We start from the raw sequence: 144,179 nt of genomic DNA, 5'->3' as shown, positions 1-144,179 counted from the left end.
AGTTCATCTAATCAAATTATTTAATGAACTCCCACTCATATAGACATCCCTCTAGTCATCTAAGTGAAACATGATCCGAGTCAACTAGGCCGTGTCCGGTCATCACGTGAGACGGACTAGTCAACATCGGTGAACATCTTCATGTTGATCATATCTTCTATACGACTCATGCTCGACCTTTCGGTCTTCCGTATTCCGAGGCCATGTCTGTACATGCTAGGCTCGTCAAGTCAACCTAAGTGTATTGCGTGTGTAAATCTGGCTTACACCCGTTGTATTCGAACGTTACAATCTATCACACCCGATCATCACGTGGTGCTTCGAAACGACGAACCTTCGCAACGGTGCACAGTTAGGGGGAACACTTTCTTGAAATTTTAGTGAGGGATCATCTTATTTAAGCCACCGTCATTCTAAGCAAATAAGATGTAAAACATGATAAACATCACATGCAATCAAATAGTGACATGATATGGCCAATATCATTTTGCTCCTTTTGATCTCCATCTTTGGGGCTCCATGATCATCGTTGTCACCGGCATGACACCATGATCTCCATCATCGTGTCTTCTTGAAGTTGTCTCGTCATCTATTACTTCTACTACTATGGCTAACCCTTTAGCAATAAAGTAAAGTAATTACATGACGTTTATGTTGACATGCAGGTCATAAATAAATTAAGACAACTCCTATGGCTCCTGCCGGTTGTCATACTCATCGACATGCAAGTCGTGGTTCCTATTACAAGAACATGATCAATCTCATACATCACATATATCATTCATCACATCCTTTTGGCCATATCACATCACAAGTCATATGCTGCAAAAACAAGTTAGACGTCCTGTAATTGTTGTTGCAAGTTTTTACGTGGCTGCTATAGGTTTCTAGCATGAACATTTCTTACCTACGTGAAAACCACAACGTGATATGCCAATTTCTATTTACCCTTCATAAGGACCCTTTTCATCGAATCCGATCCGACTAAAGTGGGAGAGACAGACACCCGCTAGCCACCTTATGCAACTAGTGCATGTCAGTCGGTGGAACTAGTCTCACGTAAGAGTACGTGTAAGGTCGGTCCAGGCCGCTTCATCCCACGATGTCGCCGAATTAAGATAAGACTAGTAACGACAAGTAAATTGACAATATTGATGCCCACAACTGCTTTGTGTTCTACTCGTGCATAGAAACTACGCATAGACCTAGCTCATGATGCCACTGTTGGGGATCGTAGCAGAAATTCAAAATTTTCTACGCAACACCAAGATCAATCTATGGAGTAATCTAGCAACGAGGAAAGGGGAGTGCATCTACATACCCTTGTAGATCGCTAAGCGGAAGCGTTCAAGTGAACGGGGTTGATGGAGTCGTACTCGTCGTGATCCAAATTACCGATGATACTAGCGCCGAACGGACGGCACCTCCGCGTTCAACACACGTACGGTTGGGAGACGTATCCTCCTTCTTGGTCCAGCAAGGGGAGAGGAGAAGTTGAGGGAGAACTCCAGCAGCACGACGGCATGGTGGCTATGGAGCTCGTGGTTCTCCAGCAGGGCTTCGCCAAGCACTATGGAGGAGGAGGAGGTGTAGGAGGAGGGAGGGCTGCGCCAGGGAAGAGGTACGGCTGCCCTCTCTCTCTCCCTCACTATATATAGGGGGAAGGGAGGAGGGGGAGGCGCCCTAGGGTTCCCTAGGGGAGGGGCGGCGGCCACAGGGGAAACCCTAGATGGGTTTGGGCACCCCCACCCCTAGGAAACTTGCCCCCCAAGCCGGGAGGGGCGGCTGCCCTAGGAGTGGCGCCCCCACTTCTCCTGGTTACGTGAGATGGGGTGGGAGGGGTGCTGAGCCCCTTAGTGGGCTGATGTGCCCTCTCCCCTTGGCCCATAAGGCCCCCCAACGCTTGCCGGGGCCTCCGAAACCCCTTTCGGACACGCTGGTCATCACCTGGTACCCACGGAACAATTCCGGACTCCAATACCCTTCGTCCAATATACCGATCTTCACCTTCGGACCATTCCGGAGCTCCTCGTCATGTCTGGGATCTCATCCGGGACTCCGACCAACCTTCGGTAACCACATACTATTTCCCATAACAACTCTAGCGTCACCGAACCTTAAGTGTGTAGACCCTACGGGTTCGGGAACCATGCAAACATGACCGAGACAACTCTCCGGCCAATAACCAACAGCTAGATCTGGATACCCATGTTGGATCCCACATATTCCACGATGATCTCATCGGATGAACCACGATGTCAAGGATTCAATCAATCCCGTATACAATTCCCTTTGTCCATTGGTACGATACTTGCCCGAGATTCGATCATCGGTATCCCGATACCTTGTTCAATCTCGTTACCGGCAAGTCTCTTTACTCGTTCCGTAACACATCATCCCGTGATCAACTCCTTGATCACATTGTGCACATAATGATGATGTCCTACCGAGTGGGCCCAGAGATACCTCTCCGTTTACACGGAGTGACAAATCCCAGTCTCGATTCGTGCCAACCCAACAGACACTTTCGGAGATACCTGTAGTGTACATTTATAGCCACCCAGTTAAGTTGTGACGTTTGGCACACCCAAAGCACTCCTACGGTATCCGGGAGTTGCACAATCTCATGGTCTAAGGAAATGACACTTGACATTAGAAAAGCTTTAGCAAACGAACTACACGATCTTGTGCTAGGCTTAGGATTGGGTCTTGTCCATCACATCATTCTCCTAATGATGTGATCCCGTTATCAACGACATCCAATGTCCATGGTCAGGAAACTGTAACCATCTATTGATCAACGAACTAGTCAACTAGAGGCTTACTAGGGTCATGGTGTTGTCTATGTATCCACACATGTATCTGAGTTTCCTATCAATACAATTCTAGCATGGATAATAAACGATTATCATGAACAATGAAATATAATAATAATAATAACTAATTTATTATTGCCTCTAGGGCATATTTCCAATAGGTAGAACATCAACATCGTCACCACGCCGTCGTGCTGACAAAACTCTCCCTCAACACTCGGCTGGATCGGAATTCGAGGGACGTCATCAGGCTGAACGTGTGTTGAACTCGGAGGTGCCGTACGTTTGGTACTTGATCGATCGGATCGTGAAGACATACGACTACATCAAACGCGTTGTGCTAACGCTTCCGCTTTCGGTCTACGAGGGTACGTGGACAACACTCTCCCCTCTCGTTGCTATGCATCACCATGATCTTGCGTGTATGTAGGGAAATTTTTGAAATTAGTACGTTCCCCAACAGTGGCATTCGAGCCTGGTTTTATGCGTAGATGTGATATGCACGAATAGAACACAAGTGAGTTGTGGGCGATATAAGTCATACTGCTTACCAGCATGTCATACTTTGGTTCAGCAGTATTCTTGGATGAAGCGGCCTGGACCGACATTACGCGTACGCTTACGCGAGACTGGTTCTACCGACGTGCTTTGCACACAGGTGGCTGGCGGGTGTCAGTTTCTCCAACTTTAGTTGAACCGAGTGTGGCTACGCCCGGTCCTTGTGAAGGTTAAAACAGCACCAACTTGACAAACTATCGTTGTGGTTTTGATGCGTAGGTAAGAACGGTTCTTGCTAAACCCGTAGCAGCCACGTAAAACTTGCAACAACAAAGTAGAGGACGTCTAACTTGTTTTTGTAGGGCATGTTGTGATGTGATATGGTCAAGACATGATGCTGAATTTTATTGTATGAGATGATCTTGTTTTGTAACCGAGTTATCAGCAACTGGCAGGAGCCATATGGTTGTCGCTTTATTGTATGCAATGCAATCGCCCTGTAATGCTTTACTTTATCACTAAGCGGTAGCGATAGTCGTGGAAGCATAAGATTGGCGAGACGACAACGATGCTACGATGAAGATCAAGGTGTCGCGTCGGTGACGATGGTGATCATGATAGTGCTTCGGAGATGGAGATCACAAGCACAAGATGATGATGGCCATATCATATCACTTATATTGATTGCATGTGATGTTTATCTTTTATGCATCTTATCTTGCTTTGATTGACGGTAGCATTATAAGATGATCTCTCACTAAATTTCAAGATAAAAAGTGTTCTCCCTAAGTATGCACCGTTGCCAAAGTTCGTCGTGCCCAGACACCACGTGATGATCGGGTGTGATAAGCTCTACGTCCATCTACAACGGGTGCAAGCCAGTTTTACACACACAGAATACTCATGTTAAACTTGACGAGCCAAGCACATGCAGATATGACCTCAGAACACTGAGACTGAAAGGTCGAGCGTGAATCATATAGTAGATATGATCAACATGGTGATGTTCACCATTGAAAACTACTCCATTTCACGTGATGATCAATATAGTTGATTTGGATCACGTGATCACTTAGAAGATTAGAGGGATGTCTTTCTAAGTGGGAGTTCTTAAGTAATATGATTAATTGAACTTAAATTTATCATGAACTTAGTACCTGATAGTATCTCACTTGTCTATGTTTGATTGTAGATAGATGGCCCATGCTGTTGTTCCGTTGAATTTTAATGCGTTCCTTGAGAAAGCAAAGTTGAAAGATGATGGTAGCAATTACACGGACTAGGTCCATAACTTGAGGATTATCATCATTGCTGCCCAGAAGAATTACGTCCTGGAAGCACCACTGAGTGCCAGGCCTGCTGCTGATGCAACTAACGACGTTAAGAACGTCTGGCAGAGCAAAGCTGATGACTACTCAATAGTTCAATGTGCCATGCTTTACAGCTTAGAACCAGGACTACAACAATGTTTTGAATGTCATGGAGCATATGAGATGTTCCAGGAGTTGAAGTTAATATTTCAAGCAAATGCCCGGATTGAGAAATATGAAGTCTCCAATAAGTTCTACAGCTGCAAGATGGAGGAGAATAGTTCTGTCAGTGAACATATACTCAGAATGTATGGGTACCATAATCACTTGACTTAGCTGGGAGTTAATCTTCCGGTTGATAGTGTCATTGACAGAGTTCTTCAATCACTGCCACCAAGCTACAAGAGCTTCGTGATGAACTATAATATGCAAGGGACGGATAAGACAATTCCCGAGCTCTTCGCAATGCTAAAGGCAGCGGAGTTAGAAATCAAAAAGGAGCATCAAGTGTTGATGGTCAATAAGACTACCAGTTTCAAGAAAAAGGTCAAAGGGAAGAAGAAGGGGAACTTCAAGAAGAACAACAAGCAAGTTGCTGCTCAGGAGAAGAAACCCAAGTCTGGACCTAAGCCTGCGACTGAGTGCTTCTACTGCAAGCAGACTGGTCACTGGAAGCAGAACTGCCCCAAGTATTTGGCGGATAAGAAGGATGGCAAGGTGAACAAAGGTATATGTGATATACATGTTATTGATGTGTACCTTACTAGAGCTCGCAGTAGCACCTGGGTATTTGATACTGGTTCTGTTGCTAATATTTGCAACTCAAAATAGGGACTACGGATTAAGCGAACACTGGCAAAGGACGAGGTGACGATGCGCGTGGGAAATGGTTCCAAAGTCGATGTGATCGTGGTCGGCACGCTACCTCTACATCTACCTTAGGGATTAGTATTAGTCCTAAATAATTGTTATTTGGTGCCAGCGTTGAGCATGAACATTATATCTGGATCTTGTTTGATGCGAGACGGTTATTCATTTAAATCGGAGAATAATGGTTGTTCTATTTATATGAGTAATATCTTTTATGGTCATGCACCCTTGAAGAGTGGTCTATTTTTGATGAATCTCGATAGTAGTGATACACATATTCATAATGTTGAAGCCAAAAGATGCAGAGTTGATAATGATAGTGCAACTTATTTGTGGCACTGCCGTTTAGGTCATATCGGTGTAAAGCGCATGAAGAAACTCCATACTGATGGACATTTGGAACCACTTGATTATGAATCACTTGGTACTTGCGAACCGTGCCTCATGGGCAAGATGACTAAAACGCCGTTCTCAAGAACTATGGAGAGAGCAACAGATTTGTTGGAAATCATACATACATATGTATGTGGTCCGATGAATGTAGAGGCTCGTGGCGGATGTCGTTATTTTCTCACCTTCACAGATGATTTAAGCAGATATGGGTATATCTACTTGATGAAGCATAAGTCTGAAACATTTGAAAAGTTCAAAGAATTTCAGAGTGAAGTTGAAAATCATCGTAACAAGAAAATAAAGTTTCTATGATCTGATCGTGGAGGAGAATATTTGAGTTACGAGTTTGGTCTACATTTGAAACAATGCGGAATAGTTTCACAACTTACGCACCCGGAACACCACAGCGTAATGGTGTGTCCGAACGTCATAATCGTACTTTACTAGATATGGTGCGATCTATGATGTCTCTTACAGATTTACCGCTATCATTTTGGGGTCATGCTTTAGAGACGGCCGCATTCACGTTAAATAGGGCACCATCGAAATCCTTGAGACGACGCCTTATGAACTGGGGTTTGGCAAGAAACCAAAGTTGTCGTTTCTGAAAGTTTGGGGCTGCGATGCTTATGTGAAAAAGCTTCAACTTGATAAGCTCGAACCCAAATCGGAGAAATGTGTCTTCATAGGATACCCAAAGGAAACTGTTGGGTACACCTTCTATCACAGATCCAAAGGCAAGACATTCGTTGCTAAGAATGGATCCTTTCTAGAGAAGGAGTTTCTCTCGAAAGAAGTGAGTGGGAGGAAAGTGGAACTTGATGAGGTAACTGTACCTGCTCCTCTATTGGAAAGTAGTTCATCACAGAAACCGGTTTCTGTGACGCCTACACCAATTAGTGAGGAAGTTAATGATGATGATCATGGAACTTCAGATCAAGTTACTAATGAACCTCGTAGATCAACCAGAGTAAGATCCGCACCAGAGTGGTACGGTAATCCTGTTCTGGAAGTCATGCTACTAGAACCTACGAACTATGAAGAAGCGATGGTGAGCCCAGATTCCGCAAAATGGCTTGAGGCCATGAAATCCGAGATAGGATCCATGTATGAGAACAAAGTGTGGAATTTGGTTGACTTGCCCGATGATCGACAAGCAATTGAGAATAAATGGATCTTCAAGAAGAAGCCTGACGCTGACGGTAATGTTACTGTTTACAAAGCTCGACTTGTTGCGAAAGGTTTTCGACAAGTTCAAGGGATTGACTACGATGAGACTTTCTCACCTGTAGCGATGCTTAAGTCTGTCCGAATCATGTTAGCAATTGCCGCATTTTTATAATTATGAAATTTGGCAAATGGATGTCAAAACTGCATTCCTGAAAGAAGAGTTGTATATGATGCAACCAGAAGGTTTTGTCGATCCAAAGGGAGCTAACAAAGTGTGCAAGCTCCAGCGATCCATTTATGGACTGGTGCAAGCCTCTCGGGGTTGGAATAAACGCTTTGATAGTGTGATCAAAGCATTTGGTTTTGTATAGACTTTTGGAGAAGCCTGTATTAACAAGAAAGTGAGTGGGAGCTCTGTAGCATTTCTAACATTATATGTGGATGACATATTATTGATTGGAAATGATATAGAATTTCTGGATAGCATAAAGGGATACTTGAATAAGAGTTTTTCAATGAAAGACCTCGGTGAAGCTGCTTATATATTGGGCATCAAGATCTATAGAGATAGATCAAGATGCTTAATTGGACTTTCACAAAGCACATACCTTGACAAAGTTTTGAAGAAGTTCAAAATGGATCAAGCAAAGAAAGGGTTCTTGCCTGTGTTACAAGGTGTGAAGTTGAGTAAGACTCAATGCCCGACCACTGCAGAAGATAGAGAGAAAATGAAAGATGTTCCCTATGCTTTAGCCATAGGCTCTATCATGTATGCAATGCTGTGTACCAGACCTGATGTGTGCCTTGCTATAAGTCTAGCAGGGAGGTACCAAAGTAATCCAGGAGTGGATCACTAGACAGCGGTCAAGAACATCCTGAAATACCTGAAAAGGACTAAGGATATGTTTCTCGTATATGGAGGTGACAAAGAGCTCATCGTAAACGGTTACGTTGATGCAACCTTTGACACTGATCCGGACGATTCTAAATCGCAAACTGGATACGTGTTTACATTGAACGGTGGAGTTGTCAGTTGGTGCAGTTCCAAAACAAAGCGTTGTGGCGGGATCTACATGTGAAGCGGAGTACATAGCTGCTTCGGAAGCAGCAAATGAAGGAGTCTGGATGAAGGAGTTCATATCCGATCTAGGTGTCATACCTAGTATCGGGTCCAATGAAAATCTTTTTGTGACAATACTAGTGCAATTGCCTTGGCGAAGGAATCCAGATTTCACAAGAGAACCAAGCACATCAACAGTCGCTTTAATTCCATCCGGGATTTAGTCCAGGTGGGAGACATAGAAATTTGCAAGATACATACGGATCTGAATGTTGCAGACCCGTTGACTAAGCCTCTTCCACGAGCAAAACATGATCAGCACCAAGGCTCCATGGGTGTTAGAATAATTACTGTGTAATCTAGATTATTGACTCTAGTGCAAGTGGGAGACTGAAGGAAATATGCCCTAGAGGCAATAATAAAGTTATTATTTATTTCCTTATATCATGATAAATGTTTATTATTCATGCTAGAATTGTATTAACTGGAAAGATAATACATGTGTGAATACATAGACAAACAGATTGTCACTAGTATGCCTCTACTTGACTAGCTCGTTGATCAAAGATGGTTATGTTTCCTAACCATAGACATGAGTTTTCATTTGATTAATGGGGTCACATCATTAGGAGAATGATGTGATTGACTTGACCCATTTCGTTAGCTTAGCACACGATCGTTTTAGTAATCTGCTATTGCTTTCTTCATGACTTATACATGTTCCTATGACTATGAGATTATGCAACTCCCGTTTTCCGGAGGAACACTTTGTGTGCTACCAAACGTCACAACGTAACTGTGTGATTATAAAGGTGCTCTACAGGTGTCTCCGAAGGTACTTGTTGGGTTGGCATATTTCGAGATTAGGATTTGTCACTCCGAATATCGGAGAGGTATCTCTGGGCCCTCTCGGTAATGCACATCACGTAAGCCTTGCAAGCATTGCTACTGATGAGTTAGTTGCGGGATGATGTATTACAGAACGAGCAAAGAGATTTGCCGGTAACGAGATTGAACTAGGTATTGAGATAACAACGATCGAATCTCGGGCAAGTAACATACCGATGACAAAGGGAACAACATATGTTGTTGTGCGGTTTGACCGATAAAGATCTTCATAGAATATGTGGGAGCCAATATGAACATCCAGGTTCCGCTATTGGTTATTGACCGGAGACATGTCTCGGTCATGTCTACATAGTTCTCGAACCCGTAGGGTCCGCACTCTTAAAGTTTTGATGATGGTTATATTATGAGTTTATATGTTTTGATGTACCGAAGGTTGTTCGGAGTCCCGGATGTGATCCCGGACATGACGAGGAGTCTCGAAATGGTCGAGACATGAAGATTGATATATTGGAAGCCTATGTTTGGATATCAGAAGTGTTCTGGGTGAAATTGGGATTTTACCAGAGTACCGGGAGGTTACCGGAACCCCCCAGGGACTTAATGGGCCTTAGTGGGCCTAGGCGGAAGAGAGGAGAGGCGGCTAGGGCTGGGCCGCACGCCCCTCCCCCCAGTCCGAATAGGACAAGGAGAGGGGGGCGGCGCCCCCCTTCCTTCTTCTCCTCCACTCCTTCCCCCTCCCAAGTCCTAATCCAACTAGGAAAGGGGGGAGTCCTACTCCCGGTGGGAGTAGGACTCCTCCTGGCGCGCCTCCTCCCTGGCCGGCCGCACCCCCTTGCTCCTTTATATACGGGGGCAGGGGGCACCCCATAAACACAACAATTGATTATTTGATCTTTTAGCCGTGTGCGGTGCCCCCCTCCACCATAGTCCACCTCGATATTACTCTAGCGGTGCTTAGGCGAAGCCCTGCGTCGGTAGAACATCAACATCGTCACCAGACCGTCGTGCTGACAAAACTCCCCCTCAACACTCGGCTGGATCAGAGTTCGAGGGACGTCATCGGGCTGAACGTGTGCTGAACTCGGAGGTGCCGTACGTTCGGTACTTGATCAGTCAGATCATGAAGACGTACGACTACATCAAACGCATTGTGCGAATGCTTCCGCTTTCAGTCTACGAGGGTACGTGGACAACACTCTCCCCTCTCGTTGCTAGGCATCACCATGATCTTGCGTGTGCGTAGGGAAATTTTTGAAATTACTACGTTCCCCAACAGGTACTACCGCTTGTGGAGTGCATGGTACTTCCGCACCCAGCGTGGCAGTAATTTTTTACTGCCGCCTGGGGGAGCGGTACTACCACTTCGGTGCGGCACTTCCGCCCGAGCAGTACTACCGTGATGAGGTGCGGTACTACCGCGCTGCCGAGGGCGCGTGGGGTTAAGACCCAGGTAGCGGGAGTTCCAACTCCCCCATACCCATTCGTCTGTGTCTCTCCCCACTGCCTCTCTCTCTCCTGCTCAAGAATGGCGCCGGAGAGCCTCGCCGGATCTCCGTCCACGGCCGCTCTCCTCGGATTCCGACCGGTGGGATCGTTCCCCACCACTCCCTCTTGCCATAGATCAAGGTTTCTCCCCAAATCCCTCTCTCTTTTGTTCGTGCTTTCGCTTCTAGGTTTTGGGGAGATGCATGTTGATTCTTGATATTATAGGCCAAATCTTTGCAAGAGTAAGATGTAGGAGAGTAGTGATGCATAGAAAGTGTACTTGATATGTTGTCCCGTGGTAGATTTGATCAACCGTAGTACCGCCTCGTTGTCGCGGTTGTTCTCAGATTCATTTTTTTGGATCTGATGTCGTGCGGTACTACCGCTCTTCAGGTGCGGTACTACCGCTTGTGCGGTACTACCGCTCCTCAGCCGCAGTACTACCGCGCGGGCCGCGGTACTAAATTTCTACTGCCGCTCCGAGCCCCGGTACTACTGTGCCACAGCGCGGTACTACCGCGACTAGGAGCGGCACTAAAATTTTAGTACCACACGAACAGGCAGTACTACCGCTGCTGTTAAATCTTCTTCATGGCAATTACCATATGCACTTTCTACTGGTTTCTTGTGCTTTGTTGTGGTCTTTGTTTTGACCCGTCTCACTTCTCGTGTGTGTTTGTGTTTTTTGTGTGTCTTAGGTGGTGGCTCCGATGTCCCTGCTCGTCGTTCTAATCCAAGCCGTGACACGGGTTCCAAGCATCTGTGCAACCAAGAGGATGTTCCAGACGGCTCCAATGCCCCCAAGTGCAATGTCAAGACCACTGCTAGCAAGGTCAAGGAACCATCAAAGGATATGGATGAGATACCTCTTGCTGAGTTTGTCTCTCTCAGGAAGATCAACCCTTATGTGCATCCTCGTGCAAACTTCAGAGGGAATGAACTGTTCTGGACCAAGCAGCAGAATCTCATTTACTTGGATGTGATCAAGGCCAAGCAGAATCTGTATGTGGATGTGCACTGGATCGACATGCATCACATGAGGAAGGATAAGCAGCGTCACTACTTTGGTGAGGCCTTGGATCTCGTGGAGCAGTTTGCCATTGAGGATGTGATGTCTTTTCACCTGGACTATGACCCCGAGCTGGTGGCCCAGTTCTTTACTTCGGTCCACTTCCACTCTGGGGAGGATCGGATGATGACCTGGATGACCAATGGACGTCAGTTGACTGCTACTTGGAAGGAGTTCATGGATTTTCTTAGAGTGCCTAATGAGGGCCTCCACATGCCTGTTGGTGTTCGCCCTCATGCCAACGCCAAGTCAGCAAGCAAGGACAAGCTTATGCCATTTTATGTTGAGAAGAAGCTGGCCAGTGGCAATTCGACTTGGGTGCTCAACTCGTTTCTTGACATCATGCATCGGATCTTCCGCCACTCCCTCTTTCCTCGCATTGGGGACAAGGACAAGGTGCATGCCTTTCCTGTGGACATGTTGCTCATTTGTGAGGAGGCACGCGTGTCTCAGACTCAACCACTTGATGTCTCACATATCATGTGGTGCGAGCTTCGGTTCGCGGTATTCACCCGCAAGGTACCCATCTATGGTCCATATCTGTTCCTCCTGATCTCGAAGACTTGGGAGAAGATCTATCCCAATGAGGAGTTTCTGGCCCCTGACTGGATCCGTCATGACTCCATCAGACTCCGCATCAAGCCCCAGTGGGCTAACACTACTACTCGTGCCGAGGCTGAGGCTGCTAAGAGGGCTGCTGATGAGGAGGGGATTGAGGAGGAGAGTGCAACTGAGGACAGCTCTGCGGGTTATGCACCTCCCTCTACTGAGCCCCCATGGGCGAAGAAGCTGAAGGCCAAGATGAAGGCCTTGTTCTGCATGCAGGCCAAGGGGTAGTATCGGACTCACATGGCCTCCAAGGAGAGTTGCCGCCGCGACAAGAAGATCATGAGGGTTTTTGGAGAGGATGTTTCTGGTGGCTCCGAGGAGCTCATCACTCCAGAGGCTGAATGGATGGCAAAACAAGGCTACAGGTGGACTGATTCTGAGGAGGAGCACATTCCCGCTGCCGAGTCCGACGAGGAGCATTCGAGCGACTACTCCGCTTGAGCCACCACTTGTGTTGTAGGTGTCTTCTCTGCCTTTTTGGCGTTTCGATGCCAAAGGGGGAGAGAGTGTAGGGATTTGCCGTGTCATGTCGTGTTTGCTTCGCTTGTGTTTGGTTTGTTGAACCTTGTTTGCTTTGGTTTGGTTTGAGTTTATTTGAGCGTGTGAGACATATCTTTCATATGGTGTAAGACATATGCACTCTATCTATCGCACCTTACTGAGCTTATGATATTGTGCTACTTAGTTCATGCTCTTATCTACTATCATGCTTAGTGTTAGCATTATTATTGCAAGATATGCCATGTCTATATAGGGGGGGGGTGTTGATCCTAGTATGTGTGCCGTGCAGTCCAAAGCACTCATCTAAATAGCACACATCTAGGGGGAGCCCGTCTATATTTTAGAGATGTATGGTTCGCTCATGTTCTATTCCTTCTCCCTTGTGCAAATCCCATATTGTCATCAATCCACCAAAAAGGGGGAGATTGTAAGGGCATATTTATCCCTAAGGTGTTTTGGTGATTGATGACAATGCATTTGCGGACTAATCGTGTGTCTCGAGTATTTCAGATATTTCATGACTAGGCACAAGACGGTTAGGAGCCCCTTGAAGATTATTGAAGACGACATTTTTCTACGTTCCTTTTTCGGTGGATTTGAGTCGTAGGAAAGCCGTACTATTAAGAGGGGGTCCGCTTTGGAAAGGTTTGGGTGGAATCGTCACATACATGTTTACTCCTCTTTGCACCGCCTTTCCCTTAGCACTTTGGAGCATCCTCCGTTTCTTCATGTTTGTGCAAAAAGAAGTTTTCCTATTGTTGTTGTTCTGAGGCTTGCGGTAGTACTGCTCTTCGGAGCGGTAGTACCTCATGCCTTTACGGTAGTACCGCAGGTGGTCACGGTAGTACCGCTCCTTGGGAGCCGTAGTACCGTGAGCCCTGGTCCGGCACAACACCAGTAGCGGAAGTAGGAGCGGATGTAATTTTTTACATCCGCTCCCCGCGCGGTATTACCGCTTGCCTTCAGCGGTAGTACCGTGTCGGACCTTTGCACTATTTGAAAATCAGCGGAACTGGTCACGGATGTTTATTTGTCCACGGCCTTCCCAGACTGGTCCAACCCTACCTTGCGGTAGTACCGCAAGGGGGTGCGGTAGTACCGGGAGGCCTTGCGGTAGTACCGCTTGGCAGGCGCGGTAGTACCGCATGTCGTGGGCTCGTTAAGTGGATAACAGTTGGATTTCTCTCTCCACTATATAAGGGTTGACCACCTCTTCCAACCCTAAGCTCCATTGTTGCTCCAAGTTCCATTTTCGCCTGATCTCTCTCCCTAGCCAATCAAACTTGTTGATTTTCTAGGGATTGGTTGAGAAGGCCTCGATCTACACTTCCACCAAGAGAAATTCGATTCCCCCCACTAATCCCTTGTGGATCTTGTTACTCTTGGGTGTTTGAGCACCCTAGACGGTTGAGGTCACCACGGAGCCATATTCCATTGTGGTGAAGCTTCGTGGTGTTGTTGGGAGCCTCCGATTAAGTTGTGGAGATTGCCCCAACCTTGTTCGTAAAGGTCCGGTCGCCGCCTCCAAGGGCACCAATAGTGGAATCACGACATCTCGCATTGTGTGAGGGCGTGAGGAGAATATGGTGGCTCTAGTGGCTTCTTGGGGAGCATTGTGCCTCCTGAAGGAAATATGCCCTAGAGGCAATAATAAAGTTATTATTTATTTCCTTATATCATGATAAATGTTTATTATTCATGCTAGAATTGTATTAATCGGAAACATAATACATGTGTGAATACATAGACAAACAGAGTGTCACTAGTATGCCTCTACTTGACTAGCTCGTTAATCAAAGATGGTTATGTTTCCTAACCATGGACAAAGAGTTGTTATTTGATTAACGGGATCACATCATTAGGTGAATGATCTGATTGACATGACCCATTCCATTAGCTTAGCACCCGATCGTTTAATATGCTGCTATTGCTTTCTTCATGACTTATACATGTTCCTATGACTATGAGATTATGCAACTCCCTTTTGCCGGAGGAACACTTTGTGTGCTACCAAACGTCACAACGTAACTGGGTGATTATAAAGGAGCTCTACAGGTGTCTCCAAAGGTAAATGTTGGGTTGGCGTATTTCGAGATTAGGATTTGTCACTCCGATTGTCAGAGATGTATCTCTGGGCCCTCTCGGTAATGCACATCACTTAAGCCTTGCAAGCATTGCAACTAATGAGTTGGTTGCGGGATGATGTATTACAGAACGAGTAAAGAGACTTGCCGGTAACGAGATTGAACTAGGTATTTGGAATACCGACGATCGAATCTCGGGCAAGTAACATACCGATGACAAAGGGAACAACGTATGTTGTTATGCGGTCTGACTGATAAAGATCTTCGTAGAATATGTAGGAGCCAATATGGGCATCCAGGTCCCGCTATTGGTTATTGACCGGAGACATGTCTCGGTCATGTCTACATTGTTCTCGAACCCATAGGGTCCGCACGCTTAAGGTTACGATGACAGTTATATTATGAGTTTATGCATTTTGATGTACCGAAGGTTGTTCGGAGTCCCGGATGTGATCACGGACATGAAGAGGAGTCTCAAATGGTCGAGACATAAAGATTGATATATTGGAAGCCTATGTTTGGATATCGGAAGTGTTCCGAGTCAAATCGGGATTTTACCGGAGTACCGGGAGGTTACCGGAACCCCCCGGGAGATATATAGGCCATAGTGGGCCTTAGTGGAAAAGACAAGAGGCAGCCCAACATGGGCGCCCCTCCCCTCCCTTGGTCCGAATAGGACAATGAGAGGGGGCCGGCCCCTCTCTCTCCTTTCCCCCCTCCGCGAATCCTATTCCAACTAGGATTGGGGGGGGGGATCCTACTCCCAGAGGGAGTAGGACTCTCCTGGCGCGCCTCTCCATGGCCGGCCGCACCCCCCTCCCTTAGTCCTTTATATACGGAGGCAGGGGCACCCCAGAAACACACAAGTTGATCCACGTGATCCTTATTCTTAGCCGTGTGCGGCGCCCCAGCCACCATAGTCCTCGATAATATTGTAGCGGTGCTTAGGCGAAGCCCTGCAGCAGTAGTACATCAAGATCGTCACCACGCCGTCGTGCTGACGGAACTCTTCCCCGACACTTTGCTGGATCGGAGTCCGGGGATCGTCATCGAGCTGAACGTGTGCTAAAACTCGGAGGTGCCGTAGTTTCGGTGCTTGATCGGTCGGGCCGTGAAGACATATGACTACATCAACCAAACACTTCCGTTGTCGATCTACAAAGGGTATGTAGATCACACACCCCTCTCGTTGCTATGCATCACCATGATCCTACGTGTGCGTAGGAATTTTTTTGAAATTACTACGTTCCCCAACAGTGGCATCCGAGCCTAGGTTTGATGTGTTGATGTTATATGCACGAGTAGAACACAAGTGAGTTGTGGGCGATATAAGTCATACTGCATACCAGCATGTCATACTTTGGTTCGGCGGTATTGTTGGATGAAGCGGCCCGGACCAACATTACGCGTACGCTTACGCGAGACCGGTTCTCCCGACGTGCTTTGCACAGAGGTGGCTTGCGGGTGACAGTTTCTCCAACTTTAGTTGAACCGAGTGTGGCTACGCCCGGTCCTTGCGGAGGTTAAAACAGCTCCAACTTGACAAACTATCGTTGTGGTTTTGATGCGTAGGTAAGATTGGTTCTTGCTTAAGCCCGTAGCAGCCACGTAAAACTTGCAACAACAAAGTAGAGGACGTCTAACTTGTTTTTGCAGGGCATGTTGTGATGTGATATGGTCAAGACATGATGCTGAATTTTATTGTATGAGATGATCATGTTTTGTAACCGAGTTATCGGCAACTGGCAGGAGCCATATGGTTGTCGCTTTATTGTATGCAATGCAATCGCGCTGTAATGCTTTACTTTATCACTAAGCGGTAGCGATAGTCGTGGAAGCATAAGATTGGCGAGACGACAACGATGCTACGATGGAGATCAAGGTGTCGCGCCGGTGACGATGATGATCATGACGGTGCTTCGGAGATGGAGATCACAAGCACAAGATGATGATGGCCATATCATATCACTTATATTGATTGCATGTGATGTTTATCTTTTATGCATCTTATCTTGCTTTGATTGACGGTAGCATTATAAGATGATCTCTCACTAATTATCCAGAAGTGTTCTCCCTGAGTATGCGCCGTTGCGAAAGTTCTTCGTGCTGAGACACCACGTGATGATCGGGTGTGATAGGCTCTACGTTCAAATACAACAGGTGCAAAACAGTTGCACACGCGGAATACTCAGGTTATACTTGACGAGCCAAGAATATACAGATATGGCCTCGGAACACGGAGACCGAAAGGTCAAGCGTGAATCATATAGTAGATATGATCAACATAGTGATGTTCACCAATGAAACTACTCCATCTCACGTGATGATCGGACATGGTTTAGTTGATTTGGATCACGTGATCACTTAGAGGATGAGAGGGATGTCTATCTAAGTGGGAGTTCTTAAGTAATATGATTAATTGAACTTTAATTTATCATGAACTTAGTCCTGGTAGTATTAGCATATCTATGTTGTAGATCAATAGCTCGCGTTGTTGCTTTCATATGTTTATTTTGATACGTTCCTAGAGAAAAATTGTGTTGAAAGATGTTAGTAGAAATGATGCGGATTGGATCCGTGATCTGAGGTTTATCCTCATTGCTGCACAGAAGAATTATGTCCTTGATGCACCGCTAGGTGACAGACCTATTGCAGGAGCAGATGCAGACGTTATGAACGTTTGGCTAGCTCAATATGATGACTACTTGATAGTTTAGTGCACCATGCTTAACGGCTTAGAATCGGGACTTCAAAGACGTTTTGAACGTCATGGACCATATGAGATGTTCCAGGAGTTGAAGTTAATATTTCAAGCAAATACCCGAGTTGAGAGATATGAAGTCTCCAACAAGTTCTATAGCTAAAAGATGGAGGAGAATCGCTCAACTAGTGAGCATGTGCTCAGATTGTCTGGGTACTACAATCGCTTGAATCAAGTGGAAGTTAATCTTCCAGATAAGATAGTGATTGACAGAATTCTCTAGTCACCATCACCAAGTTAGTAAAACTTCATGATGAGCTATAATATGCAAGGGATAACGGAAACAATTCCCAAGCTCTTCGTGATGCTGAAATCGACGAAGGTAGAAATCAAGAAAAACATCAAGTGTTGATGGTTAACAAGACCACTAGTTTCAAGAAAAGGGCAAAGGAAAGAAGGGGAACTTCAAGAAGAACAACAAGCAAGTTTCTGCTCAAGTGAAGAAGCCCATGTCTGGTCCTAAGCCTGAGACTAAGTGCTTCTACTGTAAAGGGACTGGTCACTGGAAGCGGAACTACCCCAAGTGATTGGCGGATAAGAAGGATGGCAAAGTGAACATAAGTATATTTGATATACATGTTATTGATGTGTACTTTACTAGTGTTTATAGCAACCCCTAAGTATTTGATACTAGTTCAGTTGCTAAGATTAGTAACTCGAAACGGGAGTTGCAGAATGAACAGAGACTAGTTAAGGGTGAAGTGACGATGTGTGTTGGAAGTGGTTCCAAGATTGATATGATCATCATCGCACACTCCCTATACTTTCGGGATTAGTGTTGAACCTAAATAAGTGTTATTTGGTGTTTGCGTTGAGCATGAATATGATTTGATCATGTTTATTGTAATACGGTTATATTTAAGTAAAAGAATAAATTGTTGTTCTGTTTACATGAATAAAACCTTATATGGTTACACACCCAATGAAAATAGTTCATTGGATCTCGATCGTAGTGATACACATATTCATAATATTGAAACCAAAAGATGTGAAGTTAATAATGATAGTGCAACTTATTTGTGGCACTGCCGTTTAGGTCATATTGGTGTAAAGCGCATGAAGAAACTCCATGCTGATGGGATTTTGGAATCACTTGATTATGAATCACTTGATGCTTGCGAACCATGCCTTATGGGCAAGATGACTAAAGACTCCGTTCTCCGGAACAATGGAGCGAGCAACTGACTTATTGGAAATAATACATACTGATGTATGCGATCCGACGAGTGTTGAAGCTCACGGCAAGTATCATTATTTTCTGACCTTCACAGATGATTTGAGCAGATATGGGTATATCTACTTGATCAAACACAAGTCTGAAACATTTGAAAAGTTCAAAGAATTTCAGAGTGAAGTGGAGAATCATCGTAACAAGAAAATAAAAAAATTCTACGATATGATCGCAGAGGTAAAATATTTGAGTTACGAGTTTGGCCTTCAGTTAAAACAATGTGAAATAGTTTCACTACTCACGCCACCTGGAACACCACAATGTAATGGTGTGTCCGAACGTCATAACCGTACTTTATTAGATATGGTGCGACCTATGATGTTTCTTACCGATTTACCACTATCGTTTTGGGGTTATGCATTAAAGACAGCTGCATTCACGTTTAAAAGGGCACCATCTAAGTCCGTTGAGACGACACAATCTGAACTGTGGTTTGGCAAGAAACCAAAGTTGTCGTTTCTTAAAGTTTGGGATTGTGATGCTTATATGAAAAGGTTTCATCGTGATAAGCTCAAAACCAAATCGGAGAAATATGTCTTCATAGGATACCCAAAGGAAACTGTTGGGTACACCTTCTATCACAGATCCAAAGGCAAGACATTCGTTGCTAAGAATGGATCCTTTCCAGAGAAGGAGTTTCTCTCGAAAGAAGTGAGTGGGAGGAAAGTAGAAAACTTGATAAGGTAATTGTACCTTCTCCCTTATTGGAAAGTAGTTCATCACAAAATCTGTTCTTGTGACTACTACACCAGTTAGTGAGGAAGCTAATGATGATGATCATGAAACTTCAGAACAAGATACTACTGAACCTCGTAGATCAACCAGAGTGAGATCCGCGCCAGAGTGGTACGGTAATCCTGTTCTGGAAGTCATGCTACTAGATCATGATGAACCTACGAACTATGAGGAAGCGATGATGAGCCCAGATTCCGCGAAATGGTTTGAGGCCATGAAATATGAGATATGATCCATGTATGAGAACAAAGTTTGGACTTTGGTTGACTTGCCCGATGATCGGCAAGCAATAGAAAATAAATGGATCTTCAAGAGGAAGACGGACGCTGATAGTAGTGTTACTATCTACAAAGCTAGACTTGTCGAAAAATATTTTTGACAAAGTTCAAGGTGTTGACTACGATGAAATTTTCTCACTCGTAGCGATGCTTAAGTCTGTCCAAATCATGTTAGCAATTGCCGCAATTTTATGAAATCTGGCAAATGGATAAAAAAAACTACATTCCTTAATGGATTTAAAGAAGAGTTGTATATGATACAACCAGAAGGTTTTGTCAATCCTAAAGGTGCTAACAAAATATGCAAGCTCCAGCAATCCATCTATGGACTGGTGCAAGCATCTCGGAGTTGGAATATACGCTTTGATAAGTTGATCAAAGCATATAGTTTTATACAGACTTGCGGTGAAGCCTGTATTTACAAGAAAGTGAGTGGGAGCACTACATCATTTCTGATAAGTATATGTGAATGACATATTGTTGATCGGAAATAATGTAGAATTATTCTGTAAATCATAAAGGAGTGTTTGAAAGGAATTTTTCAAAGAAAGACTTCGGTGAAGCTGCTTACATATTGAGCATCAAGATTTATAGAGATAGATCAAGATGCTTGATAAGTTTTTTCAATGAGTACATACCTTGACAAGATTTTGAAGTAGTTCAAAATGGAACAGTCAAAGAAAGAATTCTTTCCTGTGTTACAAGGTGTGAAGTTGAGTAAGACTCAAAGCCCGACCACGGCAGAAAATAGAATGAGAATGAAAGTCATTACCTATGCCTTGGCCATATGTTCTATAAAGTATGCCATGCTGTGTACCAGATCTATTGTATACCCTACACTGATTTTGGCAAGGGAGTACAATAGTGATCTAGGAGTAGATCACTGGACAGCGGTCAAAATTATCCTTAGTGGAATAAGGATATGTTTCTCGATTATGGACATGACAAAAAGGATTCGTCGTAAAGGGTTACGTCGATGCAAGTTTTGACACTGATCCAGATGACTCTAAGTCTCAATCTGGATACATATTGAAAGTGGGAGCAATTAGCTAGAGTAGCTCTGTGCAGAGCATTGTTGACATGGAAATTTGCAAAATACATACGGATCTGAATGTGGCAGACCCGTTGACTAAACTTCTCTCACAAGCAAAACATGATCACACCTTAGTACTCTTTGGGTGTTAATCACATAGCGATGTGAACTAGATTACTGACTCTAGTAAACCCTTTGGGTGTTGATCACATATTGATGTGAACTATGGGTGTTAATCACATGGTGATGTGAACTATTGCTGTTAAATCACATGGTGATGTGAACTAGATTATTGACTCTAGTGCAAGTGGGAGACTGAAGGAAATATGCCCTAGAGGCAATAATAAAGTTATTATTTATTTCCTTATATCATGATAAATGTTTATTATTCATGCTAGAATTGTATTAACCGGAAACATAATACATGTGTGAATACATAGACAAACAGAGTGTCACTAGTATGCCTCTACTTGACTAGCTCGTTAATCAAAGATGGTTATGTTTCCTAACCATGGACAAAGAGTTGTTATTTGATTAACGGGATCACATCATTAGGTGAATGATCTGATTGACATGACCCATTCCATTAGCTTAGCACCCGATCGTTTAGTATGTTGCTATTGCTTTCTTCATGACTTATACATGTTCCTATGACTATGAGATTATGCAACTCCCGTTTGCCGAAGGAACACTTTGTGTGCTACCAAACGTCACAACGTAACTGGGTGATTATAAAGGAGCTCTACAGTTGTCTCCAAAGGTAAATGTTGGGTTGGCGTATTTCGAGATTAGGATTTGTCACTCCGATTGTCGGAGAGGTATCTCTGGGCCCTCTCGGTAATGCACATCACTTAAGCCTTGCAAGCATTGCAACTAATGAGTTGGTTGCGGGATGATGTATTACAGAACGAGTAAAGAGACTTGCCGGTAACGAGATTGAACTAGGTATTTGGAATACCGACGATCGAATCTCGGGCAAGTAACATACCGATGACAAAGGGAACAACGTATGTTGTTATGCGGTCTGACCGATAAAGATCTTCGTAGAATATGTAGGAGCCAATATGGGCATCCAGGTCCCGCTATTGGTTATTGACTGGAGACATGTCTCGGTCATGTCTACATTGTTCTCGAACCCGTAGGGTCCGCACGCTTAAGGTTACGACGACAGTTATATTATGAGTTTATGCATTTTGATGTACCGAAGGTTGTTCGGAGTCCCGGATGTGATCACGGACATGACGAGGAGTCTCGAAATGGTCGAGACATAAAGATTGATATATTGGAAGCCTATGTTTGGATATCGGAAGTGTTCTGAGTGAAATCGGGATTTTACCGGAGTACCGGGAGGTTACCGAAACCCCCCGGGAGATATATGGGCCATAGTGGGCCTTAGTGGAAAAGAGAAGAGGCAGCCCAAAATGGGCCGCGCGCCCCTCCCCTCCCTTGATCCGAATAGGACAAGGAGAGGGGGCCTGCCCCTCTCTCTCCTTTCCCCCCTCCGCGAATCCTATTCCAACTAGGATTGGGGGGGGGGGGGGAATCCTACTCCCAGAGGGAGTAGGACTCTCCTGGCGCGCCTCTCCATGGCCGGCCGCACCCCCCTCCCTTAGTCCTTTATATCTGGAGGTAGGGGCACCCCAGAAACACACAAGTTGATCCACGTGATCTTATTCTTAGCCGTGTGCGGCGCCCCAGCCACCATAGTCCTTGATAATATTGTAGCGGTGCTTAGGCGAAGCCCTGCAGCAGTAGTACATCAAGATCGTCACCACACCGTCGTGCTGACGGAACTCTTCCCCGACACTTTGCTGGATCGGAGTCCGGGGATCGTCATCGAGCTGAACGTGTGCTAAAACTCGGAGGTGCCGTAGTTTCGGTGCTTGATCGGTCGAGCCGTGAAGACGTATGACTACATCAACCAAACGCTTCTGTTGTCGATCTACAAAGGGTACGTAGATCACACTCCCCTCTCGTTGCTATGCATCACCATGATCCTGCGTGTGCGTAGGAATTTTTTTGAAATTACTACGTTCCCCAACACCTCCACACCGCTCCAACGGAGACATACTTCCCCTCAAAAGGAAGGAACTTCGGTAAAACATCCTCGTCTCCACCGGCTCCACTCTTGGTTATCTCGTACCTTTACTTGTGGAAGCTTATTTGTGTTATTTCCCTTGCTTGCTTGTGTGCTTGTTGTTGTTGCATCATATAGGTTGCTCACATAGTTGCATGTCTAGACAACCTACTTTGATGCAAAGTTTAATTTGGTAAAGAAAAGTTAAAAATTGTTAGTTGCCTATTCACCCCCCTCTAGTCAACTATATCGATCCTTTCAACAGTTCTATCAGTGAACATATCCTCAGAATGTCTGGGTACCACAACCACTTGACTCAACTGGGAGTTAATCTTCCTGATGATAGTGTCATTGACAGAGTTCTTCAATCACTGCCACCAAGCTACAAGAGCCTCGTGATGAACTATAATATGCAAGGGATGGATAAGACGACCCCGGAGCTCTTCGCAATGCTAAAGGCTGCGGAGGTAGAAATCAAGAAGGAGCATCAAGTGTTGATGGTCAACAAGACCACTCGTTTCAAGAAAAAAGGTAAAGAGAAGAAGGGGAACTTCAAGAAGAACGACAAACAAGTTGCTGCTCAAGTTAAGAAGCCCAAGTCTGGACCTAAGCCTGAGACTGAGTGCTTTTACTTCAAAGGGACTGGTCACTGGAAGCGGAACTGCCCCAAGTATTTGGCGGAGCAGAAGGATGGCAAAGTGAAAGGTATATTTGATATACATGTTATTGGTGTGTACCTTACTAATGCTCGCAGTAGCGCCTGGGTATTTGATACTAGTTCTGTTGCTAATATTTGCAACTCGAAACAGGGGCTACGAATTAAGCGAAGATTGGCTAAGGACGAGGTGAAGATGCGCGTGGGAAATGGTTCCAAAGTCGATGTGATCGCCATCGGCACGCTACCTCTACATCTACCTTCGGGATTAGTTTTAGACCTGAATAATTGTTATTTGGTGCTAGCGTTAAGCATGAACATTATATCTGGATCTTGTTTGATGCGAGACGGTTATTCATTTAAATCAGATAATAATGGTTGTTCTATTTATATGAATAATATCTTTTATGGTCATGCACCCTGGATGAGTGGTCTATTTTTACTAACTCTTGATAGTAGTGATACACATGTTCATAGTATTGAAGCCAAAAGATATAAGTTTAATAATGATAGTGCAACTTATTTGTGGCACTGCCGTTTAGGTCATATTGGTGTAAAGCGCATGAAGAAACTCCATGCTGATGGACTTTTGGAATCACTTGATTATGAATCACTTGATGCTTGCGAACCATGCCTCATGGGCAAGATGACTAAGACTCCGTTCTCCGGAACAATGGAACAAGCAACAGACTTATTGGAAATTATACATACTGATGTATGCGGTCCAATGAGTGTTGACGCTCGTGGCGGGTATCGTTATTTTCTAACCTTCATAGATGATTTGAGCAGATATGGGTATATCTATTTAATGAAACATAAGTCTGAAACATTTGAAAAGTTCAAAGAATTTCAGAGTGAAGTGGAAAATCATCGTAACAAGAAAATAAAGTTTCTACGATCTGATCGTGGAGGAGAATATTTGAGTTACGAGTTTGGTCTTCATTTGAAACAATGCGGAATAGTTTCGCATCTCACGCCACCCGGAACACCACAGCGTAATGGTGTGTCCGAACGTCGTAATCGTACTTTACTAGATATGGTGCGATCTATGATGTCTCTTACTGATTTACCGCTATCGTTTTGGGGTTATGCTTTAGAGACGGCTGCATTCACGTTTGCACCATCTAAATCCGTTGAGACGACACCTTATGAACTGCGGTTTGGCAAGAAACCCAAGTTGTCGTTTCTTAAAGTTTGGGGCTGCGATGCTTATGTGAAAAAGCTTCAACCTGATAAGCTCGAACTCAAATCGGGGAAACGTGTCTTCATAGGATACCCAAAGGAGACTGTTGGGTACACCTTCTATCATAGATCCGAAGGCAAGATATTCGTTGCTAAGAATGGATCCTTTCTAGAGAGGAGTTTCTCTCAAAAGAAGTGAGTGGGAGGAAAGTAGAACTTGACGAGGTAATTGTACCTACTCCCTTATTGGAAAATAGTTCATCACTGAAATCAGTTCCAGTGATTCCTACACCAGTAAGTGAGGAAGCTAATGATGATGATCATGAAACTTCTGATCAAGTTACTACCGGACCTCGTAGGTCAACCAGAGTAAGATCCGCACCAGAGTGGTACGGTAATCCTGTTTTGGAGGTCATGTTACTTGACCATGACGAACCTACGAACTATGAGGAAGCGATGATGAGCCCAGATTCGACAAAATGGCTTGAGGCCATGAAATCTGAGATGGGATCCATGTATGAGAACAAAGTATGGACTTTGGTTGACTTGCCCGATGATTGGCAAGCCATAGAGAATAAATGGATCTTCAAGAAGAAGAATCACGCTGACGGTAATGTTACTGTCTACAAAGCTCGACTTGTTGCAAAAGGTTTTCGACAAGTTCAAGGAGTTGATTACGATGAGACCTTCTCACCCGTAGCGATGCTTAAGTCCGTTCGAATCATGTTAGCAGTTTCCGCATTTTATGATTATGAAATTTGGCAAATGGATGTCAAAAATCCATTCCTTAATGGATATCTTAAAGAAGAGTTGTATATGATGCAACCAGAAGGTTTTGTCGATCCAAAAGGTGCTAACAAAGTGTGCAAGCTCCAGCGATCCATTTATGGGCTGGTTCATGCCTCCCGGAGTTGGAATATACGCTTTGATAGTTGACTATTATATGTGGATGACATATTGCTGATCGGAAATGATAGTGAATTTCTGAATAGCATAAAAGGATACTTGAATAAGAATTTTTCAATGAAAGACCTCGGTGAAGCTGCTTATATATTGGCCATTAAGATATATAGAGATAGATCAAGATGCTTAATTGGACTTTCACAAAGCACATACGTTGATAAAGTTTTGAAGAATTTCAAAATGGATCAAGCAAAGAAAGGGTTCTTGCCTGTGTTACAAGGTGTGAAATTGAGTCAGACTCAATGCCCGACCACTGCAGAAGATAGAGAGAAAATGAAAGTCATTCCCTATGCTTCAGCCATAGGTTCTATCATGTATGTAATGCTGTGTACCAGACCTGATGTGTGCCTTGCTATAAGTCTAGCAGGGAGGTACCAAAGTAATCCAGGAGTGGATCACTAGACAGCGGTCAAGAACATCCTGAAATACCTGAAAAGGACTAAGGATATGTTTCTCGTTTATGGAGGTGACAAAGAGCTCATTGTAAACGGTTACGTCGATGCAAAGCTTTGGCACTGATCCGAATGACACTAAGTCACAAACCGGATATGTATTTTTATTGAATGGTGGAGCTGTCAGTTGGTGCAGTTCCAAGCAGAGCGTCGTGGCGGGATCTACATGTGAAACGGAGTATATAGCTGCTTCGGAAGCAGCAAATGAAGGAGTCTGGATGAAGAAGTTCATATCCGATCTAGATGTCATACCTAGTGCATCGGGTCCAATGAAAATATTTTGTGACAATACTGGTGCAATTGCCTTGGCAAAGGAATCCATATTTCACAAGAGAACCAAGCATATCAAGAGACACTTCAATTCCATCCGCGACCAAGTCAAGGAGGGAGACATAGAGATTTGCAAGATACATACGGATCTGAATGTTGCAGACCCGTTGACTAAGCCTCTCTCACGAGCAAAACATGATCAGCACCAAGACTCCATGGGTGTTAGAATCATTACAATGTAATCTAGATTATTGAATATAGTGCAAGTGGGAGACTGAAGGAAATATGCCCTAGAGGCAGTAATAAAGTTGTTATTTATATTTCCGTATATATCATGATAAATGTTTATTATTCATGCTAGAATTGTATTAACCGGAAACTTAGTACATGTATGAATACATAGAAAAACTGAGTGTCACTAGTATGCCTCTACTTGACTAGCTCGTTAATCAAAGATGGTTGAGTTTCCTAGCCATGGACAAGAGTTGTCATTTGATGAACGGGATCACATCATTAGAGAATGATGTGATTGACTTGACCCATCCATTAGCTTAGCACTATGATCGTTTAGTTTATTGCTATTGCTTTCTCCATAATTTATACATGTTCCTATGACTATGAGATTATGCAACTCCCGAATACCGAAGGAACACTTAGTGTGCTATCAAACGTCACAACGTAACTGGGTGACTATAAAGATGCTCTACGGGTGTCTCCGATGGTGTTTGTTGAGTTGGCATAGATCGAGATTAGGATTTGTCACTCCGTGTATCGGAGAGGTATCTCTGGGCCCTCTCGGTAATGCACATCACTGTAAGCCTTGCAAGCAATGTGACTAATGAGTTAGTTACGAGATGTTGCATTACAGAACGAGTAAAGAGACTTGCCGTAACGAGATTGAACTAGGTATTAAGATACTGACGATAAAGATCTTCGTAGAATATGTAGGAACCAATATGAGCATCCAAGTTCCGCTATTGGTTATTGATTGGAAGTGAGTCTCGGTCATGTCTACATAGTTCTCGAACCCGTAGGGTCCGCACGCTTAACGTTCGGAACGATTGGTATTATGAGTTTATGTGTTTTGATGTACCGAAGGTAGTTCGGAGTCCCGGATATGATCACGGACATGACGAGGAGTCCCGAAATGGTCGAGACAAAGATTGATATATTGGAAGGCTATGTTTGGACATCGGAATGGTTCCGGATGAGTTTGGCCATTTACCGGAGTACTGGGGGGGGGGGGTGTTACCGGAACCCCCCGGGGAGTGCATGGGCCTTATTGAGAGAGAGAGGATGAGGCGGCCAAGGTGGAGGGCGCGCCCGCCAAGCCCAATCCGAATTGGGTGGGAGGCCGGCCTCCCCCTTCCTTCCTCTCCTACTCCAACTATGGAAGGGGGAATCCTACTCCCACTGGGAGTAGGACTCCCCCCTTGGGCGCGCCATGAGAGGGCCGGCCCTCACCCTCCTCCACTCCTTTATATACGGGGGAGGGGGGCACCCCATAGACACACAAGTTGATTGTTTAGCTGTGTGCGGTGCCCCCCTCCATAGATTTCCACCTCGGTCATATCGTTGTAGAGCTTAGGCGAAGCCCTGCGTCGGTAACTTCATCATCACCGTCATCACTCCATCGTGCTGACGAAACTCTCCCTCGACCTCAGCTGGATCTAGAGTTCGTGGGACGTCACCGAGCTGAACGTGTGCAGATCACGGAGGTGTCATACCTTCGGTGCTAGGATCGGTCCGATCGTGAAGACGTACGACTACATCAACCGCGTTGTCATAACGCTTCCGCTTACGGTCTACGAGGGTACGTGGACAACACTCTCCCCTCTCATTGCCATGCATCACCTAGATGGATCTCGCGTGTGCGTAGGATTTTTTTTTTTTTTGAAATTACTGCGTTCCCCAACACCATGAACGCTGAGCCGAAGCTACACTACAATCCCTTTTGCAGCCAAGCCAAGAGGAATGACACCAGCCACCCTTTGGTCAGAAGGATTAAAGGCTATGCCATGAAGGCCCACAACTGACGGCTGCCGCGGGTGCTAAAGCTCCGTATCAAACCTCACATTTGATCATTTAGCTCCATCATGTTCCACATGCTCTAGCTCTATGTCCTTTCCCTGTTCCTTATCCACTGTCGTGGTGGCATTGCGAGTCAAGAGTGAGAGTGAGGCCTCCTCTGAACATGGACATGTCGAGCCTCCCTAACGCTACTTCCAACTGTTATATCTAGCACCTTGCCGTGGAGCACCGCAACCAACAGGAGAACCACCACTAGCCAACCCACACTGCTCAGGAGCGACGGCAATAGCTCCTTCGCGACATCATACCATTCGCGAGAAGGATCAGATGCTACTCCACAAAGGTCAACCATTGACCGCTGCTGCGAGTGCCATAGTTTGAAAACAAACACCTTTGATCATAGCTCCATCCATTTCCATGGACTCCTGCTCTATGCCCCTCCCATGATCGTTATCCACCTCAATGGTTGCACCGGGAGTCAAGAAGGAGACTGAGGCCTCCTCGGAACAAGATATTGTTGAGCTATTTAGGGAGTCGCCGATGCTGCTCCCGTCGGCTTCATTTTGCATCTAGTCATGGAGCGCCGCAGCCAATAGGATAACCCCCGCTAGACACATCACACTGCCTGGGGAAGCATAGATGGTGTGATCCTTCTCAACATCATGCCATTCTCCTCTAACGCACCAAACGACCTAGCCCTAATACGCACATGATCAACCCAAGCTCCTCCCCCATCTCCACTCCGTCTGATCTTGCCGCCGAAGAAGAGTGGGGATCGAGACAAGAGCACCCCGCGAGAGACCTCCCAAGTATTCTAGATAGGAAAGGAAGGTAAGGCAGAGCCCCCGCAGGTCCTTATCATCATTTGAAAGTGAAGCGCCAACGAAAGGCACAAGTTGACTTTGGTCATATCATCCAATTGGGTTGATGAGAAAAATAAACCAATGAGTTCACTCTTAACGTGTCATCCTAGATTATGAAAGATTATTTAGATACAAATACCCCAATGCATCGTCTCATAAATGTCGTATCAAGTGATGTTGCCTTTAATTGATTCTAACTTTATGTTTGCGTCCAACAATATGGGCTAGTTGTGCAAAATGCTCCCAGAGAAAAATAATGAGGCCACACCGAATGGGAGAATTAATTACATGCTTGGAGGAATGAGCTAAGACTAAGAGCAGTATCTCCACTCCATGTCTGGATGTTGCGCACCATGCTCCCTCGGCCATAGCTCTTGGTTGCCTATGTCATCGTGTGTATGTGTAAAACAAGCATTGCACATGTTAGGTTAGTTGTTACTCAATCTATTTGGAAATATTGCTTCTTTTATCTTTATGTAGCCATTCAAAAAATATATCAAGATCGACAATGACACACTGATACTACAAGATCAATTACAGATTATATCTCCATATAATGCATTTTTAAATATGAAAAATTGAAATAATTCGATGATTGACTTATCATAATAATCTAAACCATGCTACTCCAAATTTAATATTGATGATTAGCTTAGCATGTGACAGTGTTAAGGCCCATGGATGCCTCATCATACCGGAAGCCGGCTCGAGTAGGTTAGTCCAGGTCCCGTAAGTCGGTTTTTTCCCATGGGCCATATGAACAGAAGGACTCGAAAGACTTGCTCTACTCGTCTAGCCAGGATAACTTATCCAGGGATTTGCCGGAAATAAGTCCGACAACATGGTTGAGCTTCTTATAAAAAAAGAGAATAACAGGGTCAACTGTTGGAGGGAGATCCGCTTAGAAGGAACTGACGATTCCTTAACTCGTCTACAACCTCCTGCATCTTCTCCATCGACGTGCCTTGCTTTCGTTGCGACCTCATATCTTTTCATATTTCTTGCAGTCTTTTCGGAGGCCGAGACAGAGAGAAATTAAGAAAAACTTCCAACATTGCGATTGCTTTTCCAGTTGGATTCAGGTTTGGTGCTTCTTGTGTCAAAATAGTCGACATACTTTCTTTTTTGAATATTAGTCGACAAACTTTCCATCCCGCCCTGGTTCGCTGGATCATTTTCTTTCATTTTATCGATATTTTTCTTTTCTCAAACTAACTGTACGGTCCTTCTTTTGTCTATGTGCTTTTGGATTTTTATTTCTAATTTCCTCGAGAGGTTTCCTCGATTTTCTTCTCGTATTCTCTTCTCTATCCCCCCCTTTTGTTTTCTATTTTGGTTTTCTAGTTTTTCTTTCTTTTATGGTTTCTATTTCACAAATATTTCTTAAAGATCATGAACATTTAAAAAAAATCACGATTTTCCAAATCCGTGATTTTTTTATAAAATTACATGAACATATTGTAAATTCAATATTTTAAAAATATTTTTTTATAAATTAAATTTTAAGAGAGACGTTTTCCTATGTATGGTGGTAGCTCTGCACGCATGATGGCAGATACACACCCTTTGGCATAAGTGCATTTTGTATATATATTAGGTGTCGGGGTTTTTATGACATTGGCCCAAGTGCCTTTTCGTTGTATAGAAATGTCTTTTTCTCACTTCCCTTTATCTTTTTCCTTATCTTTTCAGCACAAGTACCTTTTCATTTTACATTAAAGGTTTTTCCTCATTTCTCTCTACCTTTTTGCTTGCCCTTTTTTTTGGCACAAGTGCCTTTTTTGCTTGCCTGATTGGTCTTAAATCACAAAAAATATTTTTATTTTCATTAAAGAGTTATTTTTCCATGGTCCAAAATAATTTACCATAAAGATTAGGGGATAAAAATAGGGGGCGTGCGCAGCTGTAACCATGTGTAGAGAGTTATTTTCATTATTTTAAAAATTCATTTTTGTAAAAAACCTTGATTTTTTTAGAATAAATGATGAACAATTTTCAGCTAGGTGAACAAGAACAATTCAAAAAAGATGTTCACCAAATTTTCCATAAATAATATTACTAGAAAAATCTCGTAAATACTTGGTGGACATTGATTTTTATACATGTTTTTTTCTTCAAATACTCGGTGATTTTAAATAAATGTTTATTAATGCTATTTTGAAAATGTTTATGTATATCAAAATTCCTTCATGAAATGTTTCAAAAAATAGTTGGACATTAGAATGCTCATATGATTTAGAAAATGTAAACATACTTTAAAATAGAATATTCATGTGACTAATAAATATTCAAAATTGACAAAAATATTTTGTGCATTATAAAAATGAAACCGAAGTGAAAAGTAGGCGTGAATAAAACTGAAACAAAATCGGTAATGCTAAAATTCTGCCGTCAGATTTTTAAGAATGAAAAATAACATTTTCTTATGGCAATGTATGTTGGCGCGAGGATGAAAAATTTAGTTTACAAGCATGCCAATTTCGAGGCAAAAAAATGAACTGCTGCGGATTGGCCGTGCGTACCGACTAAATTTGGCATCCTCGGCAAACATAAATTTTCATCGAAAACATTTGATTTGTCGTGGAAAAAAATGACATCGGATTCGTAGTTGTGTCCAACAAGATAGCGGCCGGGCCACGGAGGGTCTCCTGTGTGTTAACCCGCTTATTTGAGGCGTTGAGCGAATAGAGGCACTCCTACTCGAGCACGGCGGATCGATCGGCCCAATCCCGCTCCTTCTGCCGTGCTCCTCGGCATGCATGCTTTGTCGTGTTGGCACGCGAAATTGTCGCGCAACACCAGGATATTTGTCGTGCTTTCGTGACGACGAACGATTGCTTTACGGACAAAGCAACAAAGATTTCCTCGCTTTCATAGAGGAGAACCGGCCGCTTTCCAGCGCAAAACGACAAAGATCGCCAAACCCTAGGGCTGCTAGGGCTCGGCAGGAAGTAGCGACAGAAAATAGACGTACGTGAAAAAGTAATTTGTATTAATAGATCGATTGCTAGGGCTTTTTCTAATCGGCCGTGGCCTTATAAATAAGGTACGCTGGACTTTGCGTATACAAGGCAAGACCTGATTACGTAGCATGTCTTGCCATACAGGAATACAACTCCGAAACTAAAACCAAACAGGACTTGATTCGGTTACCATGTAATACATGCGTACAAAATCTTCATGTATATAGGTCATATTCACGTACAAAGACTCTTGAATATATGAATAAAATATTCCAGCAAGGTCGCTATCACACTATATAATAAGGACTAATGACCCACCATCTGTGCTTGCTTTGTTTAGGTGACTTCATTGCCCATGCTAAAATTCCTTCATCTTAGCAACCACGGTTTAGCCTAGCATATGAGAATTTGTTCATGTAGCCGCTAGTCCATACAGAATTCTATATACTTGTCTTGGGTAAAATAACTTCTTACACCTGACAAGCCTGCATTTCAAAATAAACAGCAAGTCCAAAAGCATATATGTCAACCACACATTTAAATTAATTTGGCCCATAAAATACCTAGCAGCCAAATTATACATTCAACACATGCCCCCCATGTTTTTGTTACATTTGGATTTATCAAAAACACCATAACAATACCTTAGGGCGATGTTGATCAATCCACCGGCCATGTTATTTCTTAGGGCGATATCTCAAATAATATATCGGCCAAATTTGCTCAAGCCTCCTGCCACATGCTAGGATAGTACTTCTTCAAATATTTCCCATTGAGAGCTTTGGGCAACTTCTCTCCCTACAAAGATTGTACAAAATATGAATTTCCAAGAACGATCTCTACAACCTTACACGGGCCTTCCCAACTTGGCGACCATTTGCCGAATTTCCTATCTTTAGTTCCAATAGGTAAAATCGTTTTCCACACTAAATCTCCTATTTGAAACGATTTTTCTCTCACCTTTTTATTATAAGCCTTGGCTACTCTTAATTTCTCCTTCTCAGTTTCTCGCAAAGCTCTTAATCTCTCTTCTGAAATGTCATCTATCTTATCCATCATCAGGTCATTATAATCTACAGCCGACAAATTATTTTGTCTGGCCACTCTAAGAGCTTGTAAATTAACCTCTACGGGTAACACTGCTTCCTGGCCATATACTAAATCATACGGTGCTACTTGAGTCGCTACGTGCTTAGATATCCGATGAGCCCATAAAGCTTCCGAAAGTACCTCATACCACCTTTTCGGATGTTCCTCAATTTTCTTCTTTATAATTTTAATTAAAGTTTTATTGCTAGATTCGGCCTGTCCATTAGCTTGAGCATAATAAGGCGATGAATTTAACAACTTAATTCCTAAAGATTCGGCAAAGTCACGAAATTGATGAGACATAAAAGAAGTACCTTGATCAGTAGTTAAAGTTTGAGGAACACTGAATCTGTGAATAATATGCTCTAAAACAAAACTAATAACCTCTTTATGAGTCATATTTTTCAAAGGAACTGCTTCAGTCCATTTAGTAAAATAATCTGTAGCAACTAGGACGAAGCGATGTCTTTTAGAAGACGAAGGATGTATCTCACCAATAAAATCTAAACCCCATCCTCTAAATGGCCATGGCCTAATTATGGGATTTAACATAGACGCGGGCGCTAACTGTACATACCAAATTTTTGACATGCCTCACAACCTTTATAATACCGAAAACAATCCTCTAACAAAGTCGGCCAATAAAACCCTGCTCGTTTTAATAACCATCGCATTTTGTGAGCCGACTGATGTGTTCCACATATTCCTTCGTGCACTTCACCCATAGCTATTCTAGACTGATCAGAATCCAAGCATTTTAAAAATAACCCATCTATTGTTCGGCGATACAACTCGTCATTAAACAAAGTATATTTTAAAGCTTGTCGCCGAATTTTCCTATCTCTTGTTTGACTTGGATCCTTTAAATGATTAACTAGAGGAACTCTCCAATCACTTAATTCTAATTTATTTGCTAATTCGGTCATTTGTGACCCATGCACCGAATCTACAGTACATTGTACAGCTAGTTGTTCAACTGTACTAGGCCCAAGTGTACCTTGTGGCAAAGTATCCATCATTATAGACTCAACATGCATCAGCTTGTCTATTATAAAAAACATTCCTTCACTAATGTGATAACCAGATGCTTGCTGTGCTAAACAGTTAGCTCTAGAATTCTCTTCTCTAGGTATATGATGGATGGTGAACGTATCTAGAGACTTAATTATGTCTAAACATCTGTCCAAATAACTATTTAATAATCCATCAAAACATTGAAATTCGTCTTTAATTTGTTGTACTACCAAAAGCGAATCCCCAAAAGCATCTACATCCTTTACGCCCATATCAACTAAAGTTTGTAAACCAAACAGTAGAGCTTCATACTTAGCTTGGTTATTAGTGCAAGGATATTCCAAACGGACCGATGTATCATAAAAAACATTATTAGGTGAAACTAAAACATTACCGACGCCTTGCCCTTCCCTACAAACTGATCCATCAAAATAAAGCTTCCATGGGCATACACTAACATAATTAATGTTTTCATCATCTTTAAACCTATGATCAACAATGAAATCGGCGATAACTTGACCCTTCATAGCACGCAATGATTCATATGTTAAATCATATTGTATTAGTGCGTAAGCCCACTTTCCAATCCTACTACTAAGAATCGGTCGTTGCAACATATACTTAATGACGTCAGCCTGACAAGCTACTACACACGTACTAGAAAGAAGATAAGGCCGAAACTTGGTACATGCATAGTATAAAGATAAGCATAACTTTTCAATAAAAACGTACCGACTTTCAGCGTCGAGTAAACGACGACTTAAGTATGCAATGATGTATTCTTTCCCGCTGACCTCTTGCACCAACACCGCACCGATCTGTTGGGGAACATAGTAATTTCAAAATTTTCCTACGCACACGCAAGATCATGGTGATGTATAGCAACGAGAGGGGAGAGTGTTGTCTACGTACCCTCGTAGACCGACAGCGGAAGCATTATGACAACGCGGTTGATGTAGTCGTACGTCTTCACGGCCCGACCGATCAAGCACCGAAACTACGGCACCTCCGAGTTCTAGCACATGTTCAGCTCGATGACGATCCCCGGACTCCGATCCAGCAAAGTATCGGGGAAGAGTTCCGTCAGCACGACGGCATGGTGACGATCTTGATGTTCTACTGTCGCAGGGCTTCGCCTAAGCACCGCTACAATATTATCGAGGATTATGGTGGAGAGGGGCATCGCACACGGCTAAGAGAACGATCATGAAGATCAACTTGTGTGTCTAGAGGTGCCCCCCTGCCCCCGTATATAAAGGAGCAAGGGGGAAGGAGGCTGGCCCTAGGAGGGGTGCGCCAGGGGAGTAGGATTCCTACTCCTAATTGGAGTAGGTTTCATCCTTTCCTAGTCCAACTAGGAGAAGGGGGGAAGGGGGGAAGAGGGGAAGGAAGGGAGAGAGGGGCCGCGCCCCAAACCCCTTGTCCAATTCGGACTGGGCTTGGGAGGGGCGCGCGCCACCTCCTGGTCCTTCCCACTAAGGCCCATTAAGGCCCATTGCTTCTTCCTCGTATTCCCGTAACTCCCCGGTAGCTCCGAAAATACCCGAATCACTCGGAACCTTTCCGATGTCCGAATATAGTCGTCCAATATATCGATCTTTACGTCTCGACCATTTCGAGACTCCTCGTCATGTCCCCGATCTCATCCGGGACTCCGAACTCCTTCGGTACATCAAAACTTATAAACTCATAATATAACTATCATCGAAACCTTAAGCGTGCGGACCCTACGGGTTCGAGAACAATGTAGACATGACCGAGACATGTCTCTGGTCAATAACCAATAGCGGAACCTGGATGCTCATATTGGCTCCCACATATTCTACGAAGATCTTTATCGGTTAGACCGCATAACAACATACGATGTTCCCTTTGTCATCGGTATGTTACTTGCCCGAGATTCGATCGACGGTATCTTAATACCTAGTTCAATATCGTTACCGGCAAGTCTCTTTACTCGTTCCGTAATACATCATCTCAGAACTAACTCATTAGTTGCAATGCTTGCAAGGCTTATGTGATGTGCATTACCGAGAGGGCCCAGAGATACCTCTCCGACAATCAGAGTGACAAATCCTAATCTCGAAATACGCCAACCCAACATGTACCTCTGGAGACACCTGTAGAGCTCCTTTATAATCACCCAGTTACGTTATGACGTTTGGTAGCACACAAAGTGTTCCTCCAGCAAACGGGAGTTGCATAATCTCATAGTCATAGGAACATGTATAAGTCATGAAGAAAGCAATAGCAACATACTAAACGATCGGGTGCTAAGCTAATGGAATGGGTCATGTCAATCACATCATTCTTCTAATGATGTGATCCCGTTAATCAAATAACAACTCTTTTGTTTATGGTTAGGAAACATAACCATCTTCGATTAACGAGCTAGTCAAGTAGAGGCATACTAGTGACACTCTATTTGTCTATGTATTCACACATGTATTATGTTTCCGGTTAATACAATTCTAGCATGAATAATAAACATTTATCATGATATAAGAAAATAAATAATAACTTTATTATTGCCTCTAGGGCATATTTCCTTCACGATCACCTTATCTTCTGCAGAAATGTACAGCCTGAACAGCGCACCGGACTTGGGCGCCCGCAATATTGGAGGATTCGACAAGCATCGTTTTATATAATTAAAAGCATCTTGTTGCTCTGCCCCCCAAGTAAATTGGGCTTCATTCTTTAGCCGAAGTAGAGGAACAAACGATTCAATTTTACCTGCAAGGTTAGATATGAATCGTCTCAAGTAATTAATTTTTTCTAACAACTTTTGCACATCCCTTTTACATGTGGGTTCCTCTAAATTTCTAATTGCCTCCACTTTCTTAGGGTCAATCTCTATGCCATTTTCATGAATTATGAAGCCTAAAAACTTGCCAGCCGACATGCCAAAAGCACATTTGAGTGAGTTAATTTTTAATCCATACCGGCGCATCCTTTCAAAAGCTAATCTTAAATCGGCTAAATGATGATCAAACCCATCCGATTTAACAACTATGTCATCAATATATATTTCTAGTACAATATCTAGAGGATCATGAAAAATTAAATTCATAGCTCGTTGGTATGTAGCGCCGGCATTTTTCAACCCAAATGTCATAACGACCCACTCAAATAAACCAACAAAACCTGGGCAATGAAAAGCAGTCTTAAACATATCTTGTTCGGCTATAAATATCTGATTATAACCCGCATTACCATCTAAAAAGCTAATCACTTTATGTCCTGATGCATCATTAATAAGCATGTCGGCTATAGGCATAGGATATTCATCTTTCGGAGTAGCCTTATTCAAATCTCTAAAATCAACACAGATTCTAATATTACCAATATTTTTCTTTTCCACAGGCACAATATTAGAAACCCAATCTGCATATCTACACAGCCGAATAAACTTAGCTTTTAACAACCGATCAACTTCTTCTTTGATGCGGTCATACAAATTAGGATTGAAACTTCTACGAGGTTGTTTATGCGGCCTAAAACCAGATTTAATAGGTAATCTATGCTCTACTAAATCTCTACTCAAACCAGGCATCTCAGTATAATTCCAAGCAAAGCAATCAACGAATTCTTTAAGTAATAAACATACCTTACTTTTCTGATCGGCTTTCAAGCTAGCTTTGATAAATGTAGGTCTCGGAATACTTCCATCACCAATATCAATTTCTTCAAGTGGATCAGCTGATGAGAATCCCTGTCCAAGCTTTTCCATGTTATCAAAATCTTCAATAGTTTCATGCATATCGTTCTTTCCGGAACGATACTCCTCCGTGCGTCTTTGCAGCCACTTAATACTGTTGTCTTTATTCATCATTTATATAGATAAATCATTAAGCCGAGCTACGTTAGCCGGCTGTGCATTTATAGGTACAAAACCATCTCTACCAATATTGATATAATCATAGTCCGATAAATCTCTACCGGTCAAACATTGCATCTCACCGTGTTGCCAATCAACCGGCGCGTCCGTCAAAGCAATGCATGAAGAATTATCGGCCTCAATCACCTCCACATCATCATTAACCCACTGAATTAAGCACTGATGTAAAGTAGAAGGGATGCAACAATTTGCATGAATCCAGTCGCGTCCTAACAAAATATTATACCGGCCTTTGACATCAACAACAAAAAACGCAGTCGGCAACGTTTTACTTCCGACTGTGAGCCCCATAGAAATAACACCCTTAGCCTCGGACAATTCCCCTGAGAACCCACTAAGTCCCATATTGGTCTTCATTAACTCGCTCTCTTTTCGGTTCAGTTTAGAAAATACCGAAAAGGGCATAATATTAACACCTGCACCGCCATCAACAAGCATGCGACCAATAGGCTTACCATCAATATGACCTCTGATAAATAATGGCTTTAGGTGCTGACCGTGCTTCTCTGGTTTCACAAACGTAGCCTTATTTGGGCCAAGAACAAGTTCAGCAATTTCAGCCTCGGGCGCGCGAAATTCAGCAGGCAATGTGAACACCATATTAACATCCATTCAGTTGGTACCTCTCTATCTTCCTCTGAATTTTCAACAATAATTGTGTCATCCGTATTTTTATTTTCTTCTGCTGCAATGCGCTTCTCCTTCCAAGTCTTTGTAGGTGCCATTGGTTTATCCTGATTGAACCATCTATCGCGCTTCTTCTCAGCTATTTCTTCCTTTATTTCCAATGTCCGCAGACACTGTACACGTTGTTTCTGAGTGTGAGTAAGCCCCTTCAGGCACCACTGAGGTGCTGGTTTAGTCCGTGGCGTGACTGACTTAATTTTGCTGCCCCCCGGATCCTTTGGCCTGTACTGACGTATTGTTGTTATTGGGACAAATGCTTTGTCTTTGGCTGAAAAACCTCCTTACTGATTGTATACTTTACTAGTATTAAAATCCTGGCCGCATACATTATTTGAATCCCAACGTGTCCGTGTGCTGTTGTTATACTTGAAACCCGTTGGACGCAAAGTCTTGGACGTTCCTGGGCCACAATTTCTCATAACTAAATCAGCATACGAACTTGCCGATTTATTCTGTTGACTAGTACGTCAGGATACAACACATTCCTTGTCTGAACGTGCATGCAGGTTATGCCCAGAATTAGCTTTCTCTCCAAATTGATTAGATTGGCCAGCTTGCCGCAACTTCACGCCGTCACTTTCTCCTCTGTACCGAGAGCTTCTTTTGAGACGCCGCTTGTTTTTGTACAATTGACAACACCTTCATCTGACTAGTGTTCCACTATTTTCAGACCATGAGCAGCATCTAAATCATCTGTACTTTTTCCGGGTTTAGGTCGACACGTTTCACCGGCATCCATACGCGCTTGTGGTCGCCCTTATAGTTGTTGCGTTCTGCACTGCGTACCGGTGATCGACCTCCTCGAATCTCAATAGCATCATGTGATCTAGCCTCCTCATTGAACCGAGCCCTTTTCTTATGCATGTTTGGTCGAAACATAGGCCTCGGCGGAATTCATCCCGGCTGAAAATAACCTGCTGGTCCTGTAGGATATGGCGCCCAAGGATTAAATCCCCATGGAGGAAACTTTGGGTACATCGGAGGCGCACAACCCCAATATGTCGGCTCCATTGCAAAATATGGTTGCTGGTCATACCAATCTCCTTGCCATTGCTCATGAACGCCATGTCCAGAAGAAGACCTAGGACGCTTATTACCTCCGAGCCGATTAAACACATTGTTGGTCTTGTGTGAGGTATATTTTTCCAACAACATGCTAACTGTCGGCTTTGGCCTTGGAGCTTGTCTCCTCCCTCCGTTGACTTTCCACACTCCTATTTCTGGATTTTTTGGTTTGATCATCCTTGGAGGAACACTGTTATCAACAATGTTTTTCTCTCTTGCGGATTCGGTCTGATCCGACCGAATAAGCATTTTTTTATTCTCAAGCTCGACCACATTGATAGGAAAAGGGTCGCTGTCGAGCTTCATCTTAGAATCTTCTGTAAACGCCAATCGTCCTTCATTGATGGCCGATTACACCTGTCGACAAAACACGTTACAATCATTAGTAGCATGAGAAAAAGAATTGTGCCACTTACAATAAGCTCTTCTACCCAATTCTTCTGGAGGTGGAATTACATGACCCTCCCTCACTCTAATTAATTTATTTTGTAGTAACATATCAAAAATCCTATCACACTTGCGTACATCAAAAGTATATTTAATTTCGTCTCTTCTAGCAGGTGTGTGTTTTAAAGCAGAACATGCAAAAGGTTTTAACTTTGGCGCTTGAACCCATTCAGCTACACATATATTAACATCATCCTCACTAGCCGAATCACTATCATAATCTAAGGCATTAACTACATGGTTATCTTTCTCTTTATTTCTATTATCTTTAAACCGGCTATATTGTTTAATTTCCTTAGCCCGGTTTTCTTGCGCCAAAGCCTTCTGCAAAACTTGATTGACATCTAAAAATTCTTGCCCTTCTAGTTTATCCTTAATATGAGCAAGTAGACCCGAAAAGGCAAGATCGGCTAAATCCTTTTCGGCTATGGTCAAGCTGAAACATCGGTTTTTGACATCTCTAAACCTCCTAATATAATCATGAACATGCTCATTATATTTCTGCCTAACCATAGTTAAATCTCAAAGTCGAAGTTCTGTTTCACCGCTATAAAAATACTCATGAAATTTTTGCTCCAATTGTGCCCATGTTGAAATAGAATTAGGAGCAAGCGATGTAAACCAAGTAAATGCAGTACCGGATAAAGATAATGGAAACAATTTTAATCTAAAAACATCCAATGTGCCGACCTCGCTGCATTGTGCTAAAAATTGTCCCACATGCTCATAAGTAGATCTACCATCTTCCCCCGTAAATTTAACAAAATCTGGAATTCTAAAACCACGAGGATATGGTGTCGAGTCAAAATAATCAGGGTATGGTTTTTGATATGCACGTGCTCTACCCTTAGGTTCTAAACCAAATTCTCTAAGTATGTTAGCAAGCTGATCCTTAAAATTATTATTGGGCTGTAGAGAACTGGCTTGTGGAGCAGATGGAACACCAGCACGTGGTGGAAATTCCGGCAAAGAAATTGGAGCATGCGAAGTTTGCAACAGAGACCCACTAAAATATGAATCAGGAACCGGCCCATACGGAACTCCGGTACCGACAGGCGACAGCGGTGGCATACTATATGCCACTGTCTGATAACTAGGCTGCTGCATATTAGAATTAAATCCAAAACTTCGGTTATTGCTATTGTGATTTTCTGGAACCGAAGTCGAAACAATAGGAGCAGTAGTACTAGGAACAAAATTATTAGCCGAACTACCAACATAGTTCCGGCCATCTAGATTATTGTTTAAAGGGGCGTAAGGCTGCATAGCATTAGCCGATGCACTAGGCGTATGTATATTACTTGGCAAATTGTTAAATCCGCTACTGTCTATTGGCATCGGTCTTTTTCCAGAATACTCATCATTGACTTGCAGCACTAATGAGCGTACATGACCAGGTAGACAATTTTCAAGATCTTTATTAAATTGCACCTTAAATTCTTCAAGTCTATTAGCTACTGCTTTAGTAATTGTACGCGCCGTATTTTCTATATCAGAACCATAATTACTAGCTACGGACACATCAATTAGATGAGCAATTTCCTCGGTTGAGTTTTTTAGCTAAGCATCGGAAGGGCTCGGAACTACCTTTTTGACGACACCGTTCCTCGTCTTCGCGTATCCAGCCAACTTCAGCTTCAACCTCTCAACCTTTTCTTTCTCCAGCTCCTCTTCAAGCTCGCGTCGAACATCTTCCGACAAATCGTCGAGTGTGACGGCGATGACGTTCTCCGGGTCGATGTCGCTCCCGTTCTTGGACTCGGTACTCATCATGTAGCTCTTCTTCTTCTCGTCCCCAGCGGAGTCGCCAATTGTGTTGGCACGCGAAATTGCCGCGCAACACTAGGATATTTGTCGTGCTTTCGTGACGACGAACAATTGCTTTACGGGCAAAGCAACAAAGATTTCCTCGCTTTTGTGGAGGAGAACCGGCCGCTTTCCAGTGCAAAACGGCAAAGATCGCCAAACCCTAAGGCTGCTAGGGCTCGGCAGGAAGTAGCAACAGAAAATAGACATACGTGAAAAAGTAGTTTTTATTGATAGATCGATTGCTGGGGCTTTTTCCAATCGGCCGTGGCCTTATAAATAAGGTACGCTGGACTTTGCGTATACAAGGCAAGACCTGGTTACGTAGCATGCCTTGCCGTACAGGAATACAACTCCAAAACTAAAATCGAACAGGACTCGATTCGGTTACCATGTAATACATGTGTACAAAATCTGCATGCTATCTGTAGTACATATCTAGGCCATATTCACGTATAAAGACTCTTGGATATATGAATAAAATGTTCCGGCAAGGTCGCTATCACACTATATAATAAGGACTAATGACCCACCATCTGTGCTTGCTTTGTTTAGGTGACTTCATTGCCCATGCTAAAATTCCTTCATCTTAGCAACCACGGTTTAGCCCAGCACATGAGAATTTGTCCATGTAGCCGCTAGTCCATACAGAATTCTATATACTTGTCTTGGGTAAAATAACTTCTTACACCTGACAAGCCTGCATTTCAAAATAAACAGCAAGTCCAAAAGCATATATGTCAACCACACATTTAAATTAATTTGGCCCATAGAATATCTAGCAGCCAAATTATACATTCAACACGTCGGGCGTTTGGCTTTGGCACAGTGGGGAGGACCCTGCTGCGCCGGTCCGCGGCGGCCGGTGCGCCATCTAGCTCGAGGTCGGCCGGACCTAGGCTGCGACACCTACACGTACGCCTCTCGCTTAATTCGCTCTCCTGTTAGTGCGTGTGCGTGATACGACAAAACTGAACTTTTTTTCGCGATCAAATTGCAGTCTAAGAGGAATCTTGGGGATACTGCTGGCCGTCGCTTTGGCTTCTTTAGCAGGTAAATGAGTCTGTTACCATTGCGTCAGGTCATTCAGGTTAATATCTTATGGTTGACAAAGTAAAGATGCACCATGTTTCTTCAGCAATATACTAGAATATAGTACTCATATGAATTTCCTGCAGCATACGACATTGTTCAAGTTTGTAGCATGACAATGCGATTTTGGGAGCAGATGTAGATTTTTTAAAATATGTTAATGCTTATGAACTCAATGTGCATCAACCTTTTGAAACCCCTCAAAACCTGTGGTGGCTCGGAGGGCCTGGTGGTTGGTGGCTGAGGAGTGTGGACGTGGTGGTGACTGCATGTAGGCGACCTTGTCTCCTTGGTACTGGTGTACTCTCTGATCCGGCAGGCATGGTATACCGCTGCCGGTTGGGTGGGAGCCACGATTCACTTACCACTGGCAATGGTTGGGCCTCTTCCCCGGGGCTTGGTGAGGTGGAGGGGCATAGAGATCTGGGCGAAAGCCTTGTATTTTATGGGGATCGGCTATCGCGGTGATAGCGCGGTGACCTCATCTTCCTTGGGAGTTCTCGTCGAAGGGTTCCTCCTCTCCACTAGTATGTGTTTGGTCAATTCTTGGGTTGTCGTGGTGGTTGTTGATGTGGCCGGGCCCTTTTATAGGTTTCGTTGGGGAGGCGTGGGCGGTTTCTGGGCGAAAGCTTTACTAGTTGACAGGTATCGATGCCACCGGCGACGGTGCCTGCAGACGTCATTTTTCCTTCTTGAAGACGTCTCCGCAGATCCTGCTCACTCCTCTTGGGGTAGCAAGAGAGTAGGTGGGTAGGGGTGGACTAACGAGCAGCTCGGCTCGTTAAGCTCGTACTCGTTAAGCTCGTGCTCGTTAAGGCTCGGCTCGTTAAGCTCGTTAAGATTAACGAGCAGAAAACCCTGCTCGGCTCGGCTCGTTTGAAGCTTGTTAAGCTCGTGAGCGCTCGCGAGCGCTCGTTAACAGATTATAATATGTTATGATATACATGATGAATGTGTAGGTATGGCTTTCAAGATGAAATATGGTGACTACAAAAGAAATGAAGTAGTTTGTTGCCTCATATGTCGATTAGATTAAATAGATGGGCTGAGATGCTACAAAAAGTTTGTCACATAAGATAAAAATATGTGTTGTGTTGTTGCTAACGAGCTTAACGAGCTACTCGTGAAACTCGTTAACTCACTCGTTAAGCTCGTTAAGCTTAACGAGCTATAATCAATGATTGGCTCTGTTCATTAAGAAGCGAGCTATGAGCTTAACGAGCCGAACTATCGAGCGCTCATTAATCTCACGAGCTACGAGCTTTTGGTCCAGCCCTATAGGTGGGAGGTCGAGATGGCTGGCGGCGGCTTTATCGTTTCCTTTTTCCTTTTCTATTTTTTTGCTCATGGCCGGGTTTTTTGCCTGATCGTCCCTTAATCAATTATAATCACCTATATGATTTTTGGCGTAGTTTTCCTTATAAACCGAGCCAACTATATTCTTCTTTATGAAATTGCGGGAGCACCCTGCTTTCTTGATGAAATTCCTTCAAAAAAATATTTGTAGTTGGAATTTATCCGCGACCGACATGCAGTCATAAATCATGTTGCAATGTTCTTAATGCCTGGCGCGCCAAAGATTTCTTCATTTGTTGTCAAATCATACTCCTGAGTGAATGCTAAGAAAGTTTCTCGGGAGGGCCCCTGCATTGAAGGGTTTGTGATTACATAGTGTGTTCCATCATTTTTCCAGGGACACCAGGACGTACGTGATGGCAATACCTGCATGCTGCGTTGGTCTTGGACTTTGGTATATGAAGAAGGTTGAAGAGCATGCTGAGAAGTCCACCCGCCCGTCGAGGATTGACTGGGTCGAAGCTGGTGTTGTCTCTCCGGTTGTGAGGAACCAAAAAAGTTGTGGTATGTAGTGTCTCGACCTTATTTTCTGTTGCAGCATGTGTTTTAAATTGTTCCATAGTAGATCCTGGTTTATTCCTAGCTGCGTGTAGGTGCAGCTTAATTATGCATGGCAGTTGACAAGGCCAACCTATATTTGCATTCAGCACATGATCCCTTTACACTACCTTAACTTGTACGTATATTTGTCGTAGGCTGTTGTTGGGCGATGGCGGCTGCAGCCTCAGTGGAAGCAATACACATCCTCAAAACCTCGCAGAAAATCTCCCTGTCAGTTCAAGAGCTCATCGACTGCGATTACAACAACGATGGCTGCTGGGGTGGTTTCTCAATTCTCGCTCTCCGGTATATACAGAAAAATGGACTCTCGAGCGAATCCTCCTACCCATACAAGGCCCGGAGAAGTATTTGCAAGAAGGACAAATCAGTAGCGGCAAGGATATGAGGCTTTCGGCTTGTCTACTGGACCGAGGATGCTCTGGAGAAAGCAGTAGCGAAGCAGCCCCTGATTGTCAGTTTACAGGGCACAATTTATCTTCATAATTACAAAGGGGGCATCATGGACTATGAAGCCTTGCCAACAAGAACTAACAGGCACAATGTCTTGATTGTTGGTTATGGCACGGATCCCAGCGGCGTTAAGTATTGGCGCTTCAAGAACTCATGGGGAGATGGTTGGGGCGAGGGTGGGTTTGGGAGGATCCGCAGGCATGTTGCTGACAAGCGAGGTGTCTTGGGTATGTTTATGGAGCCAGGACTGTATGCAGTGCTTAATATCTGACATATCTTGGTTGGACCGTAGTTTGTGAAATTTATGCGTCCCTCCTCTGCCTAGGATCTTAACTTTTGTTATACTCTGATAGTGAAACTCTATCTCACTGCCATATGATTTTTCTAGTGGTAACGTATATTTCACATATGATTCTATATCTAATCCTTGATAAACCTCTTGCCTGTCAAGTGGAGCTATATTCTGAAGGACTTGCGTCGTCAGATGTTAGGTACCAGGTCGATCTACTATTAGCTCTCGTTACAAGCCCAAATTCAAATTACAATCGAATCTCTCTCTCTGTTCTTGAGAAGGAAGAAAGGTAGGTAAGTGGGGAAAGAGGAGGAAGCCGCCGTTCGTTCTGATCCAGCCTGGATGCTGATCCTCTCGTCGCCTGTGGTTGAGTAGCGAGCCGCCAGGCGAGTGGGCTCAACGGGCCCATTCTGGCCCGGCGAATCTCCTGTTGGGGTGCGCTATCCTCTTGGGCCGGCTGTTGACGCGCCATGGTGTGAAGCCTTCGACCTCCTTGGTTGTACGTGCGCTGACATCCCCTCCTCCTTGAGAGCTGGCTTGCCCCCAAGCCAGTAGAGCTGGAAAGCGCTCGCGTATGGACTTGGCGTCTTCCCAGGTGGCGTCGAGGATGGACGGATCAGACCAGCGCACGAGTACTTGCTCGCGCCGGCCTTGGGGGGGTATTGCGCCAGCGGGTGTCGATGATCTCCACCGGCGACAGCGGTTCCTCCGGTGGGACGGGCAACTTGTCTTCCACCGTCGTGTTGTTGGAGAGCGCTCGCCGTAGCTGAGAGACGTGGAAGACAGGGTGGACCTTGGCGCCGTCCGGAAGCTCTAGTTCGTACGCGACGGGGTTGATGACGCGGATGATCTTGAAAGGTCTAAAGTAGCGGAAGGAGAGCTTGTGGTTGGCGCGACGCGCCACCATCGTTTGAACGTAGGGTTGGAGCTTGACGAAGACGACATCCCCGACGACGAAGGAGCGGTCAGTGTGTTTCTTGTCAGCCTGCGCCTTCATGATGTTGTGCGCTCGATGGAGGTGCTCGGCCAACACCTGCTGCATATGCTTGCGCTCCTCGAGCCAGTCCTTGAGGGAGGGAATGGAACAAGTGGAGGCCGCTTCGATGCCCCAATGTCGTGGTTCATGGCCATACAATGCAACAAAAGGTGAGGTGCCCAATGAAGAATGAAAGGAAGAATTGTACCAGAATTCTGCGAGGGCGAGATACTGGTGCCATTTTCTTGGACAGGCATGCGTGAAACACCGCAAGTATATCTCCAGGCACTGGTTGACGCGTTCCGACTGCCCGTCAGTCTGCGGATGGTACGGCGTGCTCATGTTGAGTTCAGACCCGATGATCTTGAACATTTCTTGCCAGAACTTGCTTGTGAAAACCAGGTCTCTGTCCGATACGATCGCTTCCGGAAGCCCATGGAGTTTGTAAATGTTCTCCAGGTAGGCGTGCGCGACCTTGGCCGCCGTGAATGGGTGGCTCAGAGAGAGGAAATGGCTGTAACGGGTGAACTTGTCGACAATGACGAGGATGCAGTTGTACTTGCCTGAAGGAGGGAGGCTGTCGATAAAATCCATGGTGACCACCTTCCAGGCGCGGTCTGGCACCGCAAAGGCTCGAGCAGTCCCGGGTAGCGGACGCGCTCTGGTTTTGCTTGCTGGCAAACTGAACAGGACTGGACGTACTGACGAGTGTGCTCTTTCATCTTGGGCCAGGCGAAAAGGCGACGCAGGCGGCGATAAGTGACTGGCACGCCGGAGTGGCCGCCCATGGTGCTGTCATGGAAAGCACGGAGCATCCGTTGCTGCAGTGCGGGGGAGCCGCCCAGCCAGAGCCGATCACGGAAGTAGAGCAGGCCATCGCGCGTGGAAAACGCCCTTTTGGGTCTGGTCGTTTGGATAAATCTTCCAAAATCTTCTGAACTTGTGGATTTGCGCTGTAGCTCGCCACGATGTTGTCCAGCCAAGCTGGGGTGCAGACAGACACAGCTGCGACAGACTCATCAGGGGTGCGGCGCGAGAGCGCATCCGCGGCGGTGTTTGAAGATCCGGAGCGGTAGCAGATCTTGTAGCGCATCCCGAGCAGCTTGGTGAAGGCCTTCTGCTGCCACGGGGTGGACAGGTGCTGATCATCGAGGTGCACGAGGCTTCTCTGATCTGTGTGGATGATGAATTCATCGTTGTGCAGGTAAGGGCGCCATTGCTCCACGACCATGAGGATGGCCAAGCATTCTTTTTCACAAGTGATGAGGCCACGGTTCTTGGGGCTGAGCGGCTTGCTCATGTAGGCGATCGGGTGGCCGTCTTGTTGGAGGACAGCGCCGACGCCATAGGCGCATGCGTCGGTGTCGATCACGAACTTCTTACTGAAATCTGGAAGTTGCAGCACAGGTGCCGTTGTGAGCTTTAGTTTCAGAGTGTCGAACGCCTGTTGCGTGTCACTTGTCCAGACAAACTGGTGGTTCTTCTTGAGCAGGTTGAACAGAGGTTTTGCAACGATCCCAAAGTGCTGCACAAACTTCCGATAGTATCCAGCAAGGCCACGGAAACTGCGCACATCTTTGGCGCATTGAGGGACAGGCCACCGCTGGATCGTCTGGACCTTGCTGGGATCTGTAGAGACACCTCGTTCGTCGATCACATGCCCCAAGTAAGCGATCTGGCGCTGTGCGAAGGAACACTTGGATTGCTTGACTTGCCAGTGGTCGTCTCTGAGCAGCTGGAGCACGCGCGCGATGTGTTGGATGTGCTCAGACAAGGTTTTGCTGAAGATGACGATGTCGTCGAAGAACAAAATGACGCATTTGCGCATGACTGGGCGCAGGGTGGTGTGCATGCCTCCGTTGAATGTGGCCGGGCCTCCCGCTACTCCGAAGGGCATGACACGGTATTCCCAGTGCTTGGAGTGTGTTTGGAAGGCCGTTTTGTACTCTTCGCCTTCTGTCATCCTTATCTGATGAAATCCGGCACGCAGGTCGAGCTTCGAGAACCATTTTGCACCGGCCAGTTCGTCAAGGAGCTCGTCAATGATTGGTACTGGAAACTTGGCGACCACGGTCATGGAGTTGAGAGGGCGGTAGTCAACGCACAAGCACCATGTACCATCTTTTTTTCTTGACTAACAGGGCTGGGGACGAAAAGGGGCTGGAACTTTTCTGAATGATCCCTGCATCGAGCATTTCCTGAACCTGACGTTCGATCTCTGTCTTCAATTCAGGTTTGTATCTGTATGGTCTGGAATTGACAGGTTGCGCGCCGGCCATCAAAGGAACGCAATGATCACAATCGCGGCGAGGCGGCAAAGTCCGCGGGTCCTCAAAAACATCTGCGAACTGTTCCAGTAGGCGCAAGATCTCGACAGGAATCGGCGCATCTGTAGTACTGGTGCCGTCAAGAGAGCTGAGATGCACTATGTGTGCCACTGATCCTTGCTTGCAAGCCTTGAGGAGCTCTGGTGCGGAGATCATAGAACATTGGGTTTGATCTGAAGCCGTGGCAGATAGCGTCAGTTGGCCGGTTGAAGTTGTAACAGTTAAGACTTGCTCGATCTAGTCAATGTTCATGGGGCTGTGCTGTCTTAACCAATCCATCCCAAGAATTGCATCGTACGAGCCCAGTTTGAGGATCTTGAAATATATCCTAAAATCATGCCCCTGGGTTGTCCACTGACACGCTGGAATGTAGGTGGTGCAGGGAATGGTGTTGCCATAGGCGACACGAACGCGGCATGGGCGCGGCAGTGGCTTGGCTCCGATGAGTTTCGCTGCCAGGGAGCTGTCTACAAAGGACGTAGAGCTACCGGAGTCGACAAGCAGCAGGATCTCATGCCCTTGGAGCCAAGCATTCAGCTGCAGTACCCTTGGGTCTGACGAGCCGTCTTCAGCCTGACGGGACAGAGTGCAGAGGTTCTCCTCGTCAGAAATCGGTGAAGCTGGTGGCGATTCTGACTGCACGTCGTCTTGGGGAAACATGGCGAGAAGCTCCTCCACGATGTGCATTTGCACCGTGGGCGGGCATGTGTGATCCTTGCCCCACCGTTCGCCACACTTGAAGCAGAGCCCCTTCGCGCGACGGAAGGCGCGGAGGGCGGCGACCTTGCTGGCTTCAGGGGTTGCGCGTGCTGCGTTAGTACCGCGACGATCTTCAGAGACCGATGTTGGTGTAGCAGGTCGACTGAAGAGGGGCGGCGGCGTCAAACGGCTCGCGTAGTTGTGGGCGCGCAAGGAGTTGGCGAGGCGCCCGAACGAGTGCTCGCCGTCGGCCACTTCCTCCTGAAGTAGGGCCAGCGAGCATGCCGTGTCCAAGTCCGGCGGTCGTTGAACGAGCACCACCGCTCGGATATCCGGCCGTAGTCCCTCCACAAAACGAGTCAAGAAAAAATACGGGTGAGTGGACTCTGAGTAAGATATAAGATGATTCATCAAGGTTTCAAAACGCTCGATGAAATCTGCTACTGTGGTAGTTTGTTTGACAGCGTAAAACTGTCGAATGAGCATTTGATGTTTGTCGCGCCCGAATCGGGTGCAGAGAAGAGAAGTAAAGGATTCCTAGTCCAGCCCGGCCAATTTCTTCTGCACTGATTACAGCCAGATGCCTGCAGGACCAGAGAAACTCAAGATGGCCATGGGAACATGGTAGGCGTCGTGGACAGTGAACATCTGAAAGTACTGTTCGCAAAGTGTTTTCCACAGCTGTGGGTTATCACCGGTGAACACCGGGAAGCTCATGGACGGTGGTTGACCCAAATTGGTCAGGATGGATGAGGACAAGGGAGGAACAGGGGCCGGGATGATCGGAAGGGAAGGCGTACCCGTGACCGGAGGTGCCGCCGGTGACTCGTGGGTCACTGACGATCCCCCTCCGGTGAAGTCGACGTCGCCGCGGCCATCGGGCCTGTGGAGATCTCCTCGCACTTGGGGCAGAGGAGGTAGGTGATGTGGGATTGCCGCTCCACTCGACGGTGGTGGTGTAGGCGCGGTCGCGCGCAGCGCCGCGACCGTGGACTCCAGCTTCGCGAAGCGGGCCTCGAGATCTGGCTTCCAGTGAAGGAGATCGTCGATCTGCGTGGATTGCGCCTGCAGCTGCTTGAGGACGTGGGCGGAGTCGGCCTTGGCGTCCTGATGGAGCTTGTCGAGGTACTCCTTGAGCGCGGGATCCATGGCGGAGACGAACGCTTGCCGCGCTTGGGTTCGCCGGCGGATGTCCAGGTTTAGACGCGGCGGAGGGAGTGGTGTTGGTCTCTGATACCATGATGTTAGGTACCAGATCGATCTACTATTAGCTCTCGTTACAAGCCCGAATTCAAATTACAATCGAATCTCTCTCTCTGTTCTTGAGAAGGAAGAAAGGTAGGTAGATGGGGAAAGAAGAGAAAGCCGCCGTTCGTTCTGATCCAGCCTGGATGCTGATCCTCTCGTCGCCTGTGGTTAAGTAGCGAGCCGCCAGGCGAGCGGGCTCAACGGGCCCATTCTGGCCCGACGAATCTCCTGTTGGGCTGCGCTATCCTCTTGGACCGGCTGTTGACGCGCCTTGGTGTGAAGCCTTCGACTTCCTTGGCTGTACGTGCGCTGACATTGGACTGTACGAGTTTTTGATATATCTGATCAATGTTGATGTGTTGCTGGCGAAATTGATGATTCATCCTTTCTCTTGTGAAATTGATGTGCGCCCGAACCCTGGCAACGGTGGAGGCAAGTGACCTTGCAGGGGCGCCGTCGACGGTTCCTCTCGAACGAAGGTAGAGGATGATGGTAGATGGGGCGGGGATTGGCTCGGCAGGCGGCAGTGGCGGGGCCACATGGGTGCGCCTGGCAAACACGATAGCATGCAAATCGGTATCAATCAATGATATAATAACTTGGATAAAAGACCGACAGAACGATTCGTCTACAGTTATTGACTTTGTGTGGTCTGGTCACTGAGGCCCCCTTTGTTTGGGCTACAGATTCTTGAGAATCAGCCGTGGCTTGGATTGTGAGAATCAGCTGCAGCTACGGATTCTAAGAATCAGAAGCTAGCCGTTTGTTTGCCCTGCTTTAGGAAAAGCAGACGAGCTATGCAATGTCTGTAACACCCCCGAATGCACTAATGGTTAAATATAGAACTTGCAAAACTGACCACATTGTTTGAACGACTCAGAAATATTTTGATTCAAACATCTATACACATTCTGACCGGGAGCATATACACATGATTTGAGCAATTATTCAGTAGAAAAGACAAACAAAAATTGGCAAATAATAGGGCAAATATCCACCCCCTGGACGGCATGGACACACATGGACACCGGCGGGGGCAGTGCATGTGGAACTAGGGGACGCGAGTAGCTTGTTGTAGGTCGGGGTGGAGCTGCTTGAATCCATCCCCTTCGCCGTAGACAGGAGATTGGGGGCGGCACGGGTGGAGATTGGGGACGGGCGGACGGCGGCAGAGGTGGAGACCGGGGACGGCCGCGCAGCAGAGATCGTGGCCGTGGGGAGGCACCGGGATTATAGGGAGGGGCGGCGGCGCTGGAGGAAATCCCCTTCTCTGTTGGTTGGGTGAGAAAGGACGAGGTGGAGGATAACCTGGCGCTGGAGGAAATTGGACGGGGCCAGTGGCATTTTTAGCGTAATAACGGGGAGAGGTCGGTCTATTCTGGAACCTGGATAAGTGGCCACTCGGGAATCCCGGGAATCAGCAAATTCGCAGCTTCGGGCTTGCACGTCGGCGTAGTTCAATTTCCAGAATCTGATTTTTCAAAGCTAAGATAGAAATCTAACTGTTTGTTTGAGAATCTGATTTTGGATGGACTGGAATCCAATAATCTGTAGCTAAAGCTCAAACAAAGGCCACCTGAGGCTTGCTAGCATCACATGATTTTTGTGTGTGTTCGCCCCTGCTAATAGCTGAGATACCACATCATTTAGTCAGTTTGCGGCAAGACAACCACCAGACAACATGAACATGGCAAATGCCATCACGCTTTACAAGTAGCCGATCATCGTCATCGACAGGGCCGGTCCTAAGATTTTGAGGGCCCGGGACGAAAGTAAAATTTAAGGCCCCTTAATATAAACATCATAGCAATGATAAATAACGATTCTAAAAAAGAAATGATAATAAATAATATATGCATCTACAAAATGTTATCAATAATTACTTAAATGCATCCAAAAGCCAATATTTATATAAAATAACTTATACAATTTACCTACAAATTTTCTTGTAAAATTCTTCGATGCAAAGCCACTTACGATTGTGTCGATGTCAATCTCATCCATCGATTTCTTCTCGATACATAATTTGTTCATCAATAATTTCAAGTTGGAAAGCATCCTTTTAGCTGATGCAACAATCACCGATACAGTACGTAAATCTGAATAAATCTTTAAACACCATGAGTTTTTTAAATCCTTTCTTCAAAGAAGTGATCAATTAAATCAAACAAATATTTAACATGAAAATCCTTCCAACTTCTAGAATTCCCATCTTGGCTACTGAAAATTGTAGTATCAAACTATTTCTTCCCCTAGTACGAAGTTTTACTGAAAATTGTAGGAAAATTATAGTATGATATACCTTGGATTGATTAGATGGGCGTCAGTGGCTGGACGCTCGGCGATGATGCGATGGCGTTTTCTGGTGGCAGGCGCTCGGCGATGTGCGTGCTACATCGTCGCTGCGTTCAGCGCCGGGAGACCGGTCTGCCCTGCGCGACCTGGGATCTGGAGTTTTGAAACCATGGAACAGAGAATCGGAAATTAGGGATAAACTGATGTTGCATGATCGTTTTCTTTTTGCTAAAGGAGAGTGTCTCTTTTTTCCGTCCTGATCGTACGCACGCTGTTGCCTGCCGTCCCTTTCTATTTGGATCAGGCTACTTCTTTTCCTACGTGAAGCTATCGCTTATGGGCTGCTTTACATTCACGTAATTACCTGGGAGGGGGCCCCTCGATCCTGGGGGCCCGGGGCGGCCGCCCCTGCTGCCCCCCCCCCCCCCCCCCCGGTCATCGAGTGCATATAGTATCAAATCCTAAGACACGGGAAATATCAAGTGATACAAGAGCTTACGTGTTACCATGATACGGGCTCCCGCAAGCCGTTGGATCTGAGATCTAAGGCTGACAACGATGCTCTTGGACTTGCACGTAAATATCAAATTCTTGGAGAGTTTTACTACAAAGTTGCAGGTGCTCTGTCATTGACCATCGGGTCTTGGATCTCTGATCCAACGACTTGTAGGAGCTTGTATCACGGGAGCATCTAAGCTCCCGTATCACCTGATACTCACTACCCTTAGATATGGTGCCAGCCGTCGATATTGAGTCTTGGTGGTGCAAATAAATGAGGTGAGTCATTTCCTTGAGTACCGGTGAACTAGATGAGAGGCCAAATATGTGAGAACGAAGAGATGAAACCACAATGAAAAAAACTATGATGTTCTTATTTCTGGACGTGCCTGTTACTTGTGTGCATCTTTTTCGAGCATCTCCAACAGACACGTGCAGGCGCGGCGCGCTAAAAGTTTTTTACAGCCCTGAAATAGCGCTTTTGCACGCCGAACTAGTCAGTTGGTTCATCAGGCGCTCAAAAAATTTAGCGCGCGAGAGTGCCGCTTCAGCAGGCACCGTAAAATAGAGCATGCGAGCCCAGCACAAATAACATTTTGCATTCAATGTGAAACAAAGAAGATCAAACACATACAAAATAAATCAACAAAAAGAAGTTCAATTATTATTACAACTCAAACAAATAATTAAAGTTCAATACAATAAATAGTTCATGACCAATACAACAAATTTAAAGAGAATAGATCTCAGATCCATTCCACACCCTGCGAAAGAAATCCTCAGAGCTCGCTAAGAGGAACCACTCCAACATGGCTAGCGCTCCCAGCTCTTCCTCTCGTCCCCACGGCTCCGAAAAAGGTGATTGGGAGAGATGCTCCATATCTCACGGTCAGCTGATGAAGCTGCAAAAACAGGGCTTTCTTCCTCCCGCGGATCTAGTCCCCGTCCGAGAAGGATTGACGTCCTTCAACGACGGGGTTCAGGCAGAGAATTTCCCCAATCCGTCCAGGGGGAACGAGTATGCTTCGTTCCCTTCTTGCTAAGAGGCGTCGGATTTCCAATCCATCCCTTCCTCCGAGGACTTCTGGAGTATTATGGCCTCCAACTGCACAGTTTCACTCCCGCCTCCATCCTGCACATCGCGGGTTACGTTGCTCTATGCGAGCTATTCCTCGGCTGTGAGGCCCATTTTGAATTATGGAGAAAACTATTCTCGTCCCTCGTAATCAAGGGGGATCAATATTCAAAGTGGGAGGAGCCGAAGTGTGGCGTACGTATTGCCGGGACCGGATACCTGTCCGGCACGCCGAAGAAGGCTTCCGAAGAGTGGCCTTCTGAATGGTTCTATATTGACGATGTTGCTCTTCCTGACCCAGTCCGAATGGGTCTCCCCGAATTTTCAAGCGCTCCATTGAAGAAACGCCACATCTGGCATCCTCGGAGCCTCGAGGAGGAGGATAGCGCGAAAGTCAGTCAGTTGATGGGCAAGATTAAGACGCTCGCCCAGTCCGGATTATCAATAATCGAGGTAATGGCGATGTCCATAGTGCGGGGGGGGGGGGGGGGGGTTCCAACCACCCCAATACAGAGGGCTTACCATGTGGCACTACAATGGGGAAGATGCCGCCTCACGCTGCGGTCGGAAGGGTCCAAAAACCCCCGCCGCTTTGGCCAAAATATTGGCCAAACTTTACAAAGGGGCGAAGGAGGAGTTCACTCGTCTCCAATGTCAAGATGGATTTTCCATGTATAATCCTCCTAGCTGGTAAGCTCCAATCCCACCATTTTACTCCTCTCCCTGAATCATTTTTGATGGACAGTAACCTATCCACTTGCAACAGGAATGAAGGAAGGCTACCGAGGGGATCCATAGCCCCGCCCCCAGCCAGAGGGTCACAACCGGGACATTGACCCTGGATTCGAAGAAGATCCGGACATATTTGTGGAGCTCGAGGATGGAGTATTCTATCAGACGAGCTATGATGGTACGGAAGTACCCATCATCGCCGATTACCCCGGCCTCCTCCCTGCTTCGCATGAAGTAATTTAAAAGACACCTTCTTCGAAAGAGTTTCCTTATTATGCCTCACCCACCGCACTATTTCGTGTTCCAAAGGGGAGGCGCTCGACGTCACTACGTGCACCAGAAGCGTCTCCGAGGAGAGCGGCGCCCGCATCGAGCACATCTTCGAAGAGGAAGGCAAATGATAATACGTCAGAACCTTCATCAAAGAGGTAATGCTTTCTTTTCAAGAATACATCTTCTGATCGCCACATCAAATCGTGATGCCATTCGCCGCATTCTATCAGGAAAAGTGTCCGCCAAACTATGTCCGGGGATCCTGCCGGTCGTGCCTCCACTAGTCAGGTTCCAGACCATGCCCTAAGGACGGGGGCTGACACGGGAGTGGCGCGGAACTGTCCTTCCACAGAGGATTCAGACGATATATTCGTCACGAACTCTGAACTGGAGAGCGCCATGAATCATCGTCGTCGGAGGGCCGCTCTCCGTGACCCCGACTTTTCAACGGAGGCATTCGATGCCTTCAGCTCGGCCGATGCGTACATCCGAGCTGCTCGGGATGGGCTTGCCAGAGCCACGGACCAGTATCTAAAAGATATGCGTGTAAGTGTAGATTTAATAATCATACACCAGTAGCCCCCGAGACTTAAAGCAGGTGATACAACTGATTTAAGGATCATTGTATAATCAGGCACTTATGGAGAAGAATAGCCTGCTGTCTCAAGAGCTGGAAAAATGTCAGACTCAACTAACTGCGGCTACCACCGAATTGGAAAAATCCAAGGGGGCACCACCTGGTAATGTTTCTCCCTAGCGGAAAGAAGTATAATCATACACCGGTTATATTAACACTGTTGTGTTTCTGCTGACAGAAGTAGTAGAGCAACTGAGAGGGAAACTGAAGGACGCCCAAGCTGGTGAACAAGAGTCCAAAAGGCAACATGCGGCAGGCGAGCATGTGCTGACGCAGGTCAGGGATGAGAGGAACAAGCTGCAGGTCTCATACCCAACTGGGCGAAGAACTAAAAGATGTTCGAGCCCAACTAGCTGACGCCGTGAAGGAGAATAAGAGGCTATAAGGCGGCATATTCAGTATGCTTTTCAAACTTGCCTCCCTATAATTCGGTGAGGGCCGAAACTGACAGATTTATGTCTGCAGGTATGCTGACTGGCTGTCCTAAGGAAGAAATGTCCGGATCTCAAGGCGACCTGCTACAAGAGCTATCCCAGATGCACGAGCGAGTTCGGCAGGCAATGCGTCGTGTTGTCAAGGCTTTATGACCATCCGCCTCTCCTCCAGGAGGTATGGCAGAGCTCGTGGAGCTGTTCAAAGGGGCATAGTGGCATATTCGATTATGGAAGATATCAGCCTGCCGGGAAGGTGCGCGAGAGGCCTGGGCCATGGTAAAAACACGGTATACAAAGCTTGATCCGAATCATATGGCCCGGGTCGGACCGCTAGGGTCAGATGGGAAAAAAATTCCTGATAATTTGGTATATGACCAAGTAGAAGTAGCTGCCAAATATTCCCAATAGGATTGTAAGCTAGACAGCCTGTTGGACGGTATAGAGGAGGAAGTTTTTGTGTCCAAGTGACTATGTACTTTCCTTAATATATTTGTTCCTAGCCAGATTGTAAAATGATTGTCATGGCCGACCTTTTCTCTTCGACCTCTAGACCCGAAGGTGCGGAGTGTTTCTGAATACTCAAGCGGTAAAATAGACCGGGGTATGCGTGGAAACCAGGCGTAGGGGTCATAGTTGCTTGAACAGACAAGTTGTATCCGGCTAGCTATGTTATATTACATTGTGATTGTAAGAAACATCTTCCAGAGAGATTAGTTCCGTTAAGGGTTCCTTTCCCTAGGTATGCATGCGTTAATATGCATGTCCGAACTGTGATTGAAAACATCGCAGTATAGTTAACATCTGGGGGTTCATAGTGGAAGAAATGTAAAACATCTTTAGTCCGCCGACTGAATATTCCCTTAAGAACGCTAGCTTTCGGATTCACCCAGTCTGAGGTACACATCCGGATGGCCCGACAGTAACAATCGCAGAGGTGCTCCTTTTATGCCCTAGCCGAACTAACAGGAACATAGGGCATAAGCACAGGAGCCAGGCAACCTAGCTTGGCCAAAACTTAAGTCATATCGATGCATATAATGGCAAAGAAAAGGTACATATGAGGAAAAACACATATGTGATGAGCTTGATGCTCGAAAAATAATGATAATAAGCTTCTGTGCAAGAAGCCCCCAGGTATAATGGACGTACACATTTGAGAATGTGTACGTCATAGGTATATAGTTTAGCCGCACGAAAGCTTTAATGCTAATAAAAGAGGGAAAAAAGAGAGGATAAAAAATAATGTAAACACTAGGGAGGAGGAAGCAAACGAAGGGTTTGGCGCTAGGCATAGAATCTTCGGAGTCTGGCCGCATTCCAGGGGTTTGGTTCGAGGCGGTTGTCTGATGCATCACGCAGGCGGTACGCTCCTCCAGTGAGAACTTCGTCAATGATGAAGGGACACTCCCACTGGGCTTGAGTCTGTCCTTTTTCTTCTCCGGCAAGCGTAGACCGAGTTCGCCAACATTGTAAGTCTTGGCCCGTACTTCTCTGCTTTGATATCTGTGGGCCTGCTGTTGATAAAATGCGGAACGGGCTTTTGCAATGTCGCGCTCCTCCTCCAGGGCATCTAAGCTATCCTGCCGATCAAGCTCGGCCTCTCTCTCTCTCTTCGTACATGCGCACTCGAGGTGAGTCATGAATAATGTCGCAGGGTAACACAACCTCTGCACCGTACACCATGAAGAAAGGTGTATATCTAGTAGTGCGATTGGGCATGGTCCGCAGCCCCCAGAGTACGGAGTCGAGCTCCTCAACCCAGTGCTTTTCTGATTCTTTCAAAGACCGCACTAGCCTGGGTTTGATGCCGCTCATAGTAAGACCATTGGCTCGTTCGACTTGACCGTTTGTTTGTGGATGATAGACGGAGGCGTAATCGAGCTTAATGCCTACATTAGCACACCAGGCTTTCACCTCATCGGCTGTAAAATTGGAGCCGTTGTCGTTGATGATGCTGTGTGGGACACTATAACGGTGCACAATACCGGATATAAAGTCTATCACTGGTCCAACTTCGGCCGTTTTAACTGGTTTGGCCTCTATCCACTTAGTGAAATTATCTACCATGACTAACAGATATTTTTTCTTATGGCTGCCTCCTTTAAGGGTCCAACCATGTCAAGCCCCTAGACCAGTGGGTGGCATATGGCTTTGGTTGGCGAAAAGCTGGCATCCGACACAATGTTGGTCAAGGTCCTGAGCATCTGCTCGGGCCGTCGGCCAATAGAAGCATGTACGGAAGGCCTTGCTTACAAGGGCCTGAACTGCGGCGTGGTGACCACTGAGACCGGCATGAATCTCAGCTAAGAGCTGCCGCCCCTCTTCCTTGGAGATACATATTTGCAGTACTCCGGTAGCGCTTTTCTTGTAGAGTTCTCCTTCGTGGACCTTATAGACTTTCGAACGCCGAACAATGCAGCGAGCCTCATTCTGATCCTCAGGGAGCTCTCGCCTATTGAGGTAGGCCAAGAAGGGTTCGGTCCATGGGGCAATGACTGCCATTATAAGATGGGCCGAAGGTGTTATTTCGGTGGCTGAGCCTCTGATGATATCACTATGTTCGGAATCTAGGGTTATGGTCGGATCCGGACTGACGTTGCCACTCTCCCCTTGCCACACCACGGATGGCTTGAAAAGCCTTTCCAAAAAGATGTTAGGTGGGACGGGGTCGCGCTTGGCGCTGATGCGAGCAAGGACATCCGCCGCTTGATTACTTTCTCGAGCCACATGGTGAAACTCGAGCCCCTCGAACCGAGCCGACATTTTGAGAATGGCGTTACGGTAGGCCTCCATCTTCGGGTCCTTGGCATCAAAATCTCCATTTATTTGAGATATCGCGAGGTTGGAGTCCCCGCGCACTTCCAGGCGTTGTATGCCCATGGAGACAGCCATCCGAAGACCATGCAATAAGGCCTCGTATTCGGCTGCATTATTGGAGTCTGTATATAATATTTGGAGTATGTACTGAACTGTATCTCTGGTGGGGGATGTTAAGACAACGCCCGCCCCTAAGCCCTCCAGCATTTTGGAACCATCGAAGTGCATGACCCAGTTGGAATATGTGTCGTACTCTTTAGGGAGTTCGGCTTCCGTCCATTCGGCGACGAAGTCAGCTAGTACTTGGGATTTGATGGCCAGGCGTAGCTTATATCTTATATAAAATGGGAGGAGCTCAATGGCCCACTTGGCAATCCGGCCCATGGCGTCGCGATTGTTTATTATGTTGTTCAGTGGAACTTTGGAAGCCACCGTGATCGAGCACTCTTGGAAATAGTGTCGTAGCTTCCGGGATGCCATGAAGATCGTGTATGCTATATTTTGAGAGGGTACCGGGATTTGCATGGATTTAGGATAGTGGATAGGTAGTATACTGGCTTATGGAGCGGGAATTTGTGTTCGCCCTCCTCTCGTTCGACGATGAGTACTGTGCTCACCACCTGGTGTGTTGCAGATATGTATAATAACATTGGTTCACTGACGCTTGGTGCGGCTAGGATTGGGTTGCTTGCTAAAAGAGCCTTTATCTCTTCCAATCTGGCCGTTGCTGTATCTTTCCACTCGAAGTGATCGGTGCGTCGGAGAAGCCGATAAAGTGGCAATGCTTTTTCTCCTAGTCTAGAGATAAAGCGGCTTAAAGCTGCCACACATCCAGCTAGTTTTTGGAGCTGTTTAAGGTCTGTTGGTGTAGCCAGTTGTGATAAAGCTCAGATTTTGGCTGGATTTGCCTCGATTCCTCTACTGGAAACAATGAAGCCCAGTAGTTTTCTAGAGGGGACGCTGTTGGGGATATGACTACTAGGCATGACCTTCCCAGGAGGGGCCGGGTCAATCACAATGGCGGGTTACTTAAATAAAGCCCGAAGAGTATACAGAGGTGATGGTTTAAGGATAAGGCTTGTAGTAGGCCCAAGCCCAGAGGCGGCTTAAGGCCCATGAGTATAAACCGTCATGTATGAATACGACTTGTAAAGTAAGGCATGTAAAAGACGTCACCGAGCCGGACATGTTGTATGAGCCGGCCGGGACTCTGTAGGCCGCAGGGCGGCAACCCGTGTATATAAGGGGATGACCCGGCGGCGGCTTAGGGCAAGAAACAACAGATCGAGTGCCAAGCTAGCGTATTTCGCTCCTTGGTCATCGAAACCTAGCAATACCACATCAACTGGACTATGCTTTACCTTCACCGCAAGGGGCCAAACCAGTATAAAAACCTCTCGTGTCCTTTGTCCCGATTAACCCCTTTCAGCTTCCTAGTTGCGATGGCTCCACGACTAAGTCCTTTCACTAGGACATCTGCCATGAAAATTCCACGACAGTTGGTGCCCACCGTGGGCCAGCGCATGGTGGATTTGAGTTCTTGAATGGCAGCTTCGAAAGGCTCAAGGGATACGCTGTGGGACGGATGACCAAGAGTCATCGAGGCAAGATCTACATCGACAACGAAGGCTGGGGCCCCGATGTCGGCTCAATTGAGTACAGGTACCGGGTACCCTTCGGCGGAATCCACGTCTTCATCGGCCGGATTGGCGAGTCGAGCCCTGAGCCGGACATCTGCACCGACCTCATCGAGACGGCTCAGCGTGTGAGACCCACCCGGACTCAGCCCACCGTGAGGCGTGCCTTAGCGGGTTGCATCCATGGAGGGGAGTTTTTTGAAGGATCTGTGGATGGCGGTGAGACGGCCATCAATTCGGATGGTGAGTCGTCCACAGGCAAGACAGATTCATTGTATCAACTACAAGATGGTGGGCTTGGGGGCTGTTCCGATGGCAGCAGTATTCCGGACCCCTTTGAGCCGCCGAATAGAGCAGGGGTCTTCATGGCTGGTACACAGCCTGCCCAAAACTCTATGGCTGCGGCAGCAATAACCACCAGGGTGGCAGCGGCCGGGTCAGGAGACCCTGTGCGCCCGCCGGCTTAGGTGCTGATGGATCTCATGGATAGGATGACGGCCCTGTTAACCGCCGTGGTTGAACCGACGGATAAGGCTCAGCATGATGCGGAGGTAGCGTGGCTACGTGAGGAGGTAGCACAGGCCAAGGAAAACTTGGCGGCGGAGGAGGTCAAGATGGCAGCGGAGCGGACGACTTTGGACACCCGGGCTCAGCAACTTCAATCAGAGGCTTTTCGGCTCACGATGGATCTGAACGCGTCAAACGAGGTCATGAGGAGAAGGCACCAGAAGTCTCAATCATGTCTGCCTCTGACTTACGATCCTAGGAACCTCTTCCACACACCCGGAGCCGGTCCCAGTAATCCGCCGGAAGCAAACCGGATTGCAACACCCGGGACTAGGGTGCCAGGTCAGCCGCAGACTATGGAACCCCCTCAGGTGAATACTGTTCCACCTCGTTATACACCAACACCACCGGGTCATTTTCCTAGCCATCGGGAGAATCTGATCGCTGCATCGACACGTTTGGCGGCTCTCCCCATGGAAGGTGACTCTCCAATGGCGATCGAAACACGAAGGGTCAGAGAACTTCTTCAGACAGCTCTGGCACAGCAGGAGTCATATTCTTATAGTCGGTACAGGATTCATTCAACCCCTCGCCCGAGCCGGAGCCCGAGCTACAGCAGGCATATGGATTCAGCGGCCATGTCAAGCAACGCCCAACGCCGTGACCAGCCACGCAGGTATGACCTGGCGCGTGATGGAGCTCTTAATTTGGTTGACCAGGATAGGATCCGCCAAGAGGCCGAGCGGGCGGTTCAACAGGCAGTTGAGCAGGCGGCTCACCAAGCTTTTCTGGTTTATCCGACGACCTCTGTTGAAGTAGGTGTGGCCACAAGGATACGAGGTGTCCCTTGCTTGGTGTCGGCTCTACGTAATGAGCGTTTACCAAAGGATTTCAAGGGGCCTCAGAAGGTACCTAATTACACAGCTGGCATACAACCCGATGCATGGATTGAAAGTTACGAGATGGCCATGGAGTTATTGGAGGTCAGTGATGCAGCGATGGCCATGCACTTCACCATGATGTTGGATGGAACAACTTGCACTTGGTTGAACGCGTTGCCACCCAATTCCATCGGCCCATGGGCAGAGTTAAAGGCCCGGTTTATTCAGAACTTCAAAGATACATGCAAGCAACCCATGTCGATTGTGGACTTGACTAATTGCAAGCAAGAGGAAGGTGAATCCACGACCCATTGGGTGTGCTGGGTAAAAGAGATAATACATTCATCTCATAAGATGGATGCCAGCTCCGCGGTCTTAATGTTGGAGAAAAAATGCCGTTTTGTACCTCTGAAACAGAAGCTGGGGCGGCTCAAGCGTGATTGCAATGACATGGGACAGCTGATGGCGGCTCTGGTCAAATACGCCGATTTTGACAGTACCAAGGATCCAGCATCTGACGAAGAGAAGATAGGGAAGGGAAAGAAGAACGGCAACGGTAAAGGTCATCAGCATAATCCAGCAAATCAAGGAGGTAATAATAAACGTAAGGCTGACGGTAGTTTGGAGTTTGTGGCTAACATCAACGCACAGGGCAACAATCAACGGCGTAAGGGGAGGTGTTAGTGTCAAAACCGGCGGATCTCGGGTAGGGGGTCCTGAACTGTGCGTCTAGGCAGATGGTAATAGGAGACGAGGAACACGATGTTTTTACCCAGGTTCGGGCCCTCTCGATGGAGGTAAAACCCTACGTCCTGCTTGATTAATATTGATGATATGGGTAGTACAAGAGTAGATCTACCACGAGATCAGAGAGGCTAAACCCTAGAAGCTAGCCTATGGTATGATTGTATCTTCCCCCTATGGACTAAAACCCTCCGGTTTATATAGACACCGGAGAGGGCTAGGGTTACACAGAGTCGGTTACAATGGTAGGAGATCTACATATCCGTATCGCCAAGCTTGCCTTCCACGCCAAGGAAAGTCCCTTCCGGACACGGGACGAAGTCTTCAATCTTGTATCTTCATAGTCCAGGAGTCCGGTCGAAGGTATAGTCCGGCTATACGGACACCCCCTAATCCAGGACTCCCTCAGTAGCCCCTGAACCAGGCTTCAATGACAACGAGTCCAGCGTGCAGATTGTCTTCGGCATTGCAAGGCGGGTTCCTCCTCCAAGTACTTCATAGAAGATTTTGAACACAAAGGTAGTGTCCGGCTCTGCAAAATAAGTTTCCACATATTGCCATAGAGAGAATAATATTTACACAAATCTAATCTGCTGACGTATTTCGTAGCGTGACATCACACCACAGCCAAGTCTTTATTCGAATTGTTTTACTGTTCCACCTCAGCGCGTTTAGCGAGGCGGTTTCCTTGGCACGTCTTGTCAAAGCAGAGATCGTGTCCCCTTATTCCGGGATTCTCATCAATACGGGCGTGGGTAACCCAACCGCGCCATTGACTACGGTGCTTGGGAGATAAGCGAGTTTTACCAGGCTAGTGGGGACGCATAGTCGTGTCCGCCCATATAAGGGGATAAGTATCCACCTTTTCATCCACGCCTTCTTCCTCCTTTTCCTATCCATTTCCGCGCACTCGAGCTCCAGCGCCCAAGTCCGCAGACCCCACCTCAACCTTCTCCAGCCATGTCCGGAGAGGGAGGCAAGTGGATGGTCTCCTCCATCACGGAGGGACACATCAAAAAACTGAGGAAGGCCGGATACTTGTCTAACGACATTGTGCACCGGCTTCCCGAAGAGGGACAGCTCATCTCCACCCCTAGGCCCCATGAGAGGGTGGTGTTCCTCCCCCATTTCCTCCGCGGACTGGGCTTCCCTCTCCACCCATTTGTCCGGGGGCTCATGTTCTACTATGGCCTGGATTTCCATGATCTGGCCCCGAACTTTGTCCTCAACATCTTGGCGTTTATCATCATGTGCGAGGCTTTCTTCTGCATCCGCCCCCATTTCGGCCTATGGCTCAAGACTTTCAATGTCAAGCCGAAGGTGTTGCGCGGCACCCAGGCGGAGTGCGGAGGCCCCATGGTGGGCAGGATGCCCAACGTCCTATGGCTCGAGGGCTCCTTCGTGGAGTCCCTAAAGGGGTGGCAATCGGGGTGGTTTTACATCACCGAGCCGCGCGACCCTGAATGGGTCCCAGCCCCCGAGTTCCGATCCGAACCCCCTACGCGGCTCGCCTCCTGGAAAGAGACGGTCCTGTTGTGGGGTAAAAAAGGAGAGCTGGCCGGACTCCAAACATGCGTCCAAATCCTGGTGGACAAGAAGCTCAAACTTGTCAACGTAGTCCAGGTTATGCTCATCCGCCGGATCCTCCCGTGTCAACAACGGGCTTTCAACCTGTGGGAGTTTGACCCGGCGCGGCACTGAACTCTGAGCAGGCTCTTCGACACGACATACGAAGATGCCTGGAAGGTGCTTTTCAAGGGCGCTGAGGCCCCCGCATCCGCTATCGAGGATCGCGGATTCAGCACGCAGCGTCACGCTCATGCGGTAAGCTATTTTTACCTTTTACAGGGTATTAGTTTTTCATAGTTTGACTCCATGCGGGATCTAAGCTCCCTTACCTTTGACAGGATTGGCAGGAGACGTCTCGACAAATCAACTGTCCGGCTCCTTTGCCCGAAGGCCCAGCGGACGCTCGCTTGGCGAAGCTGCTAGTTCCGGCACCCTATGTGGTGCCGGAGAAGAAGGCCAAGAAGAAGGCCACGGGGACTCGAAAGAGTGCCCGGCGCCAGGAGGTGTCGGATTCATCATCTGACGACTCCAAAGCGCACTCCTCCCATAAAGACGAGGAGGAGGAAGAAGAGACCTCTCCCCCTCCGGCGGGGGGAGGGAAGAAAAGGAAGGCCGCCCCAACTGGGGAGGCCGAAGGGTCCAAGAAGGGGAAGACCCCTCCTCCGGACTACTCCACCAACGCCGACAACGGCGAAGAGGAGTGGCCGCACAGGGCCAAGCCCCTGGCGAGATCGTAAGTATCCGGATACCAGAGTGATTCATAGTATTCCCCCATTGCATAGATTTTCCTAACGTCGAACATGTTTATGCAGTCCACCCAAAGACTGCTCGACGTGTCATCGAGCGGTTCCCTGGATTCGTCGGATGTGAATTCTCTTCCGACGGCTACCTCCCCCCATCCTACGGACGACGCCGCGGTGGCGTCCCAACAGGTTCCAAGCCAGGAGGAGGTGGTCTTGGAGGCGCCGCAAGGCGACCTCCCGGACTCCAGGTGTAAAGGGGATAGAACCCCCAAGGGCTCCAAGTCCGGCCTTGAGCCGGACACCGCGCCGGAACCTTCAACGGTTCCGGACTCTAGTAGGCAGCCTCCTTCCAAGAGGAGCAAGCCTACCAAGCCAGCGACCTCCGTCCAACCGGAGGCACCGGACAATTTGCTGGAGGTGCTTAACGGCGCCTCCATCGACGAGGAGCACCGCACTATTATGAGTGCGGTGATCCAGAAGGTTCAGTCCGCCAAGAGCGGACTGACTGAAGCCTGTGCCAGCCTTCTAACAGGCTTTGAGGTAAGTAAAGAATATGTAAAAATATTACCGCATAGACAGTAGCCCCTGATGCTCTGTTCAGCGTTCGGAAAGAAAAGCCGAATAGAGAATTTAATAACATTCGCAGGAGTCTAACATAATCAAGTCAATATGCGTATGCAGGCTTCGCTGCTGGCCTCCGCCGCACTGACTACGGAGGTGGATACGCTGAAGCAAAACCTCGCGCGGTCCGAGAACGAGCTCGGCCATGCCAAGAGGCAACTCGAGGAGAAGGAAGGTAAGTAATACCTTGCGCAAGTATATAGAGAAGATGTGGTTGCAAAAAATGACAGGATCAACGTGCTATTATAGGGGCCACGACCGAGGTGGCAATCCTTAAGAAAGCGTTGTCCGAGGTCGAAAATATAGTGGCCGTGGAGCGCATAGAGAGAGGGAAGCAGGAGGCGCGGGTGGAGGAGGTGCAGAAAGAGCTCCAGGCTCTCGTGAAAAAACACGAGAGTTTGGAGCTTGACTCAAAGACGCAAGCGTCCGAGCTTGCGGCAGCCCTTAAAAGCGCGAAGTCTGCCAAGGCCGAAGCCCAGAAAGCCCTCCAAGAAATTGAAGCGATGAAGAAGATAGCGGCGGGTAAGGCATTCATTATGCAAAGCAAGCACGTGAAAGTGAATTACTTGTTACTTACCCGAGTCCGGAGCTCTCTAGGAGCATTCGCAGATTTGCCCCGTAGTGCGTCTGATGCCACCGCCTACTACCGATCCGAGGAGGGGAGCTCTACGGAGAAGGTGTTCTGGTCTCAGTATGCTGAGGCCGGACACCTGGTGCCTTTGAGCGACCAGCTGAAGCAAATGGTCGAGCTCCACAAGATAGCCGAACAAGCCATAAAGGGCCTTGTAGTTCGGCTTTGGCCTGGAGAGGCTCTGCCTGGGAGCTACTTCGGGCTGGTGAGGCGGCTGGTGGATGCCTGTCCACGGCTTGAAGTAATCGAGCGCTCCGTCTGCATCGAAGGTGCCCGTAGGGCGCTTGCCCGTGCTAAAGTGCACTGGGGCAAGATGGATGCGGAGAAGCTGGTGAAGGACGGGCCGCCGCCGGGCAAGGAGCATCGCGTCCCGGAAGCGTATTATGAGGGCGTCCTGAAGGGTGCCCGCCTTATAGCGGATGAATGCTCCAAAGATGTAATTTTTGAGTAAACTCGCATTTGTGATCCTGTACGCTGAAAACTTGTTCATATGCGCTAAGCAACGCTTTTGAATTTAAAATATTACCTTCTGTGCGGCCGTTTATCAAATTTGAGAGATGGCGAGTCGTCGGCTTCTGCCCCCGTGCCACGAGTGCTGGGGTGTTCGGGATAAACATGAGCGCTCTTTTTCCCATTCTTGGGTCCTTCGAGGGAGGCGCTCAACACAACAAACAAGGCAATCGGACTATAATGCTTGAACACTCTCACTTAGCCATAGAATTCTATAATTTTAAATTTCGGCGAAGCCCCTAGTGTTCGGAAGACCGAGTTCGGGGCCCTATCCACGCCTAGGCCGGACAAAGCTGACTCCTCGCTCTAAGCGGCATAAGTCTTTAGGAACTCGAAAACCTCTCGAATAGCGACCAGCTCTCGCCTCATCATGATGGTCAATTTTAGCTTTCTCTACTGAGGTACTTAGCCCAGCTCAACTGGGGCACAATCGCAGTAGTTCTCCTAGTGCTACCTTAGCCGATATAACGGAACGTAAGGTACCAAAACATAGGAGCCGGGCAAACCCAACTATTGACCCAAGACATGATTCAGAGCTGATGCATATAATGCTATAAGTTTGGGGTGCCGCACTTGTGAAAGTGTTCGGACTTCTCACACCGTATTGTGGGGTACTTAAGCACCTGGTGTATTGGCCGTACCAAAGTGTACGGGTGCAACATGTCATTAATGAACATATATTCGTAAAAAAAGGGTAATGCAATAATAGACGGAAGCTATGCATTGTTTATTTAAAAAGGCTGCGATCAAAGTAGAACGATACAAATAGTGCAATAAGCAAAAGATGGGACTATTTAACATGTCCTTTCCAGGGGCGAGCTGCGGGATGTTATGTGAAACAGGTATACTGCTCATCATAGAGACCACCTTAGAGTTCCATAGTGCGGCGTAGCTTTCTGCTTCCCTGGTTGTATCGTTTGTGCGACAATTGTACTGCCGGAAAAGCCTTCCGAAGAATGGAGTCCTGAAAATAAGAGAAAATTAAGAAATCGGCAACCCCTAGTGCGGTTTAAGCCGCGTTTCGGGCGTGCCGTGATGGTGCCCCTCCCCCTGTGCCCATGGTATTTCCAGAGCGTAGTTATGTACGCGCAACACTGGTTTCGCAAGTTCGCGAGGGCTGGGGTTGGGGCCGCATTGCTACACTTACTCGGAACATGCCAGGCGGTCTTGTTGTAGGTTACTCCGGGCATGCTTGACGGTGTCCAAACGTTTAATGGCCGGATTGGAGAATTGCCTTGAGAGGCTGCTTTGTACTTCCGCTACGATAGCCGTCATATGCTCCTCCGTTCGGAGAGAGCGTTCGGTGTTTCCATTGACCGTGATGACTCCTCGAGGGCCTGGCATCTTGAGCTAGAGGTATGCGTAGTGGGGCACCGCATTGAACTTGGCAAATGCGGTTCGCCTGAGCAGTGCGTGATAGCCACTGCGGAACGGGACTATGTCGAAGATTAACTCCTCGCTTCGGAAATTATCCGGAGATCCGAAGACCACTTCAAGTGTAACTGAGCCTATACAGTTGGCCTCTACACCTGGTATGACACCTTTAAAGGTCGTTTTAGTGGGTTTGATCCTCGAGGGATCGATGCCCATTTTCCGCACTGTATCCTGGTAAAGCAGGTTCAGGCTGCTGCCGCCGTCCATAAGGACTCTAGTGAGGTGAAATCCGTCAATAATTGGGTCTAGAACCAATGCGGCGAATCTGCCATGACAGATGCTAGTGGGGTGGTCCCTTCGATCAAAAGTGATTGGGCAGCAAGACCATGGGTTGAACTTTGGGGCGACTGGCTCCATCGCGTATACGTCCCTTAGCGCACGCTTCTGCTCCCTCTTGGGGACGTGGGTTGCGTATATCATGTTCACCGTCCGCACTTGTGGGGGAAAACCTTTCTGTCCACTATTGTTCGGCGGGCGGGGCTCCTCATCATCATCGCTATGCAGCCCCTTGTCTTTTCTTTCGGCATTCAACTTGCCTGCTTGCTTGAACATCCAACAATCCCTGTTGGTGTGATTGGCTGGTTTTTCGGGGGTGCCATGTATCTGGCATGAGCGGTCGAGTATTCGGTCCAAACTGGACGGGCCCGGAGTATTTCTTTTGAATGGCTTTTTTCGCTGACCGGGTTTAGAGCCTCTGAATCCGGCATTAACTGTCGTATCCTCAGCATTGTCGCTGTTAATGTGGCGCTTTTGCTTGTTGTGACGAGACCTGCCACTGCTGTCCTTGGTATCCGAATTACTAGGGCTCTTGGTCATGTTATTGCTGCGAGCTAGCCAGCTATCTTCTCCCGCGCAAAAGCGGGTCATAAGTTTCGTGAGAGCTGCCATAGATTTCGGCTTTTCCTGTCCTAGGTGCCATACAAGCCACTCGTCGCGGATGTTATGCTTGAAGGCTGCTAGGGCCTCTGCGTCCGGACAGTCGACGATTTGATTTTTCTTGGTTAGGAACCGTGTCCAGAATTGTCTGGCCGATTCCTCTGGCTGCTGAATTATGTGGCTAAGGTCATCGGCGTCTGGTGGTCGCACATAAGTGCCCTGGAAATTGGCGAGGAATGCGGTTTCCAGGTCCTCCCAATAACCAATTGATTCTGCTGGCAAGCTGTTAAGCCAATGCCGAGCTGGTCCTTTAAGCTTGAGTGGGAGGTATTTGATGGCGTGTAGGTCATCACTGCGGGCCATGTGGATATGAAGGAGATAGTCCTCGATCCATACCGCAGGATCTGTTGTGCCATCGTATGATTCGATGTTCACGGGTTTGAATGTTGGAAATATGCCCTAGAGGAAATAATAAAATGGTTATTATTATATTTCTTTGTTCATGATAATTGTCTATTGTTCATGCTATAATTGTGTTATCCGGAAATCGTAATACATGTGTGAATACATAGACCACAACACGTCCCTAGTGAGCCTCTAGTTGACTAGCTCGTTGATCAAAGGATAGTCATGGTTTCCTGACTATGGACATTAGATATCATTGATAAAGGGATCACATCATTAGGAGAATGATGTGATGGACAAGACCCAATCCTAAGCTTTGCTCAAAGATCGTGTAGTTCGTTTGTTGTAGCTTTTCTGAATGTCGAGTATCATTTCCTTAGACCATGAAATTGTGCAACTCCCGGATACCGTAGGAGTGCCTTGGGTGTGCCAAACGTCACAACGTAACTGGGTGACTATAAAGGTACATTACAGGTATCTCCGAAAGTGTCTGTTGGGTTGGCACGAATCGAGACTGGGATTTGTCACTCCGTATGACGGAGAGGTATCTCTGGGGCCACTCGGTAATGCATCATCATAATGAGCTCAAAGTGATCAAGTGATTGATCACGGGATCATGCATTACAGTACGAGTAAAGTGACTTGCCGGTAACGAGACTGAACAAGGTATTGAGATACCGACAATCGAGTCTCGGGCAAGTAACGTACCGATTGACAAAGGGAATTGTATACGGATTGATTGAATCCTCGACATCGTGGTTCATCCGATGAGATCATCGTGGAGCTTGTGGGAGCCAACATGGGTATCCAGATCCCGTTGTTGGTTATTGACCAGAGAGGCTTCTCGGTCATGTCTGCATGTCTCCCGAACCCGTAGGGTCTACACACTTAAGGTTCGATGACGCTAGGGTTGTAGAGATATTAGCACACGGTAACCCGAAAGTTGTTCGGAGTCCCGGAAGAGATCCCGGACATCACAAGGAGTTCCGGAATGGTTCGGAGGTAAAGATTTATACATAGGAAGTCCAGTTTCGGCCTTCGGGAAGGTTTCGGGGTCACCGGCATTGTACCGGGACCACCGGAAGGGTCCCGGGGGTCCACCGGGTGGGGCCACCTATCCCGGAGGGACCCATGGGCTGAACTGGGAGGGGAACCAGCCCCTAGTGGGCTGGTGCGCCCCCCTTGGGCCTCCCCCTGCGCCTAGGGTTAGAAACCCTAGGGGTGGGGGCGCCACCCTTGCCTTGGGGGGCAAGGCACCCCCTTGGCCGCCGCCCCCCCTTGGCCGCCGCCCCCCCCTAGGAGATTGGATCTCCTAGGGCCGGCGCCCCCCCTAGGCACCCTATATATAGTGGGGGGGGAGGGAGGGCTGCACACCCAAGCTCCTGGCCTCTCCCTCTCCCTCCCGTGACACTCCTCCATCTCCCAGCGCTTGGCGAAGCCCTGCCGAGATCACCGTTTCTTCCACCACCACGTCGTCGTGCTGCTGGATCTTCATCAACCTCTCCTTCCCCCTTGCTGGATCAAGAAGGAGGAGACGTCTCCCAACCGTACGTTTGTTGAACGCGGAGGTGCCGTCCTTCGGCACTAGGTCATCGGTGATTTGAATCACGTCGAGTACGACTCCATCAACCCCGTTCTCTTGAACGCTTCCGCTCGTGATCTACAAGGGTATGTAGATGCACTCCTCTCGCCCTCGTTGCTAGATGACTCCATAGATTGATCTTGGTAATGCATAGAAAATTTTAAAATTCTGCTACGTTCCCCAACAGTGGCAGCATGAGCTAGGTCTATGCATAGTTACTATGCACGAGTAGAACACAAAGTAGTTGTGGGCGTCAATATTGTCAATTTGCTTGCCGTTACTAGTCTTATCTTGATTCGGCGGCATTGTGGGATGAAGCGGCCCGGACCAACCTTACACGTACGCTTACGTGAGACCGGTTCCACCGACTGACATGCACTAGTTGCATAAGGTGGCTGGCGGGTGTCTGTCTCACCCACTTTAGTCGGAACGGATTCGATGAACAGGGTCCTTATGAAGGGTAAATAGAAATTGGCAATTCACGTTGTGGTTTTGGCGTAGGTAAGAAACGTTCTTGCTAGAAACCTATAGCAGCCACGTAAAAACTTGCAACAACAATTAGAGGACGTCTAACTTGTTTTTGCAGCAAGTGTTTTGTGATGTGATATGGCCAAAGGTTGTGATGAATGATGAATGATATATGTGATGTATGATATTGATCATGTTCTTGTAATAGTAATCACAACTTGCATGTCGATGAGTATGACAACCGGCAGGAGCCATAGGAGTTGTCTTTATTTATTTATGACCTGCGTGTCAACATAAACGTCATGTAATTACTTTACTTTATTGCTAAAGCATTAGCCATAGTAGTAGAAGTAATAGATGACGCGACAACTTCAAGAAGACACGATGATGGAGATCATGGTGTCATGCCGGTGACAACGATGATCATGGAGCCCCGAAGATGGAGATCAAAGGAGCAAATGATATTGGCCATATCATGTCACTATTTGATTGCATGTGATGTTTATCATGTTTTACATCTTATTTGCTTAGAACGACGGTAGCTTAAATAAGATGATCCCTCGTAATAATTTCAAGAAAGTTTTCCCCCTAACTGTGCACCGTTGCAAAGGTTCGTTGTTTCGAAGCACTACGTGATGATTGGGTGTGATAGATTCTAACGTTCGAATACAACGGGTGTAAGACAGATTTACACACGCAATACACTTAGGTTGACTTGACGAGCCTAGCATGTATAGACATGGCCTCGGAACAAAGAAGACTGAAAGGTCGATCATGAGTCGTATAGAAGATACGATCAACATGAAGATGTTCACCGATGTTGACTAGTCCGTCTCACGTGATGATCGGACACGGCCTAGTTAACTCGGATCATGTTATACTTAGATGACTGGAGGGATGTCTATCTGAGTGGGAGTTCATTTAATAATTTGATTAGATGAACTTAATTATCATGAACTTAGTTTAAAATCTTTACAATATGTCTTGTAGATCAAATGGCCCACGTTGTCCTCAACTTCAACGCGTTCCTAGAGAAAACCAAGCTGAAAGACGATGGCAGCAACTATACGGACTGGGTCCGGAACCTGAGGATCATCCTCATAGTTGCCAAGAAAGATTATGTCCTAGAAGCACCGCTAGGTGACGCACCCGTCCCACAAAACCAAGACGTTATGAACGCTTGGCAGACACGTGCTGATGATTACTCCCTCATTCAGTGCGGCATGCTTTACAACTTAGAACCGGGGCTCCAAAAGCGTTTTGAGAGACACGGAGCATATGAGATGTTCGAAGAGCTAAAAATGGTTTTTCAAGCTCATGCCCGGGTCAAGAGATATGAAGTCTATGACAAGTTCTTTAGCTGTAAGATGGAGGAAAATAGTTCTGTCAGTGAGCACATACTCAAAATGTCTGGGTTGCATAACCGCTTGACTCAGCTGGGAGTTAATCTCCCGGATGACGCGGCCATTGACAGAATCCTTCAGTCGCTTCCATCGATCTACAAGAGATTTGTGATGAACTTCAATATGCAGGTGATGGAAAAGACCATTCCTGAAGTATTTGCAATGCTGAAATCAGCAGAGGTAGAAGTCAAAAAGGAACATCAAGTGTTGATGGTGAATAAAACCACTAAGTTCAAGAAAGGCAAGGGTAAGAAGAACTTCACGAAGGACGGCAAGGGAGTTGCTGCGCCCGGTAAGCAAGCTGCCGGGAAGAAGCCAAAGAATGGACCCAAGCCCGAGACTGAGTGTTTTTATTGCAAGGGAAGTGGTCACTGGAAGCGGAACTGCCCCAAATACTTAGCGGACAAGAAGGCTGACATCACGAAAGGTATATGTGATATACATGTAATTGATATGTACCTTACCAGTACTCGTAGTAGCTCCTGGGTATTTGATACCGGTGCGGTTGCTCACGTTTGTAACTCAAAGCAGGAGCTGCGGAATAAGCAGAGACTGGCGAAGGACGAGGTGACGATGCGCGTCGGGAAAGGTTCCAAGGTCGATGTGGTCGGCATCGGCACGCTACCTCTACATTTACCTATGGGATTAGTTTTAAACCTCAATAATTGTTATTTAGTGCCAGCTTTGAGCATGAACATTGTATCAGGATCTCGTTTAACTCGAGATGGCTACTCATTTAAATCCGAGAATAATGGTTGTTCTATTTATATGAGAGATATGTTTTATGGTCATGCTCCAATGGTGAATGGTTTATTCTTAATGAATCTCGAGCGTAATGCTACACATATTCATAGTGTGAATACCAAAAGATGTAAGGTTGATAATGATAGTCCCACATACTTGTGGCACTACCGCCTTGGTCACATAGGTGTCAAACGCATGAAGAAGCTCCATGCAGATGGACTTTTAGAGTCTCTTGATTACGAATCATTTGACACGTGCGAACCATGCCTCATGGGTAAAATGACCAAGACTCCATTCTCAGGAACAATGGAGCGAGCAACCAACTTATTGGAAATCATACATACTGATGTGTGCAGTCCAATGAGTGTTGAGGCTCGTGGTGGCTATCGTTATGTTCTCACCCTCACTAATGACTTGAGTAGATATGGGTATGTCTACTTAATGAAACACAAGTCTGAGACCTTTGAAAAGTTCAAGGAATTTCAGAGTGAGGTTGAGAATCAACGTGACAGGAAAATCAAGTTCTTGTGATCAGATCGTGGGGGAGAATACTTGAGTCATGAATTTGGCACACACTAAAGAAAATGTGGAATAGTTTCACAACTCACGCCGCCTGGAACACCTCAGCGTAATGGTGTGTCCGAACATCGTAATCGCACTCTATTAGATATGGTGCGATCTATGATGTCTCTTACCGATTTACCGCTATCATTTTGGGGCTATGCTTTAGAGACTGCCGCATTCACTTTAAATAGGGCTCCGTCGAAATCCGTTGAGACGACACCGTATGAATTATGGTTTGGGAAGAAACCTAAGCTGTCGTTTCTAAAAGTTTGGGGATGCGATGCTTATGTCAAGAAACTTCAACCTGAAAAGCTCGAACCCAAGTCAGAAAAATGCGTCTTCATAGGATACCCTAAAGAAACTGTTGGGTATCCCTTCTACCTCAGATCCGAAGGCAAGATCTTTGTTGCCAAGAATGGGTCCTTTCTAGAGAAAGAGTTTCTCTCGAAAGAAATAAGTGGGAGGAAGGTAGAACTTGATGAAGTATTATCTCTTGAACCGGTAAGTGGCGCAGCTCAAGAAAATGTTCCTGAGGTGCCTGCACCGACTAGAGAGGAAGTTGATGATGATGATCATGAAACTTCAGATCAAGTTGCTACTGAACTTCGTAGGTCCACAAGGACACGTTCCGCACCAAAGTGGTACGGCAACCCTGTCTTGGAAATCATGTTGTTAGACAACGGTGAACCTTCGAACTATGAAGAAGCGATGGCGGGCCCGGATTCCGACAAATGGCTGGAAGCCATGAAATCCGAGATAGGATCCATGTATGAAAATGAAGTATGGACTTTTACTGACTTGCCCGTTGATCGGCGAGCCATAGAAAATAAATGGATCTTTAAGAAGAAGACAGATGCGGATGGTAATGTGACCATCTATAAAGCTCGGCTTGTCGCTAAGGGTTATCGACAAGTTCAAGGGGTTGACTACAATGAGACTTTCTCACCCGTAGCGAAGCTGAAGTCCGCCCGAATCATGTTAGCAATTGCCGCATTCTATGATTATGAGATATGGCAAATGGACGTCAAAACGGCATTCCTTAATGGTTTCCTTAAGGAAGAATTGTATATGATGCAGCCGGAAGGTTTTGTCGATCCTAAGAATGCTGACAAGGTGTGCAAGCTCCAATGCTCGATTTATGGGCTGGTGCAAGCATCTCGGAGTTGGAACATTCGCTTTGATGAGATGATCAAAGCGTTTGGGTTTATGCAGACTTATGGAGAAGCCTGCATTTACAAGAAAGTGAGTGGGAGCTCTATAGCATTTCTCATATTGTATGTGGATGACATACTCTTGATGGGAAATGATATAGAATTCTTGGAAAGCATAAAGGCCTACTTGAACAAGTGTTTTTCAATGAAGGACCTTGGAGAAGCTGCTTATATATTAGGCATCAAGATCTATAGACATAGATCGAGACACCTCATTGGTCTTTCACAGAGTACGTACCTTGACAAGATATTGAAGAAGTTCAAAATGGATCAGTCAAAGAAGGGGTTCTTGCCTGTATTGCAAGGTACGGGATTGACAAAGGGAATTGTATACGGATTGATTGAATCCTCGACATCGTGGTTCATCCGATGAGATCATCGTGGAGCTTGTGGGAGCCAACATGGGTATCCAGATCCCGTTGTTGGTTATTGACCAGAGAGGCTTCTCGGTCATGTCTGCATGTCTCCCGAACCCGTAGGGTCTACACACTTAAGGTTCGATGACGCTAGGGTTGTAGAGATATTAGCACACGGTAACCCGAAAGTTGTTCGGAGTCCCGGAAGAGATCCCGGACATCACAAGGAGTTCCGGAATGGTTCGGAGGTAAAGATTTATACATAGGAAGTCCAGTTTCGGCCTTCGGGAAGGTTTCGGGGTCACCGGCATTGTACCGGGACCACCGGAAGGGTCCCGGGGGTCTACCGGGTAGGGCCACCTATCCCGGAGGGCCCCATGGGCTGAAGTGGGATGGGAACCAGCCCCTAGTGGGCTGGTGCGCCCCCCCTTGGGCCTCCCCCTGCGCCTAGGGTTAGAAACCCTAGGGGTGGGGGCGCCACCCTTGCCTTGGGGGGCAAGGCACCCCCTTGGCCGCCGCCCCCCTAGGCACCCTATATATAGTGGGGGGAGGGAGGGCTGCACACCCAAGCTCCTGGCCTCTCCCTCTCCCTCCCGTGACACTCCTCTATCTCCCAGCGCTTGGCGAAACCCTGTCGAGATCACCGTTGCTTCCACCACCACGTCGTCGTGCTGCTGGATCTTCATCAACCTCTCCTTCCCCCTTGCTGGATCAAGAAGGAGGAGACGTCTCCCAACCATACGTGTGTTGAATGCGGAGGTGCCGTCTGTTCGGCACTAGGTCATCGGTGATTTGAATCACGTCGAGTACGACTCCATCAACCTCGTTCTCTTGAACGCTTCCACTCGTGATCTACAAGGGTATGTAGATGCACTCCTCTCTCCCTCGTTGCTAGATGACTCCATAGATTGATCTTGGTGATGCGTAGAAAATTTTAAAATTCTGCTACGTTCCCCAACATTGAAACCCTCGGGGATTTGATGATCCATTACTTCATCTGTGAAGCATGGTGGGTGTGCGGCGCCTCTGTATTGGGCTATATCACGATGCAGCTCAAACGAGCTTTGTCTACTGTGTTTGGCCCGGCCGGATTTACTGTATCCGGAGTGATGATTACCGTCTCGTGCCGTGGGGCGCCCATGCGATCCGTAGATCGATCTAGTTTGCCTTGCCTTGTCCTCCAATATATCTCGCAGGTCTGGCACATTTTCCCGTGCCTTGGTATTTTTTGAGCGGCGCCGGGGTGCGGCTTGAGTGGAGGGCCAAGAGGCCTCTCTGTCGCGGCCACGGGGTGGCCGGTCGGCCGCATCATGCGCTGGTGATGTAGGTTTAGGTGCTTCCTCCTCTAATCAGGGTAGCAACCTGCGCTTTGGGTAGCTCTTGGAGGGGCGTTCGAGTTCATACTCTTCGGCCACAAGGACTTGAGTCCATCTGTCGGCTAGCAAATCTTGATCAGCTCTAAGCTGTTGCTATTTTTTCTTGAGGCTGCTCGCCGTGGCCATAAGCCTGCGTTTGAAACGCTCTTGTTCGACGGGATCCTCCGGCACGACAAATTCATCATCGTCGAGGCTTGCCTCGTGTTCGGAGGGAGGCATATAATTATCGTCCTCGACCTCTCTATCTGCCGCTCTCTCATGAGGGCTGGCTTCTCCATCCTCCTGTGCTGAATCTTGCTGGAAGTGGTTGTCTTCGGCACTGTCCGGGGTGTTATTATCTCCCGTGCCAGAATCACCGTTTTTGCTTTGGCGAGATTTAGAGCGGCGCCGCTGACGCCGGCGCTTAGGCTGCTTCTTGGAGGGGTCATCCTCTGTTGTTCCATCGCCATTGCCTTCTTTTGGGCTGTCCACCATGTATATATCATACGACGAGGTGGCTTTCCAGTGCCCTATAGGCGCTGGTTCTTGATCGTCTCCTGCATCGGCGTCCATACCGTCGATGTCTTCGGAGTCGAAGTCGAGCATGTTGGTTAAATCATCGCCAGTGGCAACGAAGTGGGTGGTGGGTGGGCTTTGAATTTCTTCATCATCCGCATCCCAACCTTGCTGACCATAGTCCGGTCAGGGCTCTCTTGATAAAGAGAGAGACTTTAGTGAATTCAGAATATCGCCGAAGGGCGAGTGCTGAAAGATGTCCGCGGCGGTGAACTCCATGATCGGCGCCCAATCGGGTTCGATCGGTAGGGGCGCGGAGGGCTCGGAGTTTGGACAGGAGTCTGGCTCCTTGGAGTCACGGGCTTCGCAGAGAATAGGGCTGGTGTTCGGCTCGATCGCCATAGAGATTGCAGCCCCCGAGGCGGTGTCCAACCACCCATCCTCGATTGGCGCAGTTGGCTCCAAATTAAGGGTCGGAGCTGATGCGGGTGCGGCCTCCAGGGCGCTGTTCGCCAGCAGAGCTAGATCATGCCCATCATGACAATGCGGCGCGCTCGGCTGCGGCTCAAACCCGTCGAAGATCAAGTCTCCGCGGGGGTCGGCCGTGTAGTTCAAACTTCCAAATCTGACCTGATGGCCAGGGGCGTAGCTTTCGATCTGCTCCAGATGGCCAAGCAAATTGGCTCGCAGTGCAAAGCCGCCAAATATGAAGATCTGTCCGGGGAGAAAAGTCTCACCCTGGATCGCATCGTCGTTGATGATCGGAGGAGCCATCGGGCCTAAAAGTGACAACACAGAGGAACTCTCAATGAAAGCACCAATGTCGGTGTCAAAACCGGCGGATCTCGGGTAGGGGGTCCCGAACTGTGCGTCTAGACGGATGGTAACAGGAGACGAGGGACACGATGTTTTTACCCAGGTTCGGGCCCTCTCGATGGAGGTAAAACCCTACGTCCTGCTTGATTAATATTGATGATATGGGTAGTACAAGAGTAGATCTACCACGATATCAGAGAGGCTAAACCCTAGAAGCTAGCCTATGGTATGATTGTATCTTCCCCCTACGGACTAAAACGCTCTGGTTTATATAGACACCGGAGAGGGCTAGGGTTACACAGAGTCGGTTACAATGGTAGGAGATCTACATATCCGTACCGCCAAGCTTGCCTTCCACGCCAAGGAAAGTCCCTTTCGGACACGGGACGAAGTCTTCAATCTTGTATCTTCATAGTCCAGGAGTTCGGCCGAAGGTATAGTCCGGCTATCTGAACACCGCCTAATCCAGGACTCCCTCAGGAGGCCACCTCCTCGGTCAGGCGGGTCAGGTCCCACCCTTGAGCAGTTGCTAAATGAACCATGTCCAAGACACGACACCCGGGAGAAGCTGACTACTCATCTATGGAAAGATTGTACGATCACGAAGGCTTTCAAGAATTCTAACATGTTCGACGGTAACCATGGACATGGCAACGGCTCAGGTGGTGGCGGTTTCATGGCCCGGGCAGTGGCTCAGGAAGTGGCGGTTTTCATGGCCAAGGTGGCTATAATCAAGGCGGCTATAATCAGCAATCTGGCCAAGGTGGTCAGCAGCAGCAATCCGGGTATCAGAGTAACCCAAAGTAGTTGAGCAGTGGGCAATATCATGTATTCACCACCAGTTTGTGCAAAAGGGACCAGAAACTTCATAAGAGAGCTGTGAACGCTGTTGAGCCGGCGGTTCCTCGTTATTTGAGATGGTCTGAGCAGCCTATTCTGTGGAGTAGGGAAGATCACCCTCCCCAGGTTGACAACCCGGGTCATCTGGCTTTGGTGGTGGCGCCTCAGGATGGTGGATATAAATTCACTAAAGTACACATGGACAGAGGCAGTAGCATCAACATCCTCTATTATGAGACGTTCCATCGCATGGGGTTAACTGACAAAAGTCTTAAGATGTCCAACACTGTTTTTCATGGAGTGGTGCCTGGTAAGTCGGCATACCCAGTTGGTAAGATTGAGCTAGAAGTAGCCTTTGGAGATGAGCATGATTCTAGGGCGGAGAAGTTAACCTTTGAAGTGGTCAAAATCAAAAGCCCATATCACGCCCTGTTTGGACGGCCGGCTTATGAAAAATTCATGGCACGGCCATGTTATGTTTATCTGTAGCTCAAAGATGCCGGGTTATAAGGGCACTATCACAGTGCATGGAAGTCGGAATATAGCTTTGGAATGTGAGGAAGGTGATGCTGCTTACGCTGAATCTGTTTGTGCGACAGAGGAGTTGAAGTTTTACAAGGATAAAGTCGACCCGGCGGACATGACGTCTTTGAAAAAGCCAACCACGGAGCATGATCCGGCGCTGAAGTTTAAGTTAGCTGACGATACCAAGATGATTGATTTTGTGCCTGTGGCTCATCCAAACAATTCATTATCAGTGCTAACTTGGATCCCAAATAGGAAAGCGCGCTCATCGAGTTCATCCATGAGAACCGGGACATCTTTGCATGGAAGCCTTCTGACATGCCGGGTGTACCGAGAGAACTCGCTGAGCACACTCTCAATATTGATACCAAGTTTAAACCGGTCAGGCAATTTCTTCGGCGGTTCAACGAGAAAAGGCGCAAGGCTATTGGAGAAGAGGTGGCCCGGCTCTTGGTGGCCGGGTTTATTGTTGAAGTTTTTCACCCAGAGTGGTTGGCTAACCCGGTGCTTGTGCTAAAAAATAACGGCACCTGGCGTATGTGTGTGGATTACACAGATTTAATCAAGGCTTGTCCGGCTGATCCTTTTGCTCTCCCTCGTATTGATCAGATCATTGATGCTACGGCGGGTTGTGAGTGTTTGAGATTTTTGGATGCTTATTCTGGCTATCATCAGATCAAAATGGTAGTTAAGGACCAGGAGAAGACAGCTTTCATTACTTCGTTTGGAGCCTTCTGCTATGTGTCTATGCCTTTTGGGCTTAAGAGTGCCCAGGCGACTTATCAGCGGTGCGTGCAGAACTGTCTTCATAATCAGATTGGGCGTAATGTTCACGCTTATGTGGAAGATATAGTGGTGAAATCCAGAGAGAAGGAAACTCTGGTAGATGATCTGAAGGAAACCTTTGATAACCTCCGGGTCTACAAGATGATGCTTAACCTGACCAAGTGCGTTTCTGGAGTCCCAGCTAGCAAGATTTTGGGTTTTTTGGTGTCTAACAGAGGCATTGAGGCTAACCCGGAGAAAATTAAGGCGATTACGTCTTTGGCTAAGCCGGCGTGCATCAATGACATTCAGCGGCTGGTGGGTCGTGTCGCAACTTTAAGCCGGTTCATAAGCCGGTTAGGTGAGAAGGCTATGCCGTTGTATCAAATGATGAAGAAGACGGATAATTTTGTCTAGAGTGATGCTGCTAACTCTGCCTTTGAAGATCTGAAAAGATAGCTCGCCGAGCCGCCAGTTCTTGCTGCTCCCGTTGAGAAGGAGCCACTGTTGTTATATGTGGCTGCTAACACACGTGCTGTCAGTGGCCATTGTTGTAGAGCGCAAGGAGGCTGGCAAGGAACACCCGGTTCAACGGCCGGTTTATTACGTCGGTGAGGTGCTCATTGAGTCCAAGCTGAGATATCCACATTGGCAGAAGCTTGTTTATGGGGTATTCATGGCAAGCCGGAAGCTTAAGCATTACTTTCAGGGTCATCCTGTCACTGTGGTTAGCTCTGCTCCTTTAGGATATATTATTCAAAATAGAGAAGCCATAGGGCGAGTCGCCAAGTGGGCCATTGAACTTGGGTCTCACGGTTTAAAATACATGCCACGTACAACAATCAAATCTCAAGCACTGGTGGATTTCATTAATGATTGGAGGGAGTTGCAAATACCTGAAGAGAAGCCAGAAAACACATATTGGACGATTCATTTTGATGGGTCTAGGCAATTGGAGGGCTCGGGGGCTGTAGTTGTTTTAACTTCCCCTAGAGGAGACAAGTTTTGTTATGTGTTGCGATTGATGTTTCCTTGTACTAACAACACAACTGAGTATGAGGCCTTACTCCATGGTCTTCGAATGGCTAGAGAAATGAGTTTAAGCCGGGTACGGTGCCTTGGCGACTCAGATTTGGTGGCTCAGCAAGTATCAGGTAAGTGGGATTCCAAGGACCCTCTCATGGCGGCTTATCGCCGTGAGGTTGACGCTGTTGCTGGACACTTCAAGGGTTATGAGGTGGAGCACATTGACCGCAGAAAGAACGAAGCGGCCGATGCTTTAAGCCGGTTGGGATCTCAGCGTAAGCCGGTGCCGCCTAACACCTTTTTAGATGTTCTGCATAACCCTTCTGTCAAGTTGCCTACAGAGGAGGACTTGGCTGTTCCAGACCCAGAAGCACAGTTGGTGGCGGCTCTTCATGTCATTCTAGATTGGACAATGCCATATTTGGCTTATATGACCCGGGGTGAGTTGCCGAAGGATGAGACCTTGGCTAGACAAATAACCCGGCGGTCTAAGTCAATGACAATTTTCAATGGAGAGTTGTATCATCGCAGTGTCACTGGAGCATTTCAACGTTGTGTCTCTCCTGAAGAAGGTTAGGAAATTCTTCGTGAGATCCATGAAGGAGATTGTGGCCATCATGCCGGTTCAAAGTCTCTTGTGGCCAAAGCTTTTCGTCATGCTTTTTACTGGCTAACGGCTCATGCCGATGCAGAGGATCTAGTCAGTAGGTGTGATGGGTGTCAAAAATTTGCACGACGAGCGCACATGCCAGCTCAAGAATTGCAGATGATTCCAATCACTTGGCCGTTTGAAGTCTGGGGTCTTGACATGGTTGGACCTTTCAAAAGGTCCAAAGATAAGAAGACACACCTTTTGGTGGCAGTGGACAAATTCACAAAATGGGTTGAGGCAGAGCCGGTCAGTAAGTGTGATGCGGCCACGGCAGTTCAATTCATGAAGAAGGTGATCTTTCGTTTTGGCTTTCCACACAACATTATTACTGACAATGGCACCAACCTGCCCCAAGGAGATATGGAAGAGTTCTATCAACTGGAGCATATCCAGCTTGATGTTTCATTAGTAGCTCACCCCAATCCAATGGTCAAGCTGAAAGAGCCAATCAGGAAATCCTGAAAGGTCTGAAACCCTAGCTTATGGTCCCTACAACGGACACCGGGTTGTTGGGTGGGAGAATTACCCTCTGTGATATGGAGCATCAATACTACCCCTAACAGGTCTACGGGTTATACCCCTTTCTTCATGGTTTATGGAGCAGAGGCAGTTCTGCCCAGTGACATCCGTCATGACTCGCCCCGCGTGGCGGCTTACGTTGAAGATGATAACGAGCAAGCCCGACAGGACGCGCTTGACTTATTAGATGAGGAGCGAGACTTGGCAGCAGCTCGATCAGCAATTTACCAACAGGACATGTGTCGTTATCACAGCCGCCGGGTTAAGTCCAGAACCTTTCAAGAAGGTGACCTGGTGCTCTGGCTCATCCAGGATCAGTCTGATGCGCACAAGCTATCCCCACCTTGGGAAGGACCCTTTGTGGTCAGCAAGAACTTAAACAATGGGTCATATTACCTTATCGATGTTCGAGAGCACAAAGACTCACGTAAATCGGAGGAGGAGACCCGTCGACCATAGAATATTGCTCATCTTTGGCCTTACTACACTTGAGCCACCGGCTCTCATAATGTACATACTTTGACGCTGTATATATTATGATAAGTAATAAAGTAGGACCTCTGTTCTTTTCATCTTTCATGATCACATATCTTTATTATTTTGCGGGATGATGCATTATGGAACGAGTAAAGAGACTTGCCGGTAATGAGATTGAACTAGGTATAATGATACCGACGATCGAATCTCGGGCAAGTAACATACCGATGACAAAGGGAATAACGTATGTTGTTATGCCGTTTGACTAATAAAGATCTTCGTAGAATATGTAGGAGCCAATATGAGCATCCAGGTTCCGCTATTGGTTATTGACCGGAGATGTGTCTCGGTCATGTCTACATAGTTCTCGAACCCATAGGGTCCGCACGCTTAACTTTTGATGATGATTTATATTGTGAGTTATGTGATTTGATGACCGAAGTTTGTTCGGAGTCCCGGATGAGATCACATACATGAAGAGGAGTCTTGAAATGGTCAAGAGGTAAAGATCGATATATTGGAAGGTTATATTCGGACATCGGAATGGTTTCGAGTGATTCGGGTATTTTTCAGAGTATCGAAGAGTTACGTGAATTCGCTGGGGGAAGTTAATGGGCCTTATTGGGATTTAGTGGAGAGAGGGAAGAAGGGCCACGAGGTGGCGCGCGCCTCCCCCCTGCCCAAACCGAATTGGACAAGGGGTGGGGGCGCCCCCCCCCTTTCCTTCTCCCTCTCCCTCCTTTCCTTCTTTCCTACGCCGAAAAGGAAAGGGAATCCTACTAGGACTTGGGAGTCCTACTAGGACTCCCTACACTTGGCGCGCCCCTAGGAGGATCGGCCTCTCCCCCTCCCTCCTTTATATACGTGGGTAGGGGGCACCCCAAAGGCACTCCAAGATTTGTCTTAGCCGTGTGCGGTGCCCCCATCCACAGTTACACACCTCGGTCATATCGTCGTAGTGCTTAAGCCCTGCGCCGGTAAATTCATCATCACCGTCACCACGCCGTCATGCTGGCGGAACTCTCCCTCATCCTCAACTGGATCAAGAGCTCGAGGGACATCATCGTGCTAAACGTATATAGAACACGGAGGTGCCATACGTTTGGTACTTGGATCGGTTGGATCGTGAAGACGTTCGACTACATCAAACGTGTTACTAATTAAACGCTTCCGCTTTCGGTCTATGAGGATACATGGACACACTCTCCCCTCTCATTGATATGCATCTCCTAGATAGATCTTGCGTGATCGTAGGAATTTTTTTCAAATACTGCGTTCTCCAACATATACTCTATTTTAACAAGCGTACATCAAAACCCGGTCAATTTCACCGATTGTGCATTTCTCTTGGACCATTGGTAAGGCGATCAAGAGTGCACGGACTAATGCCAGTGATCTAATACAACAATTCCAACAACTCAAAGCATCCAGCCACAAACATGGTTTAGTTTTTTTGTTAATGTTGTACTAATTACATGCCATACAACCATTGAGAAAAAGAAATCAATAACCCTGTCGTGGAATTGTCACGGCAGATGTCCTAGAGCAAGGACTTAGTCGTAGGGCCATCGCACTAGGAAGCTTAAAGGGGTTAATCAGGACAAAGGACACGAGAGAGGGTTTTATACTAGTTCGGCCCCTTACGATGAAGGTAAAAGCCTACGTCTAGTTGGGATTGGTATTGTTGAGGTTTCGATCTCCAAGAGGCTCAACTTGCCGGCTTGGTGATCGACTTGATTCTTTTTTCTCCCCTAAGCCGCCACCGGGTCGTCCCCTTATATACACGAGTTGACGCCTGGTGGCTTACAGAGTCCCGGCCGGCTCATAACCGTGTCCGGCTCGGTGACTTCCTTTACATGCCTTTCTTTACAAGTCTTTCAGCCCATATGGCGGTTTACAATAACGGGCCTTAAGCCGGCCCGAGGCCTTTGGGCTTTCTATATATACTAATAAACTATCATCTTGACTGTATATTGGGCTTCTTACATAACCCGCCATTAAGGCTGACCCGGCCCCTCCTGGGCGGGTTTTAGCTGATAGTAATATCCCCAACATTAGGCCCCAGGTTGACTTTGAACTTTGTTCTTTGTCAATCTTCAATACTTAGGCAGAATCCATCCTTTGTCTGAAAACTTCCTTAACCCTCCGTGACATCATCTTTTTGAAACACAAAAAACTTTCATGACGTCATCTTCCAACGGATCTTTCATTTTTAATGCCTTTCGAGAATCGAGGCGTCTGTTCAGTTAGATAATCATTACTGGGTCTCCTTGATTTTCGCGCCCGCCTGTTCGCACATTCCCTTATAAATAGGCATAACTTAGGTCTTTCTCATTCTCCTTTCTTCCTCATCTTCTTCCTCTCGCAACCTCCGTCGCTGCTTGAGCTCCGCCGTCGCCGCAACTCTCATCGTCGTCGTCAAGCTTGGCCACTGCATCACCCTGAGTTTGTCCAGAGAACGCGGTGACTCTTTGCGGCAGGCCTGCTTCTTATAAGCTTTCTTCTCTCTCACGCACCTAGATCTGTTTCTAGGTTTACGAGTTCTTCAGTGTTCTTCATCTGTCCATCACGGGCCATCTTGTAGATCTTCTCCACAACTTCTTTTGATCCAGAAAAGAGATATAACTCGCGCGGTAGCTGTTTGGCATTCGTTTTTGATATCAGTAGATCCCTTTTACCTGTATAGATGCTTCGTTATAGTCAACGAACTCCTCTGTACTATGTTTTTAGGTCTAGAATATTTCCCTTTTTGAAACAGCCCTTTGATCCAAAATGATAATAATAACTTGGTGAAACTTGTTTATGCCAACACTTAACTGAATTCTGCCTTCTGAGAAAATCTGTAGTCATGGCGGCTTACCACTCCGGCTTTCTCTTCATTATATGCCATTAGCCCTTAGTTAAACCGCCATTACTTGCTTTATAATTGACCATAGACTGAACCGGCATATTATTATTATTTATTTTTTCAGTTCGTTGCACATCATGCCGTCGAAGTCACCCACCGTCTGTAACTGGGTCCCTTCATCCGTAACTGAAGAACGGTTAAAAGAGTTCTTCATCGTTGGGTTTCTGCCTTCAAAGAATGTCATGTCTTATCGTGCTCCTGACCCGGAGGAAGAACGTCCCAATCCAAAAGATGGAGAAGTAATTATCTTCACTGACCACATGAACCGTGGATTTTCACCACCCGGTTCAAAATTCTTCAGAGAGGTCCTTCATTTTTTCAAACTCCATCCTCAGGACCTTGGACCCAACTCTATTTCCAATATTTGTAACTTCCAAGTGCTCTGTGAGGCATATCTTCAGCAAGAGCCCACCGTAGGCTGTTTGGAGAGTACTTTTATCTGAATCGCCAGAATGAATGCACCAACGGTTCTAGCTTAGAACTTGGAGGCATCTTGATTCAGCGCCGTCAGGGTGCTTTCTTTCCTCTCATCGTCTTACCGAGCCACCCAAAAGACTGGAACCAAACTTGGTTTTATTGTCAGGATACTTCTCCAGCAAACGAGAAGCCTCTGCCGGGTTACCGCCCTAGTCGTCTTGACTCCAAGTTCACCCTTCCGGATAAGCTTACCGTCGCTGAGTGTAGGAAGCTTCTTCCCTCCATTAGAAGAATCAATGGCTTGTTGGGTAATGGTCTAACCAGAGTAGATCTGACCCGTTGCTGGATCTCATGGCGGGTTATCCCATTAAGTCGTCAATCTCAATTGATGTATGAATACGACGGAAGCCCGGACCACCCTCTTCGTCACAGCCCAGTTGAACTCACCGAAGAAGACATTGTTTCGATGTCAACCCTTTTGGTAAAAGGGAAGTACGAAGATTGCAGTATTGTTGGGTTAAGTCCCTTCTACAAGATTAATCTGGTGCCAGAAGTAAGTATATCTCTTTTTCTTTATGTTTTGCCCAGCTATCGGTACTTAATACTAATCTTTCTTCTTGTCTTTACAGGCCAATTCTGACTTCTGGAAGGTGAAATATGACCACGAAGCTGCCAAGAAGGCGAAAGCCGCCGCTATGAACACCAAGAAGACGACCCGGAAATCAAAGAAAAAGAAGAAAACAACTGCTGAAGATTTAATGAAGCTTGATGATTCGTCTAACTCGGAGGTAGCCCTTGATTCCCTTGGCCAATTTTTTAACAATCTTATTGACACTGGTCCTTACCAGGATGACACTAGGGCCAGTCAGGCCGGGGAAGCAGAGGTAACTATCATTTCCTCTGACTCAGAGCCCTTATCAAGACACAAAGTTCGATGAGTGATCCATAAAGCAAGGTTTTCTAACCCTTTAGCTCACTTGGATCCCAACTTTCATTTGAAAAAGCAGCAACACGAAAGCCACTGTGACACTGAGATTGAACATGAACCAGCTGTTGATCTTCAACAAACCCCTCGAAAACGCCCGAACGAGGTTTACTTTTACTATCCTTAACTTGTTTTAATGAATCCTGCTCACTGTATTCCTTTTTAACTCCTTTCTTTTACCTTTTTAGGAGGTGTCTCGTTCTTCAGGCGACTCTTCTCAAACACAATTCCCGGCTTTCAAGACTGCCCCTGGGTAATCAAAAAATCTTCTTTTCTTGCGAACTGTTCAATTGTATCTTTGATGTTGATTGTCCTATAATGTATATATATATTTTTTTTTCTTTAGTGGCCAGGCGAGATCCAAGAAAGCGAAGGTAACAAAGCCGGCGGAAGACCCGCCAGTACCAATGTCTAATCCGGCTAGGCCGCCTTCTCCACTAACTGCCGCCCCAGAAGACCCGCCTATTATCCATGAAGCGAATCCTTCGGAGCCGTCCCTTGACCAAGCTACCATGAATCCTTCCACAGTCGGACCATCAAGCTCAACTAACCCATCGTCTCCACGTGCTCCAGATGTTCAAATTACTGGGAGCCTCTTTGTTGAGCCGGGGAATCCAACGGTGTTGGCTCGGTGCACAACAAAGCAAGAAGCGTTGGAGCGGCAGAAGGTTTGCGTTGATATCGCCAACTATGACCATCTCAATGCCAGTGATATCTTATCCGGCTATCTCAGTCATGTACACTCCAGTCGTGAGTCTGAGATTGAGATGGTCAAGCAGCTGCAGTTGAAGTATGAGGTATGTTATTTCCGGTTTACCAACATTCCTTCAGCCCCCAAGTCTTCAGATTATAAGAGAAACGAAATGACCTGTAGACTTAGAATATAAGCCAAAACTTTTATCTCTGAAGCTTTGCCTTGTACTGATAGAACAAAACTTCACCCATAGTCCCCAAGGACTGGTTTATTTTGATCAGTAATGAATCGGTACTTTAGAATTTAAAATTGTCTTTAAAGTATTTTAACACTCCGGCTTAACCTTGAAAAACTTTGCTGAACTGCGTACATTAGCCCCCAAGTGCCAAGTGTTGTTACTTTGTAAAGGACTTGGGACTTCAAATATGCCGGTAGAGTTGTAAAAAATTTGATTTGGCATACATTAGCCCCCAAGTGCCAAGTGGTTTATTCGTAAAGTACTTGGGACTTGAATCTTGAATTTGGATGCTGGAATTTAAAACCAAGTCTTGACTTGTCTGAATATTTCACAGAATGCATTGTCTGAACTAAACTCTCAACTGAGTGACGCAAAGACCCGGCTAGCGAGTCAGGAATCAGAACTGAAGTCTTCCACCTCCAAACTACAAGTAAGCCTTTCTGAAACGGAGAATTTGAAGACCAACTTTGATGTCAAAGAGAAAACTTGGGAAGATGAGAAAACACTTCTGACCCAGTGAGCTGAAACAACCGAAACAGCCCTGAAAGAAATATCAACTGAGCTGAACGGTTTAAAGGGCCGGGTGTCTTAGATGGTCGCTGCTATCTTTGGTAAGCTGCCTAGTTTTGACCTTTCGTGTATTTTATGCCAAACCGGACTATAAACTGCCCACTGACTCTGTTAAATATATGCAGGTCCGCGAAACAAAAATGTGAGCCAAGACCCGTTGGTTAAACTGAAGGCCGTATACACCTAGGTTGAACAACTGTACATTGGTGCACAACGAGCTCTGGCCGCTATCTCTCCTGCAAACCAAGGATCCAACCGGCTTAGTGATGTCCTGAAGAAGCTGTCCATCCTTCCTTCCCGGTTCCAAGAGGTAAAACGTCCCTGTGCGCGAGCCGGAGCTTTGACTGCTCTAAGCTGCTCCAAGGCTTGGGTGCCAGATCTAGACCCGACGGATGTAGCAAGGGGCTATCCTACCGTGAAGGAGGACGGGTCTCCGTTTGACCAAGATGATTTTATAGCGTGTGTACGCGAAGTCCGGGCTCAGGCCACTAGTCTTGGAGAGGACACCAATGTGGACAAGTACCAGCCGGGTTTTGACAGTGAAAATAAGAAGATGGCCACTCCTTCATATAAAGTAGCAGATCTAATCCCACCTGTGAGAGAAGATACCTTTGCTCCGAAAATTGACCCGGTGGGCCTGATTGACGATGAAGCCGAATTCGTCGCCATGAACGGCTTTGATTGGTCAAAGTCTAACTTCCAGCAACCATACGGTGGTGAATCGGTGAGGGAGGGACAGTGATCATCTTCACAGGTTTATAAAGCCTTGTAATAACTTTAGTAAAAACTCTGCCTGTTTGCTTGTGCCGTCGTGCATAAAATACTTCTTATGTGAATCTGTGCTTCCAGATGCCAATGTTTAATGCTTTCTTATGCATCGTTTAATGCTTGTCTCCACAATGTTTGAACTCTGTTCCTGTGAAAATAAGGAAAAAACCTGGCAAGGCGGTTTAGAACCAACTAGGCTTAAACACCTAATATACAATCCATAAATTTACCTTATCCTTGTTGATCCTTAGATCACCGGCTGAAGTAACCCGGGTGATGAATTGATAACTCAATATGTATAAAAGTTAATATTCCTTGAATATTCAATAATCATCATATCTCAGTAGCTCCTACCTTTGGTTCCTTAGAACACCGGCTTGAATAACCCGGGTGGTTGTGTTGTCCAATAATTGAGCTGGCAAAGAAAACCAGGCTATCTCATTTGTAATATTGAAACAACAAAAACTCAAAGGCAAGCAACAGATAATAAACATAATTTTCAATTTGTATTCAAAAGATTGGGAGTTTCTGATTCGAATACGATCAGTAAACCGGACCAAAGGGGTTAAGCTAAGGTTCGAATACGACCATATAGCCCCCAATGGCTTTGGCGTTGCGCCGATCAAAAGGGTACCGACAGCTATGTTCTCTTTGGTTCGAATACGACCTAAGTTTGAACAGGAAGCCCCCAAATGACCTTGAGAGGTTTTTAACGACCCTGATTCGAATACGATCCAAGTCGGCTCAAAAGGGGTTAAGCTATGATTCGGATACGATCAAGAAGCCCCCAAGTGATTTTGGCTTTGAGCCGATCAAGAGGGTTACGACAGCTATGTTCTCTTTGGTTCGAATACGACCTATGTTTGAACAGGAAGCCCCCAAGTGACCATGAGATTTATAGCTAGATTCGAATACGATCATAAGCCGGACTAGAAAAGGTTAAACTTGATTCAAATATGATCAAATCCTTAATAGTCATTTGTGAAAAATAATAAAGATGCATAATCTTTGAAAAGAAAAGAGACTGATGGTCCTACTTTATTGCTTATCATCGTATATACAATGTGAACGTATGTACATGATGAGAACTGGTGGCTCAGGTATAGTACGGCCGAAGTTGAGCAATGTTCCATGGCCGACGGGTCTCCTCTTCTGACTTACGCGAGTCTGCATGCTCTCAAACATCAATGAAGTAGTAAAACCCGTTGTTTAAATTTTTGCTGACCACAAAGGGTCCTTCCCAAGGTGGGGATAACTTGTGTGCATCTGAAAGATCTTGGATGAGCCGGAGCACCAAGTCGCCTTCCTAAAAAGTCCTGGTCTTAACCCGGCGGCTGTGATAACGACACATGTCCTGTTGATAGATTGCTGACCGTGCTGCTGCTAAGTCTCTTTCTTCATCCAACAAGTCAAGCGCATTCTGTCTGGCTTTTTCATTGTTAGCTTCAACATAAGCCGCCACACGGGGCGAGTCATGACAGATGTCACTGGGCAATACTGCTTTTGCCCCATAAACCATGAAGAAGGGTGTGTAACCCGTAGACCTATTGGGTGTAGTATTGATGCTCCATAACACTGAAGGCAACTCCTCTACCCAACAACCCGGCGTTCGCTGTAAAGGAACCATAAGCCGGGGCTTTAGCCCTTTCAGAATTTCCTGATTGGCTCTCTCAGCTTGATCATTGGATTGAGGATGAGCTATAGAAGAAACATCAAGCCGGATGTGCTCTCGCTGACAAAACTCTTCCATAGCCCCTTGGGATAGATTAGTGCCATTGTCTGTGATAATACTGTGTGGAAAACCGAAACGGAAGATTATTTTCTTCATGAACTGAACCGATGTGGCTGCATCACACTTACTCACAGGCTCCGCCTCAACCCATTTAGTGAACTTATCATAGCCACCAAGAGATGTGTCTTTCTATCTTTAGACCTTTTGAAAGGTCCCACCATGTCAAGCCCCCAGACTACAAACGACCAAGTTATTGGAATCACCCGGAGCTCTTGAGCCGGCACATGCGCTCGTCGTGCGAATTTCTGACAACCATCACATCTACTGACCAGATCTTCCGCATCAGCGTGAGCCGTCAACCAGTAAAAACCATGACGAAACGCCTTGGCCACTAAGGATTTTGACCCGGCGTGATGACCACAATCTCCTTCATGGATCTCACGAAGGATTTCTTGACCTTCTTCGAGGGAGACACGCCGTTGAAATGCTCCGGAAACACTGCGATGAAATACCTCTCCATCCGAAATCGTCATGGACTTAGACCGCCGGGTTATCTGTCGAGCCAGGGTCTCATCCGCTGGCAATTCTCCCTAGGTCATGTAAGCCAAAAACGGCACCGTCCAATCTGGGATGACATGAAGAGCCGCCACCAACTGCGCCTCCAGGTCAGGAACAACTAAATCTTCTTCTGTGGGCAACTTGACAGAGGGGTGATGCAAAACATCTAAAAAGGTGTTGGGTGGTACCGGCTTACGTTGAGACCCCAGCCGGCTTAAAGCATCAGCTGCTTCGTTTTTTCGACGGTCAATGTGTTCCACCTGATAACCTTTAAAATATCCTGCAACCGCATCGACCTCTCGGCGATAAGCCGCCATGAGAGAGTCTTTGGAATCCCACTTGCCAGACACCTGCTGAGCCACTAGATCTGTATCACCAAGACATCTAACCTGGCTCAAGCTCATCTCCTTTGCCACTCGAAGACCATGGAGCAATGCTTCATACTCTGCTGCGTTGTTAGTGCACGGAAACATCAATCGTAACACATAACAAAATTTATCACCTCATGGGGAAGTTAATACAACTCCAGCCCCCGAGCCTTCCAATTGCCTAGACCCATCAAAATGAATAGTCCAATATGTGTTGTCCGGCTTTTCTTCTGGCATCTGCATCTCTGTCCAGTCATTGATGAAGTCAACCAAAGCTTGAGACTTAATCGCAGTGCATGGAACATACTTCAGCCCATGAGACCCAAGCTCAATTGCCCACTTGGCAACTCGCCCTGTAGCTTCTCTGTTTTGAATAATGTCTCCCAAAGGAGCAGAGCTAACCACGGTGATTGGATGTCCCTGAAAGTAATGCTTAAGCTTCCGGCTTGCCATGAACACCCCATAAACAAGCTTCTGCCAATGTGGATATCGTTGCTTAGACTCAATTAACACTTCACTGACATAATAAACCGGCCGCTGAACCGGATGCTCTTTGTCAGCCTCCTTGCGCTCTACCACCATAGCCACACTAACAGCCCGTGAGTTGGCAGCTACGTATAATAATAGCGGCTCTTTCTCAATTGGAGCAGCTCGGACCGGCGGCTCAACCAGTTGTGCCTTCAGATCCTCAAAAGCGGCGTTCGCAGCATCACTCCAAACAAACACATCTGTTTTCTTCATCAACTGATACAGAGGCATAGCCTTTTCCCCTAACCGGCTTATGAACTGGCTCAAAGCAGCCACACGACCCGCCAGTCATTGAACATCATTGACGCAGGTTGGCTTGGCCAGAGATATAATTGCCTTGATCTTCTCCGGGTTAGCTTCAATACCTCGGTTAGACACCAGAAAGCCCAAGAGTTTGCCGGCTGGTACTCCAAAAACACACTTGGCCGGGTTAAGCATCATCTTGTAAACCCGAAGATTATCAAAAGTCTCTTTCAGGTCTGTGACCAAGGTTTCCTCTTCTCTGGACTTCACCACTATATCATCCACATAGGCATGAACATTGCGCCCAATTTGATCATGAAGACAATTCTGCACACACCGTTGGTAAGTCGCCTGAGCACTCTTGAGCCCAAAAGGCATAGACACATAGCAGAAAGTCCCAAAAGGTGTTATAAACGTTGTTTTCTCTTGATCCTTGACTGCCATCTTAATCTGATGATACCCGGAGTAAGCATCTAAGAAACTCAACTGCACGCAACCCGCCGTAGTATCAATGATTTGATCAATACAAGGAAGAGCAAACGGATCAGCCGGACAGGCCTTGTTTAAATCTGTGTAATCCACACACATACGCCAGGTGTCGTTCTTTTTGAGCACGAGCACCGGGTTAGCTAACCACTCTGGGTGAAAGACCTCCACAATGAACCCGGCCGCCAAGAGCCGAGCCACCTCTTCTCCAATGGCCTTGCGCCTTTCTTCATTGAACCGCCGAAGAAACTGTCTGACAGGTTTGAACTTTGGATCGATATTAAAAGTGTGCTCAGCGAGTTCCCTCGGGACACCAGGCATGTCTGAAGGTTTCCATGCAAAGATGTCCTGGTTCTCACGGATGAACTCGATGAGCGCGCTTTCCTATTTCGGATCCAAGTTTGCGCTGATGATGAACTGTTTGGATGAATCGCCGGGCACAAAGTCAACCATCTTAGTGTCATCAGCTGACTTGAACTTTAACTCCGGCTCATGCTTTGTTGTTGGTTTTTTAATGACGTCATGTCCGCCGGGTCAACATGATCCTTGTAGAATTTCAACTCCTCTATCGCACAAACATATTCAGCATAGGCAGCATCCCCTTCTTCATATTCCAAGGCTATCTTCCGGCTCCCATGGACTGTAATGGTGCCCTTGTGACCCGGCATCTTGAGCTGCAAATACACGTAACACGGCCGAGCCATGAACTTGGCATAAGCCAGCCGCCCAAACAGAGCATGATATGGGCTTTTGATCTTAACCACTTCAAAGGTTAGTTTTTCTGCTCTGGAGTCATACTCATCTCCAAAGGCTACTTCCAACTCGATCTTACCAACTAGGTATGCCGATTTACCAGGCACCACACCATGAAAAATAGTGTTGGATTGTTTAAGATTTTTGTCCGTCAATCCCATCCGGCGAAACGTCTCATAATAAAGGATGTTGATGCTGCTGCCTCCATCCATGAGTACTTTGGTAAACTTGTACCCACCAACCTGAGGTGCCACTACTAACGCCAAGTGACCCGGATTATCAACCCGGGGCGGGTGGTCCTCTCTGCTCCATACAATGGGCTGCTATGACCAACGTAAATAACGTGGAATTGCCGGCTCAACGGCATTGACGGCCCTCTTGTGGAGTTTCTGGTCTCTCTTACATAAACTGGTAGTAAAGACATGATACTGTCCACTACTCAACTGCTTCGGGTTGCTCTGATAGCCGGATTGTTGTTGCTATTGATTCCCTTGGCCGTGTTGCTGATTATATCCTCCCTGGTGACCAGGATGACCATGAAAACTTCCTCCGCTTGAACCGGCGCCCGGGCCCTGAAAGTCGCCTGAGCCTCCACCCGGACCGTGACCCCCATCAAATGCATTTGAATTTTTAAAGGCCTTCATGATCGTGCAATCCTTCCACAAGTGGGTAGCTGGCTTCTCCCTGGTGCCGTGTCTTGGACAAGGTTCATTCAACAGCTGCTCAAGGGTGGGGCCTGACCCGCCCGATCGAGGGGGCTGCCTGCCCTTGCGCCGCTGATTACCACCCTGCGCATTAGTATTAGCAACAAACTAATCAGCCTTACGCTTATTACCTCCTTGATTTGCCGGGTTATGGTGGTGACCCTTGCCATTGCCGTTCTTCTTTCCCTTCGTGGCTTTTTCTTCATCAAACGCCGGGTCTTTGGTGGTATCAGAATTGGCATACTTGACAAGAGCTGCCATCAACGTTCCCATGTCATTACAGTCTCGTTTAAGCCGCCCCAACTTCTGCTTCAGAGGTTCAAAACGGCAATTTTTCTCCAACATCAAAACTGCTGAGCCGGCGTCCATTTTATTAGACGAATGTATTATCTCCTTGACCCGGCGCACCCAATGGGTCGTAAATTCTCCATCCTCTTGCTTGCAATTGGTCAGGTCCACAATTGACATTGGCTGCTTACACGTGTCTTTAAAGTTCTGGATGAACCGTGCCTTCAACTCTGCCCATGAGCCGATGGAATTGGGTGGTAATCCTTTCAACCAGGTCCGAGCCGTTCCATCCAACATCATGGTAAAGTACTTGGCCATTGCAGCATCACTAACCTCCAACAGCTCCATAGCCATCTCATAGCTCTCAATCCGAGCCCCCGGCTGTAAGTCAGCCGTGTAGTTAGGTACCTTACAAGGTCCCTTGAAATCCTTGGGCAACCGCTCATTGCGTATGGCTGTGACCAGGCAAGGTATGCCTCCGGTTCTTGTAACCACTCCTGCCTTAACCGAGGTTGCTGGATAAGGCGCAAAGGTCTGGTGAGCTGCCTGCTCTTCTGCTATCTGAGCCGCCCGTTCCGCCTCTCCTGATCCGACAAGTTAAGGGCTCCATCCCGCACTGGCTCATGCCTATGTGGCCGGTTGTGGCGTTGAGCATTACTTGACATCTCTGCAGACTCCATGTGCCTACTGTAACTCGGGCTCCGGCTTGGGCGAGGAGTTGAATGAATCCTGTCTCGACTGTAGGAGTATGCATCCTGCTCGGCCAAAGCTGTCTGAAGCAGTTCTCTTACCCTCCGGGTTTCAATTGCTGCTGGCGAGTCGCCTTCCATTGGGAGAGCTGCCAAACGAGCCGATGCCGCAATGAGGTTCTCCATGGGGTTGGAAAAGCGACCCGGGGGCGTTGCTATATAACGAGGAGCTGTATTCATGCGCGGTGGCTCCATGGTGCGGTGCTGAACTGGTGCACCGGGCGTCGTGACCCGGTTTGCCTTTGGCGGGTTGCTCCCTCCAGCTCCGGGTGTATGGAACAGATTCCTCGGATCCAACGTTAGAGGCAGACATGACTGAGTTTTCTGACGCCTCCTCCTCATGACTTCGTTTGATGCATTAAGATCTACCGAGAGCCGGAAGGTTTCTGCTTGAAGCTGCTGAGCACGAGCATCCAAAGCTGCTCGCTCTGCTGCCATCCGGGTTTCCTCCGCGGCTAGATTTTCCTTAGCTTGCACCATCTCCTCCCACATGCGTGCCACTTCCGCGTCATGTTGGGCTTTATCCGCCGGCTCTACCGCGGCGGTTAACAGAGTCGTTAGTTTATCCATGAGGTCCATTAAAACCTGAGCCGGGGGGCGCGTGGGGTCTCCTGACCCGGCAGCTGCTGACCCGATGGCCGCCGCTGTCGCTGCGGTGGAGTTCTGCCCGGGCTGTGTCCCTGCCATGAAGACTCCGGCCCAATTCGGCGGCTCAAGGGGGTCCGGAATACTGCTGCCATCGGAACAGCCCCCGAGCACGCCATCTTGCAGTTGGTACAACGAGTCCGTCTCACCTATTGATGATGCAATATCAGAGCAGATGGCCGTCTCTCCGCCCTCCATCGATCCTTTGGAGTATTCACCGCCGTGGATGCAGCCTACGAAGGCATGCTTCACGACAGATTGAACACGGGCGGACCCGGCGCGCTGAGTCGTCTCGATGAGGTCGGTGTGGACATCCGGCCCAGGGCCTGACTCGCCGATCCGGCCGATGAAGACGTGAATTCGCTGAAGGGGACCCGGTACCCATACTCAATTGAGCTGGCCTCGGGGCCCCAGCCTTCGTCGTCGATATAGATCTTGCCGCGACGACTTTTGGTCATCCGGCCCACAGCGTATCCCTTGAGCACTTCGAAGTTGCTCTTCAAGAACTCAAATCCACCGTGCGCTGCCCCCACGGTGGGCGCCAACTGTCGTGGAATTGTCACGGCAGATGTCCTAGAGCAAGGACTTAGTCGTAGGGCCATCGCACTAGGAAGCTTAAAGGGGTTAATCAGGACAAAGGACATGAGAGAGGGTTTTATACTAGTTCGGCCCCTTACGATGAAGGTAAAAGCCTACGTCTAGTTGGGATTGGTATTGCTGAGGTTTCGATCTCCAAGAGGCTCAACTTGCCGGCTTGGTGATCGACTTGATTCTTTTTTCTCCCCTAAGCCGCCACCGAGTCGTCCCCTTATATACACGGGTTGACGCCTGGTGGCTTACAGAGTCCCGGCCGGCTCATAATCGTGTCCGGCTCGGTGACTTCCTTTACATGCCTTTCTTTACAAGTCTTTCCGCCCATATGGCGGTTTACAATAACGGGCCTTAAGCCGGACCGAGGCCTTTGGGCTTTCTATATATACTAATAAACTATCATCTTGACTGTATATTGGGCTTCTTACATAACCCGCCATTAAGGCTGACCCGGCCCCTCCTGGGCGGGTTTTAGCACCATCTCCTCCCTCAAATCTGTGTACTGTAGACATGGCAATTAGAATAATTTTATGCTCTGAACTCTAGTTACCAATCCCCTTAAGCCATTTTTGTAGAGAGGAGTTCCAAATAGTTGGTATCCTGGATACTATGTCCATCTAAAATTCTGTGGTAAGACAATGATGTACAACTACAAAATGGGGCTGAAAGTGAAATAATCCTCCATTTTGATCATCTAGTAGTCTTGATCAGATTTACCTATAAAGGAGAGTCATCAGTAAGATAGGAGTTTCCAACAGGTATTAATACATAACCACTGATAGTCCTGATTACTGGAAGGTTAGTCCATACATGGAAATTTGACTTCCAATATATATTCAATTAAGAATGAAGAATTGAATACTCAATAATATCCAATCACTATTCCATAGTTGCAAAAACTGCAGCCATATGTGAACACTATAAAAGACTGACATTAGAAATCTATGCCTCTCTGTCAAGAATATCTAATCACCATTCCATGGTTGCAATCCCCATATTCTGTTTCCTTCCTTGCATTGAGAAAAATTATTAGAACAAGCTAATCTCAATTAATTTAAGCTAGGCATGGTGATTTTTCACCATCCAAATAGCCAATTTGAGAGATAGATGGCATATGCTTCCTTTAGCGTTGTCAAATCAGAACGTAGTCCCACTAAACATCTATTGGCTCCAGTGTTTTCCCTTCTTCCTCACCAAAACATGAACAAGAAAGCACAAGCATCAATGCTCACAAATCTTGCCGGTAGCACCAGAGAAGACATCGCCGTGGCCGTGCTTGCTAGCATGACGGCTGTTAGACTTAATCTTGATTCATCGATCTGCATGTGTGTTTTGAGTCTGCATGTAGTTTTTTGAACATCAGTAGAGGCACTATACGCGCATACACTCACCCCTATGAACGCATACATGTACACCCTACCCCTATGAGTCTCTCTAACCATCCAACCACAGGTTGGTTCGCGAGTCTGTATGTAGTTTAGGCTAAGATGTTGTGTGATGCGGCCGACACGGCGCATGAAACAGCAAGGCACGTAGGAGGCTGGAGCTTTGACCGGAAGATGCCAAGAAAATAGGTGCATTAGTTTGCATGGATATGTTTGTTAGCCGCTGCCGCCGGCCGTGCAGATCACGTAGCTAGCGATCCGATGGGGTCATGTACTAGTACGTGGGTTAGTGGTCATCGCGGTGGCTGATTAGGCCATGTACAATGCAAGGTGTTTAGGGAAGGTGTTTAAAAAAATAAATCAGGCTACCGATATTTATTTGTACAGGATAGACACTTAACTAAGCGTTTTTCTATAGAAATAGGCATCGGTGTTTTTGAAAAACTTGATTTATTTTTCTAAACACCTTTCTAAGCATCTTTCATTGTACAAGGCCTTAGTATGAGCATGTTGTACTGGTTGTTTAAGTTGAGTAAGTGAATGAAGGCCGTGAGGGCTGAGGCAGAAAAGATGTAGTACCTGTGGTTGCCAAGGAAGAGTACCCCTCGGAAAAGCTAGTTGGTTTTCTTCCTTGGTATATATGCGTATGTGTGTGTAGAGTTTCACCTGTGTGTGTGTTCTTGTGAGAAACTCAAGAGAGAGTTGAGAGGAGAGGAAGAAGAAGCGGTGCCGCGAGAGGCGGCGCCAATAGCGGCAACCAGAAATAAGGCCGCACAGGTGACCAAGGGCTCGCATGAACAGATTGGCGAACATCCATCTCACACGACCTCCACCTCCGTCGCATGAACAGCGACCGATGCAAGGAAGACCGGCCTATCGCTCCTACTGGTGATGGTGACGGCGAGCCTACCACTCACCTCCGACTGCTCTGACCAACCGAGCCCTGGGCTGACGACGAGCAACATCCGTCAGGCATATGCTACTTGAGGGCCAACGAGACCATCATCTCCCTGCACGCCGGCCGCCATCGCTTTGTTGGCGAGCCTCAACCCGATTCAGGGCGTGAGGGTGGGTCACGCGCCAGCTAGTCGGGTTGGACGTGACACGGAGCCAACCAACGCAGTTGCAGCAGGCCGACGTCATCTCGGCGTTGCTTCACCTTGTGGGAGATGAGAGGGCGGCGGCAGCAGAGAACCAGAGGAACTGGCTTCAGCGAGGGAAGAGGAAGGAGGTGGGTTTACCTTCATGGGGAAGGGAAAAGTAGTTTCTGGGGGGAGGTGCTATGTGGCCACGGTTCTCCTCTCAACCTATGACGGGTGGCCATTTGAGAATGACCAAAACGAGGTGCTCAACTCGCTTGTCTGGTAGCTCGCGGACATGGACAACACCATCGACCGCCCCTTCCGCGATGCTTATTGGGTTTGATAGTAGTCTATAGCCCGCGGCTGTTGCCTCTGTGTTTTCTAGGCAAGTGGAAGGGCAGAACGACTCCGACGATGTACGTCTGCGAGTGTTAAAAAAGTTAAAGATTTCGGGTGTCACAAAGAGAACAAATAATAGATTGAAGTTTATTTTCATAAAAATATGTAAGAAGAAAATAAAAAGGAAACAAAGTGCACAAACACAACGTTTAATGTCTACTACAACAAGTTGTGCCCAACTTCGACGAGGGAGGGGCGATGACGGTGGCACGCCTTCAGCTTGCTTGAGTACTTGTAGTCATCGCTAGGTGGTCAACGGATCTGGATATAATTTTCTTATTTCCAATGTTCGTTGTACTGCCGTGATTGAAGATGAATAGGTTGAAAGTTTTTTTAAAGGTTTTTTTTAATGTTGGTAGATTCTACCAAATTCATTGATGAGAGAAAAAAGAAGGTTCAATGTCATGACTTTGAGCGGTAGATGCAGTATGTCTAATCGCGTGAATATTCGTGACTCATCAGCCGATGGAAATCGACCCGAACTCTGGCCCGTGTTCCTCGATCCCTAGTCCAGGGCCGGTCCTGACGATTCGGGGGCCCGGGGCGAAACTAAAACCTGGGGCCCTTTAATATGAACATAGAAATAAATCATGTATTTTCCTTGGCTCTTGAACATCCTTAATTACCTAATAGTATATGTGTAAATATCTTATAGAGCTAGCTCATTACTATTACTAGATGAAACCCCGCGCCTTGCTGCGCGATGTTTGGTTAATAATTTTTAAGAGATTGTATGAAGTGCAAAAATGAGATTATTTTGACAATATCAAGTACGTTGCTATCTTGTGCAATCAAAACTAAAGTATAGCTCCTGGACGAACAACAAAATTAGTTGTTTACAAAGCTCAAAAAAATAGTTGCGTCTATAATGATCAAACAGAGTTTCTTGTTGTGCAATTTCCCCCTGAAATATATGTAAACCAAATCCATACATAAAATCACTGGCCATAAACTATTTCTTGCTTATCTGGTTTTGGCTCAATAGTACAACAACTTAATCGAAAAAGAACTTGGCAAATCAATTTCCTTTTGCTTGGACTCAAATAAGCCAAATATCTTGATAACATGAATACCAAAAGAGAAACTATAGCCCTGTACTGGATTTAGCATGGAAACATAACTTGAAAGGACAAACATAATCTGCAGGTTGCGAAACAAATACTCAATGATACCTCACTTCCTACGAGACTGAGTACAACATGAAGTGACTACTACCTACAAATCTTTGCAAGTGGTGATTTAAGACACCATCAGACTAAAAACCTATATCATTTTAGTAGCTCAATGATACCTAGTTACAAATCCTACTAACAACAATGGAGATTGCAAATTATTTGCAAGCATCATTATCAGAAGATAATGAACTGAGATACCTAGTTACAAATTATTTGCAGGTACAGCTAACATTGTGAAGACATAACATCTAAAACTCCCTCCCTCCTGAAAGAACATATATATCAAGTCAAATTAAGAAGTATTTTATGAAACGGAATAGAATGGGAAACATGCTTAACAAAAGTAAATAGCATAATTCTTCCAATAAAAATAATCCATTAAGAGGGCTTCAGAGTTCAGAATAACATACCTCTCAAAGCTATTTAAACATGCTTAGTATTTCGAAAACCAACCATGTATAGAAAAATCCTTAAACTATTATATCTCACAATATAAACTTCACAATGTTTATGAATATAGATGAATCTTCAGGATATACATGATAATCTGATTTTTTTTAAGTACAGGCATGTTCATATGTGACATGAATCGCCCTTCCTGTATTTCTACCAAAAAAAAAGGGTGGAAGAAATAATGGTAAAATAGCTAAGGCCATAGGTGCATATGCTGATTTTGTCTAATGAGAAGAAGAAAACCGAACCCATGCCCTCGAACGTGACCTTGGTCCCCTTCTTCTACCCAGGCTTGGTCTGCGTTCAACCTGTCAGTCAGGAACCAAATCATGTAGGTGATGGTCGCTGATCAGTACCGTAATGTGAGCTTGATAATGCGATCAGGTGGTACAAATAGTGTAACTGTCTCCTGTATCAGCTCGGCCACACATGCAGGCAACACACATGAATTACGCACCACCTAATGCCCTGAACCTGAAGGACCACACCACACATTTTGACTAGTAATAGTATCTACGACGTACCTCTTATTACCTGCCCAATGCAAGAATCTTCTTCCGATTAAATGTTGACACATTTCTTCTTCGGTACAACCCCATAAACACATTGAGGGACCAGATCTGCTCATATCTCTTCATAAGAAATGGTAGGATGGTCATTTTATAAAGTATATCACCCCGACCATACACAATGCAGTAAACTGGGCCGGCCCATCAACGACCTATCTCTGTAAAGTTGTTCATTTCTTCTTCGATACAACCCCCTAAACACATTGAGGGACCAGATCTGCTCATACCTCTTCATAAGAAATGGTAGGATGGTCATTTTATAAAGTACATCACCCCGACCATACACAACGCGGTAAACTGGGCCGGCCCATCAACGACCTATCTCTGTAAAAGTTGTTTTGTAGCGAAAAACAGTGAAAAAATACTACAAAAAATTTGCTTACGCCAGGAATCGAACATGAACCTCCCGTAAAGGAACAAACGAGCCAAACCACTACGATAAGCCAGTTTCCTTGGCTAAATAAATACGCGGAGATTTAAGAACTATGAGCAGTGGAAATTTGAACATGACCTTTTTTAAACGCGTTTTTTTTCAAAATTGTAAAGAAAATTATGAAAGTGGAAACTCAAACAATTATTTCACCGAGAAAACTCTAGAAAATGCAAGAATTGCTGGAAACTCAAACAACTTGGCATAGTACTTTGAATTGGTCATACAAGGCTATGAACAAAAACAGACTCTCAAACAGACAATTTTGGCCTACTCGAACTTCCTCCATTGAACATGGTCTATTTTTCTACATGCATGAACTAACCCCAACTGTCGCAAGTAGGTGGCCATGCCCCATGGTAATCATCTATGCCATGTTTGAATGAATTTGGACACCGTATGCAAGTTGTCTCATGTCCGGCCATTTATTATCGTAAACTTCGGAAAAATGCAAGAATTGTTGAAAACTGACGCATGCTGCCTTGAATTAGTCATACAATACCAAGGAAAAAATTGGAGCCATTTTAGAGATGTTGAGAAACGAACTGCTCCCAAATGGACCCTTCTCACCTACCATGAACACAGACAAATTTTTCACATGCATGAAATGACCCCAATTTTTGCAAGCAAGTGAGATTGCCCATGGTAGACATCCATGACAGGTTTGAACGAATTTTGACACCATATGCAAGTTGTGTCACGTCCGACCATTTATTGGCCATTTTCCACAAAAGAAACTCTAGAAAATGAAAGAATTACCAAAAACTCAAAAAACTTAGGCATGGTTCCTTGAATTGGTCATGGAGGTCCATTAAAAAAATTGGGGTCATTTAAGGGATGTCGAGTAACAAGCTGCTCCCAAACGAACCCTTCTGGCCTACCCCAACACTCTTCGTTGACACATGGTATTTTATTGGAAATCTCAGGATGGACCCCACTTTTGCTAGCAAGTCTGCCATCCTGCATCTGCATCATCGTCAGTCATGCTCTCCTATGCGATGGCCCAAAGCCCCCTCCCCACGCGTTGGTTTTGCCTTCCACAAAAATTGTGCTGCCATCGCCGTACGCGAGAGGGCGGCGGCGGCAGCAAGCAGCCGACAGCTTCATCATGTGTCCTCCTCCTTCCACCCCGTTGCAGAAGTCTTAATGTTTCCGTCCCTACTTCCTCCACAACATAGACAATCCTAACTCGACGGAAAAGGTAGACGTGCCAGAGTGGTTCCAGCGCATGATGTAGGAAGCTCATCATGTTTACCGCGCTCCAGCGCCGAGGTGGACGGTGGCCGTTGGATATGGAGAGGAGGACAAGGGATAGGATGTGCGCAAGTGTGAATGCCACAAAATTAGAACATATGACCTTTTGGGAGGGGGTGTGCAAAAAAGTAGTCACATCGAAGTAGTCAACCTCCCACCCCATGCAAGTCAAAACTGATGCACCATGGATAGGACTGCGAGCAACACACTTGGCAAAAATTTTGGACCCATATATGAATTTTCATAGTATTCAGACTAATATGACACACACCAAATTTTTTTGAGACTTATGGTGTATTTTACTCTTAAGAAAATGTTGCCGTTTACAAAAAGAATCACAATTTAAAAAATGTTCTAGTTTACAAAAATTTCTCACAAAATCAAAAAAGTACATTTTTTCCAAAGTTTATTCACATATTCAAAAGATGTCTGTGCAGTTTCAAATAACGTTCGCACTTTCAAATATTTTTTGGAATTTAAAAAATGGTCCTGCTTTCAAAAAAATTTCATGAATTCAGGAAAAAAATGAGGAATTTCAATAAACCTTGTTTCAATTTTTTGTTCGACTTGTTGAAAAAATGTTTGAAAATTCCAGTTGTTGTTTGTGCTTTTAAAAAATTGTTGGTTTTCAAACTTTTGTTCGTACTTCTCAATAAATTTTCATGTCTTATCATTCTGAAGAATCTTTTAAGGACACAAACATTTTTCAAAATTTCATTTACTTTTTTCTGAAAATGTGATTTATTTTTCAATTTATGTACAAAATTGGGAAAAACGAACATTGTATGAAATTTTGAACAAAATTAGAAGCATTCAAATTTTATTGAAAATAAAAAAACTTGAAATAGGAAAAAGAAACAAAAAATAAAAGAAAAAAAGAAAACTAAACAGGGGGGACACTAAACAGGTTGCTGTGATCATTCTGATAGCTAGCATTTCATTATTGTACACCGAACTCTATCAGGTGGACTGGCTAGCGATCAGAGCTTACCACACTGAGGTGCTTGGTTCCAACCGTTGTGCTCCTCATTTTCTTACGGGTGTTTATTTTCACAGGCTCTCCCTGTGCGGGATCAGTCAAACAGTGCGCGCGCGCCTCCCCTCGTATTGGGGCATCGAACGCATGTATAGGTGAGGTGTGAAAAGACCATACTGCCCCTTTATACGTTCTAGGAGGGGGTTGTATCGAAGCGGGACTCATGTTGACATCGTCCAAAATACCATGACGAAATTTTTAAACAAAACGCCTTCAGCAAAGATCTCTCCCACCTTATCAAACTCTAGATTATTAAGATTCAACACCTGGCAAATTTTGGATCAAATCTTCCAACGATGCAGCAAAAACAAATACCATTTCCCCCTCACCTTTTCGGCAGAGCTTGGTTGCAAAAAAGGGGTCATCCATCCTTGCAGCGGTGGCAGGGGTCACATGTCGTCGCACTGGGCCGTGCGCCGCCGCTGTCGTCGGCAGCCATGCCGCGGGACTGGCCTCGTCGGGAGCAATGAAGGGCCGAGTGCCGCCAGGCCATGCGCCACGCGCCGTGAGCGGCCATGGACATGGACGTGGGCCATCTGAGCCGCGGACACGGGCAGAGGCATAGGGGCCAATTGCCGTAGACCATACCGCGTAGATGTTGCCGCCGCTGCCGTCGGCAGCCGTGTGGCTGGTGGATACGCCGGAGGGCACCGCGTTGACGCACGCCAGGAGCGCAACAATGTTGCTGTCGGGCTGCGCTTCGTGTGGAGGTGGGCGTCGTCGACAGTGGGATGTCTCCGGCCATGTCCCTCGTGTCAAACTGGAACGCCAGCGTTGTTACTGGTCCTGTGTGATGGAGAACCGCTTGGGAAGGGGAGGGAAGGAGATTCGCTAATGCATTGATGCTTTGGGTGGGGAGACGGGGAATAGAGGATGAGATAATGGATGCGTCTGAGGACGTGGAAACTGAAGAGGTGCGAAGAGACAGAGCGATGGGCTTCGGTTGGGCTTCTTACCTGTTGACGTCTTCACTTCTCAGACAATCGAATCACAGGAAAAAATATGATTTTTTTGCTGACATGGTGAGCTGCATGATCAAAATAATGAAAAATAACTGATGATGTGGCAAGGCCGCTGAGGTGAATAGGCTGCATGTCAAGAGAAATATGTTAGTGGGGATAAATTATTTAGGTATTATAAATTAGGTAACTATACAAGCATAGCTTGGATTCTCCGTTTAATTTGAACTCCAAAGCACATCATATAAGAATTTCTAGGCTACAAATCATGATTCATTTCACAAAATGAAGAAAACAAGCAAATAAGGATATTCAACATGAAGTTATCAATGTCTTTCATGTTTCTTTTTTTTGCGGAAGTCAATGTCTTTCATGTTGTAATAAGAAACTGGTCATGCCTGAATATAGACTAGTTCTTGCGAAATAGAAATATGCTAAAAGTCGCAAAAACAACATCTGCTCAACTTTGAAAATACTTGTACAACAACACCGTTCCGGTGATACCTCAGCAACCATTAATCCAAACTGAGCAAATTGGGTTGGATTGGAATGCAATCCACAACATTTACAAAGTTGATTTTTGTGTCATCTTGAAACTAAGCACGGATAGTGCAGTTTTCAACACACTAATCCTATCCAATGATGGGATTATCAAAAACAATTTTCTGCATCGATTTCAATTAACAAACAGCAAATTTAGGAACTAGGGACTATCAGAGGGGCTACCTTTGAGCTGTAGAACATGGATATAAAAATCAACTGGTAGATTCTGATCCAATCTAAGCAGGCCTTTCCGGTGTTGTCCCTTGCGCCTGGCTGCTGCTGCGCATGAAGGTGATAAGGCGAGGCGAGGGCGCGAGACCAGACGGCGATCAGGTGATGGCAAGGGCGCTCGGCATGAAGCGGAATTCGTTCCCTCGATCGCCGGCGTCCGTGCGTGATACATCGCCCCACCTCGATCTGATCTGAGCTAATCGATCAGCCATGGTTCGTGCGTTTTTGTTTCCGAGAAAAATCGTGCGTACATGCATGGTTACCTAGCCCAGCAATCCACTTGGGCCATACGAAGCCGTACACGCAAAAGGCCTGATGCCGTTATATGAGACTCAATCCCAGTCGCTTTTTTCCGGTAGAATCCCTGGGCTACTTGCATACCTGAATACCTGAGAGGGGGCCCCTAAATCTTGGGGGCCCGGGGCGGCCGCCCCCCCTGCCCCCCCTCAGGGCCGGCCCTGCCCTAGTCTAGGGCCCGGCCTCGATCGTGTCGTCCCCAAACCCAAGCCTCTCTCTGTCTCTCTCTCTCTCTGTTGCCCCGTATGCAATTGCATCGCACTTCCCGGTGAGCCATGGACGAGAAGAGCGGAGCAGCCGACCGCATCAGCCCTCTCGCGGACGATCGATCTGCTCCACCTGGTCCTCCGGCGCCTCCGCTGTGCACGCGCCGCCGCGCGCACCAGCATCCTCTCCCGCCGGTGGCGCCAAGTCTATTCCGGCCTCCCCGAGGCCGTCGTCGACGTCACCCTCCACGACGTCCCGCTCGGCGCGCTCGAGGCCGCGCTCCGCCGCGCCGCCGGGCCCAGGGTGCGCCTCCTTGACATCCGTGTCCCCGGCGGGCCGCAAGACCGCAGCACGCCCCAGTTCGTCGCCGCCGCCATGGTCTCCTCTGTGCTCCGCGCCGCCGCGGATCTCGCGCCGGTGGAGCTCCGCTTCACCCTCTCGCAGTACGTGGACTGGGCGCGGGGCCCTTCCGTCGTAGAGCTGCCCCGCTTCCTCCGCGCCACCTCGATCAAACTGCATGGGCGGTTGCTGGACCTCCGCTTAGCCGACTCCGCGGAGCTCCCGTTGCTGGAGAGACTGGCCCTCTCCGGCTGCAACCTTGATCTCCCCGCCTTGATCCCCTGCTGCCCGCACCTGCACGTGCTCACGGTGGACGACTTCACCGTCCAATCGACGTCGATGCGGAAGCTCCTCGTGAAGCGCATAAAGGCATGGAGGGACCGGGATGGCCGTTTAGACGCAGCCATGCTTAAGCAGTTTACGACACGGTCCATGCTGCATGGCGGCGGCGAGGTTAGGAGCACCATCTTGGCACCAATGGTGGAGAAGGTCCGGTGCGGGCGCTCGTCTCCAAAGGTGGTTCATGGTCTTGGTCTTTGGGGCCTCGTAGAGGTAAGCTTAGAGTCGCCGGAGAGACACGGAGAGGAGGTGCTGGCTCGCGTTGAGGTCTTGTCACTACACGTCTGTGCCCAAGTATGCCCTCTGTACGTCCTGCTCAGTCTACCACATCCGTCCAACTAAATTGAACATATTTATGATGTCTTGCGGAACCGATTTTGCAGGGTTCATTTAGGTTTGAAGAAAAAGATTTCCGCTTTGGGGCAGAGATAGATAATCATTTGGTCACCCACTTCTCTACTTTGAACCTACATCTCACAACAAGAGGGCATGTGTTTGGAGCATTCGTGTTGCGTCTGCTTGGAATGTACCACCTTAGAGATGTACGGAAGCTTAAGATTCTCCTACCGAGATCAGAGGTAATTTATCGTTGTGCATATGTATATATACACTACGTGTTCAACAAACTTCTACGCGGAGCATCTATATATAATACATTGATGTGATTCATATTTGTTTTAGGTGAAAGAAGCATGCCCACCGAATTGTTCTTGTGATGACCCAAAGGGCTGGAGAACCCAAACTGTCTCGTTGAATCTTAAAGAGGTGAAAATCGAAGGCTTTAAAGGGAAGGATCATGAGTTTGATTTCTTGAAAGTGGTATTTAGATGCTCGCCAATGCTTAAAAGAGTGACTGTAAGGCTGCCAGATCAGGACATGCCAAGTGATGATTGGTGCATGAAAATACACAACATCTTTAGGGAGTATCCATTTGTGGAAGGCAACATTGATCTTGTTTCTGGTTAGCATGGTTTTGCACGATCCCATGATTAGCATATTCCTAGATGGAACAATTACATTTATCTTAAGCATGTTTAGCATATTCCTAGATGGAACAACTACTTTTATATTTGTATACATGCCTGTTGAATCTTACACTCATGCTTGATATATTGAATGCACTCACAAAGCTACAATACGGTTTAATGAAATGGTGCAAATACATGCTCAAGGGTAAGACAAGGCAGTGATGTAGTAGTTGTTTACATTGTATGGAAAGCCAAATTATTTTTAATAGTAACACTTGGTGATTTTCTCAAAAGCTCACCATAGTCTTGGAGTTGCCCCACTTCCAGCCTCCTACCTCTATGGAGCGGTGCACGGAGCCACACCTCCTCCTAGCCCACTTGTGGGCCAACACTGGGTCCCTCTTGCTCGAGTGTTTGTCCCTCTTCGATGCCACCGCCCTAATCGCTGTCGCGTATCATACGAAAACACATATTCAATAAAAACTTCATGGAGACCATATTTTAAAGTTTTGAAAAATCTTTTAAAAAAATGAGATGTTAAGAGGGTGATGCCTTATTGTCACGCAAAAATTTAAGTTGAAACACATTAAGAGATGTGAGCTATGAAAAAGACAAATTCATCACTGAATAGTGACATTATTCTTCAACACTATTCAAGGCTCATTTTGTCTTTTTTCGTAGCTCACATCTTGTAATGTGTTTCAACTTGAAATTTTGCGTGGCAATCAAACACCATTCTCTTCATATCCCGTATTTTCTTTTAGATTTTTTGAAAACTTCAAAACGTCTTTTTCTTATGGTTTTCACCGGTTTTCATCGAATGTTGGTTTCCGTATTATATTCTCCCATCGCTGTCTGCTGGCTGCGCGAGCTCATGGTGTCCACCGGTGCAGGTGTGTCAGGTGCTACCAACACCAACATCCCCTTATTGTCGCTGCAGGGTCTCATTGTTGTGGATGGAATAATAACAATAGGACCTACCATCTCTACCTTATGCCCCCTGTGCTTAAGCGATGGAAACTAGTCCTGACCTGACGACAACTCACGGAGATGGTGTGGAGTTTGTGGCAAATTTCTTTACATTTATTAGTGACACAACCACAATTCATGATATTTAGTGGCAGGCTCCGAATATCAGAATACCTCGCCGATTTATTTTTCTGCATTCAGTTAGTTTTTTAAACTCAGTTTGGGACAATTTTTCAATGTCATAGTGTATCCTACTCTCTCCTTCCATCAGAAACTTAAACTACTACTATGGTCTTTGAGCCAGCCCCGTATGCACGTGGACATGATCTTCCTTGATGCGCGTATCGTGGTGCTGACTCAGAACCGCCTGCATGCACGACTTGCGATTTGTGTAAACCCATCATAACGTATCATGGCCGTCAGTCAGCTACTCCTTGTTACGGTCAACTCTACGATAGCCAAGCAACTTCCACATGAACGATCTTAGCTATACTTAACATAAGATATAGTCAAAGCTTTGTAATTAAATTGCTCAACTCTTAGTTCAAGGAATATCGATCTTCCCATCACGTGAAGCAAATTTTGATTCTTTTCTTGGACGAGAAACAGCTAGGAGCTGATTTCATTGATGTAGAGAAAGTTACAAAAGCATGGATTTAAAAAATATAAAAAGTGGAAAAGACACGAGTATCAACCTTTACGCTGCTTGTCGTCGTGCCAATGCATCAGCTTTCTCTCTCTTGTTTGCCAATAGACGCTTGAAAGGTACTGCACGAGTCTCTAAAACGTCTTACGTTTAAGTACAGATAGAGTACCACAATACCGTCCTTCTTCGCCTTAGGCTTGAATCAGGGTGGTTTGCACTGGAAGGGAATCTCAACCGCCCACCCTCAAACCGCCCCATTCGTCATCCGAACCGTATAATACTGACGTATTTTGTCATCTAACGCGGTCCTGTATCCGTTCATTGGTCGGTCTGAACGTCTCTTTTTTTTGCAAACCAGAAGCAAACCAGGGAAGGGAGGGGGCATTGCTGGCGTCCGGACATTTGACATGCACACGTCCGACAACCCTAGCTCACCAAAAGCCCTCTCCCCCACCCACAACCTTTCCCGTCCGAAGCGGTCAGCGCCGCATTCATGTCAGCCCAGAGCGAGCACGGCCTCCACTGGAGCTGGTAGAAGCGGCGTGTCGGCCCAGAGCGCCGCCTGCGCCGCCTCTTGGTGCACGCGCCTTCTCTCCGCATTCAAACGACACCCGTCCGTCTACCTCCGTCCATTAAACATATGCGGTTGATGAGGAACCTACTCTGGCGCCTGCATGCGAACACCACCCGTCTGTTCGTCTGCCGACCACAATTAACCACCCTGCCGCTTGGCCTGGCATCCCCCGCTATTTAAATTCCAGGCCCGGCAATAGCCGCATCCAACCTCCTTCACTCCCTATCTCCTCTCGGCACCACACCCGTCATGGCCTCGAGTTTCGAAGTCCCATGGGAGAGCATCTCGGACGAACAGAAGAAGGAGATCGCTGGCATTGCTGCCGACCCGCAGGCGGGCAGACGGACGAGATCTCCGGAGGCGAGTGGTGCAGACGAGCCAATGAAAGACGCGGCCGACGACGAGTCGGAACCACCGGCCCATGATGGCATGACCATGGGCGAAGCGTGGACACACTTACCGACAAAGTGTCTGAAGAGTGGGAGGCTGCATTCCGACATGTGCAGCCCAACCGGAGGTACAATCTCCGCCTTCTCGACAAGCACTGACGCGTGGATGAGCAACTTGCTGGCACAGGCATCATGGCGGATGTGGATGTGGACGAGCAGGAGGCGCTGCTTGTGTCCTACCACGCCGCTTGCGATATCCGCCGCGAGTGATGGTGGCACCATGTCTTGCAGGTGCCCTCTATGCCGAGATCGACGAGGCGGAGTAATTTTACGACGGCAAGGGCATCGTCGCCACCTCCACGGCTGCCGTGCCTCGCCGCCATGACAACGAAGCCGACACGTCCACGGGCGGCGCCAATACCGAGGAAAAGTAAAACATGGGAGGCCGTTAGCTCATGGGTCCCACGGAGGCCACTACTCGTTCACAAAGTGTTTAGTTGAAATATGTCAAAAAAAGTAATGCATGTGCTCCACTTTAGATGAAAATCATCTGATTTTGCGTAAAAATTATCCAAGTTTGAATGAAATTCGCGCAATTTTGCATCAATTTTTTATTTTTGTTAAATCCAGTTTAAAATGTCTGTGAATATTTACGGTTACGATTGGATGATCAGCTTCTCGTATCACTGTTAGCTGAATTGGTCCCCATCCGTATACATGGCGCCCACGTGGGTTGTGAGCAACTTGGCAAGTCAAACAATAGCCGACGACTTTAGCTCCTACAACCACAATGGTGGAGCAGAGTTGGCGGGAGGGAGGCGGAACCCAAGGTCGAAGAGGACGACCAAGAGCAGCTGAGCTTTGTCTTCTCCTCCGAATCCAGCATTCCAGCAATGGACGGCTCGAGGGGCCCCGCCGGCTTCGCCACGCAGGCCAACGCCCTCCTCCGCAAGAACCTCTGCTTCCAGGTCCGTCCGTCCGTCCGTCCACGAGATTCTTCTCTTCGCCCTCTGCTTCTTCTTGCTCTGTTTCTTGCTCTGCTTGCCGTCGTCGATGCGGCTGTGCGTCCACTCCATGAATGAACGCGCTCCCTTTCCATGGCAAGAAGAACAAGAGCGACATTTGATCTGCCGTCTTGATTGCCGCTGCTCTTACAGAAGCGGAACGTGAAGACGAACGTCTGCATCACCGTCTTCCCGACCCTACTCTGCGTGCTGCTGCTGGTGATGCAGGGCGTCATCAACCGCGAGATCGGCAAGCCGGAGTACCGCTGCGGCTGCGCGTGCGTCGACACGGCCGCCGACGGGAGCTGCCGGAGGACCGAGTGCGGCGTCCAGTACTCCACGCAGGACCAGGTCGCCACCTGCCCGGTCCCCAGCCCGCCGCGGTGGCCGGCCGTGCTCCAGCTGCCCCCGCCCGAGTCCAGGGCCGTCGGGACCGCCTCCCAGCCGCTCGACGGTTTGCCTAGCCCGGCTTGCCGGGACACCCGCTCTTGCCCCGCCGCGTTCCTCGTCACCGGAAGCAACCGCTCGCTCGCCCAAAGTATGTATGCTCTCTATATCATGGTACATTAGCTAGGTATAGGAGATGACATGTTTGTGCATCTGAATGTTGGTGCTCCATGCCTCCATTGACAGGTCTTTCGGGTCAACTGTTCCCTGCTCTGACTTCGCCTTTGAATTTCACTGACTATCTACATACACTCTCCAAGATTGTTCCTGTAAGTTTCTTTAAAACCTATTTGCGCAACTAGCTGATTATGCAGTTGTTAATGTACGGAGTTTTTTTGTTGGATCTGTTTGTCTCAGGGCTCTGAAGTGCCGGCGTCGTTTAGACAGTTTTTAGAGCCAGCGTTTACTCCAGGGAATACTCTGTATATTGTTCAACCTCGGTGTAGGTCCAATTTCTCGCAAACAGTTTCAGTCGATGCTGGGCCGAAACCCCTTAAACTCAGTAAGTAGCATTCTTCATTTGTTGAAATCCTCATTGCATTGACGATGTATTGCGTCGCGTGTTGGTTATGATGAAGCAAGGAGAAAACCATGAGCATTTGAGGAGAATTACTACTTCGATTACTAATTCATCTTTGTAAGCTTTAATTGTCTTAACAATAGCATGCTTGACCACATTCATAATATTGGACCTTCTACAGTGGTAATGTTAGTGTGTGCTTCATCTTCAGCTTTTTTATTTGACTGTCTTATGTTAATATTAGGAAAGAAGGAACAGATCAGCTGATCCGGTCTCATCAAGTATTTAGATGGGACTGGAATTTGAACTATTTCTTCGAGACAAGAGGATATACGTTAATATATGTTAGCAGGAATTTTTTCTTTTGTTACTGAAATCCTGGACACTTCCATATTTAGCTATCGAAGTTTTCTTTTTGTGCTTTTGCATTCCGAGAATATGCATATACAGGAGACTCTGTTTTTTCATACGTTCTGTGCCCCTTGTATACCTAATGACCTACTAATATTTCCATTCCCAATGTTCTTTTGGATCTCTAGATGTAGACTGCATTCAAGGTTTATCGTTATGGCGTGAAAGCGCATCAGTTATCAATGACGAACTATTTAAGGGTTATAGGCAACAAAGAGAAAGTGGAGGAGGGAAGGCGAATGAGTTTGCTGCAGGTATCCACTGATCTAGTTCAGTGAAGGGTTTGAATTGATTTCTTTTTATTCGGTGTATAACTTGTTCTTCTTCACAGGTTACAACTTCCTGAGTACAAATACAGATAGTCTTGATATTAGTATTTGGTTCAACTCTACATATAACAACAATACCGGAGTTTTTGAAATGGCATTATTACGAGTACCACGCTTGGTTAACATGGTATGCCCTCTTAATTACTGGGTGACTTCATGTTAAGTGAACTTCATTTGTATTTCAGCTATTATTTTGAGGTGTGCTGTTTTTCATATAGGTGTCCAACGCATACATCAAGTTTCTCAGAGGAAGTGGAGCAGAAATGCTGCTTGAATATGTTAAAGATATGCCTAAAGTAGGATCAGAACTTAAACTTGACCTGTCTTCTCTTCTTGGTGCGCTATTCTTCACATGGATCATTGAGCTACTGTTTCCAGTGAGTATGAGGCACAACCTTTTGCAAGAAAGTTCACAAAAATGGATAAAGTGAATGAGTTGGTACAATACTTTTTACAGGTTATACTAACATATCTCGTGTATGAGAAGCAACAAAAGCTGAAAATTATGATGAAGATGCATGGTTTGAAGGCCGGTCCTTACTGGATGATAACTTATACTTACTTCTTTGCTCTATCAGCTCTCTATATGATACTATTTGTCACTTTTGGCTCCTTGATAGGTAATTATTTTGAAAATCATCAAGAAATTGCATGTGTTTTGCATAATTGACTCTCCTTGAAATGGTTTTACTCTGTACAGGTCTGGGTTTCTTTACAACAAATAATTACAGCCTTCAGATTGTTTTCTACTTCATCTACATAAATCTGCAGATTGCTCTCGCATTTTTCGCAGCATCGTTCTTTTCTTCTGTCAAAATAGCCACAGGTCCGTCACTAAGATTTGTTATATCGAAAGTGAGTAAGTTGTGCTTATAATACATATGTAACTGATTTGAAATTACGGTGCTGCAGTGGTTGGTTACATCTATGTATTTGGTTCTGGTTTACTAGGGGCATTTCTTCTGCGCTTTTTTATCCAGGATAATAGTTTCCCGAGTAAGTTACTTTCTCATTTATGTATGTTTTACAAAAACTAATTTTAGATCAAATGCTTGACAAGTTTTATTGTTCCACATAATTAAAGAGGGTTGGATAGTGGTGATGGAGATTATCCCTGGATATTCACTTTACAGAGGGTTATACGAGCTTGGTCAATATGCATTCATTGGAACTGCAATGGGAACCGATGGTATGACGTGGACTAGTTTGAGTGACCCTGTCAATGGAATGCGTACTGTATTGATTATCATGGTTGTTGAATGGGCAATACTTCTCCCATTGGCATTTTATTTGGATCAAGTCTCATTACTGGGTGGTGGACTCCGAAAAAGGTTGTTAATCTTGTTGAAATGCTTTAAGAAGCGAGCTGCATCATTCCGGATGTATAGCTTTGGTCGGATAGGATCTAAAGTAATAGTTGAAATGGAGAACCCCGACGCGACTCAGGAAGTAAGTTATATACTCCCTTGCGTATTTCTGAAAGATACCTATTCATTCTTTATAGAAGAAGACCCTGGCAGCATATGTGTTTATTGACAATCCATTTGTTATTATGTTCAGAGAGAGGCCGTTGAGCAGCTTCTGCTGGAACCCAATGCAAATTATGCTATTATATGTGATAACCTAAAGAAGGTTTACCATGGAAGGGATGGAAATCCTGACAAGCTTGCAGTTCGTGGGTTGTCTCTTGCCCTCCCGAAAGGCCAATGTTTTGGGATGCTTGGCCCAAATGGGGCTGGGAAAACATCCTTCATTAGTATGGTATGGTGGCAAGAAATATAGTACATTTCATTTTTCGACAAAGTTAACCAACATGTTCATTCCTTGCGGATATATTTTCAATTTTTCCTCCACAGATGATTGGGCTCGTTCCACCTACGTCTGGCACTGCTTATGTCCATGGAATGGATATACGTACTGATATGAACGAAATATACACAAATATGGGTGTCTGCCCACAACATGAGTAGGGCCTTTATCTTAAATTAATCTGATGTTTTTTTTTGTTGTATAGATGTCCTGCACACTATGCTGCCCGAATGCTAATGCTTTTTGAAATATAGCTTACTTTGGGAAACATTGACGGGAAAAGAGCATCTGTTGTTTTATGGAAGACTAAAAAATCTTAAAGGCGCTGAATTGCTGAAGGTATAGTTCTGCATTTTTTGTATGTTTGCACCAGTATCTATTATTGTTTACCTGATTGTGAAACACAGTGTTATATGTGCACTGTTTCTGCCATTTGGCAACAGTTCAGATCATAATATGCATGAATGGATCAGTATTTGAAACGTAAAATATTTTGGGCTGTCAGGCAACTGATGATTCTCTGAAGAGTGTTAACCTATTCCGTGGTGGTGTCGGTCATAAGCAAGTGGGGAAGTACAGTGGGGGCATGAAACGGAGGCTTAGTGTCGCAATCTCCTTAATTGGAGATCCCAAGGTACTGACCTGATTGCTGTTATGTTTTGATGTACAAAATATTATGGAACCTTCAACTGATATTTGCATACACATAATTTTAGGTTGTCTTCATGGATGAGCCGAGCACTGGACTAGATCCAGCATCAAGAAATAGCCTGTGGAGTGTTGTGAAGGAAGCGAAGAAAAACCGTGCCATCATTCTTACAAGTATTCTACTTCCCTAATCTTCTCTTGATTGCTTCCATAGATACATTGTGAATTATCACGTATGTTTTTGACAGCACATTCAATGGAAGAGGCAGAGGTACTATGTGATAGACTCAGTATTTTTGTTGATGGTGGTTTCCAATGCATTGGAAATCCGAAAGAGGTAAATTACTTATTCACTTGTATGGCACACATAAGTACATTTTTTGTACAGTCCTACTTTATTGAACATTTACCATTTTTTTCGCTCCAATGTTCTCAGCTAAAAGCAAGATATGGGGGTACCTATGTCCTCACAATCACAACATCTCCGGAACATGAGCAGGAGGTTGAACAACTGGTTCACCGTTTATCGCCAAATGCGAACAGGATATATCACATATCTGGAACACAGAAATTTGAGCTGCCAAAGCAGGAGGTGAAGATAGCAAGCGTCTTCCATGAAGTTGAGAGTGCAAAATGCCGTTTTAGCATACACGCTTGGGGGCTCGCTGACACCACCTTGGAAGATGTCTTCATCAAGGTTGCCCAGAGAGCACAAGCCTTTAGTGTGAATGCGTAACTAGTATATCTGATTAATAGGTTATTGTTCTTTCCATTTGTGATAAATATATGGTGTATAATTCTTGTTTGAACTCGCTGTAACTTTTGTTTATTATAATACTTGAGTTGTAAATTAGTATTGTAAAGTTGTATATCTCAAATTGACTTTGACTTTTGCAAATACAACGTACCATGTATATTTATCTGTGGTTTCGCATGTGCTTTTAGTTGAGGTCCTGCAACATTAAAAAAACAGACACAAAAAGCGTCCGGCTTTGAATTAACAAAGCCATCAACCAGCCATGGATTATACAAGGCCACAAAGAAGTAGTCGGCTGAAAGATACATGGGGCTGATAGAGCAGCTTACATCGCAACATACACAACATGCTAAAGGAAACAAAGAGAAAGAACATATTGCAAATGTGCATGCCCACTACACTCGAGGACTTAAAAAGACTAAACAAAAGTGGCATCCATGATCAGCCGATAGCCACGAGAAGAGGGGACACAACTCCTTCCTTCTCTAATCCGAAGAGGGACCCTACCCACTCGTCCTAGCTCGAAGGACACCACACGTTCGGTAAGAAGAGGAGCTCACCCGAGAGCTAGGCAAGGAGCTGGTTACAAGCCCACTTGGAGACAACACAGGGCACGACCCGCTCGAAGCATGAAGCACACCACATAGCCAAATTTGCCGCCATCCTCCGACATCATAGCAAAGGGGAAAGTTGTTGGGGGTAGGCGAAGACGAAATGCAACTCCGATGCCAAGGATATAGCACGGTCACATCTATAAAAGGTGAGCCATTGCGAAGAATAAATCTGTCGCTTGCCAGCATGGCCAAGTGATACGTCTCCAACGTATCTATAATTTTTGATTGCTCCATGCTATATTATCTACTGTTTTGGATGTTTATGGGCTTTATTATACACTTTTATATCATTTTTGGGACTAACCTATTAACCCAGAGCCCAGTGCCAGTTTCTGTTTTACCTTGTTTTAGAGTATCGCAGAAAAGGAAAATCAAACGGAGTCCAATTGACCTGAAACTTCACGGAACTTATTTTTGGATCAGAAGAAGCCCAGAAGACTTGGAGTGCATGTTAGGGGACCTTCGAGGAGGCCACGAGGTAGGGGGGCGCGCCCTCCACCCTCGTGGGCCCCTCGTGGCCCCCTGACGTACTTCTTCCGCCTATATATCTCCATATAACCTAAAAACATCCGAGAGCACAATAGATCGGGAGTTCCGCCGCCAGAAGCCTCCGTAGCCACCGAAAACCAATCTAGACCCGTTCTGGCACCCTGCGGAGGGGGCAACCCCTCTCCGGTGGCCATCTTCATCATCCCGGTGCTCTCCATGACGAGGAGGGAGTAGTTTTCCCTCGGGGCTGAGGGTATGTACCAGTAGCTATGTGTTTGATCTCTCTCTCTCTCTCTCTCTCTCTCTCTCTCTCGTGTTCTTGAGATGATACGATCTTGATGTATCGCGAGCTTTGCTATTATATTTGGATCGTATGATGTTTCTTCCCCCCTCTACTCTCTTGTAATGGATTGAGTTTCCCCTTTGAAGTTATCTTATCGGATTGAGTCTTTAAAGATTTGAGAACACTTGATGTATGTCTTGCCGTGCGTATCTGTGGTGACAATGGGGGATATCACGTGATTCATTTGATGTATGTTTTGGTGATCAACTTGCGGGTTCCGCCCATGAACCTATGCATAGGGGTTGGCCCACGTTTTCGTCGTGATTCTCCGGTAAAACTTTGGGGCACTCTTTGAGGTCCTTTGTGTTGGTTGAATAGATGAATATGAGATTGTGTGATGCATATCGTATAATCATAACCACGAATACTTGAGGTGACATTGGAGTATCTAGGTGACATTAGGGTTTTGGTTGATTTGTGTCTTAAGGTGTTATTCTAGTACAAACTCTAGGGCTGTTTGTGACACTTATAGGAATAGCCCAACGGATTGATTGGACAGAATAACTTTGAGGTGGTTTCGTACCCTACCATAATCTCTTCGTTTGTTCTCCGCTATTAGTGACTTTGGAGTGACTCTTTGTTGCATGTTGAGGGATAGTTATATGATCCAATTATGTTATTATTGTTGAGGGAACTTGCACTAGCGAAAGTATGAACCCTAGGCCTTGTTTCAACGCATTGCAATACCGTTTACGCTCACTTTTACCATTAGTTACCTTGCTGTTTTTATATTTTCAGATTACAAAAACTATGATCTACCATCCATATACCACTTGTATCACCATCTCTTCGCCGAACTAGTGCACCTATACAATTTACCATTGTATTGGGTGTGTTGGGGACACAAGAGACTCTTTGTTATTTGGTTGCAGGGTTGCTTGAGAGAGACCATCTTCATCCAACGCCTCCTACGGATTGATAAACCTTAGGTCATCCACTTGAGGGAAATTTGCTACTGTCCTACAAACCTCTGCACTTGGAGGCCCAACAACGTCTACAAGAAGAAGGTTGTGTAGTAGACATCAAGCTCTTTTCTGGCGTCATTGCCGGGGAGGTGAGTGCTTGAAGGTATATGTTCAGATCTTGCAATCGAGTCTTTTAGTTTCTTGTTTTATCACTAGTTTAGTTTATAAATTTACAAAAAAAATAATGGAATTGAGTTTGTCTCATACGCTTCATCTTTTTAATATCTTTCGTGAGTACGATGGAAAGGATAATTGTGCTCAAGTGCTAGAAGAAGAAATCTATAAAATGTTTGGCACTAAATATTTGAATGATGAGCATGATTGCAATGTTGTTAGTATGAATTCCTTGAATATCCATGATGCTAATGATATGCAAAGCCACAAGCTTGGGGAAGCTATGTTTGATGAAGATGATATTTTTTATCCCACAAGTTTTGATGAGCAAATTTATTATGATGAAATCATGCCTCCTATCTATGATGATTATTGTGATGACACGTATGCTTTAAAAAATAATGATAACCATGAAACTTGTCATCTTGATCTTAATTTTCAATCACATGATAGTTATTTTGTTGAGTTTGCTCCCACTATTATTCATGAGAAGAATTTTGCTTATGTGGAGAGTAATAAAATTTATATGCTTGTAGATCATGAAAATAATGTTTTAGGTGCTGGTTATATTGTTGAATTCATTCATGATGCTAATGAAAATTATTATGAGGGAGGAACATATGCTTGTAGGAATTGCAATAATATCAAGTTTCCCCTCTATGTGCTTAAAATTTTGAAGTTATGCTTGTTTTACCTTCCTATGCAAGTTGATTCTTGTTCCCACAAGTTGTTTGCTCACAAAATCCCTATTCATAGGAAGTATGTTAGACTTAAATGTGCTAGTCATATTCTTAATTATGCTCTCTTTGTGTTTCAATTCTTATCTTATATGTGAGCATCATTGAAATCATCATGCCTAGCTAGGGGCGTTAAACGATAGCGCTTGTTGGGAGGCAACCCAACTTTATTTTTGTTCCTTGCCTTTTGTTCCTTTTTAGTAATAAATAATTCATCTAGCCTCTGTTTAGATGTGGTTTTATGCTTTTAATTAGTGTTTGTGCCAAGTAGAACCTTTGGGAAGACTTGGGGAAAGTCTTGTTGATCTTGCTGTAAAAAACAGAAACTTTAGCGCTCACGAGAATTGCTGCCATTTTTATTTGGAAAGTGATATTTAGTTAATTCGTTTTTAATATGATTAATAGATAAATTACTCAGGTCAAGAAATTTATTTGAGAATTTTATGAGTTCCAGAAGTATACGTTTGATCCAGATTACTACAGACTGTTCTGGTTTTGACAGATTCTGTTTTTCATGTGTTGTTTACTTATTTTGATGAATCTATGGCTAGTAAAATAGTTTATAAACCATAGAGAAGTTGGAATACAGTAGATATTACACCAATATGAATTTATAATGAGTTCATTACAGTACCTTATGATGGTGATTTATTTTCTTATACTAACAGAGCTTACGAGTTTTCTGATAAGTTTTGTGTTGTGAAGTTTTCAAGTTTTGGGTAAGGATTCGATGGACTATGCAATAAGGAGTGGCAAGAGCCTAAGCTTGGGGATGCCCAAGGCACCCCAAGGTAATATTCAAGGATAGCCAAGAGCCTAAGCTTGGGGATGCCCCGGAATGCATCCCCTCTTTCGTCTTCGTTCATCGGCAACTTTACTTGAAGCTATATTTTTATTCACCACATGATATGTGTTTTGCTTGGAGCGTCAATTTATTTTGTTAAGATTTGCTTGCTTTTATTTATAACAATGTTTGGCATCTTTCATTTCAATAAAAGTGGCATTGGTAGCCTTTAATATGCCAATTTTAGAAGTCCACACGTTGCTGTTTGAAAACAGAAAGTTTACCGCTGTTGCAATAATTCCCTAGAAAATTCAGAATGTGATAAAATGTTGAAACCTTTTGCATATTAAGATATGATAAATTTACTACAGTGGGAATTTCCTTTAATAATTTTTCGAGCTAAGGAAGTATGGATGTTGCTGCATTCTTTACAGACTGTCCTGTTTAGGCAGATTGCTGTTATGTTTGCATTGTTTGCGTATGTTTGCTTCTTTAATGATTCTATTTGAGGATATGAATATTAAATATGCAGAGGCATTTAGTATGCAATGTTGAATAATAATTTTAGTGATTTGCTACAGTAGAGTATTATAAGGTTTTTGCAATGGTTTATACTAACTTATCTCACGAGTCCTTGTTGAGTTTTGTGTGGATGAAGATTTTGACATTTAGGGAGACCATGATATGAGAGGAATTAAGGAGACACAAAAGCTCAAGCTTGGGGATGCCCAAGGCATCCCAAAATAATATTTCAAGAAGTATCAAGCATCTAAGCTTGGGGATGCCCCGGTTGGCATCCCACCTTTCTTCTTCAACAACTATCGGTTAGTTTTGGTTGATCCTAAGTTTTTGCTTCTTCACATGATGTTTGTCATTCTTAGAATTTTATTTCATTATGTTTTGCTTGCTGTTTGAATAAAATACCAAGATCTGAAAATCTTAAATGTTAGAGAGTCTTCACATAGTTGCATAATTATTCAACTACTCATTGATCTTCACTTATATCTTTCGGAGTAGTTTGTCGTTTGCTCTAGTGCTTCACTTATATCTTTTTAGAGCATGGTGGTGGTATTATAGAAATAGATGAACTCTCATGCTTCACTTATACCATTTTGAGAGTTTTAAATAGCATGGTAATTTGCTTAAATAATCCTAATATGCTAGGCATCCAAGAATAGTAAAAACTTTCATATAGAGTATTGAATACTAAGAGAAGTTTGATGCTTGATGATTGTTTTGAGATATGGAGATGGTGATATTAGAGTCATGCTAGTTGATTAGTTGTGAAGTTGAGAAATACTTGTGTTGAAGTTTGTGATTCCCGTAGCATGCACGTATGGTGAACCGTTATGTGATGAAGTCGGAGCATGATTTATTTATTGATTGCCTTCCTTATGAGTGGCAGTCGGGGGCGAGCGATGGTCTTTTCCTACCAATCTATCCCCCAAGGAGCATGCGCGTAATACTTTGTTTCGATAACTAATAGATTTTTGCAATAAGTATGTGAGTTATTTATGACTAATGTTGAGTCCATGGATTATACGCACTCTCACCATTCCACCATTGCTAGCCTCTCTAGTACCGCGCAACTTTCGCCGGTACCATAAACCCACCACATACCTTCCTTAAAACAGCCACCATACCTACCTATTATGGCATTTCCATAGCCATCCCGAGATATATTGCCATGCAACTTTCCACCATTCCGTTTGTTATGACACGCTTCATCATTGTCATATTGCTTGCATGATCATGTAGTTGACATCGTATTTGTGGCAAAGCCACCGTTCATAATTCTTTCATACATGCACTCATGCATCATTGCACATCCCGGTACACCGCCAGAGGCATTCATATAGAGTCATATCTTGTTCTAAGTATCGAGTTGTAATTCTTGAGTTGTAAGTAAATAAAAGTGTGATGATCATCATTATTAGAGCATTGTCCCGGTGAGGAAAGGATGATGGAGACTATGATTCTCCCACAAGTCGGGATGAGACTCCGGACGAAAATAATAAATAAAAGAGGCCAAAGAAGCCCAAATAAAAAAAAGAGAAAAGAGGCCATAAAAAAGAGAAAGGCCCAAATAAAAAAAGAAATGAGAGAAAAAGAGAGAAGGGGCAATGCTACTACCCTTTTACCACACTTGTGCTTCAAAGTAGCACCATGATCTTCATGATAGAGAGTCTCCTATGTTATCACTTTCATATGCTAGTGGGAATCTTTCATTATAGAACTTGGCTTGTATATTCCAATGATGTGCTTCCTCAAAATGCCCTAGGTCTTCGTGAGCAAGCGAGTTGGATGCACACCCACTAGTTTCTTTTGTTGAGCTTTCGTACATTTATAGCTATAGTGCATCCGTTGCCATGGCAATCCCTACTCACTCACATTGATATCTATTGATGAGCATCTCCATAGCCCATTGATACGCCTAGTTGATGTGAGACTATCTTCTCCTTTTTGTCTTCTCCACAACCACCACTCTATTCCACCTATAGTGCTATATCCATGGCTCACGCTCATATATTGCGTGAAGATTGAAAAAGTTAGAGAACATCAAAAGTATGAAACAATTGCTTGGCTTGTCATCGGGGTTGTGCATGATTTAAATATTTTGTGCTGTGAAGATAGAGCATAGCCAGACTATATGATTTTGTAGGGATAGCTTTCTTTCGCCATGTTATTTTGAGAAGACATGATTGCTTAGTTAGTATGCTTGAAGTATTATTATTTTTATGTCAATATTAAACTTTTGTCTTGAATCTTATGGATCTGAATATTCATACCACAATTAAGAAGAATTACATTAAAATTATGCCAAGTAGCATTCCACATCAAAAATTCTGTTTTTATCATTTACCTACTCGAGGACGAGCAGGAATTAAGCTTGGGGATGCCGATACGTCTCCAATGTATCTATAATTTTTGATTGTTCCATGCTATATTATCTACTGTTTTGGATGTTTATGGGCTTTATTATACACTTTTATATCATTTTTGGGACTAACCTATTAACCCAGAGCCCAGTGCCAGTTTCTGTTTTTTACCTTGTTTTAGAGTATCGCAGAAAAGGAAAATCAAATGGAGTCCAATTGACCTGAAACTTCACGGAACTTATTTTTGGATCAGAAGAAGCCTAGAAGACTTGGAGTGCACGCCAGGGGACCTTCGAGGAGGCCACGAGGTAGGGGGGCACGCCCTCCACCCTCGTGGGCCCCTCGTGGCCCCCCTGACATACTTCTTCCTCCTATATATCTCCATATACCCTAAAAACATCCAAGAGCATAATAGATCGGGAGTTCCGCCGCCAGAAGCCTCCGTAGCCACCGAAAACCTATCTAGACCCGTTCCGGCACCCTGCCGGAGGGGGCAACCCCTCTCCGGTGGCCATCTTCATCATCCCGGTGCTCTCCATGACGAGGAGGGAGTAGTTTTCCCTCGGGGCTGAGGGTATGTACCAGTAGCTATGTGTTTGATCTCTCTCTCTCTCTCTCTCGTGTTCTTGAGATGATATGATCTTGATGTATCATGAGCTTTGCTATTATATATGGATCCTATGATGTTTCTTCCCCCTCTACTCTCTTGTAATGGATTGAATTTCCCCTTTGAAGTTACCTTATCGGATTGAGTGTTTAAAGATTTGAGAACACTTGATGTATGTCTTGTCGTGCGTATCTATGGTGACAATGGGATATCACGTGATTCACTTGATGTATGTTTTGGTGATCAACTTGTGGGCTCCGTCCATGAACCTATGCATAGGGGTTGGCACACGTTTTCATCGTGATTCTCCGGTAGAACTTTGGGGCACTCTTTGAGGTCCGTTGTGTTGGTTGAATAGATGAATCTGAGATTGTATGATGCATATCGTATAATCCTACCCACAGATACTTGAGGTGACATTGGAGTATCTAGATGACATTAGGGTTTTGGTTGATTTGTGTCTTAAGGTGTTATTCTAGTACGAACTCTAGGGCTGTTTGTGACACTTATAGGAATAGCCCAACGGATTGATTGGAAAGAATAACTTTGAGGTGGTTTCGTACCCTACCATAATCTCTTCGTTTGTTCTTTGCTATTAATGACTTTGGAGTGACTCTTTGTTGCATGTTGAGGGATAGTTATATGATCCAATTATGTTATTATTGTTGAGGGAACTTGCACTAGAGAAAGTATGAACCCTAGGCCTTGTTTCAACGCATTGCAATACCGTTTACGCTCACTTTTACCATTAGTTACCTTGCTGTTTTTATATTTTCAGATCACAAAAACTATTATCTACCATCCATTTACCACTTATATCACCATCTCTTCGCCGAACTAGTGCACCTATACAATTTACCATTGTATTGGGTGTGTTGGGGACACAAGAGACCCTTTGTTATTTGGTTGCAGGGTTGCTTGAGAGAGACCATCTTCATCCTACGCCTCCTACAGATTGATAAACCTTAGGTCATCCACTTGAGGGAAATTTGCTACTGTCCTTCAAACCTCTGCACTTGGAGGCCCAACAACGTCTACAAGAAGAAGGTTGTGTAGTAGACATCACCAAGCAAAAGCCACCAGGAAGATCCCTATCCCCTTCCTTCCAGGGACGAGGAAGTCGACCCCTTAGGGCTCGACGACGTATGCTAGCCCAGAGTTTACGACCAACATAGATGGCAAGCCTGCAAGAAAGACCAACATGATGTAGGGTAACGCAGCAGAAAACAAAAAATTTCCGACCTACGCACCAGCCCAGGACCACTATGGAGACTGCATACATGGTTTGATCTTTTTCGTTACCGACTCGTAGTGCAGCGGGAAGTAGAGTCGATGACGATCGGCGGTGCTGATCCCCGCAGCTAGGATTTACAACCTCCCAACCGCGAGGATGTATACCCTCATCTGCTCCTAAGACAGCCCTCCGGGAGGCTGTCGAATAGCCCCCCGGATGGTGTCGCGGACAACCCTTCGGGAAGACCTTCGAAACTCGAACGGTTACTCGGACAGCCCTTCGGGAGGACCTTCGAAACTCAGACGGTCAAACGGACAGCCCTTCGGGAGGCACTCACGAACTAAGACCAAAACTACGATCTCTCTACAGAGTTGCACACATACAGTGTCATCTATCCGGCAGGGCTTCGCCGTCCAGAACAAGTTCCTGCCGGAACCCAGACAGCCTTTCGTCTCTACGAAACTATTTCGCGGGGAAGGAGAGAGAAGCCAGATCATTGCATGTCACTTGTATGTGAGAAGGGATGAGGATAATGGCAGCCCCTTCTCCTCCTTTTATAGGCCAAGGCAAGGGGTGGGTGGTGGAGGAAATACCAAAACACCCATGCTACATGTCCCACATGAAGGGTGAAATGGTAACTCAAGTGGGGCACCAAGGGGACACCATGGAGGCACCCCCTTGGCCAGCCACAACCTTGCCCCCTCCCATGGGGGGGGCAACAAGCCACCAACATGTCTCCTAGAAACATGGGTGCTCCCTAGACAAAAAGCCACCAAACATGTAACCCCCGATTCGTGGGGTCTTGTCCCCTCGTGCTGAGACAAGATGTTTTCCGCGAAACACTTTTTCTGAAAAATTCCGGAAGGTCCCAGAACATTTCTGGCACCCTCTAAAATTCTTCTGGGCCTGTGATACGTCCCCAACGTATCTATAATTTTTGTTTGCTCCATGCTATATTATCTACTGTTTTGAATGTTTATGGGCTTTATTATACACTTTTATATCATTTTTGGGACTAACCTATTAACCCAGAGCCCAGTGCCAGTTTCTGTTTTTTTACCCTGTTTTAGGGTTTCAAAGAAAAGGAAAATCAAACGGAGTCCAATTGACCTGAAACTTCACGGAACTCATTTTTGGAAGGAAAGAAGCCTAGAAGACTTGGAGTGCACGTCGGGGGATCTGCGAGGAGGTCACAAGGCAGGGGGCGCGCCCACCCCCTGGGCGCGCCTCCACCCTCGTGAGCCCCTCGTGGCCCCCCTGACGTACTTCTTCCGCCTATATATCTCCATATACCCTAAAAACATCCGTGAGCACAATAGATCGGGAGTTCCGCCGCCAGAAGCCTTTGTAGCCATCGAAAACCAACCTAGACCCGTTCCGGCACCCTGCCGGAGGGGGCAATCCTTCTCCGGTTGCCATCTTCATCATCCCGGTGCTCTCCATGATGAGGAGGGAGTAGTTCTCCCTTGGGGCTGAGGGTATGTACCAGTAGCTATGTGTTTGATCTCTCTCTCTCATGTTCTTGATTTGGCACGATCTTGATGTATCGCGAGCTTTGCTATTATAGTTGGATCCTATGATGTTTATCCCCCCTCTACTCTCTTGTAATGGATTGTGTTTCCCCTTTGAAGTAATCTTATCGGATTGAGTCTTTAAAGATTTGAGAACACTTGATGCATGTCTTGCCGTGCGTATCTGTGGTGACAATGGGATGCCACGTGATTAACTTGATGTATGTTTTGGTGATCAACTTGCGGGTTCCGCCCATGAACCTATGCATAGGGGTTGGCACACGTTCTCGTCGTGATTCTCCGGTAGGAACTTTGGGGCACTCTTTGAGGTCCTTTGTGTTGTTTGAATAGATGAATCTGAGATTGTGTGACGCATATCGTATAATCATGCCCACGGATACTTGAGGTGACATTGGAGTATCTAGGTGACATTAGGGTTTTGGTTGATTTGTGTCTTAAGGTGTTATTCTAGTACGAACTCTAGGGCTGTTTGTGACACTTATAGGAATAGCCCAACGGATTGATTGGAAAGAATAACTTTGAGGTGGTTTCGTACCTTACCATAATCTCTTCGTTCGTTCTCCGCTATTAGTTTCTTTGGAGTGACTCTTTGTTGCATGTTGAGGGATAGTTATATGATCCAATTATGTTATTATTGTTGAGGGAACTTGCACTAGCGAAAGTATGAACCCTAGGCCTTATTTCAACGCATTGCAATACTATTTACGCTCACTTTTATCAATAGTTACCTTACTGTTTTTATAATTTCAGATTACAAAAACCTTTATCTACCATCCATATACCACTTGTATCACCATCTCTTCGCCGAACTAGTGCACCTATACAATTTACCATTGTATTGGGTGTGTTGGGGACACAAGAGACTCTTTGTTATTTGGTTGTAGGGTTGCTTGAGAGAGACCATCTTCACCCTACGCCTCCTACGGTTTGATAAACCTTAGGTCATCCACTTGAGGGAAATTTGCTACTGTCCTACAAACCTCTGCACTTGGAGGCCCAACAACGTCTACAAGAAGAAGGTTGTGTAGTAGACATCACCATGATCCGAAACATTTCCGGTAACTACAAGAAATATGTCAATTTGTGACCACCACTATTGGTCACTGAATGGTCACAAATTTCCATTTGTGACCTTTTTATGACCAAAAACATAAGGTCAAAAGTTGGCTGTCATAAACTGACATTAGCGACCTTTCTTCTGGAATGGCCGTAAACGTTTACGACCAAAATACGTCTACTGTGGCGTTTTGGTCACTAGCAGCCTCCCCAGTCCACGTAGGCATCCAGCGTGGCAATCTGATGTGGCACAAGATTCAGCCCGGTCCGATTAGGTGTTTTACATGGGCCGAGCCCAATAATTCAACCTATTTGTGTTTTTTTCTATCAATTTTGGTCAGATTCATGGGCCAAGCCCTACAATTCAGCCTTTTTATTTTCTGGGCTTAGGCCATTTTGCATTCCGTTTCATTCAGCCTTTTTGTTTTTGTTTTTCATAAATGCACAATATTCCAGTCCACTATTGTTTGGGCCATAGCCTTTTTAGAGCACAAATATTATTTGATCCAATAGACGAACATTCAGCCTTTTTCATTCACAGATTTCAATTTTACACATTTCAACAGCAAACAATCAATAATTCTCACAATAATATGATCAAATCCAAAAATCACTCTATGAAACTCAGAACATCACATCTGCATGATCCATCAAGTGTACATACAATCAGAAACAAATACAGAGGCACCAAAACTATTGTGCACATCTCCAAGCTTCTTCTGATCTTCGGTCACAGCAGCAGCCACCTCGGTCGCTTGCCTCGTGCTGGCGAAACTTGACATGAAAATATATTATGAACAGACCATTCAAGAAAATGACATTTATTTAGAATGATAACACAAATTGAGCTAGCTAGTACCATGCTTTTTGTTCTCCAACTAGTTAAAATGAGATACCCACTCATACAAGAAAACAGATACACAGTGCAAGAGATACCAAAACAGATACACAAGTTGAGATGTAGTAGGCAGATTCATCAAGTATATATCATGATGTGTATTCATCATATAACTGTACCATTGCAAACCAAGAGATACCAAAACAATGGAAGAGCAACAATTAATAACGTACTAGATTAGTCGGTAGGCTAATTTAATTGAGTGCAGCAACTTGGTTGATGTTCAAGTTGCTGTTGTTGTTTTAGTAGCAGTGGCATACTCAAAATCTAGCAAGTATTAGTACTCTGATGTGCTAGTGCTAGTATTAAAAAACGATGAATTTGACTAGAGCAAGGAAATGAAAACAAAGACAAAAATTCTTTCTTGCAAATGACCCAAAGGAAAAAACTGATGAAGCAGCAAGGCCATGACCACCACCAGGTGCATAGCTGCTCTACCTAATGGGCCATTAGCAGAAAGCAAGCCATTTAACAAGCTAACAAACATCAACCATTATGAAATTACAATAGCAGAAGCCCGTCTAGGGAGATTAGCAGCAAGTGAGTGAGCAGAGGGAGAGGGAGGTGCTACCTGCTGGGAGCGGTGTGTGGTCGTGGCCGGGCTGGACTCATCGAGCTCAGAGAGGGCAACTTGGTTGCCTTGGAAGCAGAGGAGCAGACCCCTTGTTGCGGGACAGGGCCGGTGCCTAGGTTCGTCCCTCCTCCTCAAGCAAGACAAGGCCATGTTCTCGGCCAAACCTCCTGTTCATCCAACAGCGGCAGTTCAACACCACAGCAAAGTACAAAGCAAAATAAATAAAGGAGGAGAATGATGTGCAATGCTGCCCCAGAAGCAAGACATCGGTCAAAAGAAAATAAGGAGCCTAAGAATACCCTTCAGAACATATCAGACATCAGACGAATAAATCACAAGGAAAACACGCAATAAAAATGAGCACAGGTTGCAGAGCGCTATCATATTGGAAGAATACCCTTCAGAACATATTGCACAAGCTGTCCGCAACCAAAACAATTGTTGCAGGATTATAACTTACTAATAAATCAACAACAAAAACTAATGATGATACATCTACTCTGCTCTACTGTCTGTTCTTACAAGAACAGCTGCATGCACCTGTGGCCAAAGGAAATACTCAGTTTGTTGGGCTAGTTTGATTAGTAATGCTTTGCATGTGTACAAAGCACCAAAGCATTGAATGGTTAGCCGGGACCAGATGGTGAATTGATCCCAAAGCACCAAAGATTACAATATGATGCAATTGGTTATTCAAAATTTTGACTTGCATACAACATCACTACACTGTTACTGCTATCAACTCATAATTTACTCCCTGGACCTAACCTGTACAACACTATTTTGAGAATATAAAAATATTGGTTATCATAATAAAATACTATTTATTTCCTTCGCTGTTCAGCACAATTATCTTATAATATAATATCAATCGTTGAACACTTTCTCATAGGGTCATGCCTACATTCTGTATTTGGGCATCACTACTAGCATAGACTGAAAGACATGCTAGGCTATCGTCAATTCTAACTTCACATATGCATAAGAATCGCTAGAGCAAGCAAACCAGAAAAGCATAGAGCATATATCGTTCCCCATTTCACGGAGAATCTCCTCTTGCACCTAGGCGGTCACCGCCACAGCCTCCTATTACACAGCAACCAGGTACCCGGCATGCACATGTGAGTTGGCAACCAGGTGATATCATAACGAGATGCATCAATCATGTCGAGCTCTCGCTGTGGCACAAATCAAATGACACAAAGTAGCAGTCGAATATGTGAGGTACCCAAACCAGCGATTGCACTTAAAAAACAGAGACAGACGATGCAACTACTAAGCAACCGTGAACTCTTCCACAACAGCATAATGATCAGAGCAAGCTCTCTAAACGACCCAACCAGTAGCAACATGTAGGATACTAAAAATTCACACAGAGGGCAGGATCGAAGCGCGAGCGGTGTCGACGCTGTTGTGCACGGGCCTCATCTCGCTCCCATGCTCCATCGGCTCATGCACGCTACAAGGGAAAGGAAGAGCAGCGAAGATTCGCATCAGAGACCAGAGCAAAATCAGAAGCAAGAGCAAAGTAATAACAATCCAGGGAAGGCACAGGGCTCCTAACCGCCGAAGCAGACGACCCGGAGCCCAGATCGGGCGGATCTCCGAGGCACAACTCTGCGGCAAAGAACGCGTCACGGGCGGGGGCGACGTGGTTGGCGGCGGGTCGGGGCTTCGCCGTCGACATCTGGCCGGAACCCTAAGCAGCCGCCCGCGTCGTCACATGTGTGCGGTGGAGTGCTGGTGCACCGACTCCAGCAGCACCACCTTGAACGCCTCGGACGACATTTGCGGGAATGAAAATCGAACACCAAAGGAGCGCATGACATCGTCAGAACCTCGTCTCAAGAAGGAGAAACGCACGGGCTCAACACAGGGCACGACGGGAGAGGAAAATACCTTGGGGTTGGGGACGGCGCGGCCTCGCAGGTCCCCACGCGGAGGCGCTGTAGCAGCGGATCCCCGCCATCGCCGGGTGGCCAGACGCCGCGACGGGACTCACCATGGCTTCGTTGGGGTCGGATCTGGAGCGCAGGGAGGGCGGGGAACGAGCCACCGGAGACCCGTGGCCGGTGTGAAGCACGCACGCGCGCGCCGACAAGAAAGCCGACCGTGACGCTATGGCCATGCCTGGACTGGTGGATCTGGGGGGGTGAAGGCTAGGGGAGAGGGTCCGTGACGGAGATAAGGTCGGTGGTGGTGGGGGGGTGGCAGCGGTGGGAATCGCGGGAGGGGGCTCGCTCTCTCTCGATCTGGACTGGATCGGGATCGGTTCGGTGGGTGGGATCTGGAGGGGAGGGGAGGGGAGAGGGGATCACACGCCACGAAAGGAGGCCGGGGATGGGGAGGAAAGGAGGAGGTGGCGGCACCGACGAGACGAGGATGAGGATACAGGCGGCGGCGGCGCGGGGAAAGTGAGCGGGAGCGGCAGTGGCGATGGGGATAAGTGAGCTAGGGTTTTCGTGGGTGGATGAGGGGGGGGGGTGTGGGCTGCCGTTGGATCCGGGCGCATCCGACGGTGCTAATCCATTATCCGCGTGAGATGGTTTTGGACCAATTAAAACGCGGTACCCCTTTGATGATTTTAAGACCATTTAAATTGGTCATAATCGATTGAAAATAAGATGTTAAAACATGTCTGTTATTTGACGGCCTAGAAAATTTATAAAAACAAATAGAAATCAAAAAACTTTGCATTGTGTCACCAAGTGTGACCTACTTTTCAGTAAGAATAACAAACTTTGAATAATGCAAATATCATAAAAAAGTGTTCTCAGAAATAAGTTTTTTATAAGAGAATTATTTTTTGAGTGCCCAAAATGATTTTTTATGAAGAACCTAGCAAATATTTGTTGCAAATTTGGGCCACATCAATTTTATAAAATCTTAGGTCATATTTAATGTTCAGTTGACCAAATGTTGCCTAAGGAAGTTTTCATTTTCTTTGGATGAAAAATTCATTTTCTATTTTTTCGAGTGCCCAAAATGAGTTTTTTTGTGAAGGACCTACCATATATTTGTTGCAAAATTGTACCTAATCAATTTTCTAAAATACAAAGACATATTTAATGCACAATTGACCAAATGGTTGGGTGTAAAAAGTTTTGATCCACCTCTCGTGAAAAAGACAAATTTCCACCGATTCAGTTGGAAGCGGGTCAAATTTGAACTGTAGTTGCCTTGTAGTTTGCTCTTTATTTTTTACAAAAATCATTTCTAGGTACATAAGTATCTATTTAATCAAAGAAACACCAAAAAAATTCCAGGATTCAACCACTAGCTAGGAACGGTCAAGCCCGCCGTTTTGACCTTATTTTGAAACGGGCATAAAAAATTCAAAACAAAATCAAAAAATTGATTAGTACCTAGAAATATTGTGCACAAGGGTGCATCTTGGAATTCTAAACAATGTTGCCTAAGGGAGTTTTCATTTTCTTTGCACGGAAAATACATTTTCCATTTTCCGAGTGCCCGAAATGAGTTTTTTTTGTGAAGGACCTACCATATATTTGTTGCAAAATTGGACCAAATCAATTTTCTAAAATACTAAGACATATTTAATGCACAATTGACCAAATGGTTGGGTGTAAAAAGTTTTGATCCACCTCTCGTGAAAAAGACAAATTTCCACCGATTCAGCTGGAAGCGGGTCAAATTTGAACTGTAGCTGCCTCGTAGTTTGCTCTTTATTTTAAAAAAAATCATTTCTAGGTACATAAGTATCTATTTAATCAGAGAAACACCAAAAAAATTCCAAGATTCAACCACTAGCTTGGAACGGTCATTCGCGTCGTTTTGTCCGCATTTTGAAACGGGCATAAAAAATTCAAAAAAAAATAAAAAATTGGGAAACCTTCGCACTGTGTCATTATATGTGGTCAAGTTCCCAGGAAAAATAACAAACTTGTAATACAACAATTATTTTAAAAAGGTGTTCTCAGAAACGAGCTATCACGTGTGGAGATCAATGGCTTTCAAGCCAAATGATCAAACTTATGGCCACATTCATGGCATAGTTTGTTCAAATGATATCATATTGTGCACAAGGGTGCATATTGGAATGGCAAACAATGTTGCCTAAGGAAGTTTCCATTTTCTTTGGACGAAAAAACCATTTTCCATTTTTCGAGTGCCCAAAAGGAGGTTTTTTTGTGAAGGACCTCCCAAATAATTGTTGCAAAATTGCACCAAATCAATTTTATAAAATATTAGGACATATTTAATGCACAATTGAACAAATGTTTGGGTGTCAAAATTTTTGATCCACCTCTCGTAAAAAAGACAAATTCCTGCCGATTCAGCAGGAAGCGGGTCAAATTTGAACTATAGCTACCTCGTAGTTTTCTCTTTATTTTTTCCAAAAATCATTTCTAGGTACATAAGTATCTATTTAATTAGAGAAACACCAAAAAAAATTCAAGATTCAACTACTAGCTAGGAACGGTCATTCCCGCCGTTTTGACCGCATTTTGAAACGGGCATAAAAAGTTCAAAAAAATCAAAAAATCGGGAAACCTTCGCATTGTGTCATTATATATGGCCAAGTTCCCAGGAAAAATAATAAACTTGTAATACGGCAATTCTTTTAAAAAAGTGTTGTCAGAAATGAGCTATCATGCGTGAAGATTCATGGCTTTCAAGCCAAATGATCAATCTTATGGCCACATTCATGGCATAATTTGTTAAAATGATCCCATATTGTGCACAAGGGTGCATCTTGGAATTCCAAACAATGTTGCCTAAGGAAGTTTTCATTTTCTTTGGACGAAAAAATCATTTTCCATTTTCCTGAGTGCCCAAAATGAGTTTTTTTGTGAAGGACCTACCATATATTTGTTGCAAAATTGGACCTAATCAATTTTATAAAATACTGGGCCATATATAAAGCACAATTGACAAAATGGTTGGGTGTCAAAAGTTTTGATCCACCACTGGTGAAAAAGACAAATTCCCGCCGATTCAGTAGGAAGCGGGTCAAATTTGAACTGCAGCTGCCTCATAGTTTGCTATTTATTTTGTCCAAAAATCATTTCTAGTTACATAAGTACCTATTTAATCATAAATACATGGTTTGGTGGTGATACGTCGAGGTTTGGGCGGTGGCCGAGGCCACCAACTCTAGAGCACGTAAACTCGCATGCCCGCCGCATGGTCATCGCGTGACCGTGGCGTTGCCATGTGTTCTGGGCAGCCTAGGCATGTCTAGTGGGTTGGGCACTCCCCAGGTAGGTGATAGGAAGAAAATCACAATATAAGATTCTCACGAGGAGACCGATCGATGCTCAAACATGAATAAGCAGCCAAGTGTTTGATTAGCGGTACGGGAAATGCACATGGCCAATGGGCGTGAGTTTTGGCTGAGAATGATCATCTACTAAGGAGAATGTCTTCACAAATTTTTAGCTCAAAAGGAGGATCCTAGGTGGTACTTGCTTTGCAAAGTACCACACTGGACAAAAATATGAATGTTGAAGTTGGGCTCAAAATAATGAATGGATTGAGCTGAAATTTAGTGGAGGATGGTTATTTGGGCATAGGAAAGCATTGTAGAAAATTGATACCATTTGGACATGCCAAAGTAGTACTTCCTTCACAATGCTCTTCTATGGACAAAAACTTGGGAAAACTAGTGAGAGAGATTGGATGAATTAAATGAGCTAAAAATTGGTGTAGGTAAGTTACATAGGTATGGTCATGCGCTGGTAAATTTTCAGATCATTTGGGTAAGCCTACCTAGTACTTACTTCACAAAGCTTCTCTCGAGGTAGAAACTTTGGAAATTTCCTGAGAAAGATTTACTAGGAAAATTGAGCTGAATATTATCATGTGGCAATGATTTGGGTATGGAAGCGTGCCCGAAAAGTTTGAGGGTAATAGGAGGGGTCTATATAACACTTGATTTGCAACGTGCCAATTTGGCCATAAAATATAAATTGAACCTGGGCTCACATAGATGATTTGACTGAGCTGCAATTTGGAGGAGGTTGATAATTTGGGCATATGAAGGAACTGTATAAATTTCATGTCATTTCGAGATATAAAAAAGGTACTTCCTTCACAATGCTTCTAGGTGGACAAAAACTTTGGAAATTTGCCGAGGAAGATTTGCTTGGCAAATGGAGCTGAATTTTGTCATGCAGTAATTATTTGGATAGAAAAGAGTGCCCAAAAATTCCTAGGGCAATCAAGAATATATAAATAGCACTTCCTTCATAAAGTGTTGTTGTGAACAGAATAGGAAAATGAATATTGTTGAATTAGTTTTGAACTAGGCAAGGAAGGAATTTTACATATTTGATGAATATATGACCCAAAGAATTTATGAGATTTTTTTGGGAATTTTTGGAATGATAGAAATATAGGTTGCTTCACAACCTAGGGCAAAAACTGCCACATGGACATGACACATACGCAAAACTGATGAGGTGGCGCCTAGTCATAGCAACCCACCACAATTTACAAGGTTATGACCATCTATATTGGTCATGATCAGCTAGAAATAAGGCATCGGACTAGTGCTGTCTGCTTTATGACCATTTCGTGTAAGGAAATTACGACCTTTCTGACCAAAATGGTCGCAATGGTTTAGGGTTTGGAGCCCCCCGAACAGCTTTTGACCAATTGGTCTAAAATGGTCATAGATTTATGACCAATTCTTCCAGGGTCACTGACAGAAGGTCATAAGTTGACATATTTCTTGTAGTGGGTGTGATGATTTTTATTAGCAAAAAGCAACAACGGCGGTTACGGCAGCTCCGGAACATTTTCGGTTTTTCTCTCTGAAAATTCCCAGACCAATTCTGGGGCCCTCTAAGAATTTTCAGACGAGTGCCGAAACCATTTTGACCTAATAATATATTCCGAAACAACTTTTCGGTTTTACCGAAACTCTTTCGGTGTTCTCTCTCCGGAACTCTTCCGTTGTCTCCGGAACTTTTCCGGTGACTTTCTCTCAAACTCCCTGTCTAGTATTCAGCAGATAGATGACCCTTAAGCGTGTGACCCTATAGGTTCAGTGGAGTATAGACATGACCTGGAAACCCTTCCAATCAATGATCAACATCGGAGCCGTGGACACCCATATTGACCCCTATACCCACATGAATGAATATTCGAGTGAACCTCCAGTTGTCGTGTGCTATTCCTGTTGCTTCGTGATATGTTAAAAATACCCGAGGTGAGATTTACTTGCATTCCCGTGGATCAACGACTTGTCCACTATGCTAGTTACTTGGTTACCGGTTTTGTTCTCTTTTCTCGTTTCCATGTTGCGGCATCACTGTGATCAAATCACACTTTGTCTGGCCAGACGATGATGGATACCGTAACACCGAGAGGGCCCGAGAATATCTCTCCATCGTCGGAGGAGCAAATCCCAATCTTGAGCTATCAAGTTACTTGACAAACTTTTCCATGAACCTGTAAGCCACCGTAATAGCCACCCATTTACGGATGACGTTTAACAAACCCCAAAGTTCATGAAGCAAGTATGAAAAAACTCGATACTCTCATGGTCTATGTAATTATGCAAACGTTAACCATCTCTGTGTTATGTACCATTAACTTGTGACGAACGAATCTCATAGCATAACATCAATCCGGGTCGATTCAACACAAATGTTCTCTTAACATTGTGCCCTCAAAGTTTTGGCATAGACATGCCCATGACTAGGAAAATAGAATCATCATGCAACACTTGAGCTAGTCTTAGAGGCCAGACTAGGAATACTTCTTACCGTTTATTATTCCACACGTGCATATGAGTCTTCCTCCGAGCCTCGTGTTATTGCAGACTCTAGAACCATAGCAGTTATAGCATGGAACATAAACATAATTATGAACATGGAGATAAGTAATAGCATTTATTATTGCCTCTAGGGCATATCTCCTACAGACTCCCACTTGCACTAGAGTCAATAATCCAGTTAATGCTAATGCACTTTACACCTATGGCATACTGGTGTAAAAAAATGCTTCGCATGTGGTATAGCCTGATGTCCATCGGATCTGACAACTTCAGTTCCGTGTCTATCTCTGCATATCCTCGCATTTTCACGCTTTCACAAAATTCATATTTTGTGCGGACTTGGCTTTTAGGTATGTGAATCACAGGTCGAACCTAGATTCCTCAGACTGAGTTATGGAGAAACTACCTGCAGTAGTGTCCCATTGACAAAAGCCATCTTGGAACCATACTAAGTTCATGAATGAACTATATGATTCCACATCTTGTTTATCGCTTCTAAAGCATCAACATACTTAGTCATTTGTTATAGAATTCACCACAGTATCCTGTTGGGAACAATTTCCAACTACCGTGCCACCATATTGTGTATTACACAAAACCCTTAACTTAAATTGAAAATCGCATGGAGAAAAGATGAAGACTGTATCGATGTAACATTTTACAACGAACTCTTCATGATCTCCGCTTGCGGGAAAACATATCATCAGTACTTACTCTAGTACTCAATGACATCTTTCACTGTTGTCCCACGATTAGTACTTTGATCACTTTAGTATCCATACTCGCAACACCTTGGGAGTATCGGACATATCTGGTTGTTTTACATACCATGGAGTACATGATTAATCCAAACACAAAAGTGTGTGGAATCTGCATCATGTATTTTTCTCATCGGTGTTTTGGGACACCGAGTCTTGCAAAAAAACTCTTCCATGTGACTCCGGCAAGAATCACTCCTTGGCGGTTTTAAATGCTAAAAGGTTTTAGCACCTTGTCAATATGTATTCATTTCTTAGACCTATTAGGTAAATCTATCGCCATAGATCATTATGCCTAATATTGAGGCTATTTAGCCTAAGCACTTCATAAAAAAACTATTTTCAAATGAAGTCCTAATTCGTGTTAAGAAATTTATTTCCAATTAACAATGTGTCAAGCACACAAGGTTTTTAGAAATATTATTACACTCCCACTTACTTTCTTGAATTACAAGCATCTTCGTTACCCATTGATGAAGTCACAACCCTTCTACCATTTCATCAAAGCACGAAGATTCAAACACCATTTTGCTCTCTTCTGTCCATCGCTGGAAACTCTGAAGTTTGCACCCTTACTAGCATCCTCTGGATAGACAAAATGCCTTGGACTGTAACACATGCAAGTCCTTGGTTTCATTTCCATCAGATGGAAATCCTATTGTCATCCATGTTTCATATCTCATGATTGAAATATGTATTAATTGCTAGTTCAACCCGAACCGACTTTAAGCATCGCTACGATGAAAACAACCTCATTGTAGTCAACTCTTAAACTTGTTATTTCAACAAGTCGAGCTTTATGGATAAAACATTTTTTATCCGTATCAGTTTTAAGTTTCATAAATATTTGTTAGACTCTAAGTCTTCCGTGTATCAAGGTTTTAATATTGAATCACTTATATGGAAACTAAATCGGGTTGTATTGGCATTTAGCCAATTCCGGAGTCAGGGCCCATCAACGTTTCCTTGTGTATCGTAGGCATAATGTTGTATAACAACAATATCTCGTTTGCACACCTGAGAGGTTTGCACGAGCCTTGCCTACATGGTTCAGCTGCAAGTTCGACTGAAGTTCATACATTTTATTGTAGAGACTTCCGTATCAATCGCAGTAGGAAACTCTGGAATTACTTCCAAGGTCTCTTTCCTTTGATCTAATGACGAAGATACTGTTTATCTCGTCGATTTGCACTATTCTCCCACTCACCTTTTTGAAAGAACCATTCTCTTTAAAAGCACACCATTTTGCGGCAAAACTATTTGCCCCGGTATAGTGAGGGAGGAATACCCAACATTTTGGTATCACCTACAAAGTAGCACTTGTCTGATTTGGATTAGGTTTGTAACCTTTTACACAAGCCCCATATTCCAAATGTTAAGAAAAGATATAACATGGTTGGGCGTACCATACCAAGGCTTCATTTCAACAGACCCGATGTAGCTCTTTTCAGTGTAAAAGCCGCAGTATCTAAAGCATCACTTTAAAAGGGATAATGGCAAATTTATTTATGTCATCTTTGACCTTACCATGTCATAAATGGTTAGATTACATCTCCATGGACTTTCCACTTGCAGTGGTGTTCCGGGAGGTGCAAGTTATGAAACCCCTTTCACAACTCATCAGACATTCGCTAAACATGTAACTCAAACATTCCTTTGTGCAATCAAATTGCATAAACGTAATTTTCTTGTTACAATAACTTCTACTTCATTTTTGAAAACCTTTCGAATGATTTCAAAAGATCCAGACTTACGTCTCATCAAGTAAATATCCATATATCTGCTTGAGTCATTTCTGAAGATAAATAAATCCACCACTTGCAACAACATTTATTGAACTACACACATCAAAATGTATGATCACCAATAAGTTTGTTGCTCGTTCCTTATGGCCTGTGAACGGTATTTCAGTCACTGCACTTTTCGGAGGAAAGTTGCAAGTGTCAGATGATTCAAAATCAAACAACTTAAAAATCCATCATAATGGAATTTTCCATGCGGGTTTCTCCAATGTGACCAAATGCAGTGCCACACATGTGTGGTATTCTCATTGTCTCGCGATGTTTAGCGTCAGCGTTATGGATGTATCATATTACCATCAATATTCATAACATACGTCCCATCTTGGATGGAAGCATGACCCTTCATGTTATTCATAATACTTAACAACAATTGTTGGTTTTATGAACAACTCTTTTGCAACAATCATTGTGCAATGGGCTAGAGTGTATGAAACTCTAAAATGAATTATGAAAGTAAACCCAGAGGTATTGTATTATTATCAATATTCATAACATACATCTCATTCATAATGAAAGTATGGCCCTTGTGTTATTCATAACATCGAACATAAAAAGTTCTCTTATGAACAACCTTCTTGCAAGATACCTTATGCAATGGGCTAGAGTTTGTAAAACTCTAAATGAATTATGAAAATAAATACAGACGATAATACAACGATGGAAGGTATAGTAACATTTACTATGTTCCCTGTGTATACCTTAACCTCATTTCTAGCTAGTCCTTTTAGGCCATAGTAGCTCTTACATTGATTCGCAACAGAATGCAATCGAGCGGGTATCTTTGTGATTAACTCACAATACCCAAGAATTAGTGATTAACATGTTTAACCATAATTCCCAAGAACTATATCTTTGACTAGCCTACTATACATCAAAAACTTGTATGACATTCATACATGAGCTGGATATTCCAGTCATCTTTCTTTATGCCTTTATACTTCTAACAGTTTAACTTTTAGTATTTCTCCTACTCGCAAAAGAAGCACCCAACTTAAGAGTGGCGTTAGCCCTGGACTTCCTAGGCGTGTAAGTCATACTAACACCCTTTGGACACTTCCTTTCTCTTTAAGTTGTTGTTTTATTCACCTTTCATTATATGACAGGCGTTCTTCCGGATCCCTTTCCCAACAGTCAAATGCATAGTAAACACTTTTACTAATACTTGCAAACAAATGTTGCTTTGTTTGTATCTGAAAATAATTTTCAGATCCATGAATATCATATAACTATCCCAAACTTTCGAAGTTTGGGTTTCATGGAAGCAAACATATTCCACTTAACCGTAACATAATTCTAGCTTTTGGATCGAAGGACGAGAGTCACATGATCCATAGCATTAGCGGGAGGATACGGAAAGCATGCGATAGGACAAAGTCCTTCTCGGCACTTTTGAGGACAATCCTCACATTACGTTACCAATCGTGAAGTTTTAACCAGATATTTAACAGCTATTCAATTTTAACAGGGAAGGTGGAAATGCGAGCCATTATTCTACAACTATTTTGCAAGAAACACTTAGACAATGTTCATAATTAATTGCACTGAGAATTAAACATGTTAATTCAACAGTGCGCTCCCACTCAAATCAATATCTATCATAATTAATTTTGAGTGATACAAGATCCAGACTTCAATTCATCGCCATAGAATCATCATCTCATAACGGAAATTTTAATCGGTAGGCCAACTTGCCGATCACATCTCTATGTGACTCTTGCTCATCTTTCGATGTGTGTGTTCCGAGCTCAGGACGATCCTGCCATGAACTTCAAGACAACCAAGTGATCTTGCTGCAAGGTCTGACCTCACCCGCCTCACACTTCTCTAATCGTTCGTACCCATGCATCCATGGCGCACCCCAAAAAGATAGGTGCCGTACCGGTGCTACACTTGGGAGAACACTAACTACTTGATATTTTAGTGAGAGATCACACTAATAAAAAGCGACTATCGCGCAATCAAGAAGGGTGCATCATAAGGGATAAACATCTCAGGCAATTCATAATAGCATGATATGGTATAGCCCTTTCTGACGGAGAAGTCTTTCATTTCTTCGTCTTCGACATTCGCGTCGGTGTTCACCTTCACGAAGATTGCCACCACCTTGTCGATGTACCAGATAATATTGCTATCTCTATAGCTAATAAAATAAGTGCATTACTTAAGGTTGACACGCAGGTCATTAAAGTGACAATCATATGGCTCTAACCATCATGCTGAATCATGACACGCAGGTCATGTTAATTACATCATATAGTCATCTCATACATAATCAAATTGAATATGAGAATTGCTA

General features: G+C 45.6%; 2 protein-coding genes and 2 pseudogenes across 2 annotated transcripts; 3 read left to right on the top strand and 1 right to left on the bottom strand.

Annotated features, from left to right (window-relative positions):
- Window positions 1-42,131: 42,131 nt before the first annotated feature.
- LOC147973944 (ervatamin-B-like) lies at window positions 42,132-45,947 on the top strand (annotated as a pseudogene).
- Window positions 45,948-49,508: 3,561 nt separating this feature from the next.
- Window positions 49,509-51,173, bottom strand: LOC147973943 (uncharacterized; annotated as a pseudogene).
- An 11,441-nt stretch (window positions 51,174-62,614) lies between these two features.
- On the top strand, window positions 62,615-110,245 carry LOC147973942 (uncharacterized). Its single transcript, XM_087524847.1, has 8 exons — window positions 62,615-63,106; window positions 63,422-63,596; window positions 88,170-88,234; window positions 88,311-88,469; window positions 88,855-88,919; window positions 108,682-109,573; window positions 109,663-109,857; window positions 109,961-110,245. The coding sequence occupies exons 1-8, from the start codon at window positions 62,615-62,617 to the stop codon at window positions 110,243-110,245; spliced, it is 2,328 nt and encodes a 775-aa protein (XP_087380973.1).
- Window positions 110,246-113,620: 3,375 nt separating this feature from the next.
- LOC125507610 (ABC transporter A family member 7) lies at window positions 113,621-118,862 on the top strand. Its single transcript, XM_048672141.2, has 18 exons — window positions 113,621-113,793; window positions 113,983-114,367; window positions 114,463-114,545; window positions 114,634-114,778; window positions 115,336-115,461; window positions 115,539-115,663; window positions 115,755-115,913; window positions 115,994-116,156; window positions 116,237-116,362; window positions 116,449-116,532; window positions 116,621-116,985; window positions 117,097-117,297; window positions 117,393-117,502; window positions 117,600-117,684; window positions 117,851-117,979; window positions 118,062-118,167; window positions 118,242-118,330; window positions 118,430-118,862. The coding sequence occupies exons 1-18, from the start codon at window positions 113,719-113,721 to the stop codon at window positions 118,727-118,729; spliced, it is 2,856 nt and encodes a 951-aa protein (XP_048528098.2). The 5' UTR covers window positions 113,621-113,718; the 3' UTR covers window positions 118,730-118,862.
- The last annotated feature ends 25,317 nt before the right edge of the window (window positions 118,863-144,179 follow it).

The sequence above is a fragment of the Triticum urartu genome, chromosome 5A (genome assembly GCF_056163025.1).
Source record: "Triticum urartu cultivar PI428250 chromosome 5A, HENAU_Tu73, whole genome shotgun sequence".
NCBI classification, from domain to species: Eukaryota; Viridiplantae; Streptophyta; class Magnoliopsida; order Poales; family Poaceae; genus Triticum; species Triticum urartu.
The sequence above is the reverse complement of the archived record's forward strand: the minus strand, read 5'-3'. Positions and strand labels throughout refer to the sequence as shown.

Bases quoted from the DNA above. Each gene is read 5' to 3' on its own strand.
- LOC125507610 (XM_048672141.2), top strand. From the start codon at position 113,719: ATGGACGGCTCGAGGGGCCCCGCCGGCTTCGCCACGCAGGCCAACGCC. The intron at 113,794-113,982 runs GTCCGTCCGTCC...CTGCTCTTACAG, and splicing joins GCAAGAACCTCTGCTTCCAG to AAGCGGAACGTGAAGACGAA. The intron at 116,363-116,448 runs GTCCGTCACTAA...ACGGTGCTGCAG, and splicing joins TTCTGTCAAAATAGCCACAG to TGGTTGGTTACATCTATGTA.
- LOC147973942 (XM_087524847.1), top strand. From the start codon at position 62,615: ATGGCGATCGAAACACGAAGGGTCAGAGAACTTCTTCAGACAGCTCTG. The intron at 88,470-88,854 runs GTAGCCCTTGAT...TTACCTTTTTAG, and splicing joins ATGATTCGTCTAACTCGGAG to GAGGTGTCTCGTTCTTCAGG. The intron at 109,858-109,960 runs GTAATTTATCGT...TATTTGTTTTAG, and splicing joins TTCTCCTACCGAGATCAGAG to GTGAAAGAAGCATGCCCACC.